Source organism: Emys orbicularis, chromosome 11 (genome assembly GCF_028017835.1).
Source record: "Emys orbicularis isolate rEmyOrb1 chromosome 11, rEmyOrb1.hap1, whole genome shotgun sequence".
Lineage (NCBI taxonomy): Eukaryota > Metazoa > Chordata > Testudines > Emydidae > Emys > Emys orbicularis.
In genome coordinates, this window is record NC_088693.1 from 50,772,983 (window position 1) to 50,894,878 (window position 121,896).

Sequence of the window (121,896 nt, forward strand, 5' to 3'; positions counted from 1 at the left end):
TGTAAATTATCTGTCCTAGAGTCTGGACTGCGTCCTCATTTCTTTGTCTGATATGCTCATACAGTCTAATATCTTCCACTGGCAATATCATCTGCCACTAACTGCACTATGAATAATAGCAATCTTTCACATCTGAGATGATTACTGTGGTATAGGCAATCTGCAGTGTCTTGGGTCTCCAGAGGAGTGTAAACAACATTTGAGTAAACATTGCCTCTTCCTACTCTGCAACATCTGCTGCTCACGTTGCACATTTGTGCTGATTCGATGGGATGATAGGGAGCGGGATATACTTTACTGTTTCAGAAATGTTTTTTGGAGCATCTTCCTCATTTTTCTGAGCTTCAGCTGCCCCTGTTGGCACAAGGGAATGATAATGACACATCCTTATGCCCTCTGGATGTGTTTGTTGTTTGGACATATGACTTTTGTGGCTCGTGGATGGAGGTACAGAAAAGCTTTTAAATAAAATCAGTAAACATGAAAATGTTGAGAACTATTCATATGATCTTATAATACATGCTGATGTCACGTTGGGCAGCAGAATCTGTCCTAAAATCACTTTTCAGCTGTCATAGTTGCACTGAACAAATTGTCAGTTGAAGACAAAGGGGCCAAATCCTCTAGTCAATATTCAGTTCGTACTCAGACTTTACTTAGAAAAACCTGCAATTGGCTTCAAGGAGAGTTTTACCTGAATAAAGTTTGAGTAAAAACTAAAAAGGACCTTGGGATAAGGGCCCTTTGTCTTCTGCAGAGCTGAAGTTAAATAAAGCTCTGTGCCATAATTTGAAAAGTGCAGGTACAACAGCTGAAAAGTGAGTGAAAGACAAATCTGCTGTCCTACATGATAACAGCACCTTATAACATAACTCTAACAGGATCTATTAACTTTTGTGAAGGTGTCTCCAGTGTACCTGGTAGATGTCAAGTATTCACTCTGCAAAAATCCTGCTGTAAAATGCACACTAAATTCTGCCTGGCTTGTTCCCTCCTGGTTTTGCTGTTGTTTTCATCTTCCCACATATTATTATAAGCTTTTGGCAAAAGCAACACAATCAAAACAATTCTCCACCCAATCTAGTTCATGTTTTTGAGGCAATAAAGGGAAAGAACATTTCTGTTTTCATAATGATAATGAATGCTTCGCTATGCAATGTAATGCATTTAACTCTACTTCCGTACATCAGCACTGGTAACACTAAGCCTAAACAGTGTAAATTGTTTAACTTAACAGCATTATTAATGTATCTGAAATGAAGTGTAGCCATGCCTGGGTAAATGGGGAAAATAATCTGTAATCTTTTGAACCCCTTGAAAACCAGGAATGGTTTTCCAGTCTTTTCCATAAAACTTATAATAGACGTGGTTTTTCTTTGCTTAAATGTGCAGTTTGACTTGCTGGGAGAAGGTAATGTACACGAAATCTGAAATACAGCTGTGTTGTGTCCTAATGAATAACGTCTGCTGGGTGAGACACTGAGTCAAGGGCTTAGTTTGCTGCAGAAGGAAAATATTTGTGAGTTGCTGGAAAAGCTGAAGGCTTACATCTGCGTCCCTCCATTTCACATGCTGCATGCTAGGAATGGTGCAAATTGTTGATTTGGCACGGAACACTAAAGACACGGCTCAGCAATCTGAGGATAAGATCATTTTCTGTGTGACATGTTTTTGAAAAGCAAATGCTAAACATTTGAGGACTTTGTAATGTTTATGATCTGTTTTGTTTTCTTGTATTTTGTATTCTATATCAGCTGTGGCATTAACACACAGTCTGGGATCTCATAAGCAAAGAATTGCTAGCTCAATGCTCATCTCCATCCAAGATAGATAACCGATCAGCAGAGTAGGATGTAAAATAGATTATCCTAGTATGGTCTAAATTTTTACGTATATACATGTAGCGTTAAACCCCCTGAAGCATCCTGAACACCTACCAGTCTGGACCATTCCAGGAAATGAAATAAATTAAGGCTTATATAAAAGCTTTGAGAGATTTGTCCTTTTCTATATGAAGTCTGCTCCAGGAGAAAATAGTCTGTTATGTACAACAGCTTCTGGACCAAAAAAAAAAAAAAGAGGAATTTCTGAAAGAGCAGATTGCTTTTGTCAAGCCATTGTCAAGCTTCAGTGAAAATTAAACCCAGGATGTGAGCAAATCTTAGTCCTAAGCATGACACTGGAATTCCCTTAGTTTACAAGTTCCAGTTTCATAGGTAATTTGGAGATATGTTAAAGAGATCCTTACGTATCCTAGGATAATAGCATATTTATTTATAATCAGCTAATTAACTCAGCCTACTTCACTTTCTGCAATGCATATAACTAGTCTACTACTATAAGTACCACTTTCTTCCACTGCACAGAACCACAGTTGAAATACAAGAGCAATGAAGTGGTACATGGAAACGCAGAAATGCTTGAAGATCATGCTCAGCCATGTCAGAGTATGATGCAATTAATTGTCCAGTGCTCGAATTAAAACATTTTATGTGAAACACATCTGCTTATTAATCATGGACAGTCTATAATACTTAAAGACAATGGAACAAATGATCTGATCTGCAAGGCTGCTTTGTGCAGCTATGATAATATAAAACTGCCATAAGCCAGGCTTAACTGTCCAAGTGGAAAGCTTCCACTGCTGGTACCCAGAGAAATCCTTTGGAACCATAAGGCTATCATGGAGGGTTATATGATGCTACTCTCCTGGTATCCACCTCCCGCTTGGCACAGAGGTTGTTGTGTGGGAAAACAGGGCATGGTTAGAGGCCCAATCCCCAGCTTCTCTATATTTCATGCCAATGACCAAGTGTGGGCCCAACAATCACCAGATCGGGGGACATAAAGCCATTTTTGGACTACCCCTCAACCCACCAGCCTCTTGTAAAGCAAAGCATCTGGGCCATGTATCCCAATATTAGACATCTAAAATCCCTACTTAGAAGGGACACTAAAATTAAAATGTCCCGATTTTCAAAGATGCTAAGCCACTGCAGCTCCCACTGACTGGAGACCCCATTCAAGTCACTAATTTTGGTGCCTAACTTTGGTGACAATGTAACCTAACTTAAGAATGGTTCACTCTTTTACAGTATTCAGACATGAGCATTCTGGGAAATGACGTTCTTTATAAGCCACTGAGTCTGGGTGTAAGCCTGATCCCATTGAAGTCACCAGAAATTTGACATCACTGGAAGCAGGAGCAGGTCTTTGAGTAATTAATGTCCCTTTACATCTAAAAGTAACCTTAAAATTAGTTGTTGAACTGAAAAATATTTTAGTTGTTTTTAATGTTACACATAAAGTGTGCAAAGAATATATGAACTGCACTGTAAAGTGACATGGAGTTAGGCTGTAATGACATTTTAAATAACTCAAGCCATTGTTTAAAATAAACACTCAAAAATGTAGCATGTTCTGTGTGTCAGACAGGCATTTCTAAAATTAAATTCCATCAATAGCCAAACATCAGTATGGGACAGTCTAGGCACAGTTTTTTTCCGTACATTTAAGGGTTTTTTTTTTTTTAAAGGAACATTGATGAAATGTGCAGAGATGGAAGTGTAAATATTTTAAAAATAACACCAGCATCCTAAATATAATACTTAATTTACTATAGGACTCTAGAAATTAGATGGATTTTTAGAAGCTATTTCATCTCCTTGGATCAAATTTTGTCCTCAGTGGTGTCAACTGAGTCCAAGTGAAATCCTACAGATGTCAGGAATCAAGGCCTGCAGCTGAGTCTGGGACCAGCTAGTTGACCTGTAGCTGAACACCATGATTGATCAGACTCCCTGAGTGGCTGTGAGGTGTTACCAGGACTGCTCTTAAACCCAGCCACAGCATTAGGCCAGTGGCTGCTCAATGCTTACAGCCATAGCCGTGTTTGCTCCTGTGCCTCCCTTGTCCCAAGTCTTTCTCATGGCTTTGCTCCAGCCCCATTTCTGCTTTGCCCTATCCTGCTCCCTTGTCTGGTTCCTGACTCCAGCTCTGATTCTTGGCTCTGACTCCTGGTTCCTGCCTGCCACTACTCCAACCACTAGGCCTAATCACTCATGCCCTAGTTCCTGAACATAGGTGGAACTAAAAGCAGCATCTGGATTTACATGCTTTAAAGAGCTTTTTAAATATCAAATTTATTCTCCCACTTCAGAATACCTTTGACTTGACTGATAGTTGCTCATACACTGCAGGGAGATATTTGGGTATCTTGAACCTTTGTGTCTTACCATGTTATAGGAGTGACCTATGGAATTAACTCTTTCCACAACCTGCGTGGACCCTGCTGGTGTTCACTAAAAGTTCCCTAGTGCGCGTTAATGTCATTCTGTTTCAAACAGTACTACGTTAACCGTGCACAAGGGAATTTTTAGTGTGTGCCAGCAGGGTCCCCAAGGGCCAGTTATTGTGCAACATGATAGTGCACATTAGAATTTAAACCTCTCTAGTGCAGACTAACACGGTGTGGAGATGAGCCCTTGTGACTACCAGCCCAAACCATGTAGGAGACAATGATTCATTCTCAGATTCTGCTCAATAACAAATACACATTTTTGCTGATCTTCATTTTATAAATCAATGGTGATTTTTTAATTCATTTACATATTCTTGACAACATCATGTCTATTGACTGGACTCTTATTTTAATCATAGCATTTATGATTCAGATATTCAAGTATTGTCTGCTAGATATGACCTTTATTTAGCTCCATAAGCCTTTATCTTTGCATTATATGCATAAGTTATTCCAGGCATTCATACTTCAATATTATAGAAAGGATTCCAGGTTCAGATGTAGAGTAGGTGACTAACACTAGTCCATTAACTTATTAAAGCTGTGTGGTTTCACTCCATAGAAATGTAGGGCTAGAAGGGACCTCAAGAGGTAATCTAATCTGCCCCCCCGTGCTGAGGCAGAACCAAGTAACCTTACACCATCCGTCACAGGTGGTTGTCTAACCTGTTCTTAAAAACCTTCAAAGATAGGGATTCCACAACCTTTCTTGGAAGACTATTCCAGAGTTCAACTACCCTTACAGTTAAAAGGATTTTCCTTATATCTAATCTAAATCTCCCTTGCTACAAATTAAGTTGATTACTTCTAGTCCTATCACCAGCGGACATGGAGAGCAATTAATCACAGTCCTCTTTATAATAGCACTTAACTTATTTGGTGACTGATATCAGGTCTCCCCTCAGTCTTCTTTTCTCAAGATTAAACATACCAAGTTATTTTAATATTTCCTCGTAGGTCAGGTTTTCTAAACCCTTTATCACTTTTGTTGCTCTCCTCTGGACTCTCCAATTTGCTAAAGTACTCCAGACACAGTACTCCAGCTGAGCCCTCACCTGTGCTGAGTAGAGCAGGACAATTAACTTCCAAGTCTTATATATGACCCTCCTGCTAATATATTAGTCTTTTTCGCAACTGTATCTTATTTTGACTCATTCAATTTGTGATGCACTATAACTCCCAGATCCTTCTCAGCAGTAATCTTTCTAGTCAGTTATTCCCTATTTTGTAGTTGTGCATTTGATTTTTTCCTTCCTAAGTGTACTACTGTGCAATTGCCTTTATTGAATTTCATCTTGTTGATTTCAGACTAATTATTTAATTTGTTAAGGTTGTTTTGAATTCTAAATCTGTCGTCCAAAGTGGTAGTAACTCTTTCCAGTTTAGTGTCATCCACAAATTTTACAGGCAAACTCACCACTCCGTTATCCAAATCATTAATGAAAAATATATTGAATAGTACCAGACTCTAGACTAACACTTATTGGACCCCCCCAGATATGTGCCCTCCATGGTGACAGTCAAACATTAATAACTACTCTTAGAGTATGGTCTTTAAACCAGTGGTGCACCCACTTCATCTAAATCCTGTTTCCCTAGTTTACTTATGAGAATGCACTGTGGGACTGTGTTAAAAGCCTTACTGAAATCAAGATATGTCACATCTACCCTTATCCATGAGGAAATTAGATTGGTTTGGCATGATTTGTTCTTGACAAATCCATGTTGGCTATTCCTTATAACCCTATTATTCTCTAGCTGCTTACAAATTGATTTTTAATAATTTGTTCTAGAATCTTTCCTGTTATCAATGTTAGGCTGACTGGTCTATAATTCCCCAGGTCCTCTTCATTCTCTTTTTTAAAGATAGGTATTGTTTACCCTTCTCCAGTCCTCTGAGTCATCACCTGTCCTCCATGAATTCTCAAAGATAATTGCTAACAGTTCTGAGACTGCTTCCTCTACTTCCTTAAGTACCCTAGGATGAATTGCATCACACCCTGCTGACTTCTAACTTATCTAAATATTTTAACATCTTCTTTTCCTATTTTTGCCTGTGTTCCTTCCAGCTTGTTATTAATATTAATTGTTGAGTATCTGATCACATTTTACCTTTGTATAAAGACTAAAGCAAATGAGGCATTAAACACCTCAGCCCTCTTGATGTTGTCTGTTACTGGTTCGCCTTCCCTGCAAAGTAGAGGACCTACACTTTCCTTCATCTCTCTCTTGCTCCTAGTATATTTAAAGAACCTCTTCTTATTGTCTTTTATGTCTCTTGCTAGGCCTTTCTGATTTTTCTCCCTAAATGCTTGTGCTATTTTTGTTTGTATTCCTCCTTAGCAATTTGTCCATATTTCCACTTTTTGTATCATTCCTTTTGGATTTTCTGGTCATTAAAGAGCTCCATATGGAGCCATATTAGCCTCTTACTATTCTTCCAATTACCTTTGCATCAGGATAGTTGCTGTTCCGCCTTTAATATTATCTCTTGAGAAACTGCCAGATCCCCTGAATTCCTTTTACCCTTAGATTTTCTTCCCATGGGACTTTAACTACCAGTTCTCTGAGTCTGTCTGTTTTTGAAGTCCATTTTCCTTATTCTGCTGCTCTCACTCCTTCTTTGAATCATGAAATCTATCATTTCATCACTTTCACGCAAATTGCCTTCAACCTTCAGATTCGCAACCAATTCCCTGTTTGTCAGAATCAAGTCTAAAATGCCCCCCCCCCAATTACTTCCTACACCTTCTGAAACAGACAGTTGTCCCCAATACATTCCAAGAACTTATTAGACAGTTTGTTTTTTGCCATGTTTTCATCCAACAGATGTCTGGGGAGTTAAAGTCCCCCATTACTACCAGCTCTTGTGTTTTGGATATTTCTGTTTTTTCCCCTCATCCATTGCTGCCTCCTGATTTGGTGGTCAAATATCTCACACTTCTTTTCCCCTGCTTCTATACTGTTGTAGTCTGTCACCCTACCCTTTCCCGGCCTGTTACGTAGAATGGAATTTCTAGGACTTCCTGGTTCTGCCAGAGCTGGAAATAAGAAAAGAATAGCAGGCTGAAGAAGCAACTGCAGCCCCCCTGCATGCTGGTTTTGACAAGTGGATCTACATAGTTTGCAGAACCAACTAACCACACCTTTGTCTTTCTTCTGGCCTGCCCCACCCTTCACTTCATACTGCCATGGAACACAGGACCAGAGCATGTGGGAAAGCAGAGTGCCATGGGAGGCCTCTCAGTCTCTACACACACACACGCACACACACACACACACACACACACACAGAGCTATAGAGCTGTGGTTGTTCTGCTTCTTTTAGCGTCTTGCACATCCCCATAAGTGGAGGGACAGGCTAGCCACTTGAGTTAGCCTTTCCTTTGCATGTCTCCACTTTTGGTAGTGTCTTCATTTTCTGTAATAGTATTGACTAGAGATGGGCTGTAATCAAACCCCTGGATCAAAGGACCTTCACTTGGCAGAGGGTTGCAATATGAACCCACGTTCAGATGCAAATTTCCTGGCTCACCCGTAGCTCTATAATGGATTGAATTGAGAACTAAACACTCCTGAGTTTTGCAGAGGGAGAGTCTAACATTCAGATCCAGGCCTGAATTTTGTGACTCAGGCCCATCACTACTTTTGACTTCTCATTTGCTGCATCTTTTATTGCCTTTTAGCAACAAAGAGTGAATGTCGAGGAGATATAGGAGAGTGGTTGGAGCAGCCAAACATAACCATCAAAACTGTGCTCTGTTTTTTTCAACCCTTAACGATTATTGTGGCTGGAGAATGATAGACCTATTTGGCCCAGGAGCCTAATGTAAAAAACATATTTTTATAAAACAGAGAGTTGTGCTTTGGCAACCTGAGTCTCTACAACCAGTAGGACAAATGAGAGTGAGACAGTAGCATAAACATTCCAGGAGGTTAGCAGACAACCTGTACTGCCCCAGGGAGGCATCATTGCTTGGGAGCCTGATTTGTGATTTAAAGCCAACCTCCCATGGAAATACACAGGAGCAAGGGGGACATGTAAACTCTGAATACTGTACCCAAGAGGTGAATCTCAACTCAGACACAGTAGCTTTTGCTGGTTCAGAGTGGGTGCAATATACACCTTTGCTGTTTGTGAGGACATAGTACACATTGCATGTTATTATATGGAAGACTGCCAAGAATCTGTGAAAATGTCTGAATCCCAAAAGCTTCATGAGCTCTGGCAAATATTGATCTTGAACTAGGAATTAATTCAAGGAAGTCCCGTGCTATGCACAAGGTCAGACTAGATGATCACAATGATCCCTTCTGGCCTTAAAATCTGTGAATAAATTATTCATCCAAACATGCATACCAGAAATGTGTTATGCATCTGTCACTTTTATTTTCCCGTTGAAAAAGTTTCAATCATTTAATGAGGAAGCAGAAACAATACCGTCACCTAGATGACACATAACTAATAGCAAATAGGAAACACTGATAGTGAATAGTTTGCAAACAACACATACTCTGAAATGTGTATGGATAAAGCAGGATAAGTTTACAAATTACCTTATTAGGGAAAGTATAACTTTTGTCCTAATCCTCACTTGGTATAAGTGGGCATAGCTCAAGATCTGGCCTTATATTATTTTTTTAGAAGCATTAGATGTCTTGTTATACATTTTTTAAAAATGAACTGGGTTTCATTATAGTGAGTACTAAATTATTATTCTCGTGACTCTACATATGATGTGTTGTTTTATGCCAAGGGACAGTGAACTTAGTGGTTTGTATGAACATTGCAGAAGAAATTTTTGATTTATTTTTTTAAAATGTCTATAAAGATCTTTATTGTGCCATTAATCATACTGCAATCTTGTATGTTTGTCTTCCTCATAGCTGAGCATTTACTTAAGTACAGCACAAAGACAAGTCTGTGTGAACATTTAGTTCATGGCAAGCTGGGTTGTGAATCCACCCACACTAACCTGCCACACACTAACTGTCCATGTGGACCCTGCTGATGCACACTAACAGTTCATTAGTATGCTTTAACTTACTCCTGTTTCAAATTGTCAGCAGGGTCTATGCAGACAGTTAGTGAGCAGAGGGGTAGATTCACACCTCAGCTTGCTGAGAACTAAATGTAGACAAACCCTAGATTGACATATTACCCAGATCTCTGGTAATATCAAATATTGTAGACTTGTAAGTAAACTTTCCAAGTAACACACTTGATTTACTGCTTTGTTGATAACACAGGAAGGAGCAGTAACACTAGAATTTGTTCCTGGATTCAGATTACATAGATATGAAGACTAGGTACATAAATATCCTTAATTAGTTGAAGTTCATTTTCTCCTTCCAAAATCTTTTGATTCTGAATCTGAGTTTATTTCAGTGTGTGTGTGCAGTGATTTTAATATTTTAGCAGTATGTACAGGCATAGGGCAACGCTATCAGTCTCATATCACAGTATATCAAGGGAAATGTATGAGTCACTGGAAAAAAACGTTCTGAGGGCTGAGTGTCAAAGTTTTATGTTCCCAACTTTAATAGACTCGCAGATGAATAAGTCAAACCAGATGCTGGTTAGACACAAACTCTTTTTATTTGTCACAGAACCTAAAGAGGGATCTATTTGGAAGAGGGACTCCATGCACAAGCAAGGATCTACGGGTGAAAATAAGGCTCCATCAAAGCCATGGGAGCAATGCAGGATTACGGATTCCATCATTTTTCTAGAAAGACAGATTTCAGATGGCTGTTGGCATCCTGTAACTTTACATTAGACGGTTAAATCATTCGGCTGCAGACAGTTCACAATCCCAACCCATGGCAGTGGCCTGGCTAGTTCACTCATTTCTCAGTGCTGGAGACCTGGCCTCAAATCATAGATCAGGTCATGGGTGAAAATGGGTTTATTGGTTTCCATCTGTTTGTAGTCCTCACACCACCACACAGGTTAGTGCAGCTCTGCATGATTCCTAGTTTCCTCTTACGAGAGGTCGAGCATCCAATAACAGTGTGTGGCTTAGCCAGGTTGAGACTGAGCTCCATTGGCAGAGCTACATGGGGAAAGTTGCACATCACTGAACCTTTCTATAGTGTATCTGGCATGGACCAATGCTCTTAGAGTCTCATGTTCATGAGCACTCCATTCATTCATACATTGTACACTTTATAAAAAAGGTGCTTCCTACCCAGACTGGATCAGTATTCATTATATGAGAAGTAATATGTGCTAGTTATTCCACCATGTCCTTATTCCAAAAATAGATAACTATATCTTTGTAAATATTTTTCCTCCTGTTTTCTTATTACTCTTCTGTATTGCTCTCTTCATGTCTGATCCTACACTTACACACGAGTATGCACCTTGACTACTCTTATGTACATAAATGTTTGAAGGGGAGAGGAGCCCATGAAGAATTCACATTTCCCTTACCCCTTCTTCTTTGGCTCTGTCATCATTACTTCTTTTTTCTTCAGGTTTTCCCCACCTTTAAAATCTTTCTTTCTCTCTGTCAAGGTTCCTTCCCCACTCTGAACTCTAGGGTACAGATGTGGGGACCTGCATGAAAACCTCTAAGCTTAACTACCAGCTTAGATCTACATTTGCTGCCACCGCCAAAATGATTTATGAGTTATTTGGGAAACTCTGTCTACCTCTCCCCCGCCCCAGAATATCTCCCTCCCAAGTACTATAACCCTTCCCTAGGTAGCCTTGAGAGACTTTTCCACCAATTTCCTGGTGAACACCGATCCAAACCCTTGGATCTTAAAACAAGGAAAAATCAATCAGGTTCTTAAAAAGACGGCTTTTAATTAAAGAAAGAAAGGTAAAAATCATCTCTGTAAAATCAGGATGGAAAATAACTTTACAGGGTAATCAGATTCAAAGAGCCCAGAGGAACACCCTTTAGCCTTAGGTTCAAAGTTGCAGCAAACAGAGGTAAACCCTCTAGCAAAAGGAACATTTACAAGTTGAGAAAACAAAGATAAACCTAACATGCCTTGCCTGGCTGTTACTTACAAGTTTGAAATATTAGAGATTGTTCAGAAAGATTTGGAGAGCATGGATTGATGTCTGGTCCCTCTTAGTCCCAAGAGCGAACAACCCCCAAAACAAAGAGCACAAACAAAAGCCTTCCCCCCACCAAGATTTGAAAGTATCTTGTCCCCTTATTGGTCCTTTGTGTCAGGTGTCAGCCAGGTTACCTGAGCTTCTTAACCCATTACAGGTAAAAGGATTTTGGAGTCTCTGGCCAGGAGGGATTTTATAGTATTGTACACAGGAGGGCTGTTACCCTTCCCTTTATAGTTATGACACTCTCTAAATATGGAGAAGTTCTGTTCTGAAGCTAATGCTTCCAAAATAAAAGAATAAATATCAGACTTTGCCTGCACTAAGTTACAGCATGGATTCTTTATCCTGGATAAAAAGAGTCAGCAGGGGAGGGCAAACTTCAGACAGTCATCCTTCTAAAATGAGAGAAACAAGGAGGGTGAGGTGATATCTTTTATTGGATCAACTCCTGTTGGTGAGAGAGAGAAACTTTCAAGCTTACACAGAGCTCTTCTTCAGATCTGGGTAACATATTGAGAGTATCACAGCCTAATACAAAATAGAAGAGATTGTTTAGTGTAAGTATTTAATGAATATTTCAAGGGACCATTCAAGGTAAAGTGACCCATTAACACCCCTCCAGTAATGGGGGAAAATGTTAGTGGGCCTGACCCTGAGAGAGGCTAAGCACCCTCATTTTAATAAATACAAAGTATCTCTTGAGATCAGACCAAATATTCTTTCCTTCAGCACAAATAGTTCAGCTGGTTAAACCGGGGGCTGCTCTATGTATTTTGCCGCCCCAAGCACGGCAGTGAGGCAGGCTTTGGGGGCATGCCTGCGGGAGGTCCGCTGGTAACGCGGATTCGGCGGCATGCCTGCGGGAGGTCCGCCAGTCCCGCGCCTTTGGCATACCTGCCGCCGAAGCCGTGGGACCGGCGGACCTCCCGCAGGCATGCCGCCGAAGGCAGCCTGACTGCCGCCCCCACAGCGACCGGCAGGCCGCCCCCCGCAGCTTGCCGCCCCAGGCACGTGCTTAGTGTGCTGGTGCCTGGAGCCACCCCTGGGTTAAACTAAGCCTGGGAACAGGTTTTTTTACAGCACTAGCTGAGAGAACTGGTCAGTTCTTATCACTCAATGCTCAAAGAAAGAGGGAGGTGCTTAATTTTCTGAACTGCATTCTTTTTATTTATTCATGTTGGCATTCTCAAAGCATTTTGAATACTGTGAAATAGTCAGACAGGCATACAGTTTGTAAATATCTTTAAATAATTTTATAGGTGTTACCAAATCTATAGCTATAACTTATGTCTGCAAAGTGAGTGAGGACAAAGATTTTGTAGAGTGGAAATATAAGGCTACTTCAAGGAATAGGCCTCTGGATTGATTATAAGTGGGTAGAAATGAAAATCTGCAAGACCTGCATTTAACTGAGGGGCTGGGAATTTTTAGTATTTTTTCCAAAAACTTATGGTGGCTGTTTTAAGGTAATTAGCCTGCATATTTTTGCCTATTTTTCTTTTTTATTGTCTTTTCTACAATTTCCTCTCTGCATTATATGGATTTTCCACTCATCATCCTTTTGGTTTCAGACTCTCTCTTAAGTAAATTCATCCTTTGGAGTTTGTTCCAAAAATTTGGGGTACTATGTTCTTTGACCTGCATAGTTTCCTAAGAATTATCATATGCTCTGGTTGGTTGATGACAGTAAATATGCCTATACGGTTCACAGAATTCTTGTAAACATGTCGTGTCTTGTGTGAAAATGTCATCCGTGTTGGGTTAATATGATTGCCCAATCTGGATTTCTGCAAAAATTGCAAGGTAGCATTTCACGTATATTTCCAATTTTGAGTTTTGAGCTGGGGTCTGTGAGGTCTTGGAAGCCACAAGATATTTATGCCGGTCCCCTAATTGGTTGATCCAATGTGCTTGAGAGTCAACAGAAGCCTTTTTGACCTATTTCCTCAGAGAGTGTCTCTGTTCTCTGTGTGATGTTTTTGAACTGGTCTGGCAAAATAAATAAATAAAAATTCCAGGGATTTGAGCCTTGGTGTTTCCCTCACAGACACTAACATGGATTTCTGCAGAATGTCTCCATCTCACATCCCTGGATGTGAGATGCATCATGCTGCACCAGCACTTCTCACTACTGCAGTGCAGTTAGGAGATCTGCTTCCCTTTAAGGCCATACTGGAATGGGGTCCCTCCATATTGCTCAAAGACACTAGTGCTCACTAGGCATTTCACTAGTGAAGTGAGCCTAACATCCTTCAAGATTAGTCATCTTCCTCTATCACCATTTGCATCATGCATTGGTCTTCCTGCCCTACCCCTGCAAGAAGACAAAACCAGGTCAGAGTAAGGGAGAGGGACCGTTACAGGGCCTGTGAAGGGAAAGTGATTTATAAAGGGAAAGAAGGTTGAGGAAACTCAAGAAGATTTTGACAGGTTTGAATATTTCACCCACATCTTAGGATGTTTATCTAAGCTCAGGTCTTAACCTGTCGCATTTCCTTCGCATTGCAATGTAGTTTCTTTATGATGGGGCTGGTTTACTCTTATACGTACTGTAGCATGGTGAAGGTGGGATTTCCTTTTACTGTATTCACTTAAGCCAGTGGAATCTTTGTGCTCCCCACACAGGGCCTGCAAGAACAATGAGAGCCAATGAGAGCACAATGTGGATAGGCACAATTTGGCCTTAGGTCTGTAGTTGGAACATACTCTTAAGGGAGCTTCAGGAATACCTGCTCTAAATTATTTCTTAAAGTCTTTAAGAAATAACTTGGAGCTGTTGTATAACTGCAAAGCCAAAAAAAACCCCAAAAAAACCCAACCCCAAAAGACTCCAAATGAATTTTGCACCTGCTTTCAAGTCTCTTCAGCAGTGTTTCCCAAACGGTGATACGTGGAACACTGGTGTTCCGCACGATGTGAATAGGTGTTCCGTGAAAGAATCATAATTTTAAAAAAGGGTCTTTAATTTTTTTTTTAATTTTAAATTTGGCATAATTGAAGCATAGTTTACAACTCTTTTTGAATGACTATAATTTAACATAAAACTCTCTTTCCAGTTATTGGTAGATCTCGTATTGAATATCATGGCGTAAAGAGAACGTGGCACGCAAGCATGTTGACGTCTACCCCTTTCGGGCACGTTTCAGTTAGTGACATCGTACCCCTTCCGCTTCGAGGCTGCACGAACTGCAGCGGTATGCACACACCATTCTCTTTACACCATGTTGAGTATAACATATTCACTCAACACGTTCAAACCTGTGGGTCTTTACCGTGTGTGCAATAAGCACAACTAAACTAGCTTCGCTCAAAACAATATAAATATTTGTGACAAACAAAATTTGACAAAAATCAGTATTTCTAAATATTGTTACTAAACCTAATCACCATGGACTTGTGGCTAAAAGAAGGAACTTTGAAACGAAAAGCAAGTTCTTCTGGTACTCCAACTGTGGCCGAAATAAACGAGCAAAATATTGTGACGCTTCAAAGTGAGGATGAACAATTTTTGTTGCCGAAAAATGTGTTAGTACTAGTGAGTTATCCAAGGTGAAAGAATTTCCACCAAAGTATATCAAAAAACAAGAAGAAGCAGGTGTTAAAAGACGGAAATGAAAGTATGATGAAAGTTATTTGTCTTTCGGTTTTACGTGTGTTGGAAATAAAGATGTTCCTGATGCACAGTGCGTCGTGTGCAACAAAATACTAGCAAACAGTTAATTGTCTCCTGCTAAACTTCGTAGGCATTTGGAAACCAAGCATGCTGAATACAAAGACAAAGATATACGTTTTTTCAAGAGGAAGCGTGACTCACTTGAAAATTGTAAACTTTCGATGATTAAAATTGCTAAAACAGACAATAAAAGTGCAACAGAGGCATCTTATCGAGTAAGTTACTGTATAGCGCTTGCCGGAGAAGCTCACACTATTGGAGAAATGCTTATCAAGCCTTGCGCAAAAGATATTGTAACGTGCATGTTGAGCGAACAGTCTGGTAAAAAAATTGATGCGGTACAGTTGTCAAATAATACTGTTGCACACCGTATTAAAGATCTTGCCGATGACATAGAAAAAAGAGCTAGTTCGCCGACTGAAAATTTGCCATGAGTATTCATTGCAGCTAGATGAGTCCACTGACGTTTCAGGACTTGCTGTGCTACTAGTATTTGTCCGATATAGATTTAATAATATTATTATTATGTGAATCTTATGTGAATCTCTGCAAAGCAACACAACTGGAGAAGAAATATTCAACCGCATCAACAACTTTTCAGAAAGCATGAAATAAGTTGGGGAAAATGTATTGATGTATGTACTGACGGTGCTCGGGCAATGATCGGGAAGATGAAGGGAGTTGTAACGCGAATCATAAGTGTGGCACCAGAAAGCACTAAGAGCCATTGTATTCTACACAGACAAGCACTTGCAGTTAAAAAAAATACCAGCAAATCTGAAAATTGTGCTCAATGAAGCAGTACAAATGATCAATTTTGTCAAATCTCGACCACTTCAATCCAGGTTATTTAAAATTTTGTGTGAGGAAATGGGTAGTCAGCACAAAGCGCTTCTTTTACATACGGAAGTGAGGTGGCTAGCCAGAGGAAAAGTGCTTGTGAGGCTTTTTGAGCTTCATAGTGAACTACTAAAATAACAGGAGTACTTGTGGCACCTTAGAGACTAACAAATTTATTAGAGCATAAGCTTTCGTGGGCTACAACCCACTTCTTCGGATGTAGCCCACGAAAGCTTATGCTCTAATAAATTTGTTAGTCTCTAAGGTGCCACAAGTACTCCTGTTATTTTTGCGGATACAGACTAACACGGCTGCTACTCTGAAACCTGTCATAGTGAACTACTGGTATTCTTCACTTCAGATAATTCAGGACGAAAATTTAATGACTGACAAATTCCTTATGGCTAATGAGACTTGCGTATCTTGCAGATATTTTTGCAAAATTAAATGAAATTAATCTGTCACTGCAAGGAAAGAATGTGACCATTTTTACTACAATGGATAAAAATTTGTCGTTAAAGAAGAAACTGGACTTCTGGGCATCTTCTGTAGAACAGCATAACTTTGACTGCTTCCCTACAGTACATGAATTTCTGACTGAAATAAATTCTGCAGTGCATGAAGAAGTTTCCAGCACCATTTTACAGCACTTACATGACTTGTGGGCCTCTTTATTAGAATATTATTAGAATATTTTCCTACAACTACTGATGATAATGCTTGGGTTCGAAATCCATTTGTAATTACAGCCAAACCAGTCGGCTTTACTGTGCACGATTCTGAAAGCCTAATTGACTTAATTTCTGACTCTGATTTGAAACAAAAATGTAAGGATCTTCCGCTGAATAATTTTTGGAGCAGCCTAATAGAAGAGTACCCTAATGTGACCAAACGTGCAGTTCGAGTGCTCCTTCCTTTTGCTACAACTTATTTGTGTGAGACGGGATTTTTGTATTATACTGCAACAAAAACCAAATCTAGGAATAGACTTGATGCTGCACCTGACATGAAGATTCAACTTTCCAGCATTATTCCTAATATGAAGCGAATTTGTGATAGAAAAACGCAGAAACCCCTATCCCATTAAATCCAAACTTGTTTTTCTGTTTATAAAAATAGATTTTCCTAGTAAAATTCTAATTTGTTTGGTGTTTGTATATATATAAAAACTGTTGCACTTGATTTTTGTACTACTTTATACGCGCTTTCCAGTTAGAAATTGTTAGTTCAAGTTATTTTAAATTTGTATTTTTGCTTTGTTTTATAAAATAAAATATATTTGAGCATAAATAACACAATTTTTTATTTGAAAACCACACTACTACAAAATAATATTATAAGTGTTCCATAATAGGCTAAAAAGTGTTCCGTAGCCAAAAAAGTTTGGGAAACGCTGCCCTACAGCATGCCTTTATGCACCACTAGCTCTTTGCCTTTTCAAAATGTTCCTAGTAAGCAGAACACTGGGCAAAAAAAGATATAGGATCTATTCTGGGTTCTGCCACTGGTTGCCTGTGTTGCCTTAGGCCAGTCACTTAAATTTCCCTGAGCCTGTTTTCCCATCTGTAAAATGGGATAGTAGTACCCTCTCTTCCCGACAGAGCTGTTGAGATTTTGCTCATTGATGTTTGTAAAGCACTAAAGTAGAAGACACCATAGAAAGGCAAAGTATGATCATTATGAAAGATCTCAGCTCTCAAAATTAAATAGTCTGTTTTTTTACAGCATAAAGGACTGAAGATATTACACAGACTTTTTTATTACATTATTGATTAAAATGGTTTGCTGTTGATGTATTTTTATTTGTTTCCTGGCTTTTCAATGGATGGAAGTCATATGAAGGGAGTTACAACGGGGAGAAAAAAGTGTACAGGCCAATATCTTGTTGGAGCACTACCATCTTGATGACTAGAATGTCCCATTTCTAATAAAAAGCCTTACAGTTCTGTTTGAACAAGCCCATAATGGGCTCCTAGGTTTTCCATCATATATCTCATCATTTTATTCAGTAAAAAAATACAGACTTCTCTGGTTTTGGCCACAGCTTTTTCCTTGGCTCAGTTACTGCAAAGCTGAATGCTAATATAGGACACAAAAGTTCCTGGATACAGCTCCCACAGAACTGCAGCTCACAACTTTGGCAACCCTATCCCAACTACTTCAAAGCCAGAATGTATGGACGGTAGCCATACAGATTAAACTGAGTTGATTTAATAGAGTGTGGTCACAGGAAACAGAGCAGTAATATGTACAGAGAGGGGACGGTTCTCAGAAGAGAACATCACTCCTATAGATGACTAACCTTTAAGTTGACGCCTTGCTGGCCTCTGCTCACGGCAATCCTGATGTTTACAAAACACATTTCCAATAAACCTTGGACTATGAGCACAAGAAAGATGACTTGCCTACTGCATTCTAATTTTTTTACTCCTACACACTCATCACTAATCCTTGGTCAGAGCAAACCAGATGTAAATTAATCTTCATGTTTATCCTTTGCCGCAACTTTTTTGCAAAGCTTACAAGTACTTAACCAACTGAGACACATTATTTTATTCCATTAACAAAAAACCCTTCAAAAACCGTACACCACTTTATGCACTATCCTTCACTGAGTTACCATATTATTGTACTGGTAGTTGCCCCTTTACTTCTCCCGCAATGTCCTTATTACTCTATTATCCTCTCAATATAGTTTGTCTAATACAGGCTTGTAAGCTCTTTGAGGCCAGGGTCATGTTCTTTCAGCTTTTTAGGAGGCACTTAGCAAACATTTTGAGTGGCATGATAGAAAATAAATAATGGTAATGCTTAGATTATGTCCTTACATCTTATTGCTTGTTGTCTGTAGGAACAACTGTTGCATGGGCTCAGCTAGATTCCTTTCTTGATAAGCCATTTTATACACCAACATATTGCCTGTCAAGGAATTGCATGCACAAGCAAGCAATCTGTTCCCATGGGCCAAGGTGTTTTCATCAGACACATTATGTCACAGGCATTTTTTCCTCAAAATGTTTAATCATACACATTTCATCATGCCAATGGTTTGATTTATTGTTACAAATACATTTGATTTCTTACACAAACTGTACATATTTTAATGAAAACTAGCTAACTACACTCAAGAAAATCTAACTAGAGTGGCACAATGATGGTGGAGTCTCGCATCAATCTCAACAAACAAGGATTCAGCAGTGTAGTGTCATGAACAGGTTAGCTGGAAATTCAAAAAGTAGGCTATCTAGACCATGATCTAAAAAAGCACTTAAGCACATGAGTTGTCCCATCAACTCCAATGGGATAACTCATGTTTAAAGTTAAACATGTGCTTAATACTTTTCTGGCTTTAATGGGAAAAATACCTTTCTTCTTGCTTTTATAGACTTAAAGACACTATGTAACAAAACTAAACCAAGAAATTATGTAAATGCACTTCATTGTATTTTAAATAAATATTCATAAACTTTGAACCTAGATATGAAAATAATATTCTTACAGAAAATAACCTCAAACAAAATCTACTCAACTATATGTAAATATTTGTAAAAGGGTAAGAATAACAAAAACAGAAAAGGGGTGGTAGAGTATGAGAAATGTAGGTAAATATGGGAGGAATAAAGAGAACTTTAGAGTTTTATTTAGATCAGTAGAATTTTCCCAATCACTTATATATTAACAGAACACTGTGATCTCCCATTCAAAAGTGAAGGGCAGGTTTAAATTCATCTCAGGAGTTCTGATATTGTGGGCTCCTGAAGGGCACAACTATATTACATATTGTATTTTTGAATGTCTTGATTGATTGATTGATTAAATATTGACAGTGTAATTTCTTCTATGCTGAAACATGCTTTTGACTGCATCACAATTAGGGCCCAAGACTGTAAGGTGCTAAACACCATCAAACTCATGGAGCCAGCAACTCTAAAACAAATGGGAACTAAAGGCACTCACGCATCTTACAGCACCAGGCCCTTACTATTTCTGTATTGGATAGTAAGTTTGAACAACTTTTCACTCCTATGAATTAGTTCCATTGAAGTCTTAAAAGTGGAAGTCTGGCAATATGCTATCCTTCTCTCTCCAGTACAGCTGGTATGTTTCCTCCCCTACATTACTTTTCCGGGACCTATACCTCTTTTATTTACAATCTCAGATGGCAAGGTTCAGGGTTCTGCAGTGCATCAGACTCCCACAGCATCATCTTTTTATCTGAGACATATTTAACTGTCTATCTTATTCTTCAGTTTCTATAACAACAAGGATAGTTTTCTTAATTTATCATGAGTAATCTCCGTTTCAGAGGCTAGTGCACTGGCCCATGTAAACAACTTCGTACCTTTTTCAGTCTTGGGAGAACAACCAATCATGTGGGTTTAAAATCCTATGGATAAGCAGGTACCTGAGCCTGCTATCCACTCACGTATTTGGAAGCACTTACACTTTCTGAACTTGTTTTCCATTTTCATCTGCCAGACGTAGAATGATGTTGTTATCTATGGCAAAGATGACTGCCTAGTGACCTTTGAGCATGTTTTTGCAGCCTGTGGTGATCCCACCCTTCTGTAAAACCTGCACTTTAGACTCTGTTGCATCGGTGTTATGCACTGGTATAACACTCCTCTGCAAGTGGAGGGCTGTGGCATACAGTGGAGTCTGGAATGCAGAAGTAGGATGGAATACATGAGATTGGGGTTTGAAATACCTTTATCCGATTGTGAACTCAGTACTTCAAAGTGGAGGTGCATACCTATTTGACGTGACTAATTAGAACATAGATATAGAACCTAATCCAAAGCCCAGTAAGTCATGGGGGTCATTCCACTTTTCAGTGGGCTGATGTCAGTTGAGCTACACTCATTTACATTAGCTGAGGAGCTGGCCCAGAATTGGATCCTAAGTATAAATTCTGAGGTACAGAGGGAATGACAGGAAGGGACTGCAAAGAAAAGGAATCAGGAAACTGGAATATGTAGCAGGCAACTCCAGTTACAAGTGCCCTGAGCCTCTATTAGCTTCTAAAACTGACCTTCCTTTTTAGCCCCCTAATCCTCTTCAACCCCTCACCTTCCTCAAAGCATCCATGAACAAAGACAAGGAAAGAGCAGTTTTAATCCATTGACAGGAATAATAGAAAAGGAGAGGGTGCTAACATACTTTTCCTTGATTGTTGGGCACTCATTTTAGATCAGAGGTGGGCAAACTACGGCCCACGGGCCATATCCAGCCCGCGGGACCGTCCTGCCTGGCTCTTGAGCTCCCGGCTGGGGAGGCCAGCCCCCGGCCCCTCCCCTGCTGTCCTCCTTCCCCCACAGCCACGCCGCCGCATGGGCAGTGCTCTGGGCGGTGGGGTTCTGCACTCCTGCCGAGCAGTGCGGCAGCGTGTCTGGCTCCGTCCGGGCGGCGCGGCTGCCAGACTTGCTGTTCTGAGTGGCATGGTAAAGGGGCCGGGGGGGTTGGATAAGGGGCAGAGGGTCCCGGGGGGCAGTCAGGGGACAGAGAGCAGGGGGCAGTTGGATGGGGTGGAGGTTCTGGAGAGGTCAGGGGATGGGGAGGGCGGCTGGATAAGCGTGGGAGTCCTGGGGGGCCTGTCAGGGGACGGGGGTGTGGATAGGGGTCAGAGCAGTCAGGGGACTGGGAGCAGGGGGGCTGGATAGGGGGTGGTTAGGGGACAAGGAGCAGGGGGAGTTGGGTGGGTCAGGGGTTCTGAGGGGGGCAGTCAGGGGGCGGGAAGTGGGACGGGGTCAGATAGAGGACAGGGGCCAAGCAGTTTGGGGAGGCACAGCCTTCCCTACCCGGCCCTCCATACAGTTTTGCAACCCCAATGTGGCCCTCGGGCCAAAAAGTTTGCCCACCCCTGTTTTAGATCCTCTTGCAAAAAACATTTAAAAAAACATGAAATGTGGTAAATATATTAATGCTCAGTGGTGCAGCCCTGGAGCTGTCTGAGCTCCTCTGCCCCTCCTTTCTCAAAACAAATCCAGCAAAATAAGAAACACAAATTAGAAGAGTGGCTGCCCTTAAATTTATTCCAGGTACTCTAGGTAACCAATTTCAGTATTTGCAATTATACGACAGTATCTGTAGTATCCAAGATTTTTCCAATAAGGACCCGAGTAAGTATAGAAGTAGTAAAAAGGAATTGTACAGATAGGACAGCATTTCCAGTTTTAGCTATCATTCAGTTGCCTTCCACATGTAATTTAAAATCTGGAAAGTTTGGAGCATTACAATATATTTTTATATTCCTTTTAGGGTTTTTTCTTTTGAAATAATGTATCTTAAACTGTCAGTTGTCCTTATACTTTATCAGCAAGAACAAACCACAAGTTGTGGGATGATACTGTATTTTTTTTTCTAGAATTATTGTTTGATGTCTTGATGTCTTCTGACTCTGTCAGGTGATCCCTTTTCAGACCAATTATTTTTGACCACTGTAACCAAAAGAGCTGACTCTTGCATGAAAAAATATTCTTCTGTTACCAGTTTTCCAGTGGTAATTGTCTATGGCTACATCTACACTACAGGGGGGGGTCGATTTAAGATACGCAAATTCAGCTACGCGAATAGCGTAGCTGAATTCGACGTATCGGATCCGACTTACCCTGTTGTGAGGACGGCGGCAAAATCGACTGCCGCGGCTCCCAGTCGACGGCGCTTACTCCCACCTCCGCTGGTGGAGTAAGCGCGTCGATTCGGGGATCGATTGTCGCGTCCTGACGAGACGCGATAAGTCGATCCCCAAGAGATCGATTTCTACCCGCTGATTCAGGCGGGTAGTGTAGACCAGGCCTATAATTACAGTACATGCTCACCCTCTTTATTAAAGATCTTAAACTCTTGTGCAGTTAATCTACATGAAAAATACAAGCTTGTCCTTTCTCTTGCAAGGCTAATTTCTGTCCCAACTTGTGTTGAGTTGATCTTCTTGTTCGTTCAAATGAGTTGAAGGTCTTTTTATGAAAGTCATAGAGTGATTTTCATTCCAGCCATGATATGAGAGAATTGAATTTACTTAGCCTGCTAAACAATCCTTTTGTAATGAATTGATTACTTTTCAGTTGTACCACTCGTGTGCTGGATGGATGAATCAGACCTATCCAGCTCTACATCATAGGCCCTATCCCCATATTGCTAATGGAAATGGAGTGAAATCTGAGTCCCATATAAGTCTATGTGAGTTTTGCCATTTACTCCAAAGGGGCCAGAATTTCACCCATTATTCTTTAGTTCAAATGGTGTAGCGGTGTGTGTTTTGTGGAGGATCTCAGGCATAGCCCCCCTTAGACTTCTGAGTGGCTACAGTGTACAGCATAATGACAAAAATATAGTCCTAGTTGGCTGAAGATTGTTAATGCTGTGCTTTGTTGCTAAGGTGTGAAATAACATGGTATGTCACTAATGTTTGCCACATCTATACGTTTATGAGAGATTAGAATATAAGTGGAAGATATGAACCTCGTGGGGAAAAGACAGGAGCAGTGTCAATAGGTAAATGCTGTTTCATATTCTTTGTGTCATCAGCATAAGAAGCAAATAAGCAATTTGTCTGCACAGAAACTGATAATAAATGAGTTTTACAATGTTTTGTAAAGTGAGCTAAACAACAACATCCAGCAACACAATGCATGCCAGTGGAACAAGCGGCAGTGAAAGCAGCCCAGGCAAATATGTACAATAGATTCTGATTCATCCAAGAGAGTATGAATAGAAGAAGATTACTTTGTTGTTTCAGCTGGGTCTGAAGGCCGATTGGGCCCAGAAGGATAGTTCATAATCTTCTTCATTCTGTCTAAATGGAAAGAGCTAATGAGAGTTTGTTGTATTTGCTTTGCCTTCCAATGTCCTGGTGAAATGGTCTGCATCTGAGAATGCAGGAGTGTTCAGAGTTAGAATTCAACAGCTTGCCTTTTCCACAGTAGTATATTGCAATGCCAGGATGCACTTAAACTAATGTTGCAGTGAGGTTCCACCCACGGCTTCTGTCTCCTTAAAAATGCCCTAAGATGGTTAATTCATGAACACACTTTTCCTGTGGGCAGCTGCCAGTTGAGCTGTATATTTTCCCTTTAAACTTTGAACAAGAGTCATTCTTCCTTTCAGTGTCTGGCAAGCATTGCACAGGAGACATTAGCTCCTTCTGCTTTGGTTTTCTCTATCTGGCTGTGTGGTTATCATTGTTTAAATCATTCATGATTAAAACAAGCAGCCTAAATAACTGAGACTGGGAATACTGGATTGAGATAATAGCTACTTTTTTAAGGGGAGAGATTCTTGCATAATCAGCTGTTTTCCACTATATAGTTTCCCTTCTCCCATCCTCAAGCTCCTTTGTCATTGCAACCCTTACTCTGAGGATTGCCTGTACCTCCCTTCAGAGACAATCAGCATTTACCTAAGTATTGTCTGGGGCCAGGATTCAGAAGGGATGCAAGGTTCTCCTGCCATCACCTTCCACACCCTGTGCCCTGACTCATGGTGTGCGGCTTTTGCAGTACTGCCTTTCAACTAAGTAATACACTTTAGACTACATGATGGAGTAGCTCTCCTTTGAATACCTATGGTGTTGTTTGGTCATTTAATTACTAACTGCTGGACTTTAATGTAACACACTGGACCTTGATGGGTGTATGTAACTAGCAGTTTTAACATCCTACATTAATAATAAATATTGAGATGGGATCTGCCATAAAAGATGCATTTACTAAAACCGTGGTCCGTAAACATTTTACATACTTTATAAAGAAATAGTAACTAACAAAAAGCAGCAGCCAGGGTAGGTCCAGTGAAGTTCACTAAGGCCTGGTCTACACTGGGGGGGATACATCTAAGATACGCAACTTCAGCTACGAGAATAGCGTAGCTGAAGTCGACATATTTTAGATCGACTTAGAATCATTTACTTCACATCCTCATGGCGCGGGATCAATGGCCACCGCTCCCCCGTCGACTTTGCTTCCGCGTCTCGCCGAGCTGGTATTCAGCAGTCGATGGGAGAGCGATCAGGGATCGATTTATCGCGTCTACACTACACGTGATACATCGATCCCTGATAGATCGATCGCTACCCGCCGATCTGGCGGGTAGTGTAGACCTACCCAAAGAGTTGTACAAAATGTGTATGTAATTAGCTTCTCTAAAATAAAACTGTATGAAAACTTCAACAAAAAATGTAGTGCTACCCACACTATCAGGAAATACATTTTCCCTTAGGCAGCATCTCAGATGTACTAAGAGTGAATGTGGGCTAGGAGCCACAATCCTTTAGGACTATTTCATAATCCTTTAAATTAATGAAAGGCATCCTTAAATTAACTACTTCTCTTGCTGGTTGTAATATACTGCAGCTATTTCAGAAAACAGTTACTGTGAACCTTTGTGTCTTGATTTCTACAGCAAAATCTTTTAAAGATGCAGAACAGCTTGTGGCAAACAGAATTATGGCATGTTTAATTACAAACTGTTAATGACTTAGTAACCCTTCTCATAGTATTGTAAAACTTGCCACTTTGCCTGTTCACCTCCTTGTGGCCTGCAAACCTTAGACTTTCACTTCACAAACACTTCCAATTCACATTGAAATAGGTGCCAGACAGAGCACATCTGTAGATTTGGCCAGGTCATATCTTGAACTGTAGCGGTAGACTTTGTGAATCAGAAGACAAGCAAAAGTTGAAGCCATTTCCCTCTGAGAACAACTTCAAAATCCCCTTTTTTAAACAAAAAGAAGTTTTCCATGGCACTTACTCACAATATGTTTCCAGGAAAATTATCCAAAATAAATATAAGCCAAGATTCCAGTTCTCAGAAAACCATAAAAAAAAAACCCCTCAGACACATTTCCTTTTTGAGGCAGAACATATATGCTAAGCAAGAAACAATAACTTTACTTCCATATTATACTGATTTAAATATTATATTGATGCATTGTAAACCAGTCAATTAGCATAACACTGGCTATTATGAACCAAGTATCCACTTAGAATTGTACATGATTGGTTAAGATTATCAATGAAACATAAACTGAATTTCATCTAACTTTAGACCATTCAAACCCAATCTTGAAAGTCACTCAATAAATCATCTTAAGGGAATGTTTTTGCAGCGTGAATCTTCTGCATTTTCTTAAGGTTGTATTTTTAAAAGCTTGTCTGTTTGCTACATAGAAAGAAAATAAAAATAGACACTTTAATAGAGTGGGCCCCATTCTCATACCAATTGTTCTTCACTGGTGGCAATTATAGTGTACTCCAGAGCTAATTATTCCTAATGGAACCATGTAAGTTGGGGGAACCATTTTAGGTCAAATAAGAATGGACCCTTCACTGAAAAAGTGAACCAAACTTTTTAGGAAGATTGAAAAAGTTTGGTTAATGAAAAAATCAATATCATGTGCCACTGACCCAAAAGAGTCTCTTCTTCCAGAACCTCATTTTCTTATCCCTGCAAATGGAAGAGATTCTCTATCAAGTTTGCCAAATGTTATGGTCCACAAACTTCTCTGGGTCACCCTACCCTTAGAAAATACCTACTTCATGGCTCCAATAACTCCTAAATCAACACTTTATAAGTTGGACTGAAGGAAATGGGTAGTTGTGCAAACAAACACTTCACATGGCTTTCAGTTGAAATTGCTACTCTCTGGAGTATAATCACATACTCGTGGAAACTGGAGTTGGAGAGGATCTGTTATGTCATCCAGTTCACCCTCTGCCAGTGTGTGATTGTTCTCTACAGTGTATTTTTTAGTACTATGGCCAATCTAGCTTTCAATCTCCCAAGAGACGCTACTTGTATCACTTTAGCAATTCCTGCCAACCACATGTGCCTTCTCTTGACTCTGGCTGGTTTGTGAAAAGGGTAAAGGATTTGGAAGGGTTCTTTTGAAATTCAAAACACATCCAATATCTTTGGGATAAATCATGACTCAAAAAGGCCGCTACTCACACTATTTAAACCCTGCAAGATCTGATTCATGTGGCCCACATGAACTGGGCCTTGCATGGCTTGGTCTTAGGGCTGGTAATAGAATAACCCTTTCAGACAAACTTAGAGGGTCTAAGGAATCTATAGACTCCTCCCTTTTCCTATCCGACAATCCCAGTCCCTCTTAACATAACTGCTAGTGTCTTCAGGGGGTGATAGAGGTTGGGGGATGAGGGTAACACTGAGTGAACAACCTCTGCCCTGATTCAGAAATGCCTATACCAAGGTTGATGTTTATCACTTACAAAAGATCCCAACATTAATGAAATTCTACCCCTGAATTGGATTTGATTTAGAGTATACCCTTTACCAGTCTGAGCAAATATTAGGCAATTAAGCATCCTCGGAAGGGGCCTGAATGTATGTCACCAAGATTTTGTGGAATTTCCTATTCTCCTTTCTCTGAGGAACGATCTTCCTGAACAGTAGGACATGGCTGCCCTTTCCAGGTTGGATGCACACAGTCAGTCCAAATGGGGAGTTCTCGCTACCCCTGCAGTTTTTATTCAAGGTGTTTCACCACTATGTTACAGAAGATAGTTGATAGAAAACTAAAGACCTTGCTCATTGGCTTCCCCACCAATGGAAAGGATGCCTCCTCCACCTAGTGAGTGCATTGTTCTGACAATTTGGTTCCTATTTGAGACCTTGGTGATATGGGAGGTTTCAGATATTCCTTATTTGGCCTGTTGCCTATTGATTCCCTATGGATTGCTGGGTAGAGATCCAGAAGAGCCAATATAGGTGGCTATTACTGACCGTTCCATGGAGGTTGAAGAGTGAGAAGGCCCTCACATTGAGCTGTGTCCAAAGTTTGTGTGCTTGATCAAATGGAAACAATGTCAGGATTGAATATTAAAAGCCAGGTGTTCCTTTTACTTTTTCAGGAAGTCTGAATGGCACGTGCACCTTCGGAGTGGGATCCTGACAGAGAAACTACTTCTGAAGAAAAGAGGAACTTCCCCATGTGGCTGTACATCATTCAGTGTCATGAAGAATCATCCTTTTCTTGAAGACTGACCCTTATATAGTGAGGTAGCAGGGTGAGTAGGAAGACGTCAACATTTTGGTATGAGGAGTTCTATAGCCCTGACTCAGTGTTACTCTGATGTCAGGAAAAGATAAACATGACTAACTGTAGAAGAATAGTATGACATTATTTCCATAGTGTATAAAAAATATTGTCTATAAAGGGTTCAATCTCAAATGAAGTTCTTCATTTATATTGCAGCTGATAACATATAAGATCATGCAAATATTTTTGGAATTTGCTGTTTAAAAATATTTTTGTTTTAATATAGCTTATTTAACACTCTCTGGGCTTGATCCTGGTGAATGGTAGAGCTGATCAGGAATTTTTTGACAGAACATTTTTGTCAGAAAATGCTGATTCAGCAAAGTAAAACCTTTTTGCGGAAACTTTTCAGTTTTGATGAAACTTTGGTCAGGAAAGTTACTGAGGTCCAGGATGGAACTGCTGGTCTGAGGGAGAGTGAGACATGCATGCCAGAATCGCAAATAGCTCAGAGAACTCACCTTGAAGTTTGGAGACTTAGGTTCAAGTCCCTGCTGTGCCTGTTTTGGATCAGGCACTTGAAACTGAATCTCCCACCTCCCCGGTGAGTGCCCTGACCAGCTGGCTATATTGGGTGTTCTGAGATGGGTTTCTTTCCCTCTCTTTTTCTATGAACATTTTCTAAAGCTCTTGGTTCATGCCCAATGCCAAATGAAACCAATGCCATAACCTCAACATAGTTTGCAAAACAGAATTTCTGTTTTCTTCTCGTCTTACTGAATGGCTTCAACTGCCACTATACTTCCCTGTCTGTCTGTCTCCCCCACAAATAAGCCGTCCTATCAATATATGATTTATAAAAGAACAAGCTTTAGTATATAAATTTGGAAATCTTTATCTCCTGCATACATTTGTAATATATAGTTATTGGTCATTTAAATATAGAACATAATTACAAATTTAAGAGATTTGCAATAGTAAGCAGTCAGTTTCTCATTTTTTTCGCAGGCTTTTACAAATCATTCTGCTATCTAATCAAATGTCCACAAACCTATTATGAACACAGACTGATACAAACCAAATATCCAAACCCTAATATTAGCTAACCATAACTCTAACGATTCAAGTTTCTTTCTACATAAATCTTCTGGACCTAATTCACAGAAAAGCATCCATACATATCAATTTCCTTTGGACTTTATAAATTTTACATTGTTTGATTCATTTAAGTTTGAAATTTTGCTGGATGAAATGGAACCTTGAAGAGTATCATGTGTTTCCAAAATTCAGGAGATGCAGAATGCTTTATATACAACAATGAAATGTGGAAGAAAGTACAATGGGTAAGGGGACAAAAGATGTTCTTCACTTGCTGCAAGAAGAAAAGTTTATGGAAATTGTAGGGAAGTGGGAATACAAACTTTTTGATCTGTTGTGTGCCCACAATATTTTTGTAGAATTTTTGTGTTACTCTGATAGGACTTGAACATTTGGTGTGAATACCGGAGAACACATTTGTAAAGATTCTGTAAGATTTTTGTAAACATGGCCTTTCATTTCATTTGGTAGAACCTAGGAAAAATAAGCATGAAAAGAGTCCAGCATTTATTATTAGGACTTTTGGTATTTAACAGCTTGGAGGAAGGAGGTGAATGGATTGGTAGCAAAAATTTGCTGATGTCAAGTTTATTTAGTTTAGTCAAGACTGTGAGGAGCAGCTGGCTAGGTAATTTGGCAAAACAACCAATGATGATCAGTGTTGAGAATGCCAAAATGATGCATTATGGAAAGGAACAATTTAAACTACTCGCACATGCTCATGGGGTATGAATTAGTCATATCCTTTCCAAACATAGGGATGGACATCTTAGTGGATGGTAGGGCTCTAATAAATATTTGAAAGTAAGTAGTTGTTCATCTAAGTACCTATTTGCATATATCAACACAGATTTTACATATACAGGGGGTGCACAAACTAAGTTTGCAGGTATAGGCAGCCAGTTTAAAAATTGGTCCAGAAATCTCAGCAGATCATAGACTGACATTTTTCTAATTGAAAACTGGCATGGGATATTTTCATTTTACAAGATCACAGGAAATGGTGTTCTATCGCTATTTTCATATAAAGTAATCAGGGGAAGCCCTGTGCTTGTGGTATTTGAATAGGAAACGTAAAATAGGAGCATCAAAGGGGTAGAAATGAAAAAGGGGGGAAAGCTGAACAGAGATGTGCTGCCTGGATTTTCACAGGATGTGGGCAGGGAATGGCCAAGGAGTGCTGAAGTGGCAAATAAGCTAGAGATTTTTCAAAGGGGGCCCTTTGGATGTACACCAGGAAATGTCAGCTTTCAATTTTGGCTGCTCTGGAATTCAGAGGAATTTTCAAAGCTGAGAGGGCAGGAGTTCTGAAAATTTCCCACCCTTTGTAGTTGTACCCAACTTGCCTGTGCACCCTAACTCCAGCTAGCAGGATTGTCCATATCAGCTATCCAATTAGTTAACAGTGCCCAGACACAGCTTTGTATACCTCTGGTGAAACACAAATTTCCCTCACCTGCTGTTGGCACCATGCACTAAACAGCAAGCCAGGCCGGGTCCATGTGATGACAATTGCGTAACAGAAAGAATCCACACAAATCCAGAAAATATAGTAGACATTAGAAGTTCCAATACAGCCAGATAAGTAGGAGAAATCCCTGATATCACTCTGTTCTGCATTCCCTTGCTTCTTAGAAATCCATTCTACAACATGACCAATGAGTCATCAGACAGCATTCAAGTTGTTTAAAAGAAATATTCTAACCAACATCGTGGTAGACTTTAAACACAGCGTGACCTTCAGCAAGGTTAGGGGTAGGAGAGCTCTACCCGATACATTCAAAATTCTTCTGATTCCATGGATATACCAGAAATCTGCTTATTTCTGTACTGAGGATTGGCTAAAATATTAGAAGGAAGACCAACAATTTTATGCTCCTGACACAACCAAATTCGAAGTACCTGGCTGCTGATTTGGGGGTGGCTCTTATTTCTTTTCAAAATCCCACTGGAGTGGCTAGCCACTTTCCCATATCCCACTCCCAAAGTTCACAGAGGACTTAGCTGGGTGTGGAAATACCTTGGGCACCCAACATTGCGTAGAGCCAATGGAGCATGCACAGGCCAAGCTCTTGAAAATACTTCCCGGGCCATGTACAAAAGAAAATTTGGATCAAAATATAAGACACAAAATATAAAACACAGGAACGAGGATCACATGGTGGCAGCTATGTGTTTAAAGAAAATGCAAAAACGTGGTTGGAACTGGGGACAGATTTTTTGAGATAAGGAGATTCAAGGTTCAGACATACGAGGCAAAGTTGTTTCAGTAAAAAAAAGAAGTTGGCAAAAAATGGCACTATGGAGGGAAAATGATATAATTAGGCCAAAAAAACCCACAGAGATAGCAAATGTGCTATTAGTTAACAAAGAAAAAGTATCTGTCCAACATATTATCAAAACTAAACTGATGAAAACCAGAAATTCCACTTGATTTGCAATCTCTTTTTATTATTATTTTTAAAGCTCAAACTTTAAAAGCTGGTAAGCTTATGGTTAAATTAAATGCGAAGGAAAAACATCATAAACCATATTCTATTAGAGAGATATTTTGTGCAAGAAGTGCGAGTAAGGTAGTGATCATGTTATTCACTTATAGATAATATAACACATTCAAGTAATCTGACAAAGGGCCTGATTCTATTCTCACTGACATCAATGAGGGCAGAATTGGACCCAGGTTGTAGTGCAGGGTGGAAAAGCGTCAGGGTTACTGCTTCTGTGTTTGTCCTGCAGGTCTGGAAATGGGAGACTATAGGAGAGCTAAGCCCCACCCTTCTCCATCTCTACACTGCCTCTCTCCACCTGCAGGTCTGAAGCCCCAGAGAGGGACTTAAACAGGGTTGAGGGAAGGGGCAGCATGCAATAGAATCAGCTTTTCTTCATTTCTTCCTCTCCCCTCACCTGATTTGTGGCCTTAGCTCCCTTCCACTTGCAGAGCTGAGACCCATAGATCAGCTTGGAGTCCTTGGAATCTTCTGATCTGGCTCCCATTGAAGTCAAAAAGGCCCCTTGTTGCCAACTTCACGTTTTCTAGTAAGACCAGTGAAAACTACCCCCCTACAACTTGTTTGCCTTCACTTATGTGTGTTATTGTTTCCTCGTTCACAATGTCTTTCTCTCTCCTAAACTAATCTCATTCTGAGGGGTAAAAACCCCAGACAGATAATTAATTAGTCCATCAGAGAATAGCTCCCTATCATAAGTAGGTCACTTTTTGGCCTTGAGTAGGTGCTCAAACTATGCAAGCAAAATCTCAGCCAAGAAAGACAGTTTGTGTGTGGGTGTTGTGGGAGTGGGGAGAGAGAGATTTTACAAACTGTTTATTTTTTTAATTGCAAGAAATCTATCATTGTAGGTTCCTTCCTTCAGGTTCCTATAAATCAAAATATTAGTTTGTATTGTTCCACTGCAGTCCATGATGCATCCAGTTCTGCTTCTATTGCAGTCAGTGACAAAACTCCCCGTAAATTGAAAAGGAGTTGGATTGTGATGAATGTGGATTAAATAACTGCTAAAAGATTAGATGACAGGTTTCAGAGTAGCAACCGTGTTAGTCTGTATCCGCAAAAAGAACAGGAGTACTTGTGGCACCTTAGAGTACGTGGGGCTACCCACGAAAGCTTATGCTCTAATAAATTTGTTAGTCTCTAAGGTGCCACAAGTACTCCTGTTCTTTTTTTAAAAGATTAGAGTAATCTGAAAATACAAATGACCAGGTGATAATGTTAAGATATTCTTATTAATGCTTATCATAGTAAATCTACTGAGTAAACAATGGGTATTTTAAAAATTTGGCACTATTAGGGCCTAAAGAGTAAAATAATCCTTAAAATATGATTATTTCTTTTTTAAAATTAACATTTAAAAAAACTCCTCAATTTGAATAGAACTAGACTTAAATGTTCAAATATATATACACACAAAACTTGGACAACAGAACAGGTGGTAGGAAATGACCCAGGGAGGGGAGCCTTCAGGCTCTCCTGGGTGCCAAACCCTTGGTAACCCTTATAGGGCCCTGGGCCAGAGCCTGGAAGAGTGGGAGGGCCTGGGCTCCCCTCTGCGCCTCCCCCCCCACACACACACCGCATTTATTATATAATAAAAACCCAACCAAGCATAGTGACTGTAAGATCTTCGGGGCAGGGGTACCATTCAGCACATAATCCTAGACCAGGACCCAGTTGTGGTAGGCACTGCCCAGCCACAGAACAAAAAGCCAACCCTTGCCCCAAGGAGCTTACAATCTAAATATAAGACAAGAGATATCAAGTGGATACAGACAAATGGGGGAGTACAAGCAAACAGTGAGACAATATTGGTAATAGGCAGTAGTTGTAGCACACTAGCAGCCTGTTGTCAAGATTTTTGTCAGTATCATAGCAAAGGACAATTTTGCGGGAGGATAATGATAATTTTATGGATGATAAGGGTGAGCATCAACAGCACGATTGTGAAGGAGAGATAGGGTGGGGTTTGGTTGTGAAAGGCCTTCAAAGTGAAAACAAGTAGCTTATGTTAGATGTGATGGAGAAGAGGGAGCTAGTGGAGGCATGTAAAGATACAGGCAATATGATCTAAGGGATAGGATAGGAAAATTATTTTTGCAGCAGCATTCTCAATGGATATGAGTGGAGCAAGATTGCATTTATCATAGCCAGAGAGAAGGATGTTGCAGTAATTGAGATGCAAAAATATGAGAGGTTGGACAACAATTTTAGCTGTGTGGATGGATACAATAGGCCATATATTAGAGATGCTGTGCAGAAAGAATCTTCAGGATTTAGGCATAACCTGGATATCAGAACCTTGAAAGATCTGAGCCAAATCTGGTGCCCTGTTATGGCGTGAGTGACAGTCAGGATGGTGGAGTTGTCCACAGTAGAGCTGGGTGAATAACTTATTTTTCAGTTCATTGGCAATTCAGAAAAATATTTTAATAAAATCAGATAGCGTCTAACCAAATTCAAACTTTTCTGGAATTTTTGGTACGTTTCATTTGACCTGAAATGTTTTGTTTCCAGGCATTTTTAAAAAGCTAGATTTACAACACGGCAAGAGGAGATGAGGTAGGGCTGCTCCCCCTTATAACTTTCAGCTTGCTCTAAAGCTGGGATTTGAAACCAGGTCTCTCCCTTCCCCAGTGAGTTTCCTTACTGCCAGATGATAGGGTTTCTGGGGTGGGCTGTTTGTCTCTCCTGTGGAAGCTGTTCCACTTCATATAAATAACTAGTGATTGGAGAAGGAGGTTGAGTCTCCTACACCCCAGTTGAGTCCCTAACCACCAGGCTATAGTCCAGGAGTCAGCAGCCTCTGGCACGCGGCTCGCCAGGGTAAGCACCCTGGCGGGCCGGGCCAGTTTGTTTACCTGCCGCGTCGGCAGGTTCGGCCGATCGTGGCTCCCACTGGCCGCAGTTCGCCGTCCCAGGCCAATGGGGGCTGCGGGAAGACATGCGGGCGAGGGATGTACTGGCCGCGGCTTCCCACCACGGTGCTTACCCTGGCAAGCCGCGTGCCAGAGATTGCTGACTCCTGCTATAGTCATTCTCTCACTCTGGTCCAATAGATATTCAAATATTTTATATAAAATGGAACAGAGTCAACATAAGAGACGGAGCAAGGCCCACTGCAGAATACTTTATCACCTAAGGGTTAGGGCACTTACCTGGTAGGAGGAGACATGGGTTCAAATACCGCTACAGAGGGAATCAAGTTCTTCTGCTTTCTAATGCATGTCTTCATCAACAACAAATGTTATTGGAACCCACCTATAATAGGCATTTTTGTGAATGTTATGGAGATCAGAATAAAATAGTCTGCTCTTCTGAAGCTTTGTTGGTTCTGCAGAGAATTTTGAGAACACAGCAATCCTTTGGAAAACTAAAATGCTCCAAACAGAAATAATATGGTGGATCATTTTGTGTAATAATGTGAGATTTATACTATGTTTTGCCCTTTGGTTTTCATGGGTCTGGCTTATATGTGTGTGTTCACTTCAGTGAAAGTTACCATGTTGGCTTTAAAGCTCTGGAGAGTGAAGCCCTTCGTTTATCCACATAACACATACAGAGTAAGCAGCAGAATCTCTTCCATATTCCATACCATTGGTCACGAGTTTGTCTCATCCCTTAACTGGAGGGACCACTTTTGGGGTAGAAGGTGTTATGTTAATTTTGATAGAATAAATGAGCCCAACAGAGGATACCATTGTCTCCATGCACATTTCTTGTCTTTCCTGCTGTGGCTGACAATTAGGAACTTGTAATGGGATGTATAAACCCCGCACTAGAACTGAAAGTGTTTAAAAAGCAAGTCTGGGCCTAGATAACCCCACCCAGCTGCACCTGGAGAGCATGCTCCAGATGGAGGTGGAGCTTAAAAGGAAGCCAGCCAGCTCAAAAGGGGGATGACAAGGCAGGGAGCAGGACCTGCCCGGGGGGCTCCTGAGGAGGGGTGCTGCAGAAGCCTTCTCTTGGAGCAGAGCCTACTTGCTGGTCCCGGACAGACTGAAGGTTCAGTTAGTATCTTTTTCTGTTACCTTTTCAGAACAGACTGCAAAACTTGGACAACAGAATAGGTGGTAGGAAGTGACCCAGGGAGGGCAGCCTTCTGGCTCTCCTGGGTGCTAAACCCTTGGTAACCCTTATAGGGCCCTGGGCCAGAGCCTGGTAGAGTGGTAGGGCCTGGGTCTACTAGTCCCCCCTCTGCATTAAGAAGGACCTGACCCCCCCATCCCAACCACTAGGCAACCCTTCCAACAAGCACCAATCATCAAAGACCTGATTCTCATTTACTCTCATTACGTCACTCTGTTCATGTAAAGGATCCTTAAAATAGCTATAAATTAGGGCTGTCAATTAATTGCAGTTAACTCATGTGATTAACTCAAAAAAATTAATTGCAATTAATCACAGTTTTAAATGCATTGTTAAACAATAGAATACCAATTGAAATGTATTAAATATTTTTGGATGTTCTTCTACATTTTCCAATATATTGATTTCAATTACAACACAGAATACAAAGTGTACATTGCTCACTTTATATTATTATTTTTATTACAAATATTTGCACTGTAAAAGTGATAAAAGAAACAGTATTTTTCAATTCACCTCATACAAGTACTGTAGTGCAATCTCCTTATCATGAAAGTGCAACTTAAAATGTAGATTTTTTGTTTGTTACATAACTGTACTCAAAAACAAAACAATGCAAAACTTTAGAGTTTACAAGTCCACTCAGTCCTACTTCTTGTTCAGCCGATCACTAAGACAAACAAGTTTGTTTACATTTATGGGAGATAATGCTGCCCACTTCTTTTTTACAGTGTCACCAGAAAGTGAGAACAGTCATTATGCATGGCACTTTTGTAGCCGGCATTGCAAGGTATTTACGTGCTCGATATGCTAAACATTCGTATGCCCCTTCATGCTTCGGCTACCTGTCCTCCACTCCACCCTCCCATAATATTTTGTTCCTCATGACTGTCACCTCAGCTAGACAAATGGGAGAGCTCAGTACTCTCACGGCTGACTTGCCACATACCACCTTTTATAAAAACAAGGTTACACTGTTCCCCCATCCTTGCTTCCTCCCAAAGGTCTCTTGGGAAAACCACAATAATCAAGAGATTTACTTGCCAGTGTTCTACCCAAAACCTCATGCCTCTAAAAGGAGATCAGCCTACATACACTAGGTATCAGAAGAGCCCTCACCTTCTACCTTGACAGGACTAACAACTTCCGGGCCTCTCCTAGGTTATTTGTATCGTTTGCTGGGAAGATGAAGGGTCAACCTGTTTCCACTCAAAGACTGTCAAAATGGTCTTCGAATTGCATCTTAACCTGCTATGAATCTGCCTGGATATAGCTCCCCTCACAGCGTGACAGCACATTCCACTAGAGCTCAGTCCACATCTATAGCTCTACTGAAGGACGTTACTATGACAGAAATTTGTAGGGCTGCAACTTAATCTTCTGTTCATACCTTTGCCAAGCATTACACCATCTTAACTGCTTCCAGGCATGATACTACCTTGGGTGATATAGTCCTCCGAATTGTGTTGGTCTTGCCTCCCCTGCATCCACCTCCTTTTTGAGTTACTGCTTGTGAGGTTTCCTACAGTGGAGCATCCCAAGGGATATATACTCAAAAAAGAAAGAGCAGTTACTTACCTTACAGCAATTTGAGTTCTTTGAGATGCTTTGTCCTTGTGGATGCTCCACTTCCTGCCTCCTTCCCCTGGATTGTATGGGCTCGACTTTACGGTTGAGAAGGAGCTTTCTTTGGTAGTGGTGGATCTGTGCCTCCTTATATGCCCTTGTTTGGAGGCATGAGGTGCTGTTCTGCACAAGAACAGTCCCACAGATACTGCTTTGCATTCTCCAGTTGAGAGCACATGGGCATGCATGCATTTTATAGTGGAGCACCTAGAGGGGCAAAATATCTCAAAGAACTCAAGTTACTGTAAGGTAAGTAACCTCTCCTTCTAAAAACCAAACATTTCCTAAATATGTTACCGCTGAATGTCATCCACATATAAATACCACTCTGTTATAAACTAGTCACTTGTGCTCTTTTACACACATTGGCCAAATCAGGTCAATGAAAATTGCATTTATTTGGCTCTGCCCATCAATCTGAAAATACAAAAGGCAAATATTTAGAGGGAGAGTATTTTCTTTAAATAATATGCAGAAGTTTAGGGAGAGATTATATCTGGCACGTATGAAAAACTTTCTATCAATCCAGTGAAATCCATTCACTTATATCTGCTAGATTTTGCACTTTAGTATCTGATTTAGTTGAACAACTGTTAACAAAAGCCGACTCAGACAACTCTTTATGGACTATGCATATGCAAATACTCAGGAGTGGTAGCTGTTCCAACAAGGGCGTGGAATAAACTTATGCTCAAAAACTTTGCTCTGGGTTATCCTGTTTTTCATGATAGAATACAAATAATTTGTGCCAAATCCTTAGATTTTCAGATAAATTCTACTCTTGTTTTTGGAAGTTCAATCACAAAAGCAGAAGATATATCTGGTGACCCCCATTGTTTGGAGGATGGCAGAATACTAATGGATCAGCAGTTTAGCATCTCAAAAGTGTATATTATTTCACTTCTTGTAGGCATGAATGTGCAGTTTCAAAGGTATTTGGAGTCAAATAGGATCATGTTAGGATTAGTTACTTTTCTGATCTAAACATAAATCTAGCTGATTAAGCATTATCACACAGTCAGTTCAATGGTGAAGACCAGATTGGCAGTCCCTGTGCCTTCCCCAGTTATTTATCAGTAGGCAGTGTGATCCAGTGGCTATGGCACTGGACTAGTAATCGGAAGACCTGGATTCTATTTACAGCTTTGCTGTGTTCTTGGCAAATATCTTCACTTCTCTATTTCAGTTTCCCTGTCTATAAAATGTAAATGATGATACTTGCCCCCTTTGTAAAGCATTTTGAGATCTTGGGATGACGTGTAATACTCTGTCTCTTTGAATTCTCACAGTGAAGGATGAAGTGGAGAGGGCTGGAAAAATAACACCACGAAGTAGGTTTATTCACTGTGACAAAAGACACAAAATCTTATCGGCTCATGGGAAAAACACAGTCCACTAAAATAACAATACTGCCCTTCTGACTTTCATAATTAGGAAGTGCAATTTCTAAATCTAAAACAGCACTGAAAGCTCTGGGAATGGGAACAAACTGAAAGCCCAAGATATCTCATAACAGTGGTCAAATCTTCAGCCCTGACTGTGTGTTCCTGTGAGCTGTATAAGTTCCAGACAGCTGCACACTGTCCTGATAGATCTTGGGGGAAAGGATCAGCCAGAGCAAGTGGAGGTGGATGTGGATCTGCACCTATTCTATGACAATGTGTGGAGCTGCTCAGATTGTGGAGGACTGAGGTTCTGCAAATCAGAGAATTCCCCATCCTCTTGGAATCCCTTTGCAATCCAGGAACTTTTGCCTTCCCCATTAGGATCCTAGAGGTAACTCTAGACCTAAGGTTGCAGTAAACAACATAATTTCTCCACCAGGGGGAGAAAGAGACCAAGATCAGGTCTCTAATCTTAAAACAAATATAAATATTATATGGTGTTAGGGGTGAGAGCACTGGGAGACTCCATCCTCTGCTCATTATTGTATATTGGTGAGGGTGGCATGTCCTCCTCCTGACGGGCACTGGAGTCTGACTGATCTCAACATTGGGGAGTTATCTTGTGGAATAACCCTACTGAAGGGTCAATTCAGTCTCCCTGGCTGGGAAGCTGGGATTCTGCCTGTTTTCACATAAAGGCATAAATATATGCCCAAAATATGCTAAATTCTCTCTTTGTATCAAAGCACATGGCTACCATGCTCTTTAGTAACTACACCAGAAGTTACCCATGCACATCCAAGAACAGAATTTAGCCCTGTATTTTCAATATTCTTTGGTATTTTACACCTAGCAGCATATTCACTGTGGTAATATTTTGTAAGGGGCCTTATTTTCAAATATGGATATCTAGTAATTAAAGTAGATATTTTTCTGAATGTTGCATGTGTATCGGGAATTCTGTATTGAGAAGAATAAGTAGAGATATTAACTATTACGACATGAGATATCAACTGTGAAGAAAACATTGTCAAAACATTTCCCCATAAAAAATGGAACATTTTTCATTAAATATTTCTTCATTTTCATGCCAGTTATAATTGTTAGGCATACAGCTAGAAGTTATCTTGTACAGTATCTTCAGAATGCAATTGTGGGGATAAACTGATCTCAAATTAGGTAGCAAAAGTTCTTGTTTTAACAAAGGTTTGATTGTTCACAAGATAGTGTAGATCAAAGCCACTAAGAAAAGTAAAACTGTAAGGAAAGAAATATGAGCTAGCTCAGTGGTGCAGAGCTACTACCAAATGGAAGATACTACCCCATCTGGAATCAGATCATGCCTAATGTGGTTGAATTGTGTTTTGTGGGGTTTAGAGTAGCAGCATTGCAGATTAAGAATCAGGTCCACTGCAGGAGTGGTATATGGAGGGTTGCACAATACGCACATGCCCTGCTTCTTGTTTTGCTATGGGGATGCACACTAAAATGAAAAGAAACCATTAGCCTTGAAATACAGTACAATACTAGGACATTCTATGAGAATTTCTATTCTATTTCCTGTGCCTTCATCGTGCATTGGTTATATGGTGGATGCGGTTTACATATTCTGTAGTTGTTTTTGCTGGAACGAACTACAGTATGTTTGTGCAGCCAGTGCCACCAGAATGCATGGCAGCACCCTGAGACTTTCTCAGGGCAATAGAAATCAGTCTATGTTGCTGTTGCTGGAAAATAAAACAATGTGACAGACTGGAAATTTACATTTGGTAAATCTATTAAAATTAATAGAAATTTACTATAGTCTCTTGGCAAGGGTCTTGTCTGGTATAGCTCTATGGAAGGTGGAGAGAAAGAGTATATAATAAGTGATCTGAAAGGAGGATTGTAGTTTAAGTATATCAGAAGTAGAGAGCAGTGTTGCTCCAGGCTCTGCTTTGTGACAGTTTCAATCAAAATTGAAATATTGGGTTGGAAATAGTTTCAGGACATATGTTCACACAATGTACGTGAATTTCTAAAATTCAATATACTTCAGTAAACGTGGTTGATATTTTGAACATTTTGGATGAAATTGAATTATCATTCACTCATATGAAAGTCATGCATTTGGGGTGTTTTTGTAATTGGGGTTTGATTCTGAAAGGAGTAGCGTGCCCTCTATTCCCAATAAAATCAGCAGGGAAAGGATGAGACCATAAAGAGCATCTAAAAGAGCAAGATGGAGCTCAGAAATCAAAAATAAGAACTAAACACTCTTGAATGCACCAGGATGTTAATGATTGAATAAAGTTTGGGGGACATTCATAGTATGCTGCATTTACAGGCATCCAGATTGGAGTTTTCCCAGGTCACTGAAGCTAACACTCCAACCATCAATTAACAAGATCAGTATCTGCCAAGAGTTTCCACATAATGGCAACAGTTTGGAATCTGGTAATTGTATGGTATCAGTTGGCAAATGCACCCTTTTAGTGGTGTCTGTGGAACTCCTGTGAAAGTGAGGCTTATGGGGTACTACCAGTTCAGAACCAATCAGGAGGAGGTGTACCACTTCATTCTTTCCCTGGATCTGTGGCCTATGGAGACGTGCTAGGGTGAGGAGTAAGGACAGTGCAGAGTGAAGAGATTGTGCACCAGCAGAAATGCCCCAGTCAGATGATGCCCAGAGGGTCTCTTTACTCAGTCCTCCAACCATAACAATGGCAGCAAGGCTTGCTGGGTTGATGCTGCTATTTGTTCTGGGACAACAGCTGTGCCTTGTATCCCCTCTATGATTACAAATGCAATGTGTAAATCTGACACCAAGAAAGAGTTAAATTGCTGGAGAAAATGTCATACCTTCCATGTATCGGTGGCCAGTAAGAGTTAGTTAGCTCTGATGATACAATGGCCTGATCTACACTAGGAAGTTACCTTGGTATAACTACATTACTCAGGGGTGTGAAAAATCCACACCCCAGGGCGATGTAGTTAAACCAACCTAATGCCCTGTGTAGACAGTGCTAGGCCAGTGGAAGAATTTTCCTGTCGACCTAGCTATTGCTTCTTTGCGAGGTGGATTATTTATGCCAACAGGAGAACCCCTCCCATCAGCGTAGGGAGTGTCTTCACTGAAGCGCTCCAGCGGTGCAGCTGCTCCACTGCAGCATTTTAAGTGCAGGCAAACCCAAAGTCCGTAGCTGGATAACCTATGGGAGAGTTTGGGTGGAGCTGGATTTTCTGTAGAAGAGGACAGCGCTCGAATGGTCTTTCACCTGCTTGGGCAATTTCAGTTGAACTCATTTTAATTAATCTCTTATTTCAATAAATTCAGTCATTTTTCTCATATTTCCTTTTATCCTTTGAATTAACTTTACTCTGGACAGAACACAGAATAACAATTGTATATTCTTCTCTCTCTTTCAACTATGAATCATATCACTATTGGTTCGATCTGTAGTATTTTGGTGAAATCAAACATGAATATTTAGTGCCTTATTAGTAGAAGTAATACTAAGTTCCTATAAGCATTCTTGTGATGTCCATAGAGAACCACTTTAAAAGATTTTAAATTCTCGGAAAACAGAAAAGCATTAAACAATACTCTTTTAAAAGCCTCCTTTTAGCCCATGACTTTTTAGTTATACAACACTCTTAAATAAATTTAGTGATCATGAAAGGTGTTGGCTTGGTAGCTCTGAAGGCTAAAGTCTCCTATTTAGGCCTCTTAGGATCATGTCAGATATCTTTAGATGAGTGACAGCACTGGTAGCAAGTATACAAACTCAACAGATAATCGAATCCTTTAGTCCCTGTGCCCATTTAATTTCTGGCTGTTCTGCTGAGGCAGCCCTAGGAAGCCAAACCTAATGGTGTTTTGGGGGTTCATTTTTGTTTGCTTTTGGGGGATTTTTTTTTACTGTCATGTGGCCATTACTAATTGGGCTGAGGCAGCCAATTAATTACTGGACCTTCTTTTTTAAGAATTATATATTTTCCCATCGCCTTTTACCTTCTGTCAAATGACACCCACATAGCCATCACAAGATCTAAAGAGCTAAAGCCTTTACAAGAAGCAACCATTACACAAACATTCCCCTATCCCTTTAATAAGCTTTTTTTTAATACTGGGGAAAGTATATTACACTTCATACAGATTTGTGAAACAGTTCCATGGAAATATATGCAGACACATCTGGTTTGTAAGAGAGAGATCAAATAATAGAAAGCATATCTTGTAAGGCAAAGCCAACTCCTCAATTAAAGAGAAAAACATCCCCTTGTAAATATCTTCAGAAACAGTTTGGACTGGTGTTCCAAATTACCAGACTCATCATTGGCTAGCGCTGTCAGTGCATGTATGTTCCAAAAAAACCCACCCAACCTACAGATCTCCAGTTCCCCAGCATCAGGTACACCCAAAGTTCACTGAAGTCGTTTGGTCTGTATCTGCAACGTTATGCAGAGAATATTCTGTGGGTGCTCTTTGCTTCACCCATGTACAGGCATTCTGTTGGCTCTGTTTTAAGAGCTGTTGCAGCTGTGTTGGACACCACAGCAAGTTCCCAACATGACTCTCATGAAACATTGCATTTAATCTTATCTACACTAGATTTTATGCAAAAGATGAAGTTTCAGTTATGGGAACCACTGAGGTTATTTGGACGTTAACACAGAGTTCTTATGAGCAAGACGACACGTATCAAAAATAAATTTCCCCAATGAATAGCTATAAGTTGAATGGAAAATTGAGAGATGAGTTGAACAATCTGATTAACTTTGGTCAGCAAGTTAATTCTCTACAACTGTTTTTTAAGTACATCACTACTGCTTGCATAGTAACAATCTTGTAATATACCCTGTGCATGAATCATAATTGCTAAAATTGTAATACATGTATCAAAATAATACTTATATAGTGTTTTCCATTTTAAGCACTTTAGAAACATTAGGTAATTAATCAAATCGATTAAAACAAATTCAAAAAATAATTGCACGTAGACAAAATGTGGGGTTTTTTTTCATAGAACCAATCATTGCTCTGGTATTTCCTCAACATGTTGAAGAATTTGCAGCTATTGGCCTAATCCTATGGCCTTTATTTACAACACATAGTCCTTATTCATTGAAGTCAATTGGACTATTCACATAAATGTTGGTGTTTCATTGAGCTCTATATTGTAATATGCTGTATAATAATAATTTGAACATCAGGGAAACTGAAGAAGATTAATATTGGGGTATACGATGGAATGGTAAATAAAAATTGGAATAATTATTTTTATTTCTATGGCTTTTTGGTGGCTACAAAACTTTGAGCTGGTGGGTTTAAATAGAGAATCTCCATTCTTGAAGCACAGGTCAAAAGAAGACCAGAATATTTTCCTTACATCCTCAAAACCATTTTGACTGCATGACTAGAATTTATCTGATTATCCTAGATGATGGCAATAAATTGGAAGGAAGGTTTTTCCCCATGTGTAGGGCCTCATCCAACTGCCACTGAAGTCAAAAGAAAGACCTCTGTTCCCTTTCATGGTCATTTGATCAGGCTCATGGCACATAGAGATGTCATGGATACAACCTAACATGAGTGAGGGGTTTCGCAAAGGCAAGATGGGAAGGAGAGGGAGAAATTTTTTACCTGATGTACTGCTTACTTGCAGAAGTGATGAAATGTCTCTCAAAATGCTTTATGGTGCTACAGTCTCAAGAAGTCAAATGTAAAATCAAATGCCTTTGCTTTGCTGGTCTCCCACTGGAATTATGAAAATGTTCTTGGAACAACCATTATTTGGAAACTTCTGGGACATTACAGCACAGCTGACTATTATTATTATTTGTTGAGTGTCAACACTCTATCTCAGTACTCTGCAGAACTTAGTGTTAGCCAGAAACTGTGTCTTATTTGAGTAAATGGGAAATATCCATAGGTAGATAGTCGTAGTGGATATTTTTCTACTTAAAAACCTAAAAAAATAAATTTAAAAAATCCAAATGCTGGTATTGGTACATCTATATAAAAAAAGTGGATATCATTCCAAGAAAACCTGACGCCCAACTCAAGAGGACTAGTTGAGATGGGACTCAAGAGTGGATGAAGTCAGTGAGGCTACTCATGTGAATAACTGCTCACCAATGTGTGTGTGGGGGGGGGGGTCATACTCTGGGCCTCGATTAATATTGTTTCCTATTGTTTGGCTTTTACCCAATTTGCCCTTACCCCTTTTTGGTCAATATGAAATTCACCCCAGTGCAGAGTGCTTGAACATGACTCCATGCACTATTTAAGATGCACTGAAAACTTCAACATAGGTCTTCAATGGGGCTTGAGCTGTGCATAGATCCATGTGTACCTCTCTGTACCAGGATGAATTTCACACATAAGCCTTGTTCTTTCAGGAGTACCATGCCATTTTGATCTATCAGTGTTGACAGGATGTAATGTATTGTAAATGTATTTTACAGCTAGTCAAAAAAAATTGAAATTTTGATTTTTTAGCTGTAAAATAACCATAAAAATTTGAAAAATCTTCACTGTTAAAAATTTGTGCCTTATTCTAGTTTGTTTTTTTAGCTTCAGTTCCTGCCATTGGATTAGTAAACCTTTATTTGAAGAAAATCTCTCTAATATTAGATATTGTCTCTCTATGTAGGTCCTTATAGACCGTGATCTAGTTGCCTCTTATATTTCTGTTTGATCAGCCAAATATAATCAGCTTCTTAAATCTCCATTTTAAGGCATATTTACCAGATCTGTAAGCATTCTTGTAGCTCTTTTTTGAACCCTTTTTATGTATGTTTTTCTGTGACTTAGTAGTTAAATTACTACTGTGATGTGTGGGTATTAAATTAACATAGAAAATTAAGTCCCTAGTGACTAAAAGGATTTATAACATTAGTCATAGATCTGAGTCATCAATTCAGATGTGGAACTGAACCACCCAAAGCTAAGGATGGTCTGGATCCAATATTCTGGTTCACATCAGTCTTACAGAACCAAGAACTTTGAATTTGGATCCAAGCTTACCCAGAGTTCAATCTAGTAGCCTGATCTAGAACCATATCTAAAAAGAATAAGAGATATACAAAACTATAGTAATTAGTTTATATTTGTTCTGTTACACCATGTTCCCCAACAGACAAAAATAATAGCTGACTGTATTTGACTGTATTTGCAGAGAGCTGACATTCACTCACCTAAGTTAATCACAGCTGTGTTGTTCTTATAGCTATAACAAGTCTTGTTTCCAACTCATTGGAGGGATCTGAATCCTTATTGGATATCAGACACTTCCATAATCTAGCACATTTATATATCTTGCCCAAGAAGAGCCAGGCAAATCAGTCCAGCGCTTAAATGTGCTGTTGTTCTTATGAAGATCCTGTATACAATTTAGAAAGGAAAAAAAGGATCTCATGTGCATGCGGATAATACCAAATATCTGAGCCCTTTGCTATTACATAGAAAATTCAATGGAACAGGTGGATGTGCATCTTCTATTGTAGCTAGTTTAAATGAACAAACGAAATAACCTAACTTGGGTCATGATTATTATGCAATTTATAAACTGGTAATGTAATCCTAAAACAGTATGATAACACAGTACATTCAGTGTCATTTTAATTCACCATGGACAACTAGGAAAACTTAGGAGTACATGATTCATGCAAAAAATCAGTTACTCCTTCGAAACTTATCTACCTACCTCCACTGCATAAGTATTTAATGTACAACAATTTCCTCAGTGCAACATCACATATTGTCCCTCAGAATATGTTGAAGTGATTCCACTCAGCTACATCAAAAAATTCAAACTACTTTCATTGTTTGCTTCCACCTACATAATCCTATTTGACATTGTCAGATGAGGAGCTTCAGGAAGTCATGACCCAACACTGTGCATGAGCTTAAGCGATAACAGCAGGCCCATTTGATTGTTTTTATACACACACACACAAAAGCGCGTTTGTCCCTTTCCCAAGTTAACTGTCTGTACCCTATACCCTGTACATGAATACCATATTGATATGAGTGATGATCCTGTTGTGTTGTTGTAATGTCAACAGTACTTAAGAACAAACGGTGTTTGTGAATGAGTCCATACATTCCATACTGTCCACATACACAAAATGGGGACAACTTCATCTGTTTAAATTAATTGAGTTCCAGCAGAAATGAATTTCATAAAATTAAAGAACCATAGAAATGTAGGGCTTGATGGGGACGTCCAGAAATCATCAAGTCCAGCCCCTCTGCTGTGGCAGAACCAAGTAAACCTAGACCATTCCTGATCACTCCTGTTTAAACTGTTCTTCAAAACCTTCAGTGATAGAGATTGCACAACCTCCCTTTGAAGCCTATTCCAGAGCTTAACTACCCTTATAGTTAGAAAGATTTTCCTAATATCTAATCTAAATCTCCTTTGCTGCAGATTAAGCCCATTATTTCTTGTCCTTCCTTCATGGACATGGAGAGCAATTGATCACCATCTTCTTTATAACAGCTCCTATGTTGAAGAGTGTTATCAGGTCTTCCCCCCCCCCACCCGAGTTGTCTATTCTCAAGCCTTAACATGCCTAGTTTTTTTAACCTTTCTTCATAGGTCTGGTTTTCTAAACCTTTGATCATTTTTGTTGCTTTCCTCTGGACTCTTTCTAACTTGTTCATATCTTTCCTAAAGTGCAGCACCCAGAGTTAGACACAGTACTCCAAGTGAGGCCCCACCAGTGTACAGCGCATCAGTTACCTCTCATGTCTTACACCCCACAATGATTTTAGCCTTTTGCACAACTGCATCACATTGACTCATCTTCAATTTGTGAGACAGTATAACCTCCAGATCCTTTTCAGCAACACTACTGCTTAGCCAGTTATTCCCCATTTTGTAGTTGTGCATTTAATTTTTCTTTCCTAGGTGTAACACTTTGCACTTGTCTTTATTGAATTTCATTTTGCTGATTTCAGACCAATTCTCCAGTTTGTCAAAGTCATCTTGAATTTGAATCCTCTCCTCCAAAGTCCTGTCCCTGCACTTCCCTCCCCCTCTGCTTAGTGTCAGCCACAAATGTTATAAGCATACTCTCCACTCCATGATCCAAGTCATTAATGAAAATACGGAATAGTACCAGACTCAGGACTGACCCCTGAGGAACCCTACTTGATGTGCCCTCCTTTTGACAAGCAAATCAGTGGTAGCTATTCTTTCAGTATAGACTTTCAACCAGCTGTTCACCCACTGTATAGCAATTTCATCTAGACCAGGGATGGGCAAACTTTTTGGCCCGAGGGTCGCATCTGGGTAGGGAAATTGCATGCAGGGCCATGAATGTAGAGCTGGGGTTGGGGTGTGGGAGGGGGGCAGTGTGCAAGAAGGGGCTCAGGGCAGGGTGTTGGGGTGCAGGAGGGGGTGTGGAGTGCGGGAGGGGGCTCAGGGCAGGGAGTTGGGGTGCAGGAGCGGGTGTGGAGTGCAGGAGGGCGCTCAGGGCAGGGGGTTGGGGTGCAGGAGGGGATGTGGAGTGCGGGAGGGGGCTCAGGGCAGGGGGAGTGCGGGGGGGCGCTCAGGGCAGGGGGTTGGGGTGCAGGAGGGGGTGTGGAGTGCAGGAGGGGGCTCAGGGCAGGGGGTTGGGGTGCAGGAGGGAGTGTGGAGTGCGGGAGGGGGCTCAGGGCAGGGGTGCGGGGTGTGGACTCCAGCCCGGCACCGCTTACCGCTTACCACGCCACTCCTGGAAGCAGCCAGCACCACATCCCTGTGGTCCCTGGGGAAGGGGGACAAGCAGAGGGCTCCGCGCGCTGCCCTCGCCTGCGGGTACCTCCCCTGAAGCTCCCATTGGCTGCGGTTCTCCGTTCCCGGCCAATGGGAGCTGTGGGGGGCGGAGGGCAGTGCGCGGAGCCCTCTGCCTCCCCCTCCCCCAGGGGCTGCAGGGATGTGGTGCCCTCTGTCCCCCCACTCCTCCCAGGTGTCGCAGGGACGTGGTGTCAGTCGCTTCTGGGAGCAGCGCGGGGTTGGCAATCCCACGGGCCAGATCCAAAGCCCTGACGGGCCAGGGCCGTAGTTTGCCCACCCCGATCTAGACCATATTTCCCTAGTTTGCTTATGAGAATGTCACGTGGGACTGTATCAAAAGCCTTACTAAAATCAAGATATATTATGCCAACTACTTCTCCCCTATCCACCAGGCCACTAACTCTGTCAAAGAAGGAAATTAATTCAGTTCAGACCATTGTTTTAACAATGATAGAGTGATTTCCTCAAGCCTTACCAGCTTTCCACACTAATATCTGCATTAATTTTGGAGTCTCCCAAATCCTAAAATGAAGGTCACTTATATAGCAATTTTTGTGTGTGAAGCAAATGTCTCTCAGGATATCTGATGGAATATACATGCTCGAACCTTTGATTTTCAATAAAGCCCTATGTTATGTGGAACAAGAAGGAATTTGAATTACAAGGAAACATGCAACAGACTCAGGATTTTTTCTGAGATGAAGCTACAGTATTGAGGGGCAGGCGTACTGAGGAAAAGGTGACTGTTCTGCATTCCTTTTGTGTACTAAAATTAGGGTGAATTCATTGAAAGGTTTTAGTCTTAGGTCAGTACCCATTTTTGGAATACATTGTTTTTCTCACAAAATGTTCCATGTTTTGTTACTCCCGAGATCAGAACAAAACTACAACCATGATGAGAAGATGGCAGGACGGCACTATAACAGCACTGAAATTCAGCTGCTAGCATTCAGGGCCCCACTTTCATTTAGTATGACTTGTACTCCTGAGGATGAAAAGTGCACTTTCTTTAACTTCCGGGACTCCTTCATTTTCTGTGGTCTCCCATCATGCAAGATAGCTACTATTTATTTTCATTATGAAGTTGCAGGGTTGAACTTTACTGAAGCATCAAGTACTATACATCTTGGCTGAGTCCTAATTGACAGGGGGGAAATGCATTACCACATAGAAAGCCACTGTAACTTCTTTCCCACATCACATACATGCAGTGCAAACACATACACACTCGTGCATACATCATATAGTCTAGTACACACTTGTGTGGTGGGTGCAGCATACATATACAAAAGCTCCAGATGTGCTTTTTATCTAGTTTAGTTGGCTGTTTCTTCTATAAGGCCAAGAAAAAAAATGAATCATTTCTTTTACTGTTAAGGGGACTGGTCTTCCTCTCATATTTCAGAAAGGGGCTGGAAAGTAAAGAAGCCAAACTTTTTCCTATTTAAGGCCAAAGCAAAGGAATGCCTGTGGCTCAGTTCTGTGCAGGGCCCGGTGCTGAAAGGGCAGGGAACAATTGATGGTGCTATTTTGAATTGATTTTTCTTTCCCCCATTTTTATTTTTGCACATAGAGTCTCATGCCTAATATTTAGACATGATGAGCTTTGTGCAAAAAGTAACTTGGCTCATTCTTGCCGTGTTTCAACCCTCAATTACTTTGGCACAAGAAGATGGTGAGTAATTCAAACTTCTTATGGGTTTATTTTTTATTTTCATCAATTCATCTTAACAGCACATAAGAAATTCCCAAATCTCCCCAAGATACTTTTCCTTCACTCACTGAACATTATGAGATAGATAGCTAATGTTTTTTAGCTGAATACTAGAATATGTTGATTACTAACTAGGAGGTTCCTAAATGTAAGAAATATTTTGCTCTTCCTGTGTACATTTTTCTCTATTTAAGCTGCAGTTGTTCTTGTTCTTTCTGGTGTTCATATTATAGGCTCTGTAAAGTTTGGGGGTTTTTTTTTAATGATTTTGTTTTGAATGCTAGCTCTATGTAGTCTGGAAGTTATTTGTCTCATGTAATAAGCCTGTGTTTCCAGCTGTTTGCTAGACTGCTGTTCTATGCCATACAGTAAGTGCTCCTTTTGCACTGTAGGAATATGCTTTAAAGATTTTAGCCTATAGAAAAAAACCTTAGAAATTGTAACCAAGGTTGCTGAAACCATTTTTGTAAAACTGCACAAGGAAATATCTGTCAGCTTGTTGAGTTTTTATTTTTCACACACAGCAAATGGATGAATGCATTCACTCTGCTAAAAGCTTTTCTATCACTCATCTGCAGGCTATTTCAAACTCTTAGAAGTTCAATTAACAGCTAACTGATCTTCTAAGGGGGATGTGCAATGCAACAGATCACTGGAATATAGTGAAAAATTACTCTACACTCACATTCAACTTAGAGTGACGATAACTATGATAGTTAACAGATGAGTTTCCATAAGAACACTTGATGCTTTGGGGATCTGTACTATTCCCTAGACATTTTCATCATTATTTTTCATATCTTTTTTACTCTTAAGGTGTGAAATAATACTTTTGTCTTCTAAATGTGAAAGGGATGTTCATGCATGAAAGAAGCTAATAAAATAAATAATTTGATAAATGGCAGCAAATTAATATAAAATGCAGAGCAGTCAAATGCAGCCAAACTTTTTATACCCACACCCAGCCCTGGTCAAAAAAAGGAAACTATTAGAAATGATTACTGTGCCAAATTGATGGCCAACATGTCTGTGAAAGCATAGCTAGAAAGCAACCTGTGCATCAGGGTTTACTATATTTCTAACAGGATGTTTGAGCAATGGAACAATTGGAGCCTAGGATGAATGTTTCTTTCAGGAGCAAGTCAGGTATTACAATCTGTAACAAAGAAGTGCCCAAATGAGTTCCAAATGTCAATAAAAAGAATATTGCAAAGCCAGAGGAAATTTATGCAGTGGGGACTCTTCTCTGCTTACAACAACAAAATAAATTAACATGTTTTTTCAATGTAGATAATGGGATCCTTAGCCACCAGCCACCCACAGTGAAAATCACCCTCAGTTTGATCTCCCGTTTCAACAAAACCCTCCTGCATGTCATCCCCTGACAAGACCCTTCCCCTCACTTTGGTTGTCCCCAGACTTTACTGTGTTGCAAAACACATTTGTTCTAGTATTGGTCAATTTTAGACATAGAAAGAAACAGTTATGTCTAAGAAGTGTGAGGGCGTATTCTTAAGGGCTCATTTGTTTGGCACATTCAAAGTGCATGGTATGGCAACATTTCCTTTTTGGGCTTGTTTCCATATGGGTTAGAGAGAGATGGTTAGCTTGATGAAGTTGGTAAAACATCAGTCAATCAATTTGTAAATGCAACTGAAATTGAATATTTCTTTTTGGTTTGCTCAGAATATAGAGTACTGTCCTTACTCTGGAAAGTACTTTTCCACAAGGTTCAAAAATCTTTTCACTCGTTTGAAATTGCTCCTATTTCTTCTCCCACCCCGCATCCCAAGGGACATACTCAAAAAATGAATAATACAAAGATAATTCAGAGAGTTGACTATTAATTAATGTTAATGCATATATAGTGCATTGATGGGTTTGAGAGCTAGTATTTCCATGTCTGAAAAGAGAATTTCCAGACATGCTGAATTGCTGTCTGAAGAAAAATGTTTATATGGTTTGTATCAAAAGTAAGTCAATATAAAATTTTCCTTGGAAAATCATGTCAGTAGACAAGCCTTGGCAAAGATATTAAGGAAGCTGCTGAGTGTGCAGTGTGTTCATAATAGTCAGATGTAGCTCTGGGCTATGAGTTTCTTAGTTTTTCTGTAATAACCGGAAAGGGAAGTTTAAACACAGTCTAAGATTGAACCTCTGCTCAGCTCAAGTTATGGATATTATGGAATATGAAAGGTTCACTTACTAATACTAATCCAGGCTATAAAATGTCTTGGTAATCTAGCTAGAGTTCTTTAGCTTGTGAAAAAAATGAGTTGGCTTGAGATGGGCTAAACTTAGATTTTCTGATCTGTGTTAAAAGTTTCATCAGTTTAAGCTATCTTGGCAAACCTCTTTCATAATGAAGTGCCATCTAGTGGCTGGTAGTTTTGCTTCACCTGCAACAAATGAAGAGTCAGTCAAGAAATGAATACTTAATACTCACATGTGTTACATTATTGAATCCGTGGTTTGGGAGCTATTTAATTATTCAAGGTCCAATTCTGCCACCCTTACATCGGGTAACATTTACTGACCTTTAAATAATAATAATAAATTATTGTTATTATTTATTATATTATTATGAAACAGAAGTGTTGCATTCTGGCCAACTCTGCCCCAGAGTTACTGTAACTTTGAAAATAATTTGTGCAGCAAATTCTTGGTGTTGAAAAATCTGAGACTAAAACCTTATTTCTGTGAATACAATTCTTCTGGTCAGGTATGTACGTGTTCCTGGAAAAGTGTCAAATTATAGAAATAATATTTAAATTACACATCTCTGAAAGAATGTATATACACCCATTTAAAGGTATTTTAAAATATATGGAACATAATAGAAGCTATTCTATCCAAAAAGCCCTGCCTCAAGCCACAAATATTCATCAATATCATAGGTGACTGAAGTTCACTGTATCACACAAACTTTGTTACTAGTACAGAAGTAACACACATGGTGTAGCAGGGAGTGAGAATGATTTTTTTTTTCTGTGTTCCTATAGTAAAACCTGTTTTAAGAAAGACTGCTGCAAACATATTGGGTTACACCTATCTGAAGGCTCCTTTACACTGCCAGAGTGGTGTAAAGGGGCTTCTTTCTGTGTCTATAAGAATCAGGGCCAAGAACTGAGTACAATTCTGCTTCACTGTTATTAGACCCTGCACAGTAAGTTACTACTGATTGCTATCATTCCCTTGAATAGTTCCTTAAGATGGCTTTCAAACTGTTATCCCACTAGCCTTTGCTAGCAATATATCATCCATACCCACAATGACTATAAGAAGATTTTGGATATCTAGGGCCTGATTGTTCTCTTATTTACACCCTGTAAATTGTGAGTAACTCCACTGGAATTATCAGAACTCCACTGCTGAAAAAGGAGCATGTCAGCAGAATCAGACCCTCTGCATACTTGGCAGCTAATTCTATGCTTAGATATTACTCCTCAACTATCTGCTAAAGCAGCACACCTCTTTCTTGAGCAGGTGGACGTCTCCTAAAAATTTCTTTGGGAATAATTTTTGATCTTTCATATTAATACAGTATTCCAAGTGGCAGTTTTTAAAATGTGGAATGTAGCAATCATAAATAGGTTGCAGGAATCAGTATGTTGTTGCTTCTGCACTAACTCTTCATTCTGAACATCTACATTTGATTAAATAGCTGCAAAAAATAGTTTGTCTGTAATTATTTCTAAAAAATAGCTCCAGTTTAAGATTATGCTTTTTTTTTTAACTGGAAAGTGTTAGAGCAGTATTGAAGAAATGGCATGAGTTCAGCAATATATTTGTACGGTTTCTAGAAGAATAGCAACATTTTTAGTGTTTGCCAGCATGCTACATGTGCATTCATTGTAGATTAATCCATTGAATTAGCTGGTGGAACGGAAACACTTCCGACAGTCAGCAATGTCTTTCTATTGCAGCTTTTGCCAACCCAGACATCTCCTCAAGCTTGCCATAGTGAAGATAAAAGCAGGGTTAGACTGAGACATGCCTGGTACCATCAGTGCATGGCCATGGATAACTATACTATAGTAGATAAACTGATCTATTTGATGTTCAAATACAACAGATCAGGTGTCTCGAATCCAAATAAAATATACTTGGGTTGGTACCAAGTCTATCTTATCCATCATTCAATGAACATGAAGGAGATGAACACCAAAACATAACAAAAAGGGAAGATAAGAAGGGCGGTAAGAAGCAGGTTTCTTTAGCTGAGCAAGTGAAAGGGAAGGCTAATGGTATAGTTGCAAGAAAATTATTCCAGTGATCTTTATTAGGCAGCAATAACATGCAGCCATGTGGGACACAATCAATCTGAGCATACCGCAAAGGCCACTCTTCATCCGTTACCTACTCAACATGCTATTTTGGATCCATTTTCTAATAATATATGTCATAACTTTACTGAGCATTTTCTCAAATTGATCCAGCTCCCAAAACATTGTGGATAAAGAAACTGGCACCTTGATGTACTGCAGAGTGTGCCAAGTAGAACATGTGGCAGTGCACATCAGGCACCTGGATGTTTTAGCCTGTACTTGCTCGCTATCAAATTTTAAACTAATGAATTGTTGAAACTTAGGGTTTGAAATTAAAGTTCAGCAATGTGTGCCTCTCAGGCAAGACTGTGTTTTAGAAGAGCGATGTGTGACTTTAATTTGGAAAAATCTGAGCCTCAATTAAAGGCCGGGGGAATCCAGCCCTTCAACCAAGTTTGCATGTTTTTAGAAATGTGACAGATTTCATAAACACCATTTAGATCACACAGACATTAGCCTTATGGGAGTGAAACCATTTGGTTTCTTTCATAATTTTCCATATTTTGTTTTTGAGTTGAGACCAAGGCTAAGCAGACTGATTTTTGAAAGGGCAGTGGAGTTGGAAACATTCACTGCTTTATTACAAAGGGAGGACGCAGAGGGTGAAGGGTGTTGTCCACCGGCAGTAATATTATTGTTAACAGACTCAATACTTGAGTCAGAGCTATAATAGCCACCCTCCTCACAGAGTTACAAACCACAAGCCGCTCCTCTGTTCTTTTCCAGTTGTTGTGAAGTTTTGGGTCTTGAACTAGACAAATGTTACCACCTCTTGCCAAATGTTAGTTGTTGCCAGCCTTACACAGTTCTTGGCTGTTGGCTTTAAACAGTTCTCTGGATGGAGGAGAAAAAAGAGCAAGAATTAGCATCCTTTTTTTTCTGTGCCATACTGACATGAATATCTTATTCAATCTGGTGCCTGGCATGCTAACATGGATTCAAAGCTTGTTATGGCTCACTATTTAATCACAAATAGAATAAATAACTTGGGACACATCTGTTTTGATAATCTGGAGAAGATGCTATGCATCACGGTTGGAGGGGGATGGAGGTTGTAACTAGCATTGCTGTTTCACCTACTAACGTATGCTTGTGGACATTTAGTTCTTTCTATCTCTAACTCTGCATTTTGGTTTAACAGCTTCTATTGAGAGAAGGCAGAGGCTCAGGCTGCCACTAGTGGTATTTGATAGCGTGGTGTGTTTTCTCAGGCTGGCAGGCAGCATGAACACTGTTGTTCTTGGATGTCGTCATATGACTGAGCAGTAACCCAGTGACCCTGAGAAGAGCAACAACTGCAGCAGCCACTGAAATGATTGCATGCCCCTCCCAAAAAATCAGCTTGGAATAATGACTCTTCAAAACCTATGGTACTGGAGCTAGATCAATAGCTGTGTTCATTAGCCATCTCATTTCCAGTGTTATCTTTTTGTTGTGTTTGATCATGAAACAAAGGGTCTTCTCCAGACTATAAACAAAGGAAAAGAAGAAAATGGGTGACAAGAAGTTCAATGGCAAATGGCTGTTGAGGGACTTGAGGTAACTAGATTAGATTCTGAGGTCCTTGTGGAAATGCAGTGTGACATAGCAACTAAAATTTGTCATCAGTGATACCTAGAAACTGCAGATGGACCTTAAAGAAGCTGGAATAACATCAATGTTATTCAGCCTGAAACTTGCCCCATGGCTTCTCCGTGGCCCCAACCTCATTGCCATGCATTATCCTTCTAGTGGTGGCTGAGTAAATTATACATTATTATACTTCAGGTGGCTGAGGCTTCAACCAAGAACCTGGTCCCAGCTGAAAGGATTACTAAACATCATCCACTGCCTGCTTATCCAAAGCCTCTATGAAAGTTTATAAACCTATAATCTGACAAGCATCTAAATGGATACAACATTTAAATGAAAAATATATTTAGTTCTGTAATATTCAAAAGCACTTTAATACTAGGTGGCAAAATGTTCTCTTTGACAGCTACTATTTCTTATATAGCACATTAAAAGTGCAGTTGAAGACTAATTTCTGGACTTCCTAGTTTTGATCTTTGGCAGCTACCATAATTAAGTTAACCTAGCTTAGTTGTTTTTTTGGTTTTTGGTTTTTTTAAAGCAAGATTTTTATTGACAATATTTTAATCTTAAAATAGTTGCAAGAATACTACATTGATCTATCCCTCGTACCAGGCATTTGTCATAATAATAATAATATATCCGATACAAAACATTCCTGATGATCAAATATGGAGTTGAATTATATAGTGCATGGAGTAAATCTTGAAGTCTACTGAATAGCTATGCAAATTTTACTCAAGCAAAACTTTCATTGTCCAGTGAGTCTTTTGCCAGAATAAAGAATGAAACATTCTCTAAAGTCTTCAGAATTTGCCCCATTCCCCCACCCGCTAAGGTAAAGCACAATTATTGTTTGTTTGTATACAGTAGTCAGCATACTCCCTTCCACTGACACAAATGAAAGGGACTTAACATACTGTATGTGAAATCCTTCTTAGGGAGTGGGGTGAGATGCTATTTCTCTGATACTATGCCCATTCCCAGAACTATAGAGAAATACTTAGGTTGGCTCTTTGTGCAAGAGTTCTGAAGGGTTTTGTGGGCATGGTTACTGTTAGAGGAGGTTGAACAGGGGACCACAGGCACTCTTCACAACTCCATTCCAGGCTTAACCCAGGATTTCCATCCAGAATTCTCACTTGAATTAACGCTACTTAAGGCAGCACTAATACCCATGGTATCCTCTCTGTATTCTGCTACAGAGCAGCCCCAAGATGACAGACCACACCTCTCCTTCAGGGATCATGCTGCCAGAGGGGATGGGAGCAAGGCACATGAGGCTCTGTTTCCCTGAAAACACTGTGGGGGGATCCTCACAGAGTTTTCTGGCTGTCCCTTCATGTGGTCCAGGATCAGGAGCTGCCTGGTTTGGTAGAAGGAGACTCCAGTTTTTAGACATGTTTTTAATGTTTAGGGGTTAATTTTCCTTTGTGTATGTCTCCTTTGTGTCATTGACATCGTAAAGGGAATGGAAAGAGTTCCTATAGATGAGCCCTTGGTCTGCCTTTTTTGGATGCTGGATGGTGCGTAAAGGGAGACTGCAGCAAGAACATAAGTTAGAGCAGTCCTTAGGCTACAGTACATGAGACCAAATATTCTTTTATCTTTTAGAACAATGATTATTTTTCCACAAACAGTGTTTCATAAGAACATCTATCTTCACTTCATAACTCTTCTCACTTAAAACAACATCCAACCTCCCCCCTCCACTCCTTTTTTTTATTTTAGTACTAATCCTGCTGGCTGTAAGTTTCCAGAGCTGGAAACTTTGCCTGTTTCATGTCAAAATGACAATGGAAAACATGATATAACCAGTCAATCAACAATCGTTTGTTAAGTTTAGTTAGGGTAAACTTCAGACACTGGGACTTCTGGCTGTGTTTAGTGAAAATACATCAGAGGAGATTCTTTTCAGATTAGCTAAGAAACCACTTCCATTTTCCATGATTTTTCTCAAGTGCTGTAGTTTTATAAATGAAATATAAGAATGAGACTGAAAATGACATGCACTGTAATAATACCAGCACTTTTTACTTACTTTGTTTCACACAAATGCTCTTTGAAGAGATATTTGCCAGGGAACTGAATCTCACACAAGGCATTAAACAACCTAAGACTATTACTTTAAAGTAATGATGTTTATTTTTAAGGTAGAATGCAGCCTCCTACTTTGAAGGCAAGTGTACACTGTGGCTTAGATCCTTCGTTATGGCCAAAGGGGCACACAGCACAACCTGCAAAGTGGAATGCAAATGTAGCTTTAAGGCCTGAGCTGGCTGTGAGCATCATACTGCCAACACTCCCAAGAGACCAATTCTGCAACTGGAGATCACCAATCTGGAGGCAGCCCCCGCACTGTTGCCTTTCCCCATCAATGTCCACTACATCAGCAGCTGGAGGATGTTGTAGATGCGGTAGATGCTACTACTCTGCTTCTGTGTTATCAGAGGATTCCCTCTTCCTTGGAGTGATATTTCCATGGCCACCTATGCCAGCTTTAGGTCCCGTATCTTCCAGCAGTCCAGTGCAATGTGGTATCACAGGGGAGAATGGACACCTATTTTCAATAGTAGATATTAAGGACTGAGTTGTGGCTGGAAGCTACATTCCATGGTAATGCACTATTGGAGCTCCTAGCAACACTGGTTTTGTCTTCCACTCTGGGCCATAACTTGCTCCCACTGAAGTCAAAGTCTCGTTGACCAGTGGGTGAATTATCGGGCCCTCTCTTGTGACTCATCATCTATTTTTTTTCTTCCTGATGTTTTCTCTTTGACAGAGATGTGTGAACAAAATTGCAGCTCTTCTTTCAAACGAACATAACAGAAACGATTGTTCACTTGCACACAGTTAATGAAAAATATAGGAGGGATGCTTCATTGTTTCTTTGCAGTTCAGTGTAGCTATTACAGTGAACATCAAAGAAACAATGAACTACACTGCCCATGTTTTCCTTGAACTATGTGCATGTGAACACAGCAATTGTGCTCTTTCAAAATCACTCTGATGGTAGTGAGAGGTTCTTTTTGACTATTTGTCCATCAATCTATGTTAGGATATCCTGCTTGGTTCTGTACAGACTCACCGTGATTGCATGCCAGTTGTTTCATGGAAGGATGTTCACCTGAAAGGAAACAAGAAGGCTATTTTAGTGGGAATTACAGATCTTTGAGCACAGTAATTGAAAATCAGATCAGATGTTTGTAAAATCTATGGACAGTAATCTCACCCTACTGTCCTTTTGGATGCTGCCAGGGTGGTCCTCTGTATAATATCCCTCTTCTTAGTAAGAATCAAATAATCTATACAGAGAAATTTAAATCCAGCTGCATCTTTTCAGGTTAGATTGACTGAAGAAAACAACGTTGCTATAGGCTTGTTTCTATGCAACATTTTCACTTTTCCAGTTTTCACAGTCCCAGCCCTTGAATTCACGTTTTTCTAACATCCTTAACTGTAGGGGGATTGAGGTCAGCAACAATGCTTATGCCCACTTTAGACACCAGAACTCACTAGCAATACCAGGCTTTCTGCACTGTACTCTCTTACTAGTGTTAGGACAGGTATTAGTTAAGAAAAAGGATTTGAAACACTTGAAGCCAGAGGCTGAAAAACAATGTAGCAAATTTATAGTTAACAGATGGTCCAAAAATTGGAAATGCCTTTGCCAACTGTAATAAAACAGCTACAATGGTTTGCTTTGTTAACTTTATAATTTTGACATAATAGTGTAACCAAAACAGAGTTTTACAGCTGGCTATTTAATCTTGACTAGAAGAGATTCAAAGGAAAACTCTAAACACGGACATACCTATCCACTAAGAGTCCAAAATATGTATGGAGGCAGGTGAATGAACACAAGTTGTTTTACGAATGAGGACAGAATGACACTGTCCTCTTCGTACAGAATCACATCGTTGACTGACCTGTTCCATTTCTGAAGCCTTACAGATACTTGTAATTTATTTGCAGTCATGGATATGATTCCTTTCTATGGACAGTGTGCTAGATCTCTTTTTAATACATCATTTGAATATAAAGTACAAGGGCCAAATTCTCCACTGATTGATGACCCATGCCAATTCATTGAATTCAATGAAATAGCACAGGGAGTTATGTTAGTGCAGACCCCTGCTGCGTTATTCATCTCTGATATACTTCACCGAAGTCAGCGGAGTTACACTAGGACTGAATTTGCCCGTTGTATCTGAAAATGTAAATTGTGTTACCATATGTACTGCATAGCACTGGAACATTTCCCATCTGCTGACATCTCTTAAGAAAAGCATTGAACCAAGCTAGGTTCTTCCAGGCAGATCTTAGAAACAGCCACTAAATAAAATATTTAGCCCTCTCATTTGGTTAGAAAACATAATTTTCCATGCTTCATTTTGGATTTTAATTACCTGATAGAAATTGCTTAATTATGACCAGCAAAGCTAATCAACAAAAAATTGGAAATAATATTTGTTCTGTTTCACAAGTTCAGGTTTAAGCTTTTAAAGTGTAATCATTGGGCCCTGTCCTTCTAGCCTCTTAGTCCACCTTGAACTCAGTGGGAGCTGAGGCCTCTCTCCCCAACTCCTAAGAAGAAAGGCCTGTTTTAAAATCTTTCCAGTACTTCCTGCTTGTAGACAGGTAAGAAATCACAAGAACAGATTTCCTTGCAGTATTATGGCCTATCCATTTGTGGTCCCTAGGTACAGAGGTACATGGTAACTTTTAAAGTTTCCAGAGCTTTTTGAAGTGCTCAAGAACAGGTGGTTTTGAATTTTTGGCAGAGGGAGCTTCTGAAATAATCCGATCAAGTTTAATTATTCTTAGTAATTATGTGCACCTGCCTATTGTTCATCCGTAGACAGACTTTCCACCAGCCTAATACATACTAAGGGGTAAAACTAAGTATTCTTTTAGGACCTGTTTTGTTAGGGACTCTGAATATTAACTTTCATTAACTTTAAAGTTCAGTGCATAGAGAGGATATGCAACTGGGATGGTATGAAAAAGAATGGATTTTGGAAACTGGTATGGGTAGGTCAGCTCTTGTAGTCCTCACTTATACAAAACTTCTATTCAAGTCTTCAGGATTTGGCCAACAATTAATTTCAAATCTGTATATGTGTATTATCAGAAGGACTGTAAAATGATCTTTAGGGTAGGAGGGTAAAAAGAAGCTTGGTATATTTTGATGTTTCCTCCTTCTCCATCTCCCCCCTCTCTCTTCCCCCCCCCCCATAAAAAACACACTATTTATTACCCAGCCTACAACAAGTTCATCATTACAATTAGCATATTTTTGTTTTTAACTAGTACCAGGGCTAACTATATGTTAGGCCAAAAGCTGATCCATAAACTCAGTTGCAGCCACATCAGGGCTTTGAGCTTGTGTCTGTTTCAGTTTGTTTTAGAACGCAGGCCAAGCATTGAGAATCTGTTCCAATGCCATGATTGTATGACTGAAAATCAAGTGATTTCAGCCTGCTTCTTAAAGTCACTGACACGAAAGGTCACACAGGATCATGTGACAAAATCACATAAGAAATTCAACATATGGAAGTGGAATATCACTCTTATCCACTGTGCTTCTTGTTCTCATGCAATCAATAACTCTTATTTAAGGACTTGATCTCCATGGTTCTGAGGGCCCTCAATTTCCACTGAAGTAAAAAGGAGTTCAGGGCACTCAGGACTGTCCAGGATCAGTCCCTTGGGATCTGGTCTGATGACTTCAAAGACTTATCTTGACTATCATGAGCTTTGGATCAGGCCCTATATTCACAGCTATCCATGGATGAATGATGATCAGTTTAGGGATTATATCAAAGCATAATAAATTAGGGGATATTTGTAGTGCCTGTCTGTAATCTGGCCCATTTCTGCTATAAAGACAAGAATATTAATATTAGCCTCTGTCTTAAATCCATTCACACAGGGCCCTAAGGAGGAAAATTCTGCAAGATTCTCATTCAGCTCCTCCATCACACATTCTACACCTTCTCCCCAGTTACAGCTCTGCCTCAGAAGAGTCACTATTTAGCTCTTAATGATGTGCAGGGATAGTCATTAGCATAGCTTAGCATAACACCCAACCAATTCTTGTATTCATTAATTCCTTTCATTAGAATGGCATAGGGAATTCAGAAGAATGAATAACATAATTCTGTGAGTAACTTAGTAAAAAAATGGTTTGTTGTATTTAGTCTATATCAAAATCAGTAGCTTTTTATTAAATACGGTATATACTTATTCATAAGCCGAATATTTTTGGTAAAAAAGTGACGCATCAAAGAGCGGGTGTCGACTTATAAATGGGTCTACACCAAATTTAGTTGATTTTAAACTCTATGGAATCATTGAATTGAATATCTAATACATTGTCATTTTGTTTACCTGGAGCATCTGCAGGCACGGAGCCCCTCAGCTCCCTGTGGCCGCGGTTTGCCGTTCCCAGCCAATGGGAGCTGTGGGAAGTGGTGCGCCACTTCCTGCAGCTCCCATTGGCTGGGAACGGCGAACCGCAGCCACAAGGAGCTGAGGGGCTCCGTGCCTGCAGACGCTCCAAGTAAACAAAACGTCCTGACCCACCAGTGGCTTACCCTGACGGGCCGGGAGCCAAAGTTTGCCAACCCCTGAAATATAGGGTCGGCTTATGAAAGGGTCATACAGTTTTTGCTATTTTTACCTAACCGTCTTGGGGGGGTAGGCTTATAAACGAACGGGCTAATGAACGAGTATATACGGTAAATTTTATTGTTTGAAATGCTCACTTTATGAATGAAGGCACAGTGTGATCATTGCTTTGTGCTTACCCCATTATCAGTTCAGAAATGAGTGGAAAATCTTGCAATGTGTTCATTTCAAGTGTTGAACACCAATTGAAACCAGTGAGACTGTTGTGTAAAAATCACAGGCAGAATATAGTCCTTATTTCAGAATGATCCTTGTCTTGCATGCATAGCTGAATGAGCATCAGATATTTTATTAAGAACATCACCTATGAATGTTAAAATGCAATAATGACTGGATCACAAAAAAAGGCTAGATTAAATACAGTGACATAGACACAATTGTTTTAAACCACATTATCACTGAGACAAACAATATCATTAGTCTACTTAACACAAAGAACAAGATTTACTATTCTTAATCCAAACACAACTGAAAAAGGTAATGAAAGTGCCAATAATCTGAGTTTCTAACAAACAAAAGGCATATCACAGCACCTGGAAACTCATAGTAGAGAGAGGAGAAAAGAGTAACGATAGCATGATATGCAATTCTTTCCACTGATCAAATAGATGTCCTTTGGTCGCCACTGTGCATTGTCATGGAAGTGGGGTGCTGTATGAATCTTCTCACTGAGGTAAGGTCCCATCTCAAACTCATGAGGGCATAGCAGCAGCATTAGCACTATTTTGTACTACCCCTCCTCCTCACTGTGCACCTCTGTTGTGGGGTGAGGGGCTAGGACAGCAGCTGGCAGGGGATCCATCAGCACAGGTCTAAATAGTACCATTTTGGAAAAGTCCAGAAAGTAATGAAAATGCATTGGCCCTCCATCCAATTGTCAAGACTTTGTGTGGGTGTCCTAAAATAATCTTTCCCCTCCCCCACCCCCACCCCTCCGGATCTCAAGACAACTGTGTGCTTTGAGAAATTAGCCCCTTTCCCACCCCCTCCCTCATGTTCCAATGGGATTCTCTAAGGAAAGACCACAAAATGAACCTCATTGATTTTCTTAGTCTGTGGTGTGGGGTTCTCTCGCATGAGGATAATCTGGACCTAAATCAACTAATAATGTTCACTAGTAAGCTGAACTAAAGGTGACATCAGAACTTATTGCTCTGGAAATCATGACTGTGTTGTAAAAAAGAATATTATTCCTTTAAGTGTGGAATAATGGGCAGGCACAGATGGACTCTTTAGTCATCAAGCAGATGTCTTCTTGATATAATTATCCTTACTAGCTGAGAGAAAGGGAAGAGAAATACCAGTTGTAGGGTTGCAATCCTCCTTCAGGCTACATGCTTGTAGGATCACAATTAATAGATGATAGAATTGCTTATAAATAGCAACTTTATATATTGGAGGGTTGGGTTTTCCCCCCATATACTATACCAGCTAATCATTAATTTAGGACCAACTTCTGCCACACTTACTCATATTAAGTTGTACCTTACTCTGTGAAAACTCCAATTGAAGCTGATGGGACCACTTACAGAATTAAGATACTGCTCAGTGTGTGTGAGGATGGAACAGTCTGATCCTAAATTAATGAGTAACTGGTACAATATGAAAAACAATGGAAAAATACTATTTATATCATCAGTTTTCTGAAAACAGCATCTCTTTTGCAGTCTCAGAAATTGCTCCTCTAATTAACTATGTGTGCAATTCCTAGCGCTTCACTATCTAAATGGCTTGAAAATGGCCTAATCCTGGACCTCTCTGGTAGGAAGAATCTTCCTTGGCCAGCAGGGAGGGGGGAAGAGGGAAAAAGCTGGCAAGCAACCATCCATATTTTCCCCCTTTTCCAATCCCAACCATCTGTTTCACCTATTTCTCTGTGCTGGAACAGTGTTTTGCAGGGTAACTCCCACATAACTTCTACTCACAGTGACGTGGACAGGGATATGTGCTGTCTCCTGTCTATAGATGGTTTGCAGATCTCCTTCTTACTCTTCCCTACTGGGATAACTCCCCTTAGGACTGCATAGCCAATGTATGCAGTGTGCTTGGACTTACTTGTATAGGATTAGGCCCTCAATTCTTTATTCTTCTCACAACAAAAACTGATTTCTGTGAACTCTTATATGTGAACTGTCAGAAGGCCTATCGTTACTATTGCAAATGTTAATGTGTATCTATGTGCTACACATCCTACAGAGTTCAAAGACATGCTAACCTCTTAGCCCCTTCAAAAATCCCAGCCTAAGTGAATTGCCCAAGGTCACATGGACAGTTTGTGGCAGAATCTACAACTCCCAACCCTATGCTTTAAACAATTCCCCTCTATGAAGTACATCCCCACTGCAACTGTTATAGCATGTCCACTTGTATACTTGGGAGAAACATGGCTTATCAAAATGGATTAAATTAGTTATAGAAGATGACCATTTGAGGGCAATTAAAGTTGAGACAATGTCTGTAGCTCTTTTTTTAAAAAAATCCCATCTAGTTAAAATATTTCTCTGCTTATTTCTCCATCTCTAGATATAAGTCCTATGAAGCAGAAAGTGTTTCAAACTTCTCCTGTACTTAGCACTTATCCAATTGCACAAAGTTCAAAACAGCTCAAATTTTTGGCCCAGCAAGCCAATGAGTTCATTATGAGAGCCCATTTGTTTCCATTACTTAGTATGGAATGATCATGTTTGCTTTTCTTATAAACATCCTCATCATAACAGTCAGAGAGTCCATACCATTTGCTACAAGGTAGGCATTTTGGCATTCTGCTTTTCTGTTCAGTAAGTGGAAAGGAATGCTGTTCCAAAAGCTGGGATGGTAAAACTTGTTAATGTTCCCATAAATCTATTCCAGAACAAAAAGGAACTACAAAATCTTCCCTCTATATTAAACAACTTCTTTCCTTTCTACTTTATCCACATTTTCAATCAACATTGTTTTACATTGAGGAAATACCTAATAAATAGAGCATTTAAAAAGAATTAGTAAAGCACTGTTAGAATTAGCTACTTTAAATAGTGTGTAGATTAGATTTAGGTTTAGTGTCCCAAAATAGGTGAGAAATAAGAAAGCATAGATTACAAACACTTAAGGGGAGATTTCAAAAGCATCTGAGGGCCCTGACCCAAAGTCCGTTGAAGTCATTGGAAAGACTCTCCTTGACTTCAGTGGGGTTTGGATCAGGTCCAAGGAATTTAGGAGCAAATGTCCCATTGAAAGTCAAAGGGTCTTGTACTCCTAAATCCCCTAGGTGCTATGAAAATCTTCCCCAGTTTATGGCCTCAATCTAACTCCCCTTAAAGTAGTAGGAAAGGTTCTCATTGACTTCAGTCAGCTTTGGATCAGACCTAACAGAATAGACTTTTTCATTTTAGTTTCCCCACCCACGATTGAAAGCCCTTATGTAAGGTACTGGCTTTTGTGTACATGGACGACTGCCCTCTACAAGTATATCTTCACTGGAAAAAAAAAAAAAAAGGATGTGTTCTTAACTTGGGTTTACTGACCCACTTTAGCTAACTCCAGTTAATACAACTGTGATTACACAGAAACTCAGCTTTTCACTCAGGTCAGCAGCTTGTGTTTAAGACTATAGGGGAACCTTGGGTTGAACTTGGAGGGATGGAATCACATCTGTCAGATGTTCTTGGTTTTCTCACCCTCTAGTAGCTGGTCTGAAAACAAGTTATAAATCCGGCTACTAATGCAGCTACTGGAGATTTCACTTCATCCAAAGAGGAGAAGGTCTGTGGTTTTGGAGAATAAATGTAGATTTTCCCCCCCTTTCATATATATGTGGTTAGCTGAGGATCATGGTGTCTGAGCAAATGTAAAGCAAAAAATGACGACATGACAGGCCAGTTCCTGAGGCCATTGAATTCAATAGCAAAATTTCCATTTATCTCAGTTAAATCAGGATTATATCCCATGTCACAGGTGTCCTCCCTCCATAAGAGGATGTCCAGATATGCTTTCCTACTGCAGTTATCTGAACCCATTCATATATCAGCCAGATTGGGTCCTTTCAGAGCAACATGAAGTATTTCCTGTCAACACTGCGTGTTCTGCCTCCACCCTGCTGCTAGCCTGGTTAGCAAATAGGAATTTTGGAGTCCAACTCAGAACCAATGTATGAGACAGGATAACATGTTGTGATTTCAGTGCTGGGGGAAAGCCTGCCTTTAGGAAATCTTTAAGATCTGAACACTTAGGAAATGTTGCACAAAAACTCTGAAGGTACATAAATTTTACAACAGAAAGCTATTTATATTTTGTAAAATGTCTTGCAGATGTTCAAGGATTTATTATTTATTTACACAAATGCTGGCAAGCCATCACAGTCATTCTCAAAGAACTGAAGTTGTTTAAAGCCATTACAACTAGTGCTTTGAGAACTGGGATCAGGTTTGACATTGGCTATTTGTTCTTGATACTTTATGAAATCTTAGTCTTTATATATACAAGTAGGAACCAGCAAGAATATCTGGTTAAGGCAAATATTTGACTATTTTAGCCACAAGTTTAGAACTAGACGAGTCAGCCTTTTTTATATCCCTATTATTTCTATGTATCACTTGTGAATGTTTTAGCACAGATCAGCTTTCCAGACTATTCTGGAGCTGTCTTTTAGTCTTTATGTGTAATGGATGATGCATTATGTCATAGCATGCTGACACACAGATCTACATCTGAGTATCAAGGGGGTGTCTTGAGCAGGCTAAATCAACCCAGATGTAATTTTCCTCTGGAAAACCTATTTAATACTTTCATTCTGCCAAAAGCCTCAAAGATTTGTTCTGCAGTTCTTTCAGCTTATTTCTTAACTGATTTAATGAAATCCAGAAAGTTAGAAGCAAGTACGAAAGTCATTATAGCCAGATGTCTGTGTATTCTTGTCTTCTTTCTGTTAAATGATGCCATCTACTGTAAAATAAAAGAATGACAATATTACAAGACTGTTTAGTGAAATCAGGTTTATTTATTACCATTAAATTATCTCAGTCATTTTATCAGACAATTGAAATTCCTTTGATTTTCATTGATACAATTTAATTTCATAGAGGAAAAAAATGAAAACCATGTTTTACTAATTATGAAAAATTGTGCTTTGAGACAAGGTCCTATTTTGTGATAGCCGTTGAGAATAGCGGACTGGAAAACAGGGATTTTTCCACCAACAGTGGTAGGCTATGCTAACTATGGGCCCTATCCTGCTCCCCACTGGAGCTGTACCATTAAGTTCAATGGGAACGGGAGCAAGCCTTATACATTTCGGACAAGAAAGTAACAAAACTATGTTGTTGTAATAGGATTTGAGAAAACCTGGAACTGTGAAAATGTGAATCCTTGCACTTAACTTTCTGGAGAATATGAAAGTGATATTCTTGAGCAATTGTAGTTAAAGACAAGCTGCAGTTTGCAAAAAGCAGACAAATAGGGATATTTGGAGCTGAAAATCTCAACCTTAAAAAAGGGAAGTCAACAAAGACATTTTAAAATGCTTAGTTTTATATTGTATATATATATAAATGTGTGTGCATGCATGTATATATGCTCATGCACAAATATGTACACATTTATATATTCACAATGGCGCACATGCACTCGCCAGCATGATGTTCTTTAGCTATGGATAAGTGAACTAGAGTAAGAGAAAGGGCCCATTCCCTTCCCACAGCAAGGTGGCATAGGAAGCAGATACTTTAGCTACAGAGAAGAAGTTATAAAGATGGGGTGAGTAGCTCTGGAGGGGAGTATGCCTCTGCTCTCTATGCCCACCAGGCTGTGCTATGGGGCAGATCTTGCTATCCCCCTCACTCTGCTCTCCCTGGTGCCGGGGTTGGGGGAGCGGGGGGGTGTTCCTCATTTGGGCATTGTTCCTCCAGACAGCGCACGCACACACACACACACACACGTCAGACCCACCTGCTTGACCTCAGGAGCACTCAGCAGAGGCATCCCTGAGCCCCTTTGCATGAGTCATTAGTAATACTGTAGGATGGCTTTCATTACAGAATGCTACTCTTCTTGATTTTAAAACACACTTTAACCGTTGCCTAGTGAGGAAATGTTGTCAGCCAGTCATCTTCTGAGAAAGCAACAAGTTCACCATTGCCCCCTGGCAAATGTTTTGTTTTTTTTCATTAACAACCAATTATGAATGAGCTCATTTATCAAAGTACAGAAAACATTTCTTATGGAAACATTCAGCAATTAGCTAAGAGAATACCAGTTTTTCCCCCTGTGACTGGCTGTAATGTCCTGACAGAACTGGCTTCTACAACGTTAGATGTGGGAATCCAGGCAGCCATTTTAGAAGCCTGGAACAAAAAAACTTCTTTAGCTATATATAATGCTCAAAAGAGCTGTTTAAAACTAAAGCAAAGTGGCCATCTTGGATTTCTTCTGTGAGACGAGAGAATTCAAGCAATTGCTTAAGGGGAGTTGCATCTTACGCGGGGGTTAGGTTCTAAAGTCAGCATGTACGGCGAAAATCGCGTATAGTCAAACGCTCATTGAGTGGAATGGCGGGCGGAATCGCCCGCACTACAGGTACAGTATTTAAATTGTTATTTTTCTCTTTTTTGTTTTGTTTTGCCGAGTGCATATAATTAAAATCGCATACGTTAAATGCGCCTATGATGCGACTCCACTGTACTTTTTTGTTTTATTTTGGGGATTTTGCGAGGTAGTGCTCAGGTAGCTTTAAATTCAGCCAACAAGATGCCTAAGTGGGGAGGGCCGGGGATGAAAGTAGGCAAATCTAACAGACAATGGACAGAGCAATGCACAGTAACAGAGGTTGAACATCCCTGATGCTGTGACATTCCTGATGCTCAGGCATAGGTTTCACTAGGAAAAGTAAAACTGGGGAGAAAAAGAGCTACTGAGCTGGGAGAGGTGGAGGTAATAACCAGCTCATGAAATGATATAGCTATCTGTAAATAATAATTTAAGACTCAGAAAAATTTAACTTCCACCCTGAAATAACACATCAAGAATGCCCCTGTCCAGATAGTAGGCCCCGTACCATGTTCATGGTAGCTCAAATAATAATCTGAAAATTCTCACTCCTCCTTAAGCAGAGAAGCATCCCACATCAACATCTTTCCAACTAGGGCTTATCATGGCCCAAAGGGGAGTGGGCTTCCCTCCCTTAGCCACCTTGTTCGCTCGGTTCATCCGGCCTCTCAACTGTTCTTAGCCAAGAAGAGAAGTAATATCTGCCACCAGATGAGAACAGCTGATTGGTATAAAGAGACTGGGAGCTCCTGCTCAACCACAAGGAAGCGCTCTTCTGCAGGGCACAGGAACACTACTGATACTCTGATCAGGATCTCACTTGACTTGGAAATTTGCCAGGCACCTAAGACACTTAGGTCCTTGATCAATGCTATTATTAGTGCTTAAAGTCCTAATGAAAGATGTTAGCAATAATAAGAGTTTTTGCCTCAATAACCCCATTGCCACTACAAAAAAACCCATTATGTTTGCCTTAATGTTTATGTTTGATAAATGCTTCCAGTTTGCATCTGCCTTTATCTGTAATCAGTAAAGATCGGGATTGCAGGAAAAACTTGCATTGTATCAGTGCCGTCACTTAAAAAAATAATACAACTGTGCTTGAATCCTGCTTTACTGTGAGCCCAAGGGGATTCAGATGTAAATCTGTAATGTTACTGTTGAATCAAAATCATCTCCTCCAGCCTTTGTAGCTTCCTGCAACATCTGATGACTTGTGGACAGTTCTGAAATATATTCTATTTAATATAATATATTCAATTCTGTTTGATGCTATTTGCTTGCAACAATGGGATTTGAGACCAAGCTCCTCCGCACTAAGAGCATGAGTTTCTGCACCACTTGAGCTAAAGGATGAAGGTAATTTTTTCAAAAGTCCAATTTTCAGAAGTGACTTGGGCACTAGGCATCTAAGGCCTATTGACTTTCAGTGAAACGTAGGCTCCTATGAAAAACACAAAGAGCAGCAAAGGCAGGATTCATGTGGTAGCTCCTCATTCAACCAGCCCAGAAGATTTTGGTTCCTTCCTACAAACCCCATCCTCTGAAGTTAGCAGCACAGCCTGCAAGTGACACTGTGTACCTGAAAAACAGTGCACTGCTTTGTGTATTAGAACAGACAAGAGGGAAGCAAGAGGAGAGGAACTTCATGGCTGACAGAAGGGAGAGATTGGGATGGTAGTAAGGGAGGGGAAGGGAGTAAGACATCTGGAGAGGATAGGGAAAGAAAGAAGAGTTTGTGGAGGAGATTGGGGGGGCGGGAAAGGGAGGTGGACAGATGGAGGCAGGAAGACTAGAGGCATAAGAGGGAATGAAATGGGGAGGGACCAGTCATAGGAGGAATGCAGATGAGAAAGAGACCAGGAGTGTCAGTCAATAGAAGGCAGGGAGTCTGAGAGGAGAAGGCATGGGAATGGAGGGGAGTGAGAAAGCAGAAGGAATGTGGGGTAGAAAGAAACTATGGAGCCAAGAATAAGAGGGAGGAAGACGGACATCAAGGAAGATGGAGGGAGCGGTGAGAATGAATTATGGGCAGGGCTGGTTCCAAGTTTTTTGCCGCCCCAAGCAAAAAAAATTTCCCGTGCCCCCTGGCCCCGCCCCAACTCCGCCCCTTCCCCACCCCATTCCAACCCCTTCCCCAAATCCCCGGCCCCGCCTCCTCCCCCGGGTGCGCCGCATTTCCCCTCCTAGCCCTCCCTCCCTGGCGGAGAAGCGGAGCGGCGGCGCGCTCGGGGGAGGAGGCGGAGGTGAGCTGGGGGGGGAGCGGTTCCTCTGCCTCCCCCAGGGTTACTTCCTGCGGCCCTCCCTGCGCCCCCCACGCCGCAGCTCACCTGTGCTCCGCCTGCTCCCTGAGCGCGCCGCCGCCGCTCTGCTTCTCCCCCCTCCCTCCCAGGTTTGCCGCAAAACAGCTGATTCGCATGGCAAGCCTGGGAGGGAGGGGGGAGAAGTGGAGCAGCAGCAGCGCGCTCAGGGGAGCAGGCGGAGCAGAGGGAAGCTGCGGCGGTGGGGGGCGGTTCCTCTGCCCCCCCAGGGTTACTTCCTATGGCCCTCCCCACGCCCCCCATGGCTGCAGCTCACCTCCGCTCAGGGCCAGCTCCTGGCTTTTTGCGCCCCAAGCAAAAAAAAAAGGAGCCGGAGTGCCGCCCCTTGGAAAGTGCCGCCCCAAGCACGTGCTTGGAGCGCTGGTGCCTAGAGCCGGCCCTGATTATGGGAGTGGCAAAAATGCATGGGAGGGAAAGAGAAACTCCAGACAGGAACTGGAGGGAGGAGAGACAGATCAAGGTGGGTGAGCAGTAATGGAGAACAGAGAGTACACTGGAATGCAAGCCAGGATGGAGAGGTTTGGAGGAAAGAGAGAGGGCAGATGGGGTAGGGATAGAAGTTGCCATAAACTCTGGCTCAGTCTTGTACTCTATGAGTAGAACCACTGAGATATTTGATACTATTCTAAGTTGCTCATATGACATCAGTGGTACTTCAAGGGCATACCTATGAAATATACGTTTAAAAATATATCTGGGGTTCTTATCAAATCTATTGAGAAAGTAGCATAAGAGGGTGATGAATACTGGTAAAGTTATGTATACACACACACTTTTTGTATTGATGAAAATTTAAAATGGTTATGTGGGGTTAGTTTGGATTTATGAAAAATGTAGCGCTAAGTAAGTACGGAAAGTTGTTATTGAAAATAGGGGATCCAAGGCAAAAGCAGACAGGCTTTTGCTGTAACAATACTTGAGGGCAACCATTACAGAAAATAAATAAAATGAAATACCTTAGGTCACTGTCAGGGATGTCCAGCTGGGTTTTCTATGTTGTTGACAGAATATTATGACTAAAGCTATGTGCATAATTTGTAACCAAGAATCTCTTCAGATACTACAATTACAGGGACTGTATCAGTACACAGACAGATAATTAACTTCTTTTTGTATTTGTGAAATGGCTTGGTCTTGGAAAGACTGTGAACGACCTGAACAGTTTTTAAAGCAAGAAACTCCATTTTTAAAGCAAAAATGTTCCTTGTTTTTTCCATAGATAAACTTTCCTGGAACTAAAGAAAGTTTCACTTATTTGCTACAGTGAACATGGATATTCATTTTAAAAGCTCTCCCGAGCCCAACCTGCCAAGTGCGTTAAACCAGTCTGTGGACTGTACGTCATTTTCAATGTGTGAGGAGACTAGAGAGTTTTTTCTTTTTACTGTAGATCTTTGTGTATGCATGTGTGCGCACGTGCACTAAAGTGAATAGTTTAACACTTTGGACCCATTCTCCTATTTATTGGTGCTGTGGCGCTCTATTGCAGATTATACAATCACTCTGCCCGGGGGACCTGATCCAAAGGCTACTGAAGTCAATAGACTCTGAATGATTTCAGTTGGCTTTGGATCAGGCCCATAGAGCTTCCATTGATGTCAGTGGGATTATCACCTGGAGATCTAGTGCAGACTTTGCATTTCCCAAAGCAGATCTCTAGGGTGGTTGGAGGAGAGGAGAATTTGGCCCTTGTCATTAATGAGACATGTTTAAAATAAAATCTCCAGGTTTCAGTTTCATTTTCAAAATCCCATTTGAAGTATTATTGAGCATTGGTGGTTGCTACACATCTTACATTTTCTTTCATTCCTTTTCCAGTTATAGGGGCATGTACACATCTTGGGCAAGTGTACGCTGACAGGGATGTTTGGAAACCAGAACCATGCCAAATCTGTGTGTGCGACTCAGGAGCTGTTCTCTGTGATGACATCATCTGTGATGATCAGGATATAGCAGACTGTCCCAACCCAGAGATTCCATTTGGCGAGTGTTGCCCTGTTTGTCCACGGGTAACAACAACTCGTGAACCAGTAAGTGTAATCTGTTTCTTTGAGACATGAATTGTCCTTGATCCATATTTACCCAAATCATTTGTCCATCCATCCATCCATCCATACTTATGTATTTTAAGTACTCTTTATTCAGCGTAAAGCCTTTAATATCTGATAACTGTTAAGGATGGGCAAACCACTTTGGATGAAATCAGAACTAACCTAAACCTTCACTAAAACTTAACCAACCCTTTAATAAAGTTCAAAAATCCTTTCTCCCCGTTACTTTTCCTTTTCTTGCATCTCTGTATTTCCTGATCCTAGCAGAGGATTGGAACCAGAAATGATGATAAAATACAGTGGAAATGTTGTTCTTGCCATATATTCCATCCACTGAAAGCAAGAAGTTCCAGTAACCTCATAAGAAGGTTTTTCTCACAAGAATTCTTGCTTAATTTTACAAACGCAGAAGGTTCTGATCAGAGGCAACCCATGCCTGCCAATAGTGGGGGGGAAGGGGCGGAGTGAGGGCAGCCAGCTTCAGCAGTGTTACGAGTATGCTCAGTCCATGTGAGTATGCTCAGTACAAGCTAAGCAGCAAATCTGGGGTGGAGGGGCCGACCCTGCCCACCCCTCCTCCCACAAATCTAGTTCAGATCAACTTCAGAGAAGGAATGAAATGGTAGGTGCTTATTAGTAATAAAGCAGAGCCACAAAATTTGGGCTGTAACTTTCCCAAAGTTCAGTGTTGTTAGGATCCAGAGTTCAGGTTCAACACGTTCTAATAACACTTGCCAGCCACAAAGCTCAGATCCAGATCCAGATCTAGATCCAGACTGAAATCTTCACAGCGAGTGGTGATGTTCAGATGCAGGGCTTTGATTCAGGCCCATTTCTCTGTCACTCATATCAAACAAAACTTCAGAATCTTTTGAGAGTCAACCACCAATACTCTGATGCACAGAAGTTCTGCAAACAACCTATTTCTGACATAATGCTCAGTTTACATGCATGAAATCAAACAAAGCCTAAGTGTGCAAACTAACTAAACTAAGCACTATTTATAGCACCATGTAAATATTGTAGGCCTAATTTGCTTCTCACACCAATCTTACATGATTGTACAGTAACTCCATTTTCTTTAGTGCTGCTGTTACTGATTTACTAGTGTAAATGAGAGGTCAGTCAGGCCCTACCTATTTAACTTATCATGAACCCATGTTTAGAAGACAACATTATTTAAAAGCAGAAACAACAACAGTTTAATCAGCTTGAGCTGATAAATTTAATAGTTTTGCAGGTTTTTATTACAATCAGTAATAATTGTGTAGAGCCTCATCCTAAATTTCTGGCTCAAGAAAAACTCCTGCTGAATGCAATCAAGTATTTTCTGGGTAGGAATTAAAGGAATGGGCCCTTAAATTAGTAAAATGAATTATTGAGGGTTGTGCATACATAACATTTGGATATTCATTTTAGATTAGCGTCCCAAGGCAAGGGGAGAAAGAAAGCAGACAACGATTACTTTAATATATAGGGACATATTATGCCCTGGCTTACAACATGTATAACGCCATGAAAGCAAGTGGGTTTGCACAAGGGTGTGAATGAAGGCAGAAAGTGTCTTATGCAGACATTTAATTGGACTTTATCATGAGATTTCCGCTGATTCCAAGTGTAGGCTGTCTTAAAATGTTTAAAGAATGGCTGGCTCCAGCAATTACACAGCTTTCTACTTTCTCATCTTGAGTTCTTCTTTGGCTCCAGTGGTTGAAGCTTGCAGTTTTTGTACTGAAGCTCCTAAGTTTGAGCCCTATTTGATTAGCTCTGTGGCTTTGGACCATAAGGGAGCTGTAGGAGGCTTCCATCAACCCCCCTTCTGCGCTATACATGAGTCATAAGGCTACTGTGGGTCAGGATTGGGCATAATGAAACTTCACTCTGTAAAGTCTAAGATTCAGATCAACATCCACTGCTACAGTTAGAAATAGCACTAACAAAGAGGCCAATAATCAGCATCTGAGGATGTTGAGGGTCACTGATAATTATGTGTTGAAAGTCAAATAAATACTTTTTTTCTGGGAAATGAGGCTGAAAAGATTTGTCTGTTATTGATATGTGAATTTAATGGATTGGAAGGAAACAAGAAATATATTCCCCATGCGTCTCCATAGTGAAAGCACACAGGGTAAAATCCTGGCCCCACTGCAGTCAATGGCAAAGCTCACATTGACTTCAATAGGTCAGGATTTCACCCACAGCATCTGTGTCAAGAATGGCCAAGGGTATGTCACATGATGGATGCTCCTTCATTTGGCAGTAGAAACATAGTTTTAAATGTTGATGTGGAAATGACCAATTTAGTTTAGTACAGCTGTATTTCCATTGTTGTTTAAACAGTTTTTCCTACCTGTTAAATATGCTGCACTTTATCAATACTTCTTGGTTTGATTCCTTTGTATGTTTTATTGTTTTGTTTTTCTAGACTACTAGAACTCCTCCCAATAATAATGTTGTCAAAGGCCAAAAGGGAGAGCCGGTAAGTGATATCAGATTCTTCAAATAAATTTAAAATCACAAAGGGCCAAATCCTGCAAAGTGCTCTGTGTCTCATGCAAGCTGGTGAGAAACCTCAACTCACGTTTATGTCTTCATCATGGAGGATTGGGCCCTAAGATTATTGGACTCTGTTGGCCAAAATCTGCTCATAATGTAAATTCAGGATAATCCCATTTGCTTCAGCAGAGTTACTCCGGATTTATATCAGTAGAAACAGAGAGGAGAAAGGAAAATTTGGCCCAAGGTGTATATAAATTTGTAATCTTTTTAAGAAAGTTTCTGCACAGTAGAAAGAATCCTTCTGTGCTTCATTAACAGTGTTCCTTTTTATACGGAACTGTCAATCTATTTTTGAATATTTCTAGCGTGTACAAGCCAGTCACTTATAATCAGGCTCAACAGGCAAAGATGTTTTTCCTTGTATGTATTTTTGTACTTCCTCTTCTCTACTTATTTGAACTGTAAACTTTATTCACATTTAATAGAAAAAAAATCTCTTTTACAATATGCACTATCATATGGGGCCAGATTTTACATCTGTTAACTTCAGCCTGGGCAGGATTTGGTCCGTGATGCACCAGATAGCAACATATTGAAAGACAAATACAAATATTAACTCTTGTCTATTTTGAACTTTCTAGGGTTCTCCTGGAACTCATGGATCACCTGGCTCCCCTGGACTCCCAGGCAGTCCCGGCTCTCCTGGCCAGCCTGGGGTCTGTCAGTCGTGTCCCTCTATAAATGGAGGAGTAAGTCATAATTATTACATTTAGCTCTGAAGGTGTTGCTTATAAGCTCTAAGGGTGAAACTGTCACCCGCCCTACATGTAGGGTGGAATATATTTATTCCAATGTTCACCCTACCTGTGTCATATGGGTCTCTGTGCAGCAGGAAGGCTAGCCTGAGTAGGGCTGATACTTCTGTTCTGACATGGATGGGCTCTACAGATGGGTAGGGAGTGGAAAAATCTTGATTCTTCCTCCTACCCTCAAAACACCAGCCAGCAGAGATGAGCTGGCACTGTTAGCCCAAAACAGATTAACTATGGTCTACACCAGGGGTCTCAAACTCAATTTACCTTAAGGCCAGGGCCAGTCCTCAATTCCTCCCAGCGGGCCAATAATGTCACTCATGCTGCCCAGAACCCACCCACCCCCAAAACTCCGCCCCGCCCCCCAAAACTCCACAGGGAGGGGCCGCCAGACATGTGGAGCGAACAGGCAGACACCGCTCAGCTCCGCTGTACTGCTGGGGCCCCGGGCCATTTTAAATCGCCTGTGGGGGGAGCGCCCAGGAGCGGCAGGTGGAGCCAAGGGAGAGACCTGGCCCCAAAACTGTTGGAGCCCCGCGGACCACATTGGGGAGGTTCGTGGGCCGCAGATGGCCCGTGGGCCACAAGTTTGAGACCCCTGGTATACACAGATCAGAAGATGGGCTGTCTGTAGATCCCACCTCCCCCCCGCATCTATCATTGTGTGATTTATTAAGACAGAGACAGAATAAGATGTAACACACAAATATTTATTATGCCACTAGTCAGTAAACTAGACAAGGATCCCCGCTTCAGACAATAAACAACATAAGCAAGACACACTCAGTTGTTAACAGTTACCAGAGCATGAAGCTCAGAGCCCTTGAACCCCCTTAACCTATGGATGTAAAACAGAGGAAAACTACAAAAACTATTACAATATCATATCCTGAAGACAGGGACACAATGATAAAAACCGACAGGGATAGTGGTGAAAATCGGGGGCACTGGACACCAAACAGGAACTCAGGAACTGGGTATTCTTCTCCCTCTAGACAGGTCTTCTGGGCAGGTCTTCTCCCTCTTGGGCAGATCTTCTCCCTCCGATAGGTCTTCGGTGCTTGCCCACGCAGTCTCTGCTTGACCTCATAGTCCAGTGCATGTATGTGCTCACTAATGGTGTGTAGCAGTTGAGTGCAAGTATGTTAATAGAAACCAAGAATCCAAAATCCTATGAGTCCTGGTCCCTCTGGGGCTCCTGGCAGCTAGCTGAACTGAGTGGGACACTGGCTGCCACTCAGATGGACAGCCCTGAGTGACGGGCCTGCCACTCACTAAATAACCTGCGGTTGCTAGGCAGATTATGGCTGTCACATGACTCTAACTGCCCTGACCTTTTACCGCCTTAATTTGAAAAAGGCTGAAAGGGCACTAAATCATCTGAAGAGAAGGGTATCCAAGATGAAGTCTTAGCTGTCCTTTTACAAATCCAGGATGGACATTACATAAAACAGGTCAGAAACAGATTTTACCTAACATTTCCCCTCCTTGAAGATGTTATTGATTTCAAATAACTGTCTTCACACCTGTATTGCTCAAGCGACAGGTACTCTGGAGAATCTAGACTTGTTAGCTATCTTTCTAAGCTTTAACTTGACCCATCCTATCACCATGAAAACAAGGATAAGGGTAAGACCTTGAATAATCAAAATAACCAGAAAAGGATGCAGCAAAATTTGAACTTTTTACCACTCTTTTTAACACTCGCTCAATCTGTGCAGTGGAGTGATGCACTGATATCAGTAAACTCTTGCCCTCCTTTTCCAGGTCTTTTACTAAGGCTTCTAATTCTGGATGCTGTATTAATTGCTGTAGTGCATCGATGTTGACCCCTATGTTCATAGGATCAACAAGTCTATACAGTTGATAGTCTTTAGTGATGGTTTGCACATTTAACTTCTCAGATGTAAACATAGTGTTGCATCCTTGTACAACAAGTGCAAAACATAGATAGAGATTCACATTTGGATAATTTTCAACAGGGTAAAAGAAGTTCACAAGGAACTTCCTACAAAAACTTCTTATACGCAAACAATTACTGTTGATCACAACGACCTGAGACTGGTTGTCTTGATGGGGTTCCAGATTATAATGACACTTGCCCTGATCGCTATTATGGCAGATATGGGGTCCTTGATAGACCTCTGTGGAACATATATATCCATGTTCCTCCTTCCAGACACATGCATCTAGATTGACAAAGTGATATTCCTCTTGCTCTCTGAGTGCCCACTTAGGGATATCTATGGATGCCATTATGGTATTATTATTCCCAAGGGGATCAGAGGATATACCCAATTAGTGCTGGCATTAGCAATAGTTCAGACGTGAGCTGTGATTTCTCTTGAGTCTGGATTATAAACAAAATCCAGCTTCCTTTGACCTCTATGGAAAAGTCTCCTATTGACTTCAGTGGGGTTGGACTAGGCCAATAGAGATGTGGTTTCAAGAGAAAACTTGGGAACAAGATCAAAAGGAGTGACCCGTGCTCTGGTAAGATGTTACCTGATAACATCTTGCCTGGGGATAAGAGAAGAGAGAATGGAGAAAGGCAGTTGGTTTCCTCAGATCAGGCAGATCTGTAGTACAGTACAGGGTCAGCTGTATAGGCAGCTAAAGTAATTCTGATCACCAGGCTGGGCGCAAAGAAAGATGCTATAAGGGCTTCCATTTGGGATGACTTTTGAAACGTGCAGAATTGTAATTGTTAGAACATTGCTAAACAGCTTATATAAATGAGTTATTTCCAATACAGTGTGCCATATGAAGTGTGTATGTTGCCTGATTTGATTTATAATGGACTCTCTTGTTTTGATATTTCTGTTGCAGAGTTTTTCTCCTCAGTATGACTCCTATGATACCAAGGCTGGTCCTGGACAATATCCACCTCCTGTAAGATAGTAACCTTTTCTCTTTCCCTTTTTTAAGAGCACTTTTTCCTTTTGTAGATTGTATCTTGGATATTTATGCCTTTCCTATTGAACAAATAAGGTTATTTATTGAATTGCTGACTGCAAATGGAATAAGGTTTAAGGCAGAGTTTGTCCTGGAAGTATCATTCTAGGATAACTCCAAATGTATAGATTATATGAAACTGCATTGTCGCTTCATCCTTTACCATTTTTTCTCTTCATCTCTCCATCCCATTTCTGGATCTGCACTCTCTGCCCTTCCTCCCAACTGATTCTCTCTCACACAATACCTCTTTCCTTATTTTCATCTCTTCTCCTTTCTATATTCTCCTCACCTTTGTTCCCTGCCTCTTCCATTTTCTACCTCTCATTATTCTTCCCCAACTGCTTTTCTCTCCTCCACCCTGAATGCTTTTATCTCTCCCTTCCCCTTCTTCTTTCCGACAGCATTCAAGACCATTCATGCTCAATATAATCCTCTATCCCAGTTTGTATTTCCACAGTTCAAATATTGCTCTATGGCAAACCAATATATTCCTTTTATTGTCTTCCTTTCGTCCCAGATGCAGCCAGAGCATCCTACTGTGTTCTTTGTTATCCACAGCGCTTCAGACTATGCACTAAGGATGCTGAATCTGCCCATTAGGCCTGGCACAAACTTTTCAATATTTTTTTTATTAGATCAAACACATGTTGGATGAAACAATCACATGTATGAGTTACTTCCTTCATAAAGTTCATCTAGAAAACATATCTGCTTAATTTTCTTTTTATGTACTAGGTTTGTAAGGTCATTCATCACAGCTAACATGGAGTGTCCTTACAACAGTGATATTCCATTGATAGATACAAGTGCCTTCTGACAGAGTCATGGAATACTGTGCAATCTCTAATGGACATTGTGAACTATTATCTGAAATTGGTTGCTGCTTCATTAGCTACAATCATTATTTCCTAGTCTACATAAGAAGGATTGTATGTCACATGGTGTACCAGATGAAAGCAGCACCAAACAAACATGTTATTTCTCTGGGTTCCATCAGATCATCGTATTGAATGAATGGTAGACTTCTTTTTACTGAACTGCAGTTCATTATTTTCTCAGTTTTGTTTTCTCTCATTTGTTTCTATCTCACTCATTCGTTCATTCGTTCATTCATTCATTTGCAGTTCCTTACAGATTTTACTCACAGCTTATCATATCATCTACATTCTGCTACTTGGCTTCCTAACATGAGATGTGCTGAACCACAGAGATAACAGAGATACACTGTAGTTCAACAAACATGGTTTCTACACTGTATTTTGGCATTTATATTAAAGAACTTATATTTCTCATATATGGTTCACTGGACAAGGGGCATGTTTTTAACCTGATTGAATAGCCTACATCAGGGGTCGGCAACCTGTGGCACATGTGCCAAAGGTGGCACGCGAGCTGATTTTTAGTGGCACTCTGCTGCCAGTCTGGGGTTCCGGCCACCGGCCCCGTGCCAGCCGGGGTCCTGGCCACTGGCCCCGCTCAGCCCACTGCCGGCCTGGGATACCAGCCGCCGTCCCCACTCACCTCGCTGCACTATTATTTACTTTACATACAATAATAGTTTAATTATATAATATAGACTTATAGAAAGAGACCTTCTAAAAACATTAAAATGTATTACTGGCACTCGAACCTTAAATTACAGTGAATAAATGAAGACTTGGCACCCCACTTCTGAAAGGTTGCCGACCCCTGGCCTACATCCTTTGCTGTCTGTTTTTGCCATACTGTGTCCTGTCAAATTGTTTTACACTGCATCATAGAATAAACTGATGTGATGTGAATAACAGACACATCTAAACATGCTATTCTGTATGTATTATAAATCTCAACAGCATTTGATTTTTGTTTTACTAAATTCTTGCTGTTAATTCAGGTAAATACCTAATCCAAGTAGTTGGAAAGGGTAATGGACTTAACTTTAGTTCAAATATATTTTCCTTATAGGTGGTTAACCATGACTGGTATTTCATTATCCACACATCTCTCCACCATTGTTATTACTATGTCCTTTCACTGCATGTTTGTTGGTCTTTTAACGGTACATGTCAATTTCTCCTCATTGGCTTTCATTTCCCTTACATAACTGTTCTCTTACTGTTTCTCTGAACCAACCATATTTTACAGCTAAACAATTCCCATTTATTCACAGTTTGGAGACAATGCTAACAAGCAAATGTCATTCTTAACTATGGATTTATTTCCTCAGTGTGTACTTTGAAAAATAACATGTTTTGTTCAGTTTGTAGCCACACATGGATGCAGCACCAGTCCAATTTCCTTTCATGTTAAATTAGTTCTAATAATCATACATGTAATGATATGAGCAAGTAGACTGACACAGTTCAAAGCCATTAGGTATACTTTATGATTGAGACACAACTACTACTGCGATTTTCTTTATCAAATCTGGACAAATATGTGAAATAGTATTTATAGTGGTTGGATTAATCTACTGTAGTGAAAATGAAGTTGATGTGAAATATATTTCCTGTGTTGGAAATCATGGAATATTACCTGTTCTGTGGGATATATTATCTATGCTGTAAGTCATAGAACATATTTCCTCTGCTGTGGAATATATCATCTATTCTTTACATCATGGAATATTTTTCCTCTGCTATATAATATAGAATCCATGCTGTAAAGCATGGAATATATTTCCTATGCTATGGAGTATATTACTTCTGTTATAACTCAGATACGCCCACTGTATTGACTCTACCACATCAACTAAAGCTTAACTGAAGAATTTTTTTTATTTAAACAACTGAATGCAGGTCTAGCAAAACATAAGCAAAACTTGCAGTTTTTTCCTCATGTTGCTGCATGCTTCCTTGTTTGTTGCTACTTAACTTATAGGTATTTAACATGCAATATTAACATACTTGTAATTTTCTGGGACTAATTTTGCTGTCACTTGCACCAGTTTAAATCTGAAATAACTCCACTGAGTTCACAAGAGTTATTTCATACGAAGAGCAGAATGTAGTCCACTATGTCCTTTGACTACCCCAGATGTCATTTAATTTTTATGGTGTAGTATTGTACCACTTAAGAAAATCAGTGCATTGGCTAACATTCATGAATCCCTGCCAAGTATCAGAAATATAAATTAAACAGTTAGAAGTCCAAAAAGGTGTACAGGGCATAAACCTTTTCACAGCATGAAGGTTATGTTGCCAAAGCACATCCTGCCCTAATGGATTGTACATGTGCATGTAATACCAAGCATACAGAGAGAAGAAATTAGCATCTAACAAATGCTGATTTTACTCTCAAATTAGTTATAGAAATCCAAAAGTAGCACAGGTAGAATAACCTGCAGGTTTACTGGCACCATTTGGCTCCACCATACTGGGGCCTGGGTTTAGGAGCCCTCTTGCACCTAACTGTGTCCAGACTAATATAACTCATTTGCATTGAGGAGATGAGGTCCTTGGGTCCATTAAGGAAGCTGATACTCTTTTACCCTAGGAATATTCCTTGCAGCAGATTTATGAAATGTCCTTGGTACTTGCCTTAGAGCAAGTGGTTTATCCTTCATTTTAGCTGGACAAAAGGCATATAACAACATCCTTTTGGGGTTTAAATGTCTAGAGGAAAGAAATATTAACCTGGAGTAAAGGGGTGGAATCAAAAGGACCCCCTTCTGAATCAGTTTAGGCAGAGCCTTTATTGTATGACTGCAGTATGCCACTGCAAAACACCAAACAAATTTGATTTAAGTCTTTCCTGGAGAGATTGTAAATGCTGGAGATTATGAGCCACAATCAAAATACACTGTACAGTCATACAGTGAAAGTACATTGTCTTTCTGCTGGGTTTCTCTAAGATACTAAGGTTAAAATTTATTACAGTTCTCTCATTACTGATAGGAAATTTTCCACCATCTCTACTATATTTCATTGCAGACTTCTGCTCTACAGCAATAGGCATCTATACTGAATTGTCTTTTATTGTCATTCCTGCCTATGGTTATGATCCTAATAACGATTATAAATAGATTTTGATTTAATTACTATTTTTATATATACATTTTAGCAAGTTCCAGGAATGCCCGGCCCACCTGGCCTGCCTGGCCCACCTGGTCAACCAGGCTCACCCGTAAGTAAAATTCAGTCTTGCTATGTACATCTTATCCCCTGAAATATACAGCCCCTGTTCTCTCTCCTTGAATTTGGGCACGTTTTCAACCAACAAATCTAGATGCTGAGAATTTTATGACTATGTTGTGTTCTTTTATTGGTCTGTAATATAACCTCAGGAACAAATGACTCAATATCAGATTCTGCCCTTACTTAGACCCTATGCATTCCCACTGAAATCAGTGGAATTATATGGCATGTAAGTCGACATAGACTATGATCCCTAACGATGCTTAAATTCTAATTTTACTTATGATTCACTGATAATGCTCCAGTCTCTTAATTCATACATAAATTTAACAGCCCTAGTCATCTAAAGTGAATCTGGAAATTCCAGGGCATGTACAGCAATATGCTATGAGCTTTGGGTTTTTTAATGTGGATTTCCATTTAGTGGAGTAGTTTCAATCCATATTGCACAATTGATTATTTGATCCTGTCAGTTTGCTTCCCTCTGGTTGTTCAGTAATTGTTCTGGGTGAATTATTTATTATGATTATGAGGGTATTGCAATATGTAGCAACCTCCTGGGGAAAAAAACAGTGATTTCTCAGCTGTGTTCTTCTACATATCAGGGTGGTCATGGATACCAAGGTTCCCCTGGTGAGCCTGGACAACCTGGCCCTTCTGTAAGTATCACTTTACATTACTATGCACTTAAAAGTCATGTTCTTGCAAGCTGTCCATAGACATACGCTTACCTTGCCTGAGTAAGGACATTAGGATTGATCCCTTAAGAAATGAATGGTAGAAGGAATATAGTCTATGCAACTTTATTTGTTCAACCTTTAAAACAAAGAAACAAGTCACACCAGACTTTTCAGTAGAATGTTAATAATCCATATGAATGCATGTAGGAAAAATTACTACACTTTGGGTCTGATCCAAAGCCCATTGAAGTCAATGGTAATCCTTCCATTGACTTCAATGGGATTTGGATCAGGCTTTATGAAAGGAAGACCTGCAGAGAAGCAATTCGCTATGTACATATTCATTATAGACCAAATTCAGTTCTATGGTGCACTAACCATTAGGGATGAGCAGTATTTGATGCAAACCATTTTTGCTCACGAAAATAGAGACAATTTTGGAAACCCTTAGAACCATTAAATCCATTGCAAATTCTCCTTTTCATTGCTGATCAAATTCCTCTCCTATTTGGCTGAGATTTATCCATTAGTTCACACATTCAGATACAAATCTCTCATTTCACTCCTGTGGGCTCACAAAAGTGACTGGAACTTGATTAAACAATCTATGACATTTAGCTAGTTACTGCTTTTCATAGACCTACCACAAATAGTAACAGGAAGAATATATCTGTGATGCATTTAACATTTATGGAATAGTTTAAACCCACATCAGCTGAATACTAGATAGGACAAAAACCTAGGCAGGGTTGAATAGAGGTCTAAAAATAGTGATTGCATACATGGTGATGCTGGTAAATCCTTTTAGCTGTGTTGATTTCAATGGACTATGCCAAATTACACGCCCAATAATCCTTTTAATCCCTAGAAGTGAAAGTCCCCCTGCTCCAGTCAGAGTGGGCATTAAGCAGTAAACTACATGAGGGTTTAGGGATGGAATTAACCCTGCTATCTATGTGTTGCCTGTGTAGCTGCAATGCATTCCCTCCTTGGCCACTGTTCCAACTCATGGGCAGCAGGTTTCTGATTCCTGGATCTACATAGTCACAAACTTATGACCCACTAGTCCAATTCTGCCCTGTTTTGAAACCCTTCTGCACTGGCTTATTTGGAGCCATAGAGAGACCCACTCTGTGGAGTGCAGTTAGTCAAATGCCCCTTTGTCCACCCCTGTCACATGGGCCAGACCTCCCCACTGGGTGGATTTAACCCTGAATGACTACCCACTGTATTTACCAAACCTGTGTATTGCAGCTGTGCGAATAGTTCATGACTTTTTAATACAATTTTTATTTGTACATGATGGAAGGAAATTCATCTTTATTTTGTTTTCAGGGACCTCCAGGACCCCCAGGATTACTAGGCCCAGCAGGTCCCCCAGGAAAAGATGTAAGTTCAATGTTACAGTATGTAATGGAGGAGGATCAAAATTCCTGCATAGTGTGTCTCTATGGTACACAAAGCAGTGTCTATTGGTACCACTCTGTTTAAGTATCTTTCAGGCTATCACATGTAATCCCCTGATTTGTACATTTCATAATATGTCTGTAAAAATTTGCTCTCGATTAAAACTTGGTATGAAATGTCTCCTTGCCAGAGGAGTTGTGACAATCTCCGGCCCCTTATTACACATATCGTAAATAATACGTAGGCACCATAAGTGAGGTCAGGACTGAGTGGCTGATTTGACAGTTGCTGTGAATTACTTTGCATTGGCCAGTTTTAGTTGTAAACCATAGTTTAGTTTACTATTTGTGGGTTAACAACTTGGAGTGTCTGTGCTTCTATTGTAGTTCCAAGCTTTTATGTTTGTTTGGGGGGGTTGATCATTTCCCCAGAGTGTGCTAAGGAGATACATTGATTTTTTTTCTAGATCCCAATATGCAGCCCTTCATATTTGTCACCTCTATTTTATGCAAAGATCTTACATACTTGACACCTGGCACTGAACTCATTAAGGGCCTGATCCATAGCCCAGTGCAGTCAATGGATGACTCCCATTAAGTTTAATGAGGTTTGGATCAGGCCATAAATAGACAGGCAGTGATAAAGATAGGATAGAACCTACTTTTGATATGTGCCTGAAATCTTGTTCTGAGCCACATTAACTTTGAATCTTTGGGAAATGGGTTCTATTGTCATGAAAGACCAGGTGTTGGCTCACAACACCAGATAGATTATTTTGCATGGCTATCGTACAGAGAGACACAATCAGTCAATAAAAGTCTTTGTCCCTTTTGACTGTTTCTCTATGTGTGGTAAATATCAGAGGCATCATGAAGCTTCTGTGATGCCACCATTTCTACAAAGAATAGTGTGGCTAAGACTGGAACGTACTCCTTGTTCATCAAAACATTTGATGAGAATGGATCATGAGCTGTGACGGGCTTCTAATGTAAAGACAAAATTGTGCTATGAGACAGATTTCACCCTGGCATAAACTGATGTGACCCCCTCCACCCATTGATGTCAATGAGAGTTGCAGCAGCTTATTCCAAGGTCTGTTTAGTCCTGTATTACTAGTTCTTTGCCAGAAACTGAAGTAGTAACAGAGCAAAACTGTTTATTCTGTCCATAGGGAGAATCTGGAAGACCAGGCAGAACTGGTGAGCGTGGATTACCTGGACCAGCGGTAAGAAAGAGCCCCCGAGAGAGCTCTTCTGAATGAAAAACCAACTTGTTATTGATTTTGCATTTTGTTAACAATACCACCAGACTGACTATGCTACTTAATATATATTAGTTTATGTGCTTCATTACTCCGCCATATTTGTAATTTACATAGTCTTTTATGCTTATATGTTTAGGGCCACAAAGGACCCCCTGGTATGCCTGGATTCAATGGAATGAAAGGTCACAGAGTAAGTATTATTGTAAGAGTATTTTTGAGTGAAATACTCCAACTGAATCATTATGCAACAGGCACAAGCACTCCCCTTTGCAGAACTTTTGGAAAGTTCAGATCTGAACTTCACAACTGGCTCTTCTCTCAATAATGGGCCTTTTGAAAATCTAAAACCCTGGCCATGAACACCCTACACTTAGGGAAAGTTCTGATCTGGTTCAAAATGTGCCCCTTTGTCCCATCTCTGCTTATTTAGATTTACCATTGAGTTACCATTAATACTGACGACAAATAAATTACCTGGAATGTATTCTTAACTACGAGCCAAATTTTGATCCCCATATTTACATTGTTGAGCAGTTACCCACATGAGCAGTCCTAGTGAAATCAATGGGACTATTCGTGGCACTAAATTCTCACCTATGTAGTAAGGAGTTCACAGTCTATTTCTAATCATGCACTGATCATCTTTTGCATTTTTATGTTCCTGTAACATTTTACAACAGGAGTCGTTAAAGCTATTTTGATTTTCTGGTGTATTACTATTTAAACAAATATAAGCCATTTTCCTACAATGTAAGATTTGTTGTTAGCTTTTCAGGTTAAAAAAAAAAAAGGATGCACTTGAAGTTCAGTATTGATCAAGGATTATCAGGGTTTCAAAGTACAAATGAAATGTATGTTATTTTTGGTTCCCTTAGGGCTTTGATGGAAGAGATGGCGCCAAAGGTGATAGTGGTGCGCCTGGTCTGAAGGTAAAGTGACTTTGTTGCAGCCTCTAGAAAGTATGTAATTTTACTCTGAATCAATAACATAACTGTATTTTGCATATTTGCTTCTGTAAAACCACTTACGCTTTTTAAGTCCTGGCTGATCATGTCCATATAAATAATCAGTTACTCTAGGGGAGTCTGTTGTCTGCAATTGCAGCATATCTCATCTGATTTTATAACAGTAACAGACAGAAAAGATGGAGATTCCCATGACTGAAGAGTATGTTCAACTTTATTACTTTAAATAGATGCTTTACTGATACACTTCAGGCCCAGTTCACCTCTGTGTTACACCAGCTTAATGCCAGAGTAACTCAATTGATTTTAATGGAATTACAGCCATGTAGAACTGAAGTAACACAATGATGGATTGGGCCCCAAGCCTTTCTGTTTTAATATTTTGTGCCTGAGGTTGTTGAGACTTCTCAATCCCCATTGACTTCAGTAGAATCTGAAGAAACTGAATACCTCACAGAAGATGTTTAGCTTCTCAGAGGATTGGGACCTTGCTTGTTACTGTGTGTCATCCCTACAAGAGATCACTAATGAAATATGGTAATAAAGGTTAATTCTGTCAAAACCTGATATTCTCTTTATATAACAGGGTGAAAATGGTCTTCCTGGAGCAAATGGATCACCTGGGCCAATGGTAATTTTTTTCATTATCATTTAATTAGAAGTTACAGTAACTGATACTTTTTCTGCTTAGTATTTCTTACTATCTTCAGCTCTCTTCTGACTTCATTCCTTAAGAGCTTGATCCTGCCACCCTTTACACACACTGAGTACTACTTACCCATGCAGACAGCTCCATTGAAACATTTCTAAGCAAAATAGTTTTCTTCTTGTTGTTTGTTACATGGTGTTTTTGAAAATCCGTCGTCCAAATTAATAATTGTATGTTCTTTAGGGTCCAAGAGGTCCAGCTGGTGAAAGGGGAAGATCAGGATCTCCTGGTTCCGCTGTAAGTAATTGGAACAAAACTACAGGATTGCTATTATTTCTGTTGCATGACCCAACAGGTGCACATCATGCTTCATAGACACACAAAATAAAAGCTCCCTGACTCACAGAGCTTACAGTCTACGTTAGATGTAGTACAGCAAATAGTGTATAGGAGGATATGGCAGAATATATAGTTTCTGCAAAATCGTCATGAAAATTTACCAGCCAAAGATCAAAGGTTGTAGTAAAGGGCATACAGATTTGCTACATGCAATGTGTCCTTAACAAGTTCTTCTTTATATTGTATGCTAATATATTATACTTTGAGGGTATAAGTTCAGCCAACAGGGTGGGCAGGATGGAGTAGAGGTCAGCATTGGAAGACTAACTAAACAAAGTGACTGCTGTGGAGAAGAGTGAGACTGTGGTGTCCCAGCTTGGACTAGAAGGGGAGGTCATAATTAACGCCAGCTAATGCAAACAAGTCTCAACCTAAAATATACCAGAACAGGGACTGTTTATGCTAGTGCACAATGTACTGAGCAATGAAGATGTCTGATACATCTACAGCAGAGGTAACAGGCCTTAAATCATTGTTAGTTCTTTTGTGCCACATTTTATTCTTTCTCTGTGTTTGTAAGCTATAGTCATTCTAGAATGCATGACATTTATTGCTGTCTTATTTATTTAATCTAAAGTACAGCTCACACACATTATGTTTTGCTCTATTAAGCATGATTGCTATGCATTAAAGAATTAGTGGTGTCTAATAACATATTTCCTTGTATACCACTATCTTCTTATTACAGCAAAGTGCATGTACAATTGATAGGCACCTTTTGGATATTAGTATTACTACTACTACTACTATTGTTATTTAACATAGTAGGCACCCATACCTGAGGAATTGTGTGTGCCATAATAAAATATATAGGAATGTATGGACATGCAGAAACATGGTTTGAAAGTCAATATCGTTGTCCAATATCAAAATCCTTGGCTTTTCAGCCCCAAAGAGAATGTATAGTAGGTGATTATGTTGTATTCTTTTGGTAGGGCGCCCGTGGTAATGATGGTACTCCGGGAACATCTGGACAACCTGTAAGAAACTTAATTATTGTTTTCCCTTAACTATTGTATTGCTTAACTATTTTTCTCTTGCCCATGTGCTTGATGGGCTACAATGCCACCCTTTAATTGGACATGGTTTGCCTTATGAATAGTGTCTTAGGCAATTATAATTTTAAATAACTTTATGCTTGCTATTATGATTGAAACAAAAAACCTTTATTTTTGATGAAGAATAAAAAGAAAATAAGAGAAATCATGATCCTGTAAATCAAAAGGATGTGTATGTATATCCAAGCTTTTCTCTAATTATTTACTGACGAAGATAATGGAAACTCTTTATATGGGCCAAATTTTGAATGAGTTCATCATATAAGTCACTCAGCCCTAGTGCTAGATCATGATGTCAAGCTGTCTAGAGTAGCTCATGAGCAAGAGTGCCAACCTCAGGGCAGACTGTCAAGGAGCAAGGCACAAACCCCAAACTGGTTGTATGTTCTATAATTAGATTTCATCAACCAAGTAACAAGTGTGAACTCCTGTCTATCTTGCCTTTGTGATAGATTGACCCTTACACCTAAAATCACAACAATATTCTGGATACTCCCAGTCCCAAAGGACCAGTCATTTACTCCAGGTCAATTGTACCTCAGATCTCAAACCAAACACAATGCTCGTAGCCAGTCCTATAATACTAACTAAAGAGTTATTAACTAAGAAAAAGAAATAAGATGGTTATTTACAAGGTTAAAGCAGGTAAACAGACACACACAAATAAGATACAGTCTTAGGTTCCAAAAGATAATAGTAGTTGCTATAATATGCAAGCTCTATATGTCCTTTATGGCTAGCACAAGCCAAGCAGTTGGTGATCCCTTGCTTATGCTTAGAAACATTGCCCTCTCCAAATTCCAAGCGGCATCATGATATAGTTCCTTTTTGTCAGGCATTTTTATTCCCTTCCCCCAGAGTTCAAGCTGATGGGATGAGTTCACACGCAAGCCCCCTCTTCATGAATGTGGGGGAGAACAATCAACAAAGTCTTTGTCTTTTGAAGCTTCACAATGGCTCATTTGGTTTCAATGGGCCATATAAACCATGAGTTAGCCCAACTCATATAAACCATAAGGTAGCCCAACATTTTTATTTTTCCAACTACTTAGAAACTGTAATAGTAGCAACCATATTCTCCTCTTTTCCCTCTCACATGCTTTCATTCAAGTGATCTGTTAAAATATTTTGTGCAATATCATCTCGATAGTCATACTTTTCAAATTGAAATTATTCAGTTACAAAAACATCCACATCTGATTGAAAATGTACATTGAATAAGGGTAACTAAAGTACAGGTGTGATATTTTAAAAACAGCCACATTTCATCTTCTAGAGTATGACTCATATTTCTTGATATTTTGCCAGATGTTTCTTTTTTCACGACAGAAAAAAACTCTCACAGTCAGGTTTATTTTCAAATTAAGTTTCATTCCATATGACCTTCACCTCTTGTAATAATAACTTTGCCTTCTTTATTTAAGGGTCCCCCTGGCCCTCCCGGAACTGCAGGATTTCCAGGCTCTTCAGGTGCTAAGGTATCTATTTGAAGATCTATTTCACCATATGGCATATGCCTCACTGTCAGGCCGCTATCACATTTCTTGGAGGTCTATAGCTGATGTATTTTCATACACAGAATTAAGCAAATCATGCTCACTTCACTCTCACAAGCACTCCCATTGCAACCAATGCATGTGAATGCTATGAGGATTTGTCCCCAGGCCTGGAACATCTCTCACTTCTGCATATGTTTTGGAAGTTTCTCCAGGATATTTTCATGCTGACCTCTAGGCACATTTACAATACAAGTAATAAAATAATCCAATGTGAAGCTCACCCCTGTGCACATCACTGTCCTTGTAACTGTTGATTTATTTGCCCTTCTCCTTTTTTAGCCCTTCTTCTCTGGAGCATCTCTGTGCTCCTCCATGTTAAATATACAAATTATGTGCTCTTTTTTATTTCTTTTCTTATGTTAAAAGGACTAAATTGCAGTCTTGTTCCTCTAATGAATACTGTAAGGTGCAGGATGGGACTTTGGCAACTAGGTAAAGGTACTCTGATGCATTCTACCTGCATAGGAAAGAGACAGACACAATGCCTTATAGTGTATGAGGCAGAATGTGCTTTCTATCACTCTTTAGAACTGCATGAGACAATATGCAGTATTTCAGCAAGTGCTGCCCAGCACATATTGCCAAGTTCTAGCTCGCTGTGTTCCCTTGGATCAGTTACCTGCCCCTTTGCTCAGGATAGGCTAGCGTCAGCATTCTGCCTGGGTCCAGCAAAGGTGCACTGGCTGAGGAAGAGGTAATGAGGCTAAAATGTTAATATTATCCATTGGGAGCAATACTAGAGTGAGTTCAATTTGCTCTCATACCATCTTCTTCATAGGGTGAAGCTGGTGCTCCAGGTTCCCCAGGCTCTGATGGTACCCCTGGACAAAGAGGAGAACCTGGTCCACAAGGTCATGCTGGTGCAGCTGGTTCTCCTGTAAGTAACAAACATCACATAAGTCCTTGGAAATGTTGTGCTGGTTATACAAACATATTGTTATGATTACTGCCATACAAATTTGCAAATGTTTGCAAAATGCTATGGAATTTTTGGATTTAAGTACAATGTTATAGCATTGATTAATCATTTCTTCTTTCCAGGGCAATCCTGGAAGAGATGGAAACCCAGGTGGTAAAGGTGAAACGGTAAGTATCCCACCAAATTGTCATTTTTTGCTATGTTATTGGTTGGGGTTACAGTTTTGATTATGCAGTATTCAGTAATGCCATGCTTTGTTCATATTAGTGTCCTTCAATCCTACACAGGGCCCTGCTGGTATTCCTGGTGCTCCTGGGTTGAGTGGAGCCCGTGGCCCTCCTGGTCCAGCAGGTATTAATGGAATTCCCGGACAAAGAGGCACGCCAGTGAGTCACCAACATTCTTTTCATTACTAAGAGAAAACAAGGGGATAAATTCCCTGTCACCTACAACAGTGCAAACCCATGAACACCAGTGGGGTTGCACAGGTATACAGGGAGTCCTCAGACTTATGACACAATTCATTCCTCAGAATTGCATTGTAAGTCAAAACATTGTAAGTCAAAAACGCTTTTCCCATAGGAATCAATGGTAGGAAGGGGGGATTGGTTTCTGAACCAAGTCTTGATACACTGTTTTCACCACAATAACCCAGTTTTTTTGTACTAAATGAATTATAAATTAATAATGTTGCAACATCAATGTATTTACTGTGCACTGTATTCAAATAAACACATAAACTTACATATGCTGCTCAGAATGCCGGCAACACGGGCTCAGAAAACCAGGGCGAACGGCACACGTGCTGAGCCTCAGCCAATCACTGTTCAAGCTTTCTGATTGGCTGAGCCCGGAGCCGGGAGCCAATCAAAACAAGCGACAGCCCTACCTGGCAACAACCTACCCTCCTGATTCAAAGCCAATCAGAAGCGACCCCTTTCCGTTCCATACCAGTATAATGCAAGTGATTTCAAGCAAACTTTATGCAAATCGAGCATCCTAAGGGCGAAACAGGCAGTCAATTGAAAAGTGATGTAAGTGGCGTCCGATGTAACTCAGGCGTCGTAAGTCTGAGGACTCCCTGTATGTGACAGAAGAATATGGCTTAGGGAATTCTGTTAGAAGCCTTCAGACATTTCCCATATATTTGAACTTGCCTAGTCAATTCTACCATCCCTTTGCTATTGTCTATTATAATTATCCAACCAACAAAACAGAAAAACCACAGCAAAGCAAAAACTTTGGTAATAATAATATATTGCAAAGCCATAGTAAAATGACTGATTTTTGTCCACCATAAATATTCCAAGTATTGAACCTTATTGACATAGTTATATCTCACTTTGGGTTGTAGAAGGATGTATCTGGATGGCTACTCAGATTTAGACTCACCCCATTCATCCATTTCTAATTGTTACATATAAAAAATTTCATCTTTTTTATTTCTGAATTTCCTTGGGCCTGCCCCTATGAAACCTACTCATAGTGTGTAAAATAATTATTCTTGTATTAACATTGAAATTAACGTGCCATGTCCTGACAGAATTACTTCATAATTCCTCAAACCTTATTAATGCAAATTTCCATTGGCATCAAGCAAAACTGACATCAAACTCCCAGTGATGCAAAAACAGAATGAAACCTAGGGTTTGACCCAATGGAAGCACTCACCTGAGTATGGGTATACAGGATCATATCTTTTATAGAGAGGATGTATAACCAGCTCCAGTAGGAGTCTTCCACTTCTGTTTCACTCCTGTGAACAGATAAACCATAAAAATGAGCTGACAATTTAAATGCTGAGAGATATATTTCTTATTATTATCGTTATTTAACAAACTACTGAAATATTCTGTTATGTAGAAGTGGTAATGGAAGTGTGTTCTGTTTAGGGTGAACCTGGTAAGAACGGTGCAAAAGGAGAGCCAGGCGCACGAGGAGAGCGTGTAAGTGATTTTCTAAATATTCTGATTTCTTTAATGCATCATCATGTTTTACAAGCTTATTAATAACAGGCCAAATACAGTCCTTACCCCAGCCAAAACTTCCATTTAACTCAGCGAGTTTTGACTCCACACAATATGTTTTCACTTGTTCCTGCTTTGTCACTAGGGTGAAAATGGTATTCCAGGTGCTGGTGGTCCTCCTGGTGAAGAAGGCAAAAAGGGTGCTAATGGTGAGCCAGGCACAAATGGGTTACCTGGAACACCAGGAGAAAGGGTAAGCCACTCCAAGTCACCACACTGGGTAGTTAAATCATATGTCACATACCATGTACCAAAATCTGGGATTCAAACTTTGAGGAAAGTCTGAATCTAGATAGATATTGAACCAAACTTCCAGATGTGAACATCCCACATATTGGAAAAATTCAGATCCAGATCCTAATCTAGATCTGCTCTGTATGGCTTGGGTCTTTCCTTACTTTATAATACATTAAAGTTATTCTTCTTTTGATAGCTAGAGGGTTATTAATCTTGAAAAACTGGTGTTTCTACCCAAGATTTTGAACCGAATAAGAACACAAGAGAACAGAAAAGTATAGTATAACATGTATGAAAGACTCCAAAGACAATCCATTTACAATTTGTAGAATGACACTCCATCAATTAAATTGAATTCCAGCAGATCAAATGAACATGTCAAAGTTTCAGCTCTTGAAAGTGAAATTAAGGCTGATTCATCCATATTCAGGATAATTAGTTGATTCTTCTGCCAACAGTCTTTTAAAAATTAGATGCTACTGGTTTGTATAGAGTTTTATCATGGATTAATTATTGAAATAAATTGTTCCAGCATCATCAACAAAGACAGGCCACCTAAAACAAATTAGAATTGAGATTGATTCAATTTTATATTCACTAACTTTGAAAGTATTTTGGAAAGTTGTGAGGAAATCAGAGATGCACAGTGAACAAAATAGGAGGAGGTTGAATGCATGAGTGAACTGCAAATGGAATGTTGTCTTAAAACAATGCAGACAATAGTAACTAATGTCATCAAAACATTGCAACCAAGAGGCCTTCTTAAAGAATGATAGAGAAGGAAAATCATTTTTCAAGGCTGAAATATGTTAATTTTTTACCATGAATTTAAGGATAGGGCCTATACCAATGCCCATTGAAGTCACTTAGAGGACTCCCTTTGACTTCAGTGGACGTTGGATTAGACCCAAAGTGCACTGTGCATACAGAAAAAGGATCTTGAATCTGTACAGCCAGGATGGAATGTCATCTCCATCTATCTCCTTCACTGAATATCACTAAAATATGAGTAAATGTGGTTGGTTGAGAAGCATCAAAGTTTGTTATTACAACATTTAAAAATATTTGGATCTATTTGTGTGAACAGAACGTTGCACACGATCTTTCAAGAAACCAGAAGATGTTTTTGATTGTCTCTGTTACATAGGTAGACTTTGCCTGTTATTTGATCCACAGGACTAAAATGTCTGCTCTCTTGCTTGGCAGGGTACCCCAGGTTCCCGTGGCATACCCGGTAGTAATGGACTTCCAGGAGAAAAGGTACATGCTTTCCCAATTTCATAAAATCCATTATAATAATGATCATTTAAATAGCTTTATTTACTTATTGTGAATGTCCAATGTCCTTTTAAAAAAAAAATTAAGGGTCCTGCTGGCGAACGTGGTAGTCCAGGCACTGCAGGTCCAAGAGGAGCTCCAGGAGAACCTGGACGTGATGGTGGCCCTGGTCTTCCAGGAATGAGAGTAAGAGAGAACATTCTTTTAATGTGTTATTAAGATAATTTGATGATAATCTTTATTACAGGTGTCTGAGCTGGTTTGCTACAGCAACCAGGGCCAAAGCTCCAGTGGGATATCAAACCTTTTTTGAGATTTTCAATCCATGTCAATATCTATTTTATGTATTTAATTACTGGTAATTATATTTAATTGTACACCCTGTGCACTTTGTGGTTGTGGTTAAAAATGGAACTAGAAGTGCAAAAAATACTTCAAGGATGCTCCTTCTTATGGGATTTCCAACCCAGGTGTTGAAGCCCAAGAGAATTAAACAATCTGAATAAATTTTGGATAAGTATTCAGACTTCTAGGTGCTTAGCTAAACCCCTGAACCTTTGACTGTTTGCCACCATATCTGAATTTCAATTAGTTCAAAATCCTTTCAGTACATTTTGGTGATTTTCAAAGCAATGAGTTAAATCCTTTCCTCAGTGCGTTAGGGAGTGTCTGAAGTTGAGTATTGCATACTTAGGGTTGTAGTAGCCTCCAAAGCTGCCCTCGTGCCCTTCCACAGAAGTGTATTTGGTCAGTGGACCATATAATACCAAATCAACCAGCACTGACCTGCCCCACTCCCACAACATATCTCCACAGTTGGGAGCAGGAAGACTATATGAAGCTGCACTCCGTAGGATGGAGGAGGTACCAAACTGCTCAGGTTACAGCATGGCTCTTATAGGATTTGACTTTATATAAACTTCCATTGGATAATTTTATATTTAATCTAATTTTATATAAAATATAAAATTTGAACATTATTTTTTCTGTTACGAAGCCTTTAGTATTTGCAAAAAAAAATGCAAATGTGCTGTTTGGTCTTTGGCATATAATATGTGATGCCCACAGACTCAATCAGATAGAAGTTATAAGGCATTAGCCATAAAAAGCACAATGTGCTATACTGAGAATTAGTGGGTACTGGTGACCAATATTTGTATGTTCGAAAGTCAGCAACCACTGATTTTCCATACAGGCTTATGAGTTATTACATTTTACACACAGTAAAATAGTTTTTATTGGAAATCAATGTGACTTTCAGACATATAATGTGACATATATCATATATTTGGTAAACTGAAGAGCAAAGCCAAAGTTACTAAGAATGTGCTATTAAATGTAGTTGTTTGTAAACAATAGGGACTTAATGAAAATGCTTTCATTGCCTACTTTAATTTTAGAGTATGATGATTGCTTTTTTAGTGCCTAAAGCAACTTCGTTCCCTCTATCGAATATCACAGAATGGGCTGAATCCCTACTAAATGAATTATTGATCAGCTAGTCCTTTGTAAATCCAATGGATTTCTTTAGTGAGCCTGAAATGGGTTTGTAAAACTAACTGTAAATAATGGTGTCTCTATAGAATGTAATCTAACAACATTAGTTTTTTCACTAAAAATTAACGTACTTTTTCTTCAAATGCAGGGTTTGACAGGAAGTCCAGGAAGCCCAGGACATGATGGCAAACCCGGCCCTCCAGTATGTACATGGCACAAATATTATATGATAGTACTCTCACTGGGCTTGCCTTTGATCTCACTTAACACCATTATCACTCCGTTGGAGTCCTGGTGTGAAATGTAGGTGAGATCAGAAACAAGTTCATTAGTTGTATTCTGTGTTAATTTTACAGTGACCAATTATTCCGTATGTTTTTCATTGTAACCGCACTGTCCAGACCTTGTTATTTAACATTACTATAAACACTGACTCCTCTTCCATGAGAGTTTAAGCACAATTTAAAAAAATCATAAAAGTATATTTCAAATGAAAAGTTAGCCAAAAATAGCATAGTCTTTGCTCACCTTTTAATTCTTTCATTTGATTTTTTTAACGTTTCTCTATTGTTTACATAATCATTTGTTTCTTCTAATGGTCACTATCTCTCTCCTGCATCAGGGTAATCAGGGAGAATCTGGCCGACCTGGCCCTCCAGGCCAATCAGGTCCACGAGGTCAACCAGGTGTGATGGGTTTCCCAGGTCCTAAGGGTAATGAGGTTAGTGTAATTCCTTGACTTAAAAAACATATACTTAATGGGCCAGGTCCTCTGCAGTTGTAGATCAATTTAGTTCCATTGACTTTGATGGTGCTATATTGATCTAATTCTGCAGATGATCTGGCCCTATACCTATGAAACTCTCATTTTAGCTAGAGGTTGAATTAGAAACATGCATTTTAAATATGTCTGGTCTTTCCCTTTTTAAAGGGTGCGCCAGGTAAGAATGGAGAAAGAGGTGGCCCTGGATCCCCTGGCACACAGGTCAGTTTCATTTATCAGCTTCTCTTTAGTAGTAATTCACAATGTCCTCTGTGATTTTAATCCTTTTAAAAATTGCACTGATCCATAATCACAGTCTAATTTTGTGATTTGATAGGGTCTTCCTGGAAAGAGTGGTGATGTCGGCATCCCAGGTCCTCCAGGAGTCGCTGTAAGTGCAATGTCCAGTGTCTCAAAAAATAAAAATCTTGGAACAGCTGATTTATTTTCTGTAAAAAACACGTGTTAATATTTCCCAAACACTCTTCAACTGCCTAGTGCTGGCGGTCAGCAAAGGGAGTGTGAACCTTGAGAGAGAACATTTTCTTATCTGATAGAGAGAGAAATTTCCCATTAGTTAGGAAGACAGAAACACCTGCTGGACTCACTTGTCTTTGTTTGTTTGTTAATAAGTACTCGATAGTTTGTTAAAGATAACTAAGACAGAAGTTCTGTTGATATAAACTGAAGTGAATGGAGCTGTGCCAATTTAAACCAACTAAGGATTACTGGAGAAATTTACAATTTCCTTTGGCAGTTTACCAGTGCTAAAGTTAGGTAACCTGGGTGCTGTATTAGGCATGTCTATGAAGGTAGTCTTTCTGCTGGAATTTTAGCTGATGATAAGAGAGGAAAGATGGAAAGAATCTTAGCATGAGCTCGCAGAGGTACTGGCCTCAAGAATTCACAGTGCCTCTTGAATGCAGCAGTATGAGCATGGATGAGTTTGACAAGATGGCTTCCCCCTTTAGAAGTGGCACATAGCAGTGCTTCCCTGTCTACCCGCTCCTTCTGTGAAAGCTAGCAGAGCTAGCCTAGAGTAGAAATTTCATTTAGGGCAGCACAAGGAGTGCCATTATGTGATCTCTTCCTCCATCCCCCAGTGACTTACTCACACAGTTGAGTCCCTTGTGTATTGGAAAGACAGCCATAAAGCAACTTGTGAATATCTTGGGAAGTTTTAATATTTTTGATTTTTTTATACTACTTTCACAGTAGGCTTAATGTTGCAGACCTTATTCATTGTAAAAAAAACAAAAAACAAAACAAAACCTTTGACTTTAATAGTTTTGTGAGAGTACAGTCAGCAAGATCAGAAGGGTCTGATAGTTACAGGACAAAAGCTCAGTGGTGCTAATGGTTCACTTTTATGTTTTCATTTTTGTCTAATTTTGTGGCTTAGAATATATGTGGCATTTTAATTACAATATGCATATGTTAAGAATTCTTTTATGTGATAGAATGATGTTGATGAATTTTGTGTTGCTTTTTTGTTTCCTTCCAGGGTCCTCCTGGTGAAAAAGGAGAGGCGGGATCTCCAGGTCCATCTGGCTTCCAGGTACTGTTCATTTCTTTTATTGCTTCCAATGCAATTTTTTAAAACAAGCTAACAAATAAAGAAGTAGAACTTAAATATTTCAGTTAGGACTTGTTTTCTCATGTTTTGAAGTGAGAAAGGTCAACCAAGATCTTCATGTAAGTTAGCTAATCAATATCTGGCAAGCCTGACTGACATCACGAAGAATGATGATGGATCAATGGGTTATCTATATCTGAATCTCTGGCTTTCCAGTTACACCTTCCTCATTTGCAAAATATTAGATACAATTACAGAATTAGTTCTGTGTCAACATTTTCTCTGACTTTGGAGAATGCACAATTTAGGTTGGAAATCTTCAGTTAAAATAGATAGCTCTCAGGACAGTTGTTCGGATTCTGCTTTTCTCTAAATCACCATGAAATATCAATCATATATAGATATTTCTATCTAGGTGTATATATAAAATATTTATTTATGAAGTGGTGTCTTTAATTTAAACAGGGATTACCCGGTACTGCAGGTCCACCTGGAGAGAGCGGAAAGCCTGGAGAACCAGTAAGTTGTCCTTTCATTTTTTGGAAATCAAGAAATCAAAACACGAATATAAGAACAGCAATTCCTTTCAGGCCCCCTTTTCAGATGCAGAACACCTTACACATAGAGGAATCTGTATTTTTGTGTTCTGGGAAGCTGTGATCCATCACAGGGTCTTTGTGCCTCAGCACTGAAGGCCTTATTGAGAGTGGGTGGGTTGGACGGATGCAACTAGAAGGTTGGGGATTTGTTCAGTGTATCCATGATAGCGAATCTATTGGCCAACCCCCTATCAGAGTATGAAGGGGGTGGAGCAGATACCGTGGTTACTGAAATCATGATGAAATCTGTCATACTGTGGGCACATGTGAGCTAACAGTCTGATACAATTGCCTCATCTCCCTTTTCTACCCCAGAGATACCACCTGAAAACACGCCCTATGACAGCACTCTTAAACCTGAGGAGGCCACTATATTTTGACATCCATCTCTGGAAGTACCATCTTCTTGAAAATGGTATTTCCCAGAATTAGATCATAATAGGAGCCAAACAGAGGTAGTTTGTATGATCACTATCAGGGGTAAAATGTGAAGGAAATGAGATGCCAAACACCATTTTTTTGAGATAGGTTTACTGTGTAAAATGTAAAGTATATGAGTTAATAATATTTCTTGAATTGTAAACAGGGACAAAGAGGTGAAAATGGAGCCCCTGGACTCCCGGGTACTAAGGTAAGCATTGCAACAATATTTCCATGATTAAATATTTGAAGGAGAGAAGGTAAATAAATGCAGAACCATGATACAGGCCTTGTGAACAAAGAACTAATGCATGTTTCTTTATGGCAGGGTGAAAATGGTCTCCCAGGTGAACGTGGTCCACAAGGTCCTCAAGGTTCTCCTGGAGCAAGAGGTGGAACAGGTCCTCCTGGCCTAGAAGGTGGCAAGGTACCTACTTTATGCTCAAACCCTTCACTGTGTTACATGAATCATTCAGGTTCATTCAGGTGCACCTTCAAATTTTATCTATATTTCCCCATTACACTTCTAGGGTCCTGCTGGTGCACCTGGCCCTCCTGGTAGTGCAGGGCCACCTGGTTTGCAAGGAATGCCAGGAGAGAGAGGAGGTAACGGAAATCCTGGACCCAAAGGAGAGAAGGTGACAACTCTTTTTCTCCTACTAATTTTGTGAAATTACCATTTTAGCTTCATACCAAGCAGTAGGTTTGTGCTGAGTACCTACAGTTCCTAACTGACTTCAGTGAGAGCTAAAGACACACAGCATCTATGCAAATCAGGACACATATTTTAAAAGGACTACAGTATGTGAAAATGCTGAAGGATTCTCGGCTGGGTGTAAATCGGCATAGCGCCACTGAAGCCAATGAAGTGATACCAATTCGCACCGAAGGAGGATCTGGCCCATTGTTTCTGCTCCTGTGTGTTGAATGGATTTTGAGTTTTACAACTGATTTCCATGTCTGACTGTGTATTCTTAGGCAGAATGTTATACTGAATGCCAGATTTGCATTGCCACAGTTAGAAAATCCAGTTATCACAATACCCTTGTGACACTTTCCTCAGTAATTTTCTAAATCCCTTTTGATTTATGTTTGACAGGGAGAGCCCGGTGGCAGAGGTAGTGATGGCTTCTCTGGTAAAGATGGACCAAGGGTGAGTATAACCTCTCATAATGTATGAACATTCTTATTACATGTGACTCAGCTTCAACAGCTGTTGAAGAGTCATTTACAATGCAAGTAAAGTTCTAATGAATGACCATCATTTTGACGTGAACAACAAACCTCATCATGTCCAGGGGAAATGATTTTGTTAGTGCAAGTTTATATTTGTAAAAAAATTAGATTTAATCCTTGTTCTCATAACTTACATTTTTGATCGTGCAGGAAGATGATATAGTATAAAATAGAATCTTGAAGCTTACAGATAAATAAGATTCAGTTACTTGGGGAAAACATCCAGATAAAAGTTGCTGCTGGCTTCTCCAAAGTTAGCTGGCTGAAGAGGACAAGACTGAGGTGTGGGGGAGAGGAGTATATAAAGACTTTATGAAGAATACTTCTACAGCATGTTATATATAGTAACAAGATGAAATATGCAACTTCATCCAGCACATGAAATAAACCAGGCATGGGGCATCAACATGCTGAGTCACAATAAATATAAAAAACTAGTTTATGTGAAAGTTATGGTTGCCAAGGTATGTTAAATTTTCAGCATTAATAATGTAGTCATTTGATTGTGCCCACTGAACTCAGTGCCAATAATAGAGTATAAAAATGGATGATGGACTATGGAATCATGAGAAATTTGGTAAATTGTCTGAAGGTAAAGCTAAGTGAATGGGTAACTTCCAGTGAGTACCAATGGAAAGACTCCCATTGACTTCAATGGACATTGAATCAGGCCCTATATTGGGAAAACAAAGTCAAGATGTGTACGCAATCCATCAAAGTGTCAATGTAATAGAGAAGTAGATTATCTGCTATTAAAATAACTAAAAAGTCATATATATATTGAGAGTGAGATGCAAGTTTTATTGATCACAATACATGAAAATAATACTGTTATTTTCTAATTGTGTAGGGTCCTGCAGGTCCCATTGGGCCCCCAGGTCCAGCTGGCCCACATGGAGATAAGGTACTTTATAACCTTGTGTTGAAATGAGGGCTTTTGTATATATGTCTGAGATTTCCTCCTTAGATGGAGGAATAATTCTTAAACAAACATCTTTCCGTTCTTTCAGGGAGAACCTGGGTCAGCCGGACCCCCTGGTCCTACAGGTGCCCGCGGTGGTCCTGTAAGTGATCGTCCTTTTAGTTCAGTCTTAACTCTACTGTAGATTCTATTTCCTGGGACAGATTCAGCTCTACAGTTAAGTGATGTCTTCAAGAACAGATGGGGCCTGATTTCAAAAGGTGCTGAGCACCTGCATCTCTTACTGACTTCAGTGAGATTTGTTCGGGCTCAGAACTTCTGAAAATCAGACCACTTATTTTTAAAGCTATGAAAGATACCAGAGAAGTGGGAGAAAGTCTGAGATGCACAGTTTCTTGGTATTTTCATCTCTGGTGGAAAATATCACTAAATAAATGAATAAAATTAAATCCTGAAAGTTTTAAACTATTAGTTTGTTTAATGGCCTAATTTTGTATGTTTTCTATTTTAATAATTAAGTAAACTTTTCAAAATTCACTTATTTTGTGGTTTTCCTTTTCATTTTGATAAAATGGGCCAGATTTTGATCTCAGTTACACCAGGGTGAAACTGGAATAACTGCACTGAGGACTTACATGGATGTAACTGAGAACAGGATTTGGCACAATGCTGATAATTATCAAGAGTGACATAATTAAACAGTTTGAAAGTATAAAGTTCAGTAACCACATTTTAATTTTATTTCAAGTAGAGGCATGATAGAATAACATGATCCATGTTCTCCAAAGAGTTCTCACACATGAAGTGTGAAGAATATTTTTCTCATTCTTACATCTAGGATATGTTTCCTTTCTGCAGGGTGATCGAGGTGAACAAGGCCCCCCTGGACCTGCTGGCTTCCCTGGAGCCCCCGTAAGTATAAATACCAAACAAACTTGATACTCAATTTTTATTTTTAATTCATGTTAGTAATAACTGACCATATTCATGTCCATCTTAGAATGATTTACCAAGCATGGCATGACAAACTATAACTCTATATTCCATTTCTACATTTAATATGTATTTTTAAGTATTTCCCTTGCTTACTTAAATAGCCATACTTCAAGATTCCCATCCCCCTTCCCTATCAAATTCTCTTTAGTGAGATTTAGAGCAAGAGACACCTATCAATACCAGAGTGCAACCAGAGCTGAGTTTCTAAATTGTGTGTCAGCTCCTTAGACACGAGAATCTGGGTCTTGGTTCTGATCTCACATTGGATTTATATTATCCATTGCCTTCAATGGATTTATAACTTATAGCCATGTATTCTTACTTAACAAGTGGATACATCCAAGGAAACTCAACTACCTTCTGTCTCATAGCCCTTTTAACAAAACATAATTTATAAGAATTTATTTGAATACAGGGACAAAATGGGGAACCTGGTGGAAAAGGAGAGAGAGGCCCTGGTGGTGAAAGAGGTGAGCCTGGTCCCGCAGGAGCTGCAGGTCCTCAAGGAGGCCCTGGTGCACCAGTAAGTATTCATTGCTACCCAAATTCAACTTCAAATTTCATTCAGTTGTGAGATCAGTTTGAGCTGTTTGAAATATATAATGAATTGACACATCTTAGAATCTTATCTGTTGTTGGCTGTTTTTCATATCAGGTTACAATATTCTTTTCATTCACTGTAGGGTCCAGCTGGTTCCCAAGGAGCAAAAGGAGAGCGTGGTGCTCCAGGCGGCCCTGTAAGTATTATCCTTTTCTATCAGTAGACAACACTGCTGATTATTATTGGGGCAACAACTCCAGCACGATCTGCAGCAAGCACAGGGCATTGGTGGTCTTGGACTGGCTTTGGCATAACAAACTTCTCCTGCACAGGAGTAGGCTGGAGTAACTAAGCAAAACCATCTATGGCCTACTCCAGGTCACCTGCTATTTTGAGCTGAAAGACCTCCTTGACAATTTTTCTTAGACACTGAGATATAGCTGAGATCGTCTAGTGCCAAAAGTTAACATTGGGACTGTATGTTTAGTTATCATGGAAATTTATTCAGCCCTTGTATAAAATGGCTAAATATCACCCAGCATTGCTCTGTTCCTTGCCTAACGCCTTTGCCATGATTTTGAAACCACAGCAGAGATGTATTGTGTTAGGAAACTCAGATACCAATCAAACTTCTGATAGTCCCTCATCCTTTTTCTTTCATGTTTTGTTACCAATGTTTTTAAATTGACCACTACGCTTACTTATGCTTTTCAGGGTACATCTGGTTTCCCAGGTGCTAGAGGCCTGCCTGGTCCCCCTGGTAATAATGTAAGTGTATACTTACCTTGCTGTTATATCAAACTCATATCACTATTACAGTACATTGACATAAATAATACACAAGAAGTATACTGAAATTAAAGTTGTTTCTTTGTCTTAACTTCACAAAAATGGGCTTATCCCCATCTCACTTTGCTTTGGATGGCAATTCTTTCATTTCTTGTCCCGATAGTTCTTGTACTTGCTCCACCAAAGCTTATTGAACTCAGTGAGGTCTCTCCATTAACTCCAGTAGAGTTTGGATTATTTATTTATCTGTTTATGGTGGTCATACATGTCCTATTCTCTCTCTTGCTCTTTATGATGCAATAAATGTACAGTTTAGGATCTTGACTTGAAGTGTTTTCTTTTCACCCAAAGCCTCCTTTTTTTCTAACAGTGATTTTAAATTGTGTTCCATAGATCACAGTTGATCCTTTGGGCCCTTTTTGGTTGCCTGCAGAATGAAACAATTTTAGAACCAAGCAATTAGAGGTAGGGGTATTTGGAAGGAAGATGGTCCATAAGAGCATCATTCCCTTATGGAGGTGGCCCACAATATGAAGATCAGATAACTGCAAATCTACACTATCCCATTATAATCACTATTTCCTGCATATTACACTTTCCCAAATTTTTGTAGACCATCTCTGTCCCAAGAAAAACTATTCTATATTACACTTGTTCACACCATATGCACCTTCTTCTACCATAAATACTAGACTATGACTTTGGATTCTTTTTTTTTAAACAAACTGAAAAATTGACATGGCAAAAGTTGGATAAATCAGCTAAATTCCATTAAAAAAATTAGCATTTACCCACAGTTACCATAGTCATACCAAGTGAGAAATGACATAAAAGTTCCTGCTTCCTGTCACACCATGAGATTTTTCTTAACAGATTTTTTATGTCTTTTCAATATTCCATAGTCACAGTCAGACCCAAATCAGAGTTCTGCTTAGAACTCTGATTAGAAAATCATGACCATGAGAAGAATATTTATATATAATCCACCCCCAGTAAATACTGGATAATAAAATTCACATTTTTTGCCCTTATCTAAAGCCCTGTGAAGCCCACAGGAGTATTTCCATTGATTTCAGTGGGTTTTGGATCTGACTGTTTATTGAAAAGATTTCATTGCACACATGTCCCATCTCTTTGATACCGGGCACCCCATTCCAGGGCTATGATACAGTGACAGCAAGAGTACTAGAATCTGTTCTGGGTGGGTGATTCCAGAAATCAACCACTACCATCAATATGTAGGAATCCCTCTGGCAGAGCCCTAGTATAAAAAAATGCAGTTCCACTTCCACCCAAGACTTAAAATATCGAGAGAAAAAAAATCTAGATTTAGGTGAGGGGATAGGCTTTTATATAAAAGCAGGCCAGCCTTTCCAAATATAGGTGCCTAAAGCGAGGCACCTAAGTCCGCATTTAGACACCAAAACAAGTGATGTATTTTGCATAGGTGCTGAGCTCTCACAGCTCCCACTTACTTTAATGGAAAATGATCTGTGTTAAATTGATCATGATGAAGTAGTATATAGTGTTGACACATCTAGTATATTTGATATTGTATCTGAGTCATCTCTCTTTAAAATTCATTTATAGGGCAATCCAGGGCCACCTGGTAATGTTGGAGCTCCTGGAAAGGATGGTGGTCCTGGTCCAGCGGGTAGCACTGGTCCGGCTGGTAGCCCTGGAGGTGCTGGTCCTAAAGGTGAGCCTGGCCAACCAGGTGAAAAAGGTTCACCAGGTTCACAAGGAGCAGTGGTAAGTAAATTATTTAGCGGTGTTCATTAAACCTGTGAATAGGAATTTAATAAGTATGTCATAAACAGAAGATAATGATTCAAAGCCATGTTTTAACTGAGTACCTAACACTTATTTATTTGAAATATTGTTGACAGGGTCCACCAGGTTTACCAGGCTCCTCAGGTATAGCTGGTCAACGTGGTAGTGTGGGACTGCCAGGCATTGCTGGCAGACCAGGTACTCCTGGCCAACCTGGCCAAAAGGTAAATGAAGGCTTATTGACGTAATTTACCCTCAAAGATAATGCAGCTGACATCATGCAGTAAATATCTAATAGAGCTTCAGCCTTTCACAGAATCACAGAAATGTAGAGCTGGAAGGGACCTTGAGATGTTTTCAACTCCAACCCCCTGTTCTGAGGCAGGACCAAGTAAACCTAGACCATCCCTGACAAGTGTTTATCTAATTTGTTCTTAAAAAACCTCCAATGATGGGGATTCCACAATAATCCTTGGAAGCCTATTTCAGAGCTTAATTACCCTTATAATTAGCAAGTTTTTCCTAATATTTAACCTACATCTCCCTTGCTGCAGATTAAGACCATTACTTTTTGTCCTACCTCCACTGGACATAGAGAACATTGATCACAGTCTTCTTTATAACAGCCCTTAACATATTTGAAGACTGCTGTGAGGTCCCCCTTCAGTCTTGTTTTCTCAAGACTAAAGATGCCAGGTCAAGACTAAAGATGCCAGGTTTTTTTTTAACCTTTATTCATAGGTCAAGTTTTCTAAACCTTTTATTATTTTTGTGGCTCTTTTCTGGACTCTCACCAATTTGTCCACATCTCTCCTAATGAGTGGCCCCCAGAATTAGACATAGTTTAATGACAATCCTGAATTCCACATGTAATGAATGTGACAAACTTTCTTGATAATAGGCCAAATCCTGAAGTCCTTATATGGTTTGGATTTAGGCAAATTCCAACTGATGTCAAAGCTGAGTGAAAATTGAGTAGGGACTTCTACATTTGCTCCAGTAGTTAGAGAATGGCATGAACTGTAAAGTTACTCAAAAATAACAGGAGTACTTGTGGCACCTTAGAGACTAACAAATTTATTAGAGCATAAGCTTTCGTGGGTGGGTTGTAGCCCACGAAAGCTTATGCTCTAATAAATTTGTTAGTCTCTAAGGTGCCACAAGTACTCCTGTTATTTTTGCGGATACAGACTAACACGGCTGCTACTCTGAAACCTGTAAAGTTACTATCCAGACTAAATTTCCCCTGTATTGAATGGTACTTGAATCTGGGGTTGTCTTTGATCTCTACTACTAATATTCTTGGATTGTTCTGAGGATTATCTAAAAAGATATGAACATCCTCACACAACTGAAAAACAGAATAATTCACTAGTAAATCTTCATAAAATGCATCAAAACTCTGACACATCATGTCTCCAGTTGTACCACACTTCTCTGTTCTCTTTAACCCATCATTCAATGGAAAGGCCCATGCAATTCATGAGTAGTTCTTCAGTATTAACGTCACTCATTACCAGCTATTCATTTGCTTAATTCTCATTATGTACCTTGCTCAAAAAATATAAAAACATCACTTTCAGACCCTCACAGAAGTTGTTCATCCCACAGCTGTTGGGCCAAATTCTGTTCTTATTTATTCCATTGTAATCAGTGGAGTGGCACTGGATTTTCACCATTGTAGCTCTACTGAAGTTAATTCACTCCTTCCTGGTCAATGTTTTTGCACAGGACGTTGCAATTGGTTGAGGAGGGGAGGAAAGAAAGTGAGACCAAGAACTGCATAATTTGATGACATTACAAAAAATCAATATGTAATGAACCCATTTCATTTTTCTATTCAGGGTGAAGATGGTAAACCAGGCAGCAATGGTAGCCCAGGAGAACGTGGCGCTCCAGGTCTACAAGGTCCTCCTGGTCAGACTGGACTAGCTGGAGAATCTGGCAGAGATGTAAGCAGATATTTCAGATTTTCATGCTAGACTGTGAATTATACACAGGCTTGTGTAAGGGGGAACTACAGTGGATTTAGAATCTCTCCCTGAACAGCCTGGTGCATAGGGGAACTGGGCCAACACCATTCTCATTTAAAAGGATGCAGCCAGTTCCCCGTAGTCCAGCCTACCCACTCTGTAGGCCATGGTCCTATCCTAATTGGTGTCAACCAGAGGAACACTCCCTTCACCGTTACAAGCGCAGGGACTGCCACTGTGACAGGTCCTTATAAGGGGGCAATATCAATCTCCTGGCATGCTGTCTTCCTGTAAACCTGCAGAAGGACTGCCTACAACCTGGTCCTCTCTGTGAGGGCTGCATTTAAATCATTTCTGTCTCTCTTCTTCTTTTGAGGCGCATTATCATGATTAAGTCAAAAACATGTTGGCTATGCCATAATGCTGCAAATATTTAAACTTTTACCTCTCCGTGTTTTTCAGGGTAACCCTGGAACAGATGGCTTGCCAGGTCGTGATGGATCCCCAGGAACCAAGGTATCTATGGCATGTATAGATTGCCAATCCCTGAGGTGTGTAGGTATTGATCTGTACTGCACCTGCTATCTCTGCGGCATCAGTGAGGTGTTGGTTGCATATGCACTATGTTGTAATAAATAGATATGTTTTTGATGCTGGCTGTTGTGAATGTCTCTGCAGGGCGATCGTGGTGAAAATGGTGGTCCGGGTGTACCTGGTGCCCCTGGACATCCTGGGCCCCCAGGGAACATTGGTCCAGCTGGAAAAACAGGTGAAAGAGGACATCCGGTAAGTGCAAACACCACAAAAAGCACCTAGTGTCCATTTTGTATTGTTTTACCGGGTGCAATCTGTTTTATACACTAACAGATAGCACAGGAGTGTGGAAGAGTCAAACTCTGTCTGTCTGTCTGTGGCAGTGAAAGGCTCTGGCTGGGGAGAGGCAGCAGGGAAAGTCTTTCACTGTGGTGGGGAAAGGTTCCAGCAGTAGATCCTACACTGCTAAAAATATCAGTGTAGACACAGGAAGGCACTGCTTGGACAAATAGAGAGCCATATAGGGAATATATCCCAGGCATCAGGGGTCTAGGGCACTCTATTCACTTAAGCAGTGCCTCACTGTCTACACTTCTGTTTATACCTGGGCGTGCAATATACTCTACATGCTGCCATAAGTACAGACCTACCAAAATCATAAATAGCTATGCACAATTTAAGCTCAAACCCATTTAGTAGTTGTTTTTGATGCCACATAGTCAATAAGCCAACCAGACTGTCTTGCTTTACAAACTATGCTATGCCTGTACAGCACTAGCAATATTATAATAGCTGAGGGAGTTGCACACTTTGGAAAAGCCCAACCTCTCACCAAATGTTGGTGTTCTACTGTATTAGACCCAAGTGCCTCCTGAGAGGAGCCAAATTCACTTGGATTCAACACCTTGCACATGAGGCCTGGTCTCATGTATCAAAGGGATAGTTTAAGTGGATCTGGTTATCAAGTAGATTTTGGAATCTTTGTTACCAAATAATATAAGAAACTTATCAATGAAAAGCTAAGCTCAATGACTACATTTTGTGGACATTCTCTCTAGTTTCTGACAAGCTCTAGTATTTGCACATACTGTCTCTCTAGAGAAAAGATCATGGCAATTGCATTTGATCATGAATATCTCTCATTCCTTTTTTGTCCCCAGGGTCCTTCTGGTCCCGTTGGCCCTGCCGGTCCTGCTGGTGCTCGTGGTGCTCCAGTAAGTCCCCCTTTAAAGCACTTGGAATATCAGCTCTGCCATTTTCTGGTTTTGACAATTTCTCCTACTTATTTTTATATCCATTTTTATTAATAATCTATTTTTAAAGGGTACCCAAGGTCCTCGTGGTGACAAAGGTGAAACTGGTGAGCGTGGCAGCAATGGCATTAAGGGTCATAGAGGATTTCCTGGTAACCCAGGTTCCCCTGGTCCCCCTGTAAGTATTATGTTGAATTTTATACTAAGGCTATAATTCTTCTTTCAATTACAGTGATTCAGTGCCAGGTAACAGAAAAAGAATTCAGCTATATGTAATTTACTAAAGCATCTGTGTATTTTAAATATTAAAGGCAATCAGTAGTCTTGATCCCCATGTTACACCAAGGGGAGACAAGGATGAATAAAGATCTGAATGGATTCGTTAGGTTCCTAAGACGCAAAACTGTTTAGGGTAAATAATATTCACGTTTATGTTCTGTGTCTTTCTCAGAATCCTAGTGTTTTTCTCTTGAGATTTTCAAAGATGCCTGTGGGATTTGGCTGCCCAGTTTTGGCTAGAAATTAATGGCAACTGGATATCCAAATCCTTAATTTCGGTTTGAAATATACCACCCTTAGAGTCTGAAAACTGGATTTTTTGTTGCCCTGCAATTTGTGTAGTCAGGGCCGGCTCTAGGTTTTTTGCTGCCCCAAGCAAAAAAAAGCAAAAAAAAAATGTTGGCTGCCCCCCGTCCCAGCCCTGGGCTCCTCGCCGCACCCCCCTGCCTCCCCAGCCCTGGGCTCTCACCCTCCCCCGACCCGCACCCCCCTGCCGCCCCAGCCCTGGGCTCTCACCCTTCCAACCGCACCCCCCTGCCACCCCAGCTCTGGGCTCTCCCCCCCACACACACACACACCCTGCCGCCCCAGCTCTGGGTTCCCCCTACCCCCCCACCATTGACACCCCCCCCACCTGCACCCTCCTTCCGCCGCAGCCCTGGGTCACTGGTAACTCGCTCCCAGGGCAGGTCATTCAGCAGGAATTTTAGATGTGCACAGAACACAGACAGGATTGGTTCCCATATGGTTACAGAACTGCAGTAAAGTGGAACAATTTTCAGCTTGTGTGATTGGAGGATATCTGGATGCATATTATAAGACTGTCCTACATAAATGAGGAAAAGTTGAGGTGCCTTTATTATTCTTTTGTTCCACTCTTTCTTTCTATGGGGAATTTGCCAATGCAATATCACTGTCTTCCTTTTAAACAAACAAACAAAAAAGGCAATGGCTGTTGAAAATAGCAATTCCAGTCCTAATAACCACTGGGAAGCATTTCTTGCTCAATTTTATCCTACTTTTTCTACAGCAAGTTACAGTGGATCAGTATATTTGATTTGGGAGAAATGAAGTAACAGCTGCCCAAACTGAACTTGAGCACTCCTGAATTTTGAGGTGTTCAAATTACAGGTGCTGGGGGGGAGGGGGGCGGCTGTGGCTCCGCGGGGGAGCACGGCAGCATATATGCAGCAGCGTATCTGGCGCTGCGCGAAGCCAGACACGCTGGTCTGAGTGGCACAGTAAGGGGGCTGGGGGGTTGGATGGGGAGGAGGTTCGGGGGGGCAGTCAGGGGCAGGGAGAAGGGGGGGTTAGATGGGTCAGGGGTTTCGGGGGGGCAGTCAGGGGACAGGCAGCGGTTGGATAGGCATGGGAGTCCCAGGGGTTTGTCAGGGGACAGGTAGGGGGTGGGGTCCTGGGGGGGGAGTTGGGGGGGTCTCAGGAGGGGGCAGTTGGGGACAAGGACCAGTGGGGCTTAGATATGGGGGGTCCGGGGAGGGGGTGATCAGGGGACAGGGAGCAGGGGGGTTGGATGGGTTGGGGTTTCTGTGGGGGGCAGTCGGAGGGAGTGGATGGTGGCAGGGTGGGGCTACCCTCCCTCCCCGTGGAGTGTCCTATTTTTTGAATGTTAAAATATGGAATCCCTACTCACAGTGCAGCTCTCCATTCACTGCAGCATGAGGTCTGAGCTTCCTCACTCCCTCCCCCTCTTTCCTGTTGGTAGTGGCCAAGGGAATGCTGGGAAATGTAGTTCTTTCCCTGCTCCAGGGCTGGCTCTATAGGCAGGGAGCTAACCAAGGAACTACAGCTCCCAGGACCCCCTGTTGGTTCTCAGCTCCCTGCCGCCCCTGCAAATGGGCTGCCCCAAGTACGTGCTTGCTTTGCTGGTGCCTAGAGCCGCCCCTGTGTGTAGTCATTTACGCCAGGCAAAGTGAGTATGAAATGCTACCAGATCAGAACTCTAGTATTTTACATGCACTGTGCACTCATTTTGTATTTTTATATTAATGACTACACAAGGCACAGGGCAACAAATAATCCAACCCTAAGTATTTATAATTGTCTTCACATCAGTCATATCATTCTGCATGAGAGAGATTTGTATTCAAAGGATTTTTAACTGTACAGCTTCCACTGACTCTAATGAGAATCTAGAGACCAAATCCCATGCAATGCTCTAAAAACTAATGGGTTATGTAATGTCATAGCAATGCCACATCTGTAATGGCAGACATGTAAAATCTAAATGTATAAAGGCCGATTAAAAAGCCATTAACCAAAATTTGCCATACTGTGGCATCTGATTTGCGGCTCACTACTCTCATGGACAGAGTGAAATCTTAACAGAGTTCCATTAAATTACATTTTTCAATAGGAAGCTATTAGCCCTATATGGTTTATTCCTTGGCAATTCATAAATAAATAAATGGTCATTTACTCTTAATTTATTTAAAATAATTGATGTTTGCAGAATCCATAAAAAAAATCCTGCAAATACCATAGTCAGCACTGCAGTTGTAACACCGACAGACCCCGGTCGTCGGGATCAAACTTGGGGCCTCTGGGGCTTAGTGCATGAGCCTCTACCACATGAGCTAAAAGCCAACTGGCTGTCAGCTAAGGCTGTAGAGCAGACTCATTTTATCGCTCTTTCTAAGTGGTCTCAGTGCCACTAGATGGAACAGAACACCACACCCAGAAGGTTTGTGGGTTACACAGTGATAGCTGTGTATTGCAATAGAATTAGGGCTTTATCCAAAGCCCACAGAAGTCAATGGGAAGACTCCCATTGGGCACTGGACGAGGCCTTATACTTTTTCTGATTAGAGAATGACAGGGTTTTATTTGTCATATCTGAGCTTGAAAAATCTTTTTTCAATTATTTGCTTTACATAAAAAAATCTTTAAAGTTATCTATTAAAATGATTACGCAAGGAGCATCACTGAGATTCCTGCTGCATCCAGTAGATTAGAGAATATTTATGACCCATCTTCTTTTAACAGGGTGCTCTGGGTCCACAAGGTGCAAATGGAAGTCCCGGAGCTATGGGAGCGAGAGTAAGTAACATTTCCTGATTAACCAAATCCAACTGTGTTAGAACGAATGTTTTGAACTAAAAATATGGCAACTGTCAAATGGCAAGAGCTAAAGAACCAGGAAGCACATGATAATTCATAAGAATTAAATGCTTTAAAATGCTTTCTAACATTTGAAATAATTCATAAATAACATACGGGATCTTTTACATTTAACCATGTTTGTCATTGTTCTAGGGTCCCCCTGGCCCATCTGGTCCTCCCGGAAAGGATGGTACGAGTGGTTACCCAGGCCCCATAGGTCCTCCAGGCCCTCGTGGTAATCGAGGTGAAAGTGGCTCTGCGGTAAGTGGACAGCAAGCACAACTTTCATTAAACAAACAACTCCTTTTTAATGATACATCTATCATTAAAAAGATGAACCTTTCTAACACTGTGCATGCTGGAACTACAGCTAATGTAGAATGTACCTACCCACTTAGGGCTGGGTACTGAGCACCAGGGGTTTGATCCAAGTCCACTGAACTCAATGGAGACATTTCATTCATTAGGCTTTTTGCTCAGGCCCCAGATAAGCACCAACATTTCCCATTTAATATGGGAGAGCAAAATCTCCTCTTCTCTTTAAAGCCTTGACAACTCTGCAGGCTAGTGTGAAGTAGAGGCAGGACTATAGCCTATTTTCCCCATTTGGGGAGGCTAGCACTCTCAGTTTAGTTCATTGCTTTTGTTCCTTAGCCATATTGTGGCTGCTCTGCGTACATGAGCTCCCAGCATCATCTTCATCTCTACAACTCAACTTGAACAGGGTTGCCCACAATTTGACACTGAATTAGGAAGAGGATGGGCTAAACTGGTCCCAGAGTGGCTAACAGTAGAGCTGAGTGAAAACAAAGCAATAAAGTTTTTTCTGTAACTAGCATTGTCCTTAGCTTTATATTTATGGTCCATACAGTAATTGTGTGGACTTGGGTCTGAGCCTGCAATCCTGACTCAGCATTATATTCTTTATTTCCTAGGGTTCACCTGGCCATCCAGGTCCCATGGGTCCCCCTGGACTTCCTGGGGCTCCTGGTCCATGCTGTGGGGGAGTTGATGGCCCTGGTCCTTCACCTGGTGACAAAGGACAATCATACCTCTACGGAGACCAGCCATCTGAAAACAAGATCAATATGAACGACATCTTATCTTCAATGAAATCAATTAACAACCAAATCGAAAACATCGTTAGCCCTGATGGCTCCCGGAAGAACCCAGCTCGTAACTGCAGAGACCTGAAATTCTGCCATCCCGAACTCAACAGCGGTATGTTAGATTTTTTGTTTGCAATATTGGTAACACCACCTGGATCTTGAATTGTTCTGTTTGCAGTGTGACTGTATTCTGAAAAACGAATATGGACCAATTGCATTGTCATGGCTGGCTTCTCATAGGTCACTAAAAGACTGTTTTCTAACTGCCAGTACCACAAAGTAAAGCTGGAATCTGAAGGTCCATGCGTCTGATGAAGTGGGCATTCACCCACCAAAGCTTATGCTCCAACACATCTGTTAGTCTTTAAGGTGCCACAGGACTCTTTGTTGCTTTTTACAGATCCAGACTAACACGGCTACCCCTCTGATACTTAAGGTCCATTTTGGTTCTCTTTCTTGTACATCATCATTAGTAATTGAGGGTCTGATCCAAAGCCCAGTGATATCACTGGAAAGATTCCTATTGGTTTCAGTGGAATTTGCTCAGGCCCAAAGTCACAGCAGGGCAAATCAGGCTCTGAGTGAGAACTGTGCAACCATATTTTCTTCAGATTATACCCTTGGTTTCACCCATGAAACTTTGTTGCTCCTCTACAGGCGTCAGAATTTTCTTTTTTTGAGTAGAACTACAATTTAATTGAATTTTGGGGGTGGGATGGGGGATGTGGGAAAGCCTCACTGAAAAAGATTTCTTATACGATGCATTATTTAACGCTCTCCCAATAATATAACATGACGTTTTACACCAAAAGCCAAAATATGAACCCAGCATGCAATGCTTCTCTTTATATCTGAAAAGTTGTTTTTGTAATTATCAAATTGAATCAAAACTTTATTTTCTAACTTATTTGGTTCTCTGATGGACAATAAATAACAAATGGTGTAAAAACAGTAACATAAAATCTAATTACAAAAAGATTACGCTTAATCGAAAGTTTTAGAGATGCTGTAATCTTTATCATGATCTGTTTTCCATAAAGTCCAAACACACAAAAATAAGCATTCTTCAAAATGCACAAATCTGCTGAAAAATAATTGTCATCATCCACTTACAGCATACCATTCCAAGAGCATAAAGTGTAGTAAATATATCTTCCATTATAATAACTTAAATACAAACTCGTGGAGAAATGAAACTATTGACATTTGAATGCTGACTTTAAAATCAAATTCACCATCAGCATATGAAGGGTGCAACCCCACTGTCATCAGTGGAGTCTTAGGCCAATAACAAATTTGCCCCCAAATTATTTGGGCCCTGATAGAACAAAGTACTTAGTATAAGTGATTTTTAAGCCAGGTCCAGGTCCATTGACTTCAATAAGACTTCTCAGATGCTTACAGTTAAATATCTGCTTAAGTCCTTTGCTGGCTGGGGGCCATAAATAACACAATTTTAAAGAAAGCTAGAATTTCTCTGACAAATCATCTTAGAGCATTTGAATCAGATCATACATTGTCTCTTTGTGCCATCTTAATTCTTCTCCTGGCTTGTCTTCAGTCAAAATTTCCATATCTCTTACTCAATGCAAGCATTTGAGACAGACATAAGCTTTAGAACATATGGGTAAAATAATCAAATTCCTCTCCTGATTTTCTGCTATTTTATGTCCCTCTAGGAGAGTACTGGATTGATCCTAACCAAGGTTGCAAGATGGATGCTATAAAAGCATACTGTAATATGGAAACTGGTGAGACATGCATCAGTGCTAATCCCAGCAGTGTGCCACGTAAAAACTGGTGGACCGGTTCAGGAGCTGAAAAGAAACACATCTGGTTTGGAGAGTCTATGAATGGTGGTTTCCAGGTAAGAAATATTAGATCTTCTCAATGAATAGCCTAGACAGCAATTCTTATATTTCATTCACATCACAGATAAGTAATACCATGGAATTAATTTAAACTAGTAAATATATCAGCAGTTAAAAATAAAGATTGTTTTGTGTGTTGTACCACAGTTCAGCTATGGAGATCCAGAGCTTCCAGAAGATGTTTCAGATGTGCAGATGGCATTCCTTAGATTGCTCTCTAGCCGTGCCTCTCAGAATATCACTTATCACTGCAAGAACAGCATTGCTTACATGGATCAGGCCAGTGGAAATGTTAAGAAAGCTCTGAAACTGATGAGTTCCACTGAGACCGAGTTCAAGGCTGAAGGAAACAGCAAATTTACATATGCCGTTCTGGAAGATGGCTGTACTGTAAGTACACGGGATTTTTGTAAGATAGCACCACGTATAGGGCTAGATGGGATCCTAGCCATGCAGGGATACAGGAAAGGGCAAAGACTCCCTCACCCATGGCCAGGGCTGGGTTGCAGCTGTGATGCTCAGATATCTCAGACAATGCACTCCAGAAGTTTGAGCAAGGTCGGACAGGGAATATGTGGAACCAATGCTGGTGCAGGTTTAGGTGGAGCCAACTGAGCTAGTTCACGTGGTTGGCCACTTGTGGGTATAGCATACTCTTTGCCAGCACAACCAAGGAATAGGCACTGGCAGGCATTATGCCACCTCCCGGGACCATGCTCTCTGTACTGGTTCTTGCTACAGGCTACATGCTAAAAACAGCTTTGAAATCAACAGCACTGTTTGTGGAGTAAGATGCTATTCAAAACTGTGCTTTACAAAGGTCTTCTTTTAGAGGCCCCCTTTTCTTTCTCCTTTCATCCAAGTCATGGTGCTGAAATTCTGATCCCACCCCAAACCTAATTCTATTCAATCCAAAGTGGAGCTGTTTGTTGAACTAAGAATTGATTATTAAGGGCTCGATTGTCCCAACCATGCAAAAATTCACATGGGAGAAAAAAAAACTGCACTAACACAGAGGTGGCCTATAGACAATTTAATCTCCCTTTGAGGTAGGTGCTTTGGCCTATGTTTCCAGGTAGCACTGTTCTATGACCATATATAGCTGGAGGGTACTGATGCCATCAAGTCTACTCATTGATGGATTCACTTGAGGCAGGACTGACATCATCCAGGATAAAGCCACAATTGAGGGAACTCCCGCTACTCTTTGGCAGTATGCTCAGCGCTGGCAGGTACCAGGAACAGGCAGGGAACCATCTGATAGCAACATGCAGGCAGCTAGTCTAAGCCTGTTGCAACAGCAAGTGATGAATGGCAGTTATGATCAAGCATGCCAGTTGAAGTGAATAACAGCAGTCTGTTTAGACAGCAGACACCACAATTGCTGGTCACTGCTGCAGTGATCTGAGGTCTCGATGGCACAAAAGATACCCACAGAAAGTGCAACTTAAAGTAATATGAGCCTGCTTTACATTGCAACCTTTTGCTGTCGTTTTTTCGCATGCATGAGACAAATGTGAAGTGCAGCTTATTTTTTCCTGTTTCCCTTTCCCGTGCTTACTAGCACATTTGTGCTCGTTGCACAAGGATGGGGGAGCATTTCTCAATGCTAGGCTGGAGCACTGCAGTGCCCCCTACCTGCTCTAAGCTACACAGACACCACATATGCCAGAGATCTGGTCACGGAGCTGTAGCCATCTGCTGATTGCCCCTTACCTGGCCCAGCATTCAAACACTAATTAAGAGCTATTCTAAACATATGCCTTTCCAAGAAGATAATGATTAGGGAAATGCAGTACTTTGAATGGTGCAGGGGATGGAACATCAGTGTGAGGAACAACAGGTGTGAAATTAAGTAAAATAACCTCCTTGTAAAACTATACTGGATTTCTCTAAACTGATTTTCTCTTCAATTTTTGCAGAAGCACACTGGAGAATGGGGTAAAACAGTCTTTGAATACAGAACACGCAAGACAATGAGGTTGCCTGTGGTGGATATTGCTCCCATGGATATTGGTGGTCCTGATCAGGAATTTGGTGTGGACATTGGCCCAGTCTGTTTCTTATAAAATCAAGGATACTGCTTTTTCTAAAACCCCAGCAAGCAAATCCACACTCTCCTTTTGTTTTAACCTTGTCAACTGGTACAGGTGCTCAACTGTATCCCAGTTATTTATTTACAAATTTTCTGGAAAAAAAAGGTAATTCAACAAAGGGTTAATTGTTTTTAATTACACAAAGTACAATAAAAATGCTTTTTGCTTTTTTTAACCAAATTCCATCTTCAAAACATGTTTCCGTGGTGCTATAATAAAACTTCAACACTCAACAAAACAATACTGTCTTCTATTAGTTGAATGAAAGCCAATTTACACAGCACTGATTGTTCCCAGCATCAAAGTTTACCCTAAGACGCCGTCCGTAAAGATAGAAAGACTTCCCCGTTTCAACTACCTCAACATGGACAGAAACTGGGATGAGTTTGATGAGTTACAGCAAAAAACAAACAGCCAAATCAAAATACATTGGAATCTTTGGTTAATTCAAGGGAATTAGGTATACAATTGTATTTTTCTTTACTGATTAGTTTGAACACCCTAATGTTACAATCCAACAATAAAATTATGGTATTCTGTTTTCACGGGTGCTTCTATACTTTCCTGTCATTGCTGGTCAAGACCACTAAAATTAGGGAAGTGTAAAAGACTAATGTGATGGTGCTAATGTATTTTTCACTTCTAAATCTGCAAGACAGGTTTATTGACTTGCATTAAAGGATTAACAACAATTGTAAATGTCTCCATCAGAGATTAGGATTGGCATACTATTTTTGAGGTCATTCTCCCTTCACTCTGTAAAAGTCAAAGATGCAGAATTGTGAGCTTCTTTCATCACATTAACACATTTGTAGTGTTGAAGGTTAACCATCTTTGTAAGCTTTTATATTGTTGTTGGTCTTTTCCTTACAGAGACACATAATAAATATCTTAATAAAACTCCTCATTTTTCACCTTCACTATTTTTATCCTTCCCTCCCAACTTTACTAACAGGGAAGCAAAGTCATAACAGAGTTTTGCCAGAAAAAGGACTGAGTAATCTTTCCTCAAGCAAAATTGCAGGATTTCACCCAGTGAGTTTACAATTTAGTACTAAGAAATGGTACCTGCTGCACTAAAGTATTTTTTTACTTAGAAACTTAAAGTTAAAACTATCTGTGATCAGCTTTTTGGACTATCATTCTATAGGGTCAGTACTGAAAACCTGTTACACATGACAGACAGAAATGTCTGGTACTTTGAAAAATGATTTGTTCATGTCACAAATCCTTTGGAAGCTGCACTGAAACATGTAAATTCTGTGCAGTTGAAATTCAACCCCATGCTGAGGGCCAGCATAATGTCTTTACTGCAAATGCATGGAATATAAGCAGGGGATAGGCTTTATAGCGGTCAAGACTGAATTTTACCCCGGTAGAAATGGAGGGGTTGGGAAATGAGTGCAGAAAGCTACTGTAGAGGTGGTAATGTACATGACTGACAGTAAAATTTTGACTATCACACAGCATAGTATAGTCAACAATGATGCTCATTTGAATAGCGCACAGACCAGCAAAATGACTGTCATAATCTGACACATCTATATATTTTGTGCTGCTGAAGAGAACTTCTGCCTAGAAATCTGGACGAAACAACATTGATATAGCACATTATATCCCTTTTGTCTACTCTTAACTATTCATATTAATATGAGAGTTACCATTACTTTTAACATCAAAAATAAATGGTCTGATAGACTGTGACTTGGATTAGGTGCCTGTGCAAGGGAATAAGAACACCTTCCAAACCTCTACATGTGCTACTTAGCACTTGGGTCCAAGTGTTTAGGAATAAGTGGGGCTACTCACCAGTTTATTGCTTCCCTGGAGCAGGTGATGGGGTGGATCCACCTTCCCCAAGGCAGAACAACTGAATCCGAACATGATGGATAGTAATATGGCTTCTGGTATAGGTCAGCAGTAAGTTACTAGCCATCACTAGTAAAAGAGAAAGCAAAGGAGGAAATCAGACATACAAGTAGGTCTCTGCATCATAGTAGTGCCTAGTGCACTACCCTTTGCTCAGGGCTGTGCCTAAAGGCACAAATCAATGTAGGGTGGGATTTTCTAAAGTGATGAGCATTAGCCTACCATAGCTCCATTAATTTCAGTGGGCATAGAATTGAGGCAATGCTGGGTGCTTTTGAAAATC

The 121,896-nt window shown here is 40.2% G+C and overlaps 1 protein-coding gene across 1 annotated transcript; it reads left to right on the forward strand.

Annotated features, from left to right (window-relative positions):
* The first annotated feature begins 49,969 nt into the window (after positions 1 to 49,969).
* On the forward strand, positions 49,970 to 119,717 carry COL3A1 (collagen type III alpha 1 chain). The gene is made up of 51 exons (XM_065413703.1): positions 49,970 to 50,048; positions 73,339 to 73,550; positions 75,997 to 76,050; positions 76,712 to 76,819; positions 79,712 to 79,774; positions 83,882 to 83,944; positions 84,561 to 84,614; positions 85,971 to 86,024; positions 87,214 to 87,267; positions 87,443 to 87,496; positions 88,182 to 88,235; positions 88,858 to 88,902; positions 89,164 to 89,217; positions 90,255 to 90,299; positions 91,802 to 91,855; positions 92,715 to 92,813; positions 92,978 to 93,022; positions 93,143 to 93,241; positions 94,748 to 94,801; positions 94,968 to 95,075; positions 96,326 to 96,379; positions 96,485 to 96,583; positions 98,043 to 98,096; positions 98,517 to 98,615; positions 98,826 to 98,879; positions 98,995 to 99,048; positions 100,162 to 100,215; positions 100,699 to 100,752; positions 101,419 to 101,463; positions 101,581 to 101,679; positions 101,783 to 101,890; positions 102,352 to 102,405; positions 103,339 to 103,392; positions 103,499 to 103,552; positions 104,269 to 104,322; positions 104,822 to 104,929; positions 105,090 to 105,143; positions 105,662 to 105,715; positions 107,327 to 107,488; positions 107,626 to 107,733; positions 109,354 to 109,461; positions 109,945 to 109,998; positions 110,161 to 110,268; positions 111,177 to 111,230; positions 111,340 to 111,447; positions 114,552 to 114,605; positions 114,822 to 114,929; positions 115,604 to 115,889; positions 117,457 to 117,644; positions 117,796 to 118,038; positions 119,571 to 119,717. Exons 1-51 carry the CDS (start codon positions 49,970 to 49,972, stop codon positions 119,715 to 119,717), a joined length of 4,386 nt encoding a protein of 1,461 aa, XP_065269775.1.
* Positions 119,718 to 121,896: the final 2,179 nt, after the last annotated feature.

Bases quoted from the DNA above. Each gene is read 5' to 3' on its own strand.
- COL3A1 (XM_065413703.1), top strand. From the start codon at position 49,970: ATGATGAGCTTTGTGCAAAAAGTAACTTGGCTCATTCTTGCCGTGTTT. The intron at 89,218-90,254 runs GTAAGTAATTGG...TTCTTTTGGTAG, and splicing joins CAGGATCTCCTGGTTCCGCT to GGCGCCCGTGGTAATGATGG. The intron at 104,323-104,821 runs GTAAGTATAAAT...ATTTGAATACAG, and splicing joins CTGGCTTCCCTGGAGCCCCC to GGACAAAATGGGGAACCTGG.